Raw genomic sequence first — 125,550 nt, 5'->3', positions numbered from 1 at the left:
GGAACATTTTCTTCCATAAAGTAAAAAAAGAATCTGTGCAATTCTTCTGCAGTCTTTGTGCAATAGATGGGTCTCATGTTTCTGAGGATGAAATGTACACAAACAGCAGTCCCGAGATCCCACACAGGCAACCCAGTCTGTACCAACAGAGACACGTAAATAGAGGGAGGGCAGCGTTTGGCCCATCAGCATCCAATGGGACCGGGATGGACGCTGCAGCCTTTGCATCGTTCACCGACCTAAGAAGGATTTCTACTCGGAAAGAGAAACTGCAAATCTGCGTGATCAGATCAGAGAGGCATTGCAGTGAAATCTGTGGCAAGTAAACCTCAATCAGATCACAGCGAGCTGTTCTCTGTACAACAAAGACCAGCGTGGCCGTGGCCAGGGGCCTGAGTGCTGTTCTTACCATTTCAGTTAAAATTTAGTTCATGGGGCAGTAACATTTTCGTTAAGCAAGAAAAGAAGGATAAGCTTTCAATTTTTTCAGGGAGCTAGGTGAAGTAGAGAATGGCAAGAAATTTCACTGCTTTTTCACAGTCTTTCTGGGAGCTTAATTATGTCTTGGCATTTAAATACCTCAAAAAAAAAAAAAAATCTGCTCCTTGGTCCTTAGCCAAGATCTTAGTCTGCTTATCCTGGCCTTTATTTAAGTGATGAGCCAGGCAGCTCAAGGAGTGGGGGGCACGTTTGCATCCAGGTATTGTCTCTGCTGCTCCAAAAGTGGGAGATTATATTAGGATGGATGCAGCTTTGCATTCGTTCTTTTTCCCTAATGCAGTATCTGTCTTCACTGGTTACCAGCCGAAGCTTCACCGGGTCTCGCAAGTGAGCTGTTTCTCTGTCATTGATGCAAACATTCGAAATATGTTAACACTTTGGGGTGGGTTTTCATGCTATGGTATTAGCTCAGAGAAACCTATCAGAAGTGAAGGGGAAACTGTGTGCATGTCCTGACTTTCCCATCCCAAACAGGCACTGGGAAACCCAATCTCATTAGTTTTGCTTGGGAGGGGGTTGGCCTTTTGTGATTTCCAGACGGTTCCTTCCACAAACCTTTCAAAAATAGAGATTTGGAAGTTCTAACAGCAAATACAGTATTTGTATGCAATAAGAGATGGCTCTCATGACAAAGATTTTACAACCTGAATATAAGGTGAAAATTTGTAATTGTTATTTATTTAATACTAGATTAATTTCATGTGACCCAGAAGATTATTCACGGGATGATGTCCATTTTTCCACTATCGAAATAAGTGCTACATCAACAATAAGTAATTCCTTGTAAGTGAGGGACACTTTGAAGTATAAATTAGGCATTTGGATAGAACAGAAATGTTTTGCATTTCATTCTACATTTTATCTAAATAACAGAAATATTTTACATTTAATCTAAGTTAGGAGAGCCTTGGAGTATCAATTCGAGCTTGGATAGAACAGAAATATTTTACATTTTATCTAAATGCAAGCTTTGATAAAATAGGTCCTGGCACAAATTATTCCCACTGTAAAGCAAGCAAAGGGAATACAGCATCGATGGCTTCATAACCCAGTCAGATTTGTTTTGGTCTGTGCGTGCCTTGCTTCTGGTGGTGTTGGGTTTTTTTTTGCTGGTAGTGTTGCATTCTCCTGTCCTGACCAGTGCAGGCAAGAGAGATCTCATGTGGCTCATCACAACAGTTTGTTCTATATTAACTGCAGGGATTTAATAGAAAATAGTTCTAGTTTGGGGTGTGTGTGGTATTTTTAACTCGCTATCAGTAGGCAAACAGAGAGCAGTAATTACACGAGCATGAATTTATGGGGGTTGGGAATAGGAAAACAGAGGAGTAAGTACTTCTTTGCATGTTTGTGCTTGAAAATGCTTCTGCTGGGCCATGTTTTTCGGGAGAGGGGGGGAAAAGCAAGAGAAGTCCCATCTTCAGCAAGGTTGCTACACAGCCAATTTTTTTTTCTGAAGGATCCCATGTTGTTCAATCCACTGCACATAGTCCTGTGGCTCTGCGTATGTGCAGTAGCTCCATGGCTCATGCAGGCGCATTATTTCATTTTTAAATTAACTGCCGTAAATTTCAGTAATAGCTTGACCCTTTTTCTTCCCCTCTCTGTATCTTCTTCCACTGGTTTATTCTCCTGTTGGAGAAATGTCAGTCCATGGACTCCACCAGTCCCTCCTACCTGGGTCCTCCCCTGAAGCACAGTGCATCAGGAAGACTCAGAGCTCTACCTGTTAAACGCAGTTCAAACACATCTGAAAATTGCACGCTCTTCCAAAAAGTGCCTTTGCAGTCCAGGGGTCTGTGGATATTTACATGAAAACAGAACATATGGATGTTTCCAGGGAAGTGTTGGGGTAACCATAAAGTTCTGTGTTTTCTAGCTGTTTATTAGCCAGGGAGGCAGTGCGACCTCCAGCAATGGCTGGAAGAACGGCAAAACATTTGTCACATTCAGGTGCTTCTGTAACGAGGGGTCCCCATCTGCTCTCACTCTGCTGGAAAGGGCTCTCCCAATGGGCCATGGAGGTACATGCTTTGTTTTGCACTTTCAGATTTACTATTAATGCCAAAGTCCCTGGGAATTAAACTACCAGGAACCAGAAACAAATGTGTCGTTAAGTGCTGGAAAAGTTTTATTTGAGACTCATCCATGTGAGATGATCCTGAGTTGTTTTCTTGCTGGCTGCTCCAAGCACAGCGCACCCAGATCCTGGGACAGCGGTGTTCATGTCAGCCGCTGCAGGATACATCCAGTGTGGCTTTCTATTTTGTCATATCCAGCTGTATTTAGGCACATTTGTGGTCTGCGTGCTGGTCATTGCGCTAGTTCCTGATACTTTTCACGTCAAGTAATCTGGTGTTTCCCTCTGCACATGAAGACATACTGGGCTGTTCCCTTTCTATACAGATTTATTTCCTGATGCCTGGCAAAATTCAGAAAGTGCCTTTGCTTCCCTCATGATGGCAATCCCCACAATAATAATAAACATCAAGTATTAAAATTAGACTGCAGAATTAACATCTCAGTGAAATAAAGGGGGGCACTGCAAATTCGTGCCTCCTGAGAGCACGTTTTCAGGCTACTTACTGAGCCAGAAAGGCAACACATCACCTATTTATAGGCTTTGTTTTCTTCCCAGGCATAAAATCAATTTGCTGTTTCGGCTTAATAAATACCGTGTGTACGTGTGTGTGTACGTATATATGGAAAAGTTTACTATTGTTAGAGATGAGCATGTGTATAGCTAAGCAGGATCTAGACTACAGGTCCATTATGGGACTTCGCTTGTTTGTAATTGGTTTGTATCCTAACAGCCATCAAAACAAGCACATTAAAATATTATTAAAAAGATAATAGGGAAGGAAGATATTATCATTTTAAAAAAAATCTCTATTCTATAGCATGGAAGTAAATAATAAAATCTAAAATATTTACAGTTTATAGAATCATAGAATGGTTTGGATTTGACAGGACCTTTAAAGATCCTCTAGTCCACCCCCCCTGCCATGGGCAGGGATACCTTCCACTACATCAGGTCGGGCAAAGCCCTGTCCATCCTGACTTTGAACACTTCTGGTCATGGGGCATCCACAACTTCTCTGGACAACCTGTTCATAATCACCTTCATCATAAAAAAATTTCTTCCTTATATCCACTCTAAATCTACCCCCTTGAAGTTTAAAGCCGTTGCCCCTTGTTCTGTCACTACAGGCCTCGGTAAAAAGTGTCTCTCCATCTTTCTTACATACTAAAGGGCAGCAATAATGTCTCCCCAGATCCTTCTCTTCTCCAGGCTGAACAGCCCCAACTCTCTCAGCCTGTCCTCATAGGAGAGGTGCTCCAGCCCTCTGACCATTTTCATCGCCCTCCTCTGGACCCACTCTAACAAGTCCTTGCCTGTCTTGTACTGGAGACCCCAGAGCTGGACGCAGTACTCCAGGTGAGGTCTCATGAGAGTGCAGTAGAGGGACAGAATCACCTCCCTCAACCTGCTGGCTATGCTTCTTTTTTTTTTTTTTTTTTGTAGCACAGGATACAATTGGCTTTCTGGGCTGCAAGTGTACATTGCTGACTGATATCCAATTTTTCATCCACCGGTACCCCCAAGTCCTTCTCCGCAGGACTACTCTCTCTCCAGTCATCCCCCAGCCTGTCTCCGTATTTGAGATTGCCCCAATCCATGTGCAGGACCTTGCACTTGGCCTTGTTGAACTTCATGTGGTTTGCATTGGCCCACCTCTCCAGCCCGTTCAGGTCCCTCTGGATGGCATCCCTTCCCTCTGTCCCTGCATGTCAACTGCACCACCCGTCTTAGTTCATCTGCAAACTTCCTGAGGGTGCACTCAATCCCATTTTCAATGTCACTGATAAAGATATTAAATAGTATTGGTCCCAGTATGGACCATTGAGGGACACCACTTCTTACTGGTTTCCATTTGGACACTGAGCCATTGACTGTAACTCTCTCGATGTGGCCATCCAGCCAATTCTTTAACCATCTAACAGTCCATCCATCAAACCCATATCTCTCCAATTTAGCAGCAATAATGTTGGGAGGAACTGTAACCAAAGGCCTTACAGAAGTTCAGGTAGATGACATCGGTAGCTTTTTGCTTGTCCTTGACCTGCTGGCCACGCTTCTTTTGATGCAGTCCAGCATACGGTTGATTACAAGTGCACATTGTCAGCTCATGTCTAGCTTTTCTCAATACCTTCATCCCCCAGCCTGTTTTTATACCTGTCTTGATGCCTGAAGGATGGCCAGGCACACAGTCTGGACCTCCCAGCTAATGGCACCTGTGGCAGCTGGGCCAGGCACTCCTGCAATGCCAGGTGCTCCTGCAACACTGCTGCCATGGGATCATGGAGGGGAGCTCTGGCACAGTGCACGGATGCCATGGGAGCCATGCTGGAGGTGGATCCACTTCCATCCGTTCTTCCTAATCTTTAGGTGAACCCACCTCCACGGGCTCCAGACCATCTGCCACATGATACATGTGGCTGATGGTGGCCCCTGTCTGACACTGCTTCCTCTTCCATGCAATTTCTCCAGCCACGCGTCTTCTCTCCCACCATGCAAGGATGGGCAGCCCGCTTTGCTCTTGGACCTCTTGTTTCCAGTCATCTTTGGAACTTGAGGGCCTCAAAGTTCAGCAAATTATGGGCCAGCTGCTGAGGTCCCTGTATTTATAGAGCCCAGAACAAACAGCAGAGAGGTGGCTTGTGACATCAGGAGGCCACTGTGGTGGGGATGCATGTGGCCAAATATGGCTGTTCTGGAAGCTGGGAGGCCTGTGGCCTGAAAGATGACCTCATGTGGGAGAAGAGGGAGGGTCGGGGGTGCTGAGGGCCCCTTTTCTGGGGAACACACCCCTGTGCCCTTCTGCTGCCCCTTGAGCACAGGGACTGCCCTCAAACTCCCCTTGTGTGCCTGGGCTCCAGCCCCCTCCTCATCCTGTGCCTGGGCTTCCCTGGATGAGATGGCAGCAATGGTGTTGCAGGAGGGATCCCTCAAATGGATCAACACAGGTGCTTGATACATCCCTCTAGAAGTGCATTTGGCCCTCTGCATCCAGGGATGTGCACATGATTTAATATGAACAGTCTTACTAGAAAATGAGCTTCCAAAGCTACTGCCTAGTAGATGACAGCAGGACTATTGCATTTGTCCTCCTGAAGCAGCTGTGCCTGTATCTATTAAAGACAAAGACATACTGGAAAACAGAGGTAGAAAATGGGATTTCACTGTAACAAACAAGGTGTTGCAGAGTCTTGCTTTGGTAAGGTTTGGGTGCTTTAGTAGCAGAGGACAATGTCACTAAAGGATTTCTGAACACTTCAAGGATACTAATCTTTTTTACAAAGGTAGTTACAGGATAGTATCGCACAAAGCTGAAGAAATGAACTTCCCCCAAAAACCTATGATAATCTAATCAAGCAGGATCAGCTAAACCTTTCAAGGGACATTTAAGAGCTCTTTGGAAGAAGACTCAGCTCTGCTGCTCTTCCCTTTTTCAATTATTACAAAGCCCTTCAGTCTTTCCTTGGGTGAAATATATGTCAATTTGCAGATTCTTCTTACAATAGCAAGATCCGGTCCTCTAGACTTCTCTAAATCAGGTTTTTCTTTTTTGCAACCTGAAGCAACTGAATCTTGATACAGTATACTGAAGCACAGAATCATGGAATCACAGAATGGTTTGGGTTGGAAAGGACCTTTAAAGGCCATCTAGTCCAACCCCCCTGCAAGGAGCAGGGACATCTCCAACCAGATCCGGTTGCTCAGAGCCTCATCCAACCTAGCCTTGAGTGTTTCCAGGGATGGGACATCAACTACCTCTCTGGGTAACCTGTTCCACCACCATCATTGTAATTTTTCTTAATATCTAATCTAAATCTATCTCCCTCTATTTTAAAACCATTACTCCTTGTCCTGTCACAACAGGCCAGGTTACTATATCTCTAATGACCACTGTGCACCTTTTCCAGGCTAATTCCTTGCTCCCCTCCCAGCTTCTGGCTGGCCCTCATCCTGTGTGTCACCATGCATTCATGATGAGTAAAAGCCCACCAAAACCTGAAATGCCACCAAAAGTTGGTCTCATCCACCAGCAACAGCACTTAGATTTAGGTCAGGATCCTCTCCCTCTTCTTCCTTAAAGCTTGTCCCTCATCATGGCTACAATTTTTCTGCCAGATGCTCAGCTGGATTGCTTTAATGAAAATAGACATTAAAGTATTTGCCCTCGCTGTATTCTGATTTATAATCTAACCATTTAATTGCATTGTGTTCTTTCCCTACAAGTCATCTGATGATGTTCCCCAGCACAAGCCTTCACCTCTTTCCATGCCTGTTGCACCACTCCAGCTATTACCGTCTCCTTGCTGAGGGTGCACTCAATCCCACCATCCATGTCACCGACAAAGATGTTAAACAACGACGGTTCCAATTTTCCAGTGGCCCACCATGGACTGCGGTATCCAAAGTCACTGATCACCTCAAAGTCTTGTCTGTGGGCAACAGGTATTACCTGAATTATTGTAAAATCAGTCTGAGTTCAGATAATTTTTTTTACCACTGTATTTACTTAAAGCCAATCACCGTTACATTTCCCAAAGGAAAACCCTGCCAGCACCATCAGCAAGCAATACATTGATTTTAAATCATCAAGATTGCCATTGATCTTAGCAGCTATTTATTGCACATATTCCCAGCAGCCACTTTCTAATGGAATGTTAACAATTCAGTAGGGTCGCTTGAAGGTCTTGAGGAAGCAAGGGAAAATTTTGTCTCTTGCAGGAAATACCTCCCTAAAACAGTGCCTTCACTTGTAGTCATAAGACAGTCAGAGTAGTGCAGTTCTCGAGTCTTGGTGAATCCTAATTATTAATTTTCAAGACATACATAGTTCTTATCTTATTCAGCTTGTCCTGGCAATATGTACACAGTTTCACCTCTGTCTTATTAAATCACTGAGGTCCTGGTTGCTGGAGGCTGGGAATATACAAAGCAAATATGTCTAGCCTCTTGGCCTCTTCGGGGCTCTGCATCAGTTAGCTGCTGTCAGCCTTAGGACAGACGAACCCTTAGTCTGCTGCAGTGTGTCTACCCCTGCATTAGAAATACTCTTATAAGAACTGGTCTAAATATGCCTCTCTCTGCTTTCTTTCCTATAGAATATGGCCTTTACATTTGGGTTAAAATCTTGGACCAGAAGGACAATTTTTTTTTGTTTGGTTATATCATTTCCAATGGTTTAACAGGAAACAACATGCAAAACATTTGTCTCTGACAAAAACTACATTTCTTACCAATCTCACTCTGTTTTCTTGCATGTGATCTCAGCTCTGAAAGTATCTCATGGGCAAAAATAGGAGGAGTAGGAAGGGAATAATGATTGTAAAATATTTAAGAAAAACGTTAGTTTATCATAAAACTGAAAGGGACAGTGCTTGGTTTGGGGCTGGAGGAGGCAGCCAGTATATGCTTTGAGTCGGGCTGGTGCCCTCCCTTTGCTGCCAGAAGAGCCTTGGCCGGCTCCATGCCATGGCTCCCTTCTGTTTTGAAATCGCTGCATGCACAGTGGTAGCTGTTGGCGCCACTATATCCTTGTGCCCATCAGGCAGGCGTCCTTGTCCCTGTCTGGTTGGCTGGGTCTGCTGAAAAGCAGTACTCTGACCGAATGGCTCCACAGGCCACAGAGACCCTCACTGACGTCCATGGCCTCAGGTATTCCTGACGAAAGACGCAAGTGCCAGGCCTATTGAAAGGGTTCCTGACATTTGTACAAATAGCACAATCACGCTTTTCTCTACCACTTACACACGTGTAATGCACGTTACCTAAAAGCTACAAGTAACATAAGCCCTTGACAGGTACCTGTAATTTTAGCCGAGACTTGACCTGTAAGAGTGCTGTAGTTGTATTTCTTTGCATACTACAGACTGCAACAAAATCCAGCAGATAAAGAAGGATGAGGGCAAATGAGCACTTTGAATAAGTGTCACCGCCTGTCACTTGCAAACCTCCACCGCCTGGCATTGAGCCGAACCTGGCGGATGTTCTGAGCCGCTCTGGCATGCTTCTTATGTGTTATGGCGAGGATGAGAAAAAAAAATATCAGTTCTTTTGGGATTATATGCATGGGTGGAAGTCCCCTGTACAACAAATAGCAAGAGGAAAGGAGAGAGGCAGCATGTTCCAGTAAATAAGAAGTAAATGAGACCTGGGCTTTCAGCCGGGCTCCTCTGCTGACTCGCTGGATGATTGTGAGCATATTTTGGTTTTTTATATCAGTCTGCATCAGGAAACAATGATTGAAAGCTGTCTTCAAATCTAGCTTTTCCCTTTATAGCAAAGTAAGCTTGAATATAGCTAAACCCTACCAAAGAACGAGCCACAGAGCGTATCTCTTTTTTGGAAATATGGCATTTTACCTGCGATTAGGCGCAGCTGCAGTGCTCAGGGGTAGTACAGCCCACAGGCAGCTAAAGGTGTGTCTGGGGAGCAGGAAAGGCCTTTGAAGCAAAGCCCTGCTGTGAACGCAGCAGGGGCTGGGGGCAGGCTGCTCTGAAGCCGGCCCCGCTGCTGAATTTCTGGATAACACCCGGCCTGGGCTTTCTGGGCCTTCACAATGATTCCACAGTTCTCTGTCACTATGGAAACTGGTTTTTGAAAAGGCACTAGTTTTAAAAAGTGAATTAAAGCCGAAACTTGTGCTTTGTCTTCATCCCTGGCTCTGGGGTTTCCCTAGGAACAGAGGAAGTGTCCTGGAGGCCGGCCTGGCCTCCTCAAAACCCAAACTCAGGTTCCCCTTCGTGAGAGAGCCACAGCTGAATCAGCAGCCGATTTTCCCACAGATACGGACAGAAACCATGAGCACTGTTAAGTCAGCAGGAAAGACCCCCCCCAAATAGCTCAGGAGGAACCAAAACCAGCGTCAAAGTAACACAGTGGTCTGGCCCACCTGCTGTTGCGTGGCCCACCCAGCCACAGGGTATACCGTGAAATTGTGTACAGCTTGAACGGGTTCATCTGAGAGCGTTAAACAACTTCAGGAGACGTTTCTTTAAATTGCTTCGTTGTCTACAGTCTCACCAAAGCTTAGGTGTGGGAGCAAGCACTACTATGCCATTATGAAGGAACAGGATAACAGTACGGAGGGGCTTTCCCCTGTGTATGTGCCCAGCATACCTGACTGCCAGGCCTTTCACAGGCTAATTCAAACCCAGCAGAGATGAAGGTAACCAAGAGGCTTTTTCTTTCCAGATGTAGGCTGTAAAAAGGTCCTTACTGAAAATGGCCTTGTCTTGGAGCCTACAGTTCAGACTTAGCTATGTTCATAATGCTCTGGATAGGTCATGCTTGGCTCTAGCAAGCCAGCCATGAGAAAAAATACCCACTATTTTAGGCCTCTCACTGCAAAAATCACATAAGAGATCTGCATGTGGGTGCTGGTCTCAGGCTAGAGCTGGTGGCACAGCCCTCATCTTTTCAGATGATCATATTTATGCATCACTGCCCAGCATTAGAGATTCACACCTGAATCTTGACATTAACACTGTCACCAGAGAATCGCAAAGCACTTGCAACCTGTATTTTCAGCCCCAGAGGCATCACGGGAACCTAAAAGCCCTTTGCAGAGGCTCAGAGAGGACAGGCACTTTTCTCCCTGCCATTCCTGCTCCTTTCCCAATTTCATCATTGTGCCCCTGTAACCCTCTGTCGGGCTCTGTTGACTTAAAAAGAAAAAGCTGAGGCATGGAGAAGTCCAGGAGGAGGGCAGTGAGCAGCCTGAGGTGGAGAAAAGAGGGAGGGAGGTTTTTGAGCAAACTTTGGCACTGAAGGAAATCCTCACTTAACCACCTTTCTGGGATGAGTTCAGGAAACCCTGCGTAGGGCATACCCCACTTGCAGCCCTCACAGACACCTAATTAGCAGGTGCCAGTTCCAGGATGTGATTCAGAGTAATTAATTTCCATATACAATTAGTAGGAGGAAGTGAAGACACCCCCAGGGAAGACCCAGAAAGCCAAGTAATTACAAAGAACTGGAAAGACAAGGCACATTGTTTCCTTCTCTCTCTGAAATTTCAGCACCCAAACCCATCACATCCTGAAACAATGAATTCATGTTTAGGACAAAGAAATGAAGGAACAGAAACGTTACAGCCCCATACAGTACCAACCCAATAAAATCAGTACAAGTAAGCATCTGGGGTTGCTTTTTCCAACAAACTTAATGCTGCTCCGTTATCATGTGGCCATGGCCATGCTAGATTGTTTGGATCTCTCAAGCCTTTTCACCATCCCTTCCCACTTGCTGTGTCAGCATCTTGCCATAGAGCCCACAGCTCTCCAAAGAACCTGCAAGAAGCCCAGGGAGAACCATGAGCAAGTCCAGATGGAAAGGTGCAGCTGCAACGAGGTGCCTGCTCATGTGCAGAATTATGGTGCAGACGCTGCTCCGGAGCACAGAGGTGATTCCCGGTCCAAATATCAGAGGCAGCCCCTTGTCCAAGGCCAATGCACTGTCTCCAGGGAAGCTGTATGACGTGGTCACGGACTGCCAGAGAGGACAAAGTCAGTGGTGGAAAGGGCTTTCTGAGCCCCAGGTGCTGCCAGGAACCCTTGGATCAAAGGCATGAGCCAGCAGCTACCAGCCCATGTAAGGGAGCCTTTGCAGGCCCCTTCCGCTCACATTTATTTTTGGTCTGTTTTGTTTTCTCTCCCTTAGGGTTTTCTCTTTTCCTGGGCATGCTGTCAGGCCCTGGGCACTTTGCCAGCAGTGCAGTTCAGCATTGCTGGTCACGCCGTATCCCAGCCTGGGAATTTCCGCTCCGCTCCCAGCATTGTTGCTCCAGTGTCCTCCAGCCAGAACTGCATGGTGGCAGTTTTCAACAGCAAATGCAGACAGACACACACCCATGCAGCTATCTGTGGTGACACCCCATTGGTCATTATAATCAGAAGCATGTTCGGAAAAGAGAAGTGAGGCGGGATCCACACCCGGCTCCCCTCAGAAACTACCAGTGTGCCAACGTATCAGGAAAGGAAAGACTGCAGAGTAGCTTACAATAGCTACTAGCATTGCTTTCTTACCTGGGACAGCACTTTTTTGTCTATGAATGTCTTAAATGCTGCAGTACACAAACTCAGGAGGAGCTCATTTTTCAGCCACACTGCCCCTGTCCTTCACCTGTTTTAACTTGCTAAACTGGAAGACATAGCCTTGAATTTGGGCCAGCATTTCTTTACCATAAATACCCGTGATAGTAGCCTCAAAGACAATGATTTTCCCCTGTGACTCTTAGTGGGTTTTTTCCTAACATTTCAGTATGCTACCGAGCCATTAGACTTCAAAGTACTTTAGCATTTGTGGTTCCCACACCTGCGCAGGGAGGACAAATGCTGCAAATAGAGGGCATGAGTCTCCTGATGGAAAGGGGAGGCACTGGTGCTGGTGGCAGTCCTTTTCACCTGGTGCACCAAGGCTGTACCACAGCTGTCAAGAGCAGAGAGTGAAGGCAAGAGGAGATTTATCACCAGGCTGGCACAACAAGGGTGCTAGGCTGCATCCTGACCCACCTCAGACTCCCAGGGCATCAGGTAGAGGAAGGACGGCACGCTCATGTTTGCTGCAATAAAGGCTCTGTCCCAAGAACATGGGGATGTGAGGTAATTCAATCATTATTTTTTGTTCTTGCAAGTATGGTAATATTTTAAGCTCATTTAGGACTTTCTTCAGCTCTTCCAGAGGTATACCTTAAAAACGTTCATTCTTCAAACATTTACCTGTGGGCAAAATACAGAGGATCATGAGAAATACGACCAGAAGCAGGGAAAGCTGACATTACCTATGTCTTTGGAAAACAATTTCAGGCCCTGAGAAACATAAAAATCTTACCAGTGGTTCTCTTCTTGGGGTAGCTGTTTCTGACTGCCTTACCAGAATATTGCTTTTTAACAAGCACTTTTCATTTTAGGAAAGAATACAACAGTTGCACCTTGCTCACCAGACCATAGCCAATCTGTGTGATCTCAGGTGCCCTTTTGCTTGTCCTGTGCCTCATCTTCTGCAAGACTGAGATGGTTAAACTAGAATTTTTATTCAGACTACTAAAGATTTTTAGCTAAAGTAGAAAAATTACTTTACAGAGGAAGATCTGGATGGTGTCTACAAATTCCTGTCCCTATTACTAACCAGCTGTAGACGCAAGTCATTTAAAAATCCCTATTTTGGCAGTTGAGAGTTAGGCAGCATTTAGGAACTGAAGTCTAAGACAATGATTCAGAAAGCATGTTAGACTGTACTCCAAAGTCACTCTTATTGATCAAGTAAATAATGGGTCCTTGCAGTTATCTTCTTTGGTATTTCTGCTAAGCACAGAGCTAAGTTGGCTTTCTCCTAATCTTTCTTCCATAGGGCAAAAAGAAATGCAAATGTAAGATAATGAAGATCAGCGTACCCTTTAGAAGGAGTCCAAAGTGCTTCTCTGCACTATTACCAGTATTGTCATATCACATAAATAGTTTTAAATTTTTCCTGTTTGGCACAGGGGAAGCTCTGTTTGTCACCAGAGTTCATGTAGCCTCTGAGACAGGGTCAGCAAGTGGCCAAAGCACGTAATGGACAATAAATACAGCATAAATAACTGAATCTGGATTTAGATCAAGAGGCCAATTACAAATGTTTGAGAAGCTTAAAAAAAAGATATTTGCAACTTATCTTCATTGCTCAAAATAGGTTTTAACTTTTTATAAAAGCTTTTTTAGTTTTTAAAACTTCTGCATAGTTAACATTCATTTGTTTTCCTGAGGTGGAAACAGTCAGAAGACGACAATGTGGTTTTGCTGTGAAGTAAACATGCTGAGATCAGCTAATATGTCTGTCCAGAACTGCTGACTTCAGGGTACACTGCTAAGTGCCCGCTTTTCATCTCATGGTAACTCGTCTGTTCATGCTGCTGCTGTGAAAAAAATACATCTCTTTTAGCAGTTAAGGCTAGTTTTGTAGTTACGTGGAGCATGGTATACTTTCCAGGAGGAATGGTGCGGTAACACTAATGTTTTGTTTTGAGTAATTGATGGGAACAAGGATTTTCTTCAACTTGAGCTGAAATTTTTATGTTTTTACTACAGTCAGTCACAAATGGCTGCTTTCTAGCAGGACCATATAAACTGGGCAGCAAAAGTCCCTTCAGCAGAAGCCTCTCCTCCGAGGCTGGACATTGCAGTGCATTTAATAATGCTGAAAAGAGGAATGGCAAAAGGATTAGGAAACTTTGAGCCCTGTGAGACATGTAGGCATGATCTCTTCTTGCAAAGAGTCTTCTTATCAGGGAAACACTGATAGGAAAGACTTATTCATTGCTGTCAGTGGCAGAGTCCATAATTGCTGCTGTGCAAGCAAACAGCACTGAAGTTGGTAGAAACATCCAAGAGCCGGCCCTTACTTTTGGATTAATGTTCTGCCTCCTATAACATTATCAGACAAGGAAATTATGAGGGAACATTGCATTTGTACAGGTGCATGTGCTGATGCGCCTCAGCAGAACGAGAGGCATAATTGGGAGCGAGGAGGGGAACAGCCACTAAATTGGCACTTACAGTATCTGGATATAAAACTAAGTTCTGCCACAAACCGCCTGCTTGTCTCTCACTGTCCATCTCTTGCTGGATGCATGAGTGAGGCACAGTGCAACCTGTGCTGTGGTTGGCATTTCTGAGCACTGTGGTAATAAATGTAGTATAGGCTTTTACTTTCTAGTGCTGTGCCTACAAGAGTTTGCATTTCTGCATCACTATTGTTAGTTCGATGAAGCTAGCTGAAATAACAATACAAACAGACAGTAAACCAGGTGTTCTTCATGTAAAGTCCTTGACCCGTGCCTATTAAAGCATTTACAGGAGGTCTGATCTGCAGCCTATTCAAGTTAATGAAAGTCTGTGCATTCACCTCCGTGGGCTTCAAATCAAGCCCGATGAGATTAATTACAGAAACAGTTTGCAGGAAAAAAAAACAATAAAAAGAAAAGCATAGGACCAGGGGATGCAAAAGAGAACAGTGGCAACAAGGCTTAATCACTCAGAACTGCTTAAAGGCTTTTTTAGTAAATGATCAAAAGTGTTAATGTAATTATTGTGAATATGATGACAGAAAATTGAGATTTTGTATATAAAAATTATTAGGTTAGATTAGATTAGACCACTAGACACTGAGTTTTAAATAACTGCATATAATTGACTTTATAGCAATTAACTGTCCAAGAGGATGACCAACTTGTTGATAAGAATAAGGTAAAGATGTAGAGATAGGACAGCCTTGCTAAGGTACAGGCCACAGACATGAATTAGACTGCTCTGGTCTAAGGCAGTGGCTTCAGAAGAGATAATATTTAACAGCAATATCAGTTAGTGATATTTTCCTTCCCAGTTCCTGGGGTTGCTCCATTTCCCCCCTTGCTCCTGCCTGCCCTCGTGCCAGCACAGACCTTGGTACAGCCTTTCCATGAATCACACAGGGAAACTGAGCCCACTTTCAAACATGCACGCACAGAGACAAGCAAACATATTTTGCTAGGTTATTTTTTAACCCAGATCATCCCCTTGGTCTGGCTCAGAGCATGGGCTTTTCAGCGCTGGTGATGACATCAGGGCCACGGTAGCACAAGGTGAGGAGAAACAGGATAGGGGGGACTGGTGTGGCGTGGGGGCTGGTGGGGCAGCCCTGAGGTGCTGGCCAGCCGTCAGCACTTCAAGTCAGCTTCTCCTTTGCTAAGGGGTACACGAAGCTTTCACGTGACCTAAAGATCACCAGAAATACCCATTCTTGGGTTTTTGTTTGTTTTAATGCAGTCAAATGGTGTTTCTACAGTAACTATTTGCTTAAAGAAAATTGTTTAACCTTGTAGGAAGTGATGGAGTGTTAATTACTCATTCACTGAAATTCAGGAGTCTGAATATAAATCCTCCTCACACTCCCATTCCTAGCATGTTATTATTCCAATTAGGAGAGCATTTAAGAATATTTAAATAATCTCCCATTCAGCTACATGTATGAGAAAATTCATTCACTCAGTACAATAATGCAATTGTGCCTTTCCTCTGAGACAGCAAAAGAGGGTTGTTGGAGCCATTTTGAGAAACAGTAACTGCAAAGCAAAGGCAGTCAGACAGACCAGGCACAAGAAAACATAACATCAAATAGCAAACGTGTGGAAAAGCCCCTCTGCATGCACAGACAGCGGAGAAGAAACTGAACGAAGCAACCTGCGTGAGATGAGAATACACCAACTAGAGAGATACATAGATTTGGGTTGACTCCTTTTCAAACTGGCCAAGAAAACAACGGAGTGGACTGATGCTCTTCTGACTTCCACTGATGCAAATGGGGAGCAAGTATGCTCAAGCAACTCATTTCAGTGCAGGTACACTGAAGTAAAAGTGATTTGAGTGAAAAAAAAAGGTTCAGGCCCAAAAGAATAGGTGCAAAACCTGGCAGTCAGCCCTTGTAATTCCTAATAGCCATAAAGTTTTTGCAGCACTGACCTAAAAAAAACCACAAAGTCCCAGCAAAAATTATTCACAGCACGAACGCTGGGACATTTACTATACAGCCAAAAGATTATCAGCAGAGGAGGTCTATGTTTAACCAAAGGGAATAAAAAGACATTTTTACAGTTGTTTATGTTTATTTGTTCTATAAATATTGAGACAGGATTCCTTTTTGGCCAGTCTGCAGATCCAATTAATTTGTTTTTCAGTTTCATTTTTGTGACTCCAAGTTCAGAAGTGACTTAGGGTTGCAATACACAGCGACCACCGCTGCTAAAAATAGACCACAATAACGTCATACATACAAGTGTTTAACCACCGCGTTCCCCTTTTCCTCAGTTCTTTGAAGTCCCTGTACTGTGGCAGATTTCTGTATTTGCAGGCGTGTAAACCTGCTGTGGTTGTGAATTACCATGTCCAGAGTAACACGGGGAAGGAGAGCAGATGAAACGGCATGTCCAAGAGGCATCCTGAGCTGCTGAACAGACACATGTCTGAACGCTGCCCTGTCCCATAGGGATGGGTGGGAAAATGTTTTCTCTTGGGAAAGCTAGGATTTCAGCCTTTTCAGTGTTGTGTGACATTGTTTTCATCTGCAAACAGTAATTAAAATAGCAGCCTCTAAAATCAAGACAGAGAAGAAAGAAAAGGGTGTGACGGGAATCAGAATGATGCAATTTTGATGGATGTTTTCTTGCAAAGTTGCAAGCCTAGAAGTGAATTTTGTAAAGCAAAGTAAAAATTCTCCCCTTTCCAATAGTGGGCAGCAGCCATTTTTATCCTTAAAATTTTCAGACCCTCAAGCATAAAACAGTTCTGCAGAAGAGCTATTAATTTAATGATGGTGGAAGTAACCTCACCTAAGCTTTTGGACCCAGGGCTCTGTTATATAGGGTTTGTCCCATTTTGCTGGGCCAGGGGAGCTCCAAGCGAGGTCTGCAATGGGTGCCCTGAGCAGAGGGCAGTGTGTCAGTGCCCTGGGACCCTTCCAGCTCGGCTGGCAGTGGCAGAGACAATGTTTTGCCCACTCCCTGCTGCTCTCCTCTGGGTAACTGAGCTGAAGAGGTGGCCTGGCTGGGGCAGGAGAGGAGCCACTAAGCCAAGCTGTTGAGCCAAGAGGGACAGGACAGCTACAGGAAGTGGGGAAAATTTTCCCCAGCTACAGACTGGGAAAAATCAGGGAAGGGCTAAAATAGTAGAGGTGGAGATGTTTAATCTTGCACATGTGTCAAAGCAGACATAGGAGAGCCAAAGTGGGCCAAATTAATGGGACCCACTGCCTCAGAAGCTACTTTCTGATGTTGCAACTAGGAGCAGTTTCATGACTGACAAGTGAAGGTCTGTGTGACATTATCCCACAAAATAACGCAATTTATATCGTTCTGCTTGGCATGTTCTCTTTCTCAGACCAGGAAAAGAAGAGGCTTTCATGGGAAAAGCATGAAGAGTTTCGGTTTGTGCAAGGAAAGGCAACATTTATAAGCTGGAAGGATGCCAGCCAGTAGGGTGGGGATGCAGTGGAGATCTCTGCTATTAATGGTCTTCTCAGTTTTTTCAGGCAGTGCCTACGTGAAGTTACTTGTCCAAGTAACTTCATTGGTAAAATCAACAGCAGTGCAGCAGGTAACCTGTGTTTCCTTCCTCTCTGACAGTCACCATCCTCCTTATCATTGAGGGAGAAGCAGAAATTTCTTGGCTGATGGAGGGAACGCCAACGGGGCGATGCTGTCTGACAGCCCACCAGTACGGCAGGACAAACATCACAAGAAGGGCCAGGCTCTGTAACTCAATAAGTGAGGAATGCAGTATGTGTCATGATCCACCATGGCAGGGCTTTAGTTTTTTAGCTGCCTGCATTTAGGGTCTTAATTTTATATTTAGGGTCTTTAATTTTGTGCTTACGGCAAAAATTTGGCATTCATGCAATACCACACGTGACCAGCTGAAGTCCTTTCTTCAGCCTCTCTTTCTTGGCACTTTCCTCACCTCTCTCTTCATCCAGGCTCCGGCCCTGCCTCTGGCAGTGCTCCAGTGATCCTGCAGGATCTCAGAGCAGCTGCTGACAAGTGGATGGAGATTTCTCAAATATGGGGAAATGTAGCCTTACATTTATACCTGACATAATATCCCATTTCCCCTAGACAGCCCTTCATTCCCATCTGTCTCCAGTGGCTGTCACCTAAGCCATTCCTGCCATATCACTTCCTGCATGCAGGGGTATTTGCGTGAGGCGTGTTTGTAAGATGACATTGTGTGATGTGTTTGTGCTCTGGATTAGTTTAATGGAACTGCAGTATAACCTGCAAGACAGCTTCCCAGCTGGTAAATCGTGTTTAAACAGCGAAAAACAAACACACTTTCTTATTGCTCTGGTCCTTTTACATCTGGTTGCTTAGCATTGTTCCTATCCCATATCCACTTTGTAGTGCTTCAGTAAGATTGACAAACAAACTGACCAAAAATCAATTTAACAGAGATCAGGAAAGAAAACCACAATGAGATATAACAGTCACTGAAGGGATACACAGAAATATCAATTTGGCAGCTAGTCAAACTCCTCAGAGCCATCAGTTGTGCTTATTAAATGTCAGAGTTGTGAATTTGCCCCAGGCATTGTCAGCAAAGGCTTGAACATGGCTCAGCTTGGTTGAAAGAGATTTTCTCCCCCAAATTTCAGGTAAAGGGATGAATGAGAAGAGATGTCAATGGCAATTCCATACCCTTGTTTTAGCTCCAGAAACAGATTTCTGTGCCACAAAGCCCAGTTGTAAACTTTTCCATTTACTCCAAATAAAGATAAACCTTTTCCTTAAGTATTTACAGGTACTTCTCAAGCAGAGGGTCTCAAACCATACAGATTTGAATTTAAATGCCAGTAAAACTGGTACGACGTTTCGATTTAATAATGTTAATTTATAAAGCAATATAAGCATTTACATAGACACAATTGCCTCAAATCTTTTCCCCTACATGGCAGAAGAAATAGGGCTTCTAAATGGGTTTTGGTGCAATTTTTTTTTGACATGGAAGATTCAAAAAGCAGCAAACTTTCTGTAAACACTCAAACTTGGAAAGAAAGATGCTGCTGTTACTGGGTTTTGTTTTCTTTAGTGTCACAGCAGCTCATGTATTATATGACAACTCTCAGGAAGTGACATAAAATTGAAGACAACTAAAGTGAGGTAGAGAAAACCAAATTCATGTAGAGGTCAGCAAAGAAAGAGCAACAGCTCCCTTCCCCACTAGTGATGGAGAGAGCATGGCCAGAACCAGAGAGCTCCCGGCCCTGTTAAGTTGCTCTGCTCTGCACATCAGGAGGTTCTCACTGCTTTAGGTTCAAAAAGCATAAATTAGAAGACCCAGGGACTTGCTATTTTGTGTAGGCTTTGAGAAAATTTTGGGACAAGAGTTTATACTAAGCAGACATCAAGAAGACATCTTTTTGCACCTGACAGGGACAACAATAATGATAGGATTTAAGCCAGGTGTTATTCAGATAACTCTACAAAAATCAGTGAGATCTCCCACTGACAAACCGGTTACCCAATGTGGCCTAGGTTGCGAAACACACACACTTGGCTAAGAGCTTTGCCTCACTAAGGACCTTGGGATTTGACCTTTAATTTTGAATGTGTGACTGTATAAACAAGCCATCACAATTTGTCTGCACTGCGCTCATCACAAGAACCATTCACACAGAATGGACCTGGAGGTAAGTAGCGGGCAGAGGCCATTCTCATAACACCCAAGCCTGGTGATTTCTCTGAGGGCAAGAGATCTCCTTACCTTATCACAAAGGTGGAGAGCTGCCCAGCTTTATAGCCGAGGCTCTAAGTGCTCTGCAGGTCCCTCCACAGGACAGCCTCTGCCTAGGATCTTCATTATCTGGACATACGGAAAAATGTTCAAGAGTCAAGCGTTCCCCTGCTTGAGAAAGAGATACGATTGCGTCTGGAGTGCAGTATCAGTGTGAAGTGTTCCGTTAGGTAAGAGTCAGTGTTCTGACTAATGCTGCCTGCTTATATCATATTTCAAAACATGCAAACAAATCTGTGGCCTTTGCTCCCAGCACAAGTGTGTGGGTCTGAATGGAGACAGGGAGACCGGCTGGCAAGAGGGGACAGCTAAATCATGTGCTACTGAACAAGTAAATCAGGAAGCTTTTTAAGAGTGAAAAGTTGGTGTCAGACACTGCATTTCTCTAGCACTGGACCCAACAAGGATCAGTATCCTTCGTTCCACTGCTCAAGGCAGCACTTTCAGGAGGAAGCAGCATTTATTAAGCAAATGCTGACTAGCGTTTGCAATGTATACCAGACTGTTATCTCAGATATTATTTACCAGAAAGTAGGGTATCAATTCTCCACCTCTAGCATGCTAATTCTCAGGAAAAAGTTAAAACTGTAACTGTAGCCTCAAAACCTGCAGCTGTTTGCACCTTGTTATTGGGTCAGCAGTTTGCCTGATAAAGGAGCCCTGACCTCCTCAGCTGTAGGGGAAAGTCCAAAGGTATCTTCAGAAGATTTCGGAGTTGTTTACCAAAAAGCAGAAGTGCAGAAACTCACATAGGGAAGCGGCCTGGGAATACTGGCCAAAAAAGATGTTGTAACATGGTGGAGGCCTCCGACCACCAATAAGAGAGTACAGGTCTTGACTCATAACTTTGCAATGCCCCTCAACCATCTGAAACCCCAAACAAAGGATGGGGTGACATGAACTGAATCCTGCTGAATCTGCGATTCAGTGCCATAGCTGCGCTGCTTCCTGCAGTCCCCCTGATGCTGAAAAAAATGGCTTGCCTATTATCTTTACTGTTAAAGCCTGGATTTCCTGTACAGGGCAAGTCCTCATGTAAAGAAGCAGAGAAAATGCTTTAAAGAAAGAAGAGAATGTGCTCAGATTGTGAAGCATCTGAACTAAAGGCAGTGAGACCCGTAGGGAACCCTGGGCCACAATAGTTGACATTTGAGGCAGGAAATGATGGTTTATTTAACTAACTGAACTGAAAACTGCCAGGGAATTTATATAAGGGAAACAGAATTACTGAGAGAAGCATTTAGCTAAGACAGACATGAAGATTAAAACTCCTACAGTCGTGGGAAATACTAAGAGATATTTGACATCTGTAAGTGGAAGTGGCCTCTGCTTTGTGACTCATCTAAAAGACAAATCAGGTGGGCAAGGGATCCCCTGGAAGGTGCTCCTGCTTGCTCATCAACACGGCTTCTTGCAGTCTGCTGCTTCTCCGCACAGTTTCCCTTCCAGCCACAGACCTGCCTTGAAGTTTCTGAGATATAATAGCACCATTCCACAGCTAGGCTATTCTGCTCCTAAGTATGCATGGGTATTTTTCCAAATGCTTCAGTAAAAATACTTTTGAACACATTTGCTAGTTAGAAAGGACATTTCTGTTCAAATAATGGTGTTTTTCAGAGGTTTTCTTCATTCTTCTTAGCTATATGCAGAATACACCAGAATTTTTCACTTTCTGTGGAAGTGAATGATACCCAGGAGTTTGACTTTGCTAGAGGATCTGGCTGTAGACATCAGGCTGAGAGGAGAAAAACTTCCCTAAGTCAGACAACTTCAGTAACAGCAAAGGAAATGAGAGAACAGCACAGCATAAAAGCTGTCATTATTCATCAGTTGATACCCAGGAGAAAAAAATCTGTGAGCAGTTTTTGGGTTTCACAAAACAAATCTGACTTTGCCAGAGCCTGGCTGGTCTCAAGGCAGAGACCCTGTAGGTGAAGTGCTTGATCTATGATCTCCTGCATCTTTGCCCAACAGGGACATCCCCCATGGCCCAGGTTTCTCTCCTGCGTGTCCCTCCCCCTCCTCCCTCCCCTTCTGAGGGCCAGTCTTTTGGGACTGGAATCCATTGTCCCAGCTGCACTTGAGCCCATTTAACAGGGAAAATGGCAGGTAGCTGTCCTTCTGCAGAGCAGTGACCTTAACCTCCTTCTCCAGCTCGCTGGGAGAGCAGAGTTCAATGAACAACAGTCTGGCTGCACTGCTGAAAGCCGTGGCCTTAGGGGAACAAACTTGTTGTTGTTGTTAGGTTTGCTTCCAGCCGAATGGTTCCCGGTCGTCTTCATTGTGCAATTGTACAAATCCTGATGGCAGCACAAATAAGAGGCAATGGAAAAGCCTGTAATGCAGGCAGAGCAGAGGTTTCTTCTCTCAGCAGCTGAGCTGGCTTAGGCCATCCACAGACACACACTTGTGGGACACCTGAGCCAAGAAAAGCTTGATGCAGCCATGTGGAATGTAAACCCCTGTGAGCTGATTATTCAGACTCTCCTGCAATTCTGCACAGAACCTAGCATAGAATCATAGAATGGTTAGGGTTGGAAGGGACCTTCAAAGGTCTTCTAGTCCAACCCCCCTGCAAGGAGCAGGGACATCCCCGACTAGATCAGGTTGCTCAAAGCCTCATCCAACGTGGCCCTTAATGTTTCCAGGGAAGGGGCATCCACCACCTCTCTGAGCAACCTGTTCCAGTGTTCTACAACTCTCATTGTAAAAATTTTTTTCCTAATATCTAAAAAAATTTTTTTTTTACAAGCCTGGGCTTGCTCCTCCCTGTTCTGCACTTTGCTCAATTTCTGTGTGCTGCATGCTTTTTAAATACTCACAAGGCACTGTCTGGAGGAGGGTGCTTCAAAGGGGAATGAGTCTATAACACCAGATCATCTCCTGCTGAGCACCACCAAATCATTGCAACCTTGGACAATTGATCAACTGATTTTGTGTTATTTATGTTGCCCTGAAGGCTACATTTCAAAATCCGAAATGTATGGATTGGAAAAGCAGAGAACAATTCATTTTGGTCAAGCTGTTTAACAATGCTGCACAGACCTTGTTTGAAAAGCTTACTTTCAAGGAAAGTGATTTAAACAACTTCCAAACCAACTTCCTCCTCAGTTAGGGTGAACAAAAAGTCCTAAAAATATATAGAATCTGATTTAACAAGTCAAGGAAATAAGTATTAAAACTCAAACTCCTGCTTGACACTCTATGTGTAGTTCATCCAGTGGTAATGAGCCAGATTCTTGCCTAGTATAAATGGGCATAAATCCATTTAAGCCAAGGAAGAATGTTGATTTTTGCTTGCTACAAATCTGACCTTTATTTCGGTATTTCATGGTAAGCTCCAATCCTCTTTGCACAGCTCATTTTTTGGAACGGAATTAGATTTACCAAGGTATGCTCTGACAAAATGGATTGCTTTTCCCTTAAATTTTTGTGCCAGGAATAAAATGGTAGTCTATGTAAATGTAGAACTGTTAATAAGGTAGTTTTGTTGAAGGAAAGTCAGAAATGATAGGACCACTCATTACAATGCTGCACATGTTTTATTTCTCAAAGTTACACCAAATGAGTACAATATGCTCCACAAATTACAACCTGCTTCTAGGAAATCTGAACCTGCAGAATGGGGGTTGAAATAAGTTTAGCTAACAAGCAATTGTATAAAAGCTTAAATATATGAAGCCAAATGATTTGCTGAGAGTGTATTGGAATGAATATACCCTTATGTTTGCTTCACTGAAACAACATTGCTCCAAATGACCTTATATTTCTTTATTTTTAAGTCCACAATCCCTCAGCACACTGCACAAAGCCAGACTTACCAGAAGATGATAATAAAGAATTTATTTTATTAGTTTTAAATATAACACTCCCCATTTTTGACTATGCTAACTGCATGGTAAATACAGCTTATCACTGCAGAGAACCATGCTGAGAAAATTGCATGTGATTACACTACTGTGAAGTGCTCAATATGGGGGCTACACTCAAAAGACGGAGCTCATGTAGGAGGCAGCAGCCTGTTTACTAAATTCTGTTCTGCAGAGGTAACATCTTACACTACTGTTTTCATTTTGGACTAGCTTTTTATTAGCTTCCTGATGATGACTGCAGTGTTAGTTTGCATTGAATTGGTTACAACCTGGCCACCAGGTAAAGAATTCTCCTCTCACGTGACTCCTCTCACTCATAGGGATTTGACACAGACACATTAAGGTTGGTATGGATGAGGTATGAATGTCAATGTACAAGCGTGAAATCATCAAGAAACAAGAAGAAGGAGCAAGGGAATGGTGTGTAAAGCTTCTGAAGGCACCCGCATCTGGAAAATGAAGGGCTGCCTCCTGGGTGGGTCTCAGACTTATGTTGGAGGCAGTTTTTCTCCAGTTGTGACTCCTAGATGAACCTCAGATCAGGAGGTAGCTTGTCTCCAGTCGTGTCTCCTAGGTGGACCTTCGACCTATGCTGTAGCTTTGTCTTCAGCCCCATCTCCCAGGTGGACCTCGGACCTATGTTGCAGTCTCGTTTCAAGCCTTGTCTCTGGTCCCATCTCCTGCTACTCCTGGATGGCCCCTGGGCCTGATTCATTAACTTTGCCTTTTCTGGGACTGCGATGGACCCTGTTATCAGTACCCAGGTCTGTGTGCCATATTTAGGGACAGCATCCAGTCAGTGAGGGCACTGCCTGTGCTGGGTCAGCCTCAGCTCCTAGCTTGCACCACAGAGAGTCCTGTCGGGGCTATGTGGCCACACGCATCTCCATCCTCGTGCACATGAAAGAATGAGTGAGAACAGTCTGCAAGAGAAAGTATGCATGAAATCAGTTTAAAATAAAATAAACTTTCCCTTCTATGTGGTTTTGCATTGAACTTTGCTACATTAGCCAAACATAAGCAGAGGAAACACTCAAGATAACCCTGATCAGATAGAGAGGTGCAGGGTTTTTTGTGCCCTTGATTCTCAAGCTTGTTCACTAATAATATGCAAAAGAGATTGAATTTGTTAATCTTGGAGGGTGGGGGGGGTACTTAATAATCTGGACATGAGTTTGTTTCTTCAAGGCAGGGAGAGGATGAGATGAAGAGGTGCAATAGGTAGAGGAGTGGAGTTTCAAGAGACAGTTCATTTTAGGTTGCTTTCATTTGGCAGCTTATTATGTTGTTTTTCATTTTCATATATAATAGTAGATATCTGTAAAAACAGCTGGGACCCTAACCTTCAGAGATGCCACAGCCCCAAAATCAAAGTATATCTTAGAATCACAGAATCATAGAGTAGTTTGGGTTGGAAGGGATCTTTAAAGGCCATCTAGTCCAACCCCACTGCAAGGAGCAGGGACATCTCCAACCAGATCAGGCTGCTCAAAGCCCCGTCCAACCTGGCCTTGAATGTTTCCAGGGATGGGGCATCCACCACCTCTCTGGGCAACCTGTTCCAGTGTTCCACCACTGTCATTGTAAAAAATTTTTACATTGTAAAAAAAATCTTCAGCTCAGGCTCTCAGCACTGTTTAGGAAATAAATCCAAATGTTTCTCTAAGTGTTTGAAAAAAAGATGCTTTGGCTCCAGAGCGATATGAGAAAATGTACAATCCATTTGTTCCGCTTCAGATGCCACAGCCATCTGTAACCCCATGTGGCAAACACACTTTTCGCAGCTTCGCAGGCACGTATGACTATGAAGAGCTTTGAATACTTTCAGCAAAATAGATAAACCTTTGCTATGCTCTTTTTGTTTTTTACTTGTCTCTCAGCAGCGTTCTGTGGAAAGATCTCCTCCTTGAAGGCTCGGGGGCAAGTGGGCTCCGCTGAGCCTTTCAGCGCAGAAGATGCTGTGTACGAAAGTGCCTGAGGAGCAGCCAGCACGGACAACAGCGGCTGGCACCAGGAATGGGCCACAGAAGCTTGTCCGAACGTCCTGTTGGGCAGCATCTCCGCAGCCAGGGCTCCAGCTGCTGCTGCACTAAAGACACGACCGCCACCTGCTGTCACAAACCCAACAGCATCCCGGGAGCGCGGATCAGGAGTCGAAGTCCCTCGGGAGGGAGGCCCCGCCAGCCGCTCCCATGGGCTAGCGCCTTGATGCCCCAACTTCAACTTTGGCGTTTCCAGAGTTACCCTTAGTTCTTCTATCTTATTTATTTATTTGCTGCCAGGCAGAAAAAAAACAAATCCCTGTTAGCGGTCATGGCAGCCGGCGTGCGGATGAGCAGTTGGCAGTGACACTGTATTACGTCCTGGGGATGCCACCCACCCTGTGAGATGGGGACAGAGAAGGACTCCTGCTCAAAATAACTACACAGCCATATCTCTGTATGTACCCGTGTGTGCTCACAGCTGCTCAGTAGTGCCAACTATCGCTTTCTATGCACCTGAACTACCATTTTCCCAGAATTTAAATTCCATGCAAATACTTGGTCCCTGAGTTGGGAGCTTGGCTGAAATACGGGGGGGGGGGGGGGGGGGAATGGGAGGGGGGGTGGCGGGGAGGAGTGTGGGGGGGTGGTTCAGAGCAGTTTCTAGGGCTGAGAGCTTTCCAGCACTGAACGATGGATCTGCAGGAAACGGCTCCCTGAACTGAGGCCGTTGTCTCTCAGTCCAGGTTTTGTTATCTGGGATGCTCTTCCCCAGAGGCTCTTGTTTCTCCAGTGATCTAAATCAGTCTAATCCTGTCATGGAGGAAAGCCCTTACTGCTTTGCGCTCTGTCTTACATGCGTTGTTTGATTTCCTGTAAACGCTATGGTAACTGCGCACTGTGGCTGCTGTTCAGTGTTTAAATATGGTTTTTTCACATTTCCTGTGATGGTTTTCTTCATTGTCTTATTTTTAGCAACTTTGGAAAGGAGGTTATTCTTACAAAACAATCCTTTCTTTGCATTTATTTTCATAATTCTTCTGAATATATTGCTTGTTTAAATAGTTCAGCCTATTGTCTATATATCCTTGTACTACATATTATTAGAAGGGGTTTTTTTTGTTGATTTCCTATATATTTCTATTTTTGGATTTTTAACATGTTTAAGCAACAGGCGCTTTCAAGATACTTTAGAAAATTAAACTATTGAACAAGCTAAATGGTTAAATTATTTTAATTTTTTTTCCATTCTTAATCTTCTTTCTTCTCTGGTTACGAGAACACTGTGCACATTCAGGTATTCCACCAGCAGGTGTTATTCAGTATTGTTATCCTCACTTTCTGGTAGACCTACGTTTTGTTCATGTAGTGGGTTTTTTTTCATGAAGATGTTAGTATTTTCACCAGTAGCGTCCTGATTTCATAGGTGGCCCACTGGGCCCAGTTCTTCACCCTTGTAATGCAGTTCACCCGCTGACTTTAGGGTGTGCTGAATGCTCGCAGTTGGAGTGCTGCATGGCTAGCTGCTCGCTGGGGCACAACTGTGTTTGTTTGCACTTGTCTCTGGATCAGAAGGTTTCATAGCCTTTGTTTAAGGCATGAAGCTGAAAATTGTCCTGAAAAATCCAAGGCGGTTGAAATAACTTTTAAAGACTAGGGAAGTTTATTCCTTGGCATCTAAAGTTTGTTTCTGTCCCCACTGTACAGCAATGTCAAAGTGATATTTTTTGATTGCTTTGGATTTGAAGTATATGCATTTTAGATGACTGATACATATTTCATAGGTAGGATATATCAATATATCTACATATAGATCATGTAGAGAGGAATTTACCTTCTCTGAATTCAGTCTGTCTAGCTTGCATTCCTATGTTAGAAAGCTGTATCTCTTCCATGACAAGCTGAGCTACTAAATAATGAGCTGCTCGAGTTAAACCTTTCCCCCCACTGACACATTTAAGTATCTGGAAAAGAAATTAGTAACAGTGAGATTACTTTGTCTAGAATAAATCATACCAAACAAGCTCATTTCCAGCTCTGATTAGGTAACTGCTCCTGTGTATATCAGAAAAGCCACAGATGCCAGATAGCTTGGTTTTAGAGAGACTTCTAACACTATCTCACATGATCATCTGTCTCACAAGCAAGTCACAGAAAAACACAAATGGATGAGTGCACAACTGAGTGTAAACTGGATGCAGAGAATATTTAGCAGGAGTACGTTGTTAACTTGGCTGGAAACACCGAGCAGAATTGTGCAGCAGTATCTCCATAGCACCAATTTGATATTTTAATTAAATAATTTGGATGGCAGAAGAGAAAACTCGCTTACCAAACCCACTGGCTGGGAGGGGCAGGAAGCTTTGGAGGATAGGGTCTCAATGAACTTGGCAAATTACAGCTGGGGAAACAAAAGTGGTTCAAAGTGTTCTCTCTCTCTCTGCAGAATTGCCAACATCACAAATGCAGGTTGTGGCATTTGTGGCCTGATAGCATCACTGTATAAACAGACTCTGTGGTTAGCATGGATCACAAACCAAACAGGAGTCAGCCGTGCCACTACAAAAAAGGCAAATAGTACCGGGGGCTATATAAAAAGGAATATTGTTTGCCGGGCAAATGAAGCTATTATTTTGTTATGCTTGGGGGTAGTAAACCTTCTGTTGGAGTATTGTATTCCACTTTGGCTGGAATAGAGAATTAGAGGTTTTATGAGGAAACACTGGAGGAATTGGAGTGGTTTGTCCTAGAGAAAGCAGAGACCTAGTAGGGGGGTCCTAAATATGTGCACACACTGTATTTCTAAGGGAGATGGCTATAAACTCATCTCATCTGCTGAAAAGGCTCAGTGGGCAAGAGATCTGGGTTAGATGTTCGAAATAGCTTACCCATGGTGCAGATAAAAAAAAAAAAACTAGCACAAGAAATTACCATGGGGCATGACAGCCTCACTTTTTGACTTTACAAGTGTAGATTGGACAAGTATCTATGAGAAATTACCTAAATAAAATTGATCTTACTTCTGGGGCGCGAGGAAGGGGACAATTCCCATCCCTGTCTTTCTGATATTCCTGTTTGGAGCCAAAAGTAATAATTTAGACACCTAAGTTAGATGTCTGAATTACACATTGTCAATACCAGCTAATTATCATCCCAAGTCTCTTGCTTTCCAGTTCTGTTTCACATATCATTAGGAAAAAAAAAAAACTTAGTGGTCAGCAATTCAGATCAGAAGCAGCACCACCCTATGTAAACTTGATTTGCTCAAACGTGTGTTTCCAAATCCTAGGCTTCTTTTGAGCACAGACTGCCAGCTCTGCTAATGTCTAAAAAGCTTATAATCTACAGACCTGTTTGTTGGACATGAGAATGACTCAGTTCATGTCATAAAGGCCATATTGGAACACCCATTTAACTTACTGTAGAAAGGATGCTGGATGAAAAGTGGAAAGGAAAACTCACACAAATATTACTCATTCAGAAAATGCTAAAACTCAGACTCTGAACAGCCTTTGATATTTGACCTCTGCAGATGGCTTGTAATTAAGACTCTAATCCTTTAAACACTCAAACACACTAACTTAAAGTTAATAGGATTAGTCACATGCCTGAAGTGTGCATGGCTGGGACGAAAAACTGCTATTGAGTACAGCTGATTAGAAACTTGCAACAAAGATAGTTCCTGGTGGAATATTGCCGTGTATTTTCCAAGTCTTTTCTAAGCAGGTCTAGTCCCAAGTAATTTCCTAATGTGAAGATACTTAATAAAAATAAAACTTAGCCAAGTTCTTGCTTAAAAAGATGTACACAAAAAGAATAAATCAAGCTGAACTTTTTTTAGAGGCAGAAATTACAGGTTCTTGGGAGATTTGAGAGGAGTTATATTGGTTTCATGGAAGATATAGGTTTAAATTCACTGACTTTTACAATTCTTTCAAAGCAAGCTTGAGATTAAACATGCACAGAATCAGACAGATCAGAGAGTTACAAAAGAATAAAGAAACATTCTGTATCTTGGTTTTTATTTAACAGAAATATCAGTTTGGTTTAAAAGCACAAAAGTTGTTCCTTCTCTTGTGGCTGACAGAGAAGCTGTACTTGGGAATCCTGGCAAGGTTAGTCTGGATCAGTTCATCACATTGTAAACATATGCAAGGGTTATGAAGAGAGAACACAATTGGGAAGTGATTTAAGATACAGGGAGGACAGAGCCGTAGGCATACACAGCACGGAGGTTCCCATTTGTTGTTGCACCTCTGCCAGAAAAAGAGACTGGACCACATCAAGGCCTTGTGCGGACGTGTAAAACATGCTAGATCTGGGTTTAAGTGACACGGGTGCAGTCTGGGAACGCTGACACAGCTCAGCATCGCTTGCTACTGCCCTATAAAATGCCTGAAGCATAGAATTACGCAGTGCTATTATTCCTCCCATTGGCTCTCACACAGATATAAATCCCCTCTGCTGAAGGACATGTGATATCACAGTATTGTCACGAACAGGAAAGGTAATGACAGTGGTTAAAGGTTTCCAAAAAGTGGCATGCAACAAACAACTGCAACGTCATAATTCTTTTAGATGCAGGTGGAGATTTTCTTCACTCATCTTCAAGATTGCAGTCAGCAGAATAAAGACTGCATCCCTGCCAACTCTAACACAAAGAGTAAGCAAACAAAGTAAGCAAACATAAAACCGAAGAGAAACAATCATCGCTCTGTCAATACTGTTGTTGTTATACAGGAATCTGAGTCACACTAAAAGGCCTCCCAAGAAAGGGCACAGTGGAGATACAAGAAATTCAAGATGGAGCAGGGCAATTCTGATTAAAGAAGCACCACAGCAGCGATGGGGTGGCAGATAAGACTACCATAAAATGGCATCATAGCCTTCCTGACAGTACCACGGCGGGTATGCCAAAAATGCGAGAAACATTGGTGAACCACTCACTGGCTGTGAAGAGAGACTGACTAGAAAGTCTTAAAATTAAAAAATACTTAAACTGAAAATTTAAATAAAGTAACAATATAAAGAGGGCGGAAACCAGAAGAGGTGATCTAGGTCTGAGCCAGAATCATAGAAGCATAGAATGGTTAGGGTTGGAAGGGACCTTTAAAGGTCATCTAGTCCAACACCCCTGCAAGGAGCAGGGACATCCCCAAATAGATCAGGTTGCTCAAAGCCTCATCCAGCCTGGCCTTGAATGTTTCCAGGGATGGGGCATCAACCACCTCTCTGGGCAACCTGTTCCAGTGCAACCCTCATTGTAAAAAATTTTTTCCTAATATCTAATCTAAATCTACCTCCCTCTATTTTAAAACCATTACCCCTTGTCCTATCACAACAGGCCCTACTGAACAGTCTCTCCCCATCTTTCTTGTAGGCCTCCTTGAAGTACTGGAAGTAAAAAAAAAAAAAAAAAAAAAAAGTAAAAAGTGTTGTATGGAGATCAAAAATTAAAGGGGAAGAGAGAGAAAGATTCAGCTCTTACAGGACAAGGGGTTAAATCAGGACTGTGGTCCAAGAGAAAGCAGCGAGAGATCAGAAAGAGTGTCTATCCTGCACAGAGTGATACCACGCAGAGATACCAGAGCAAGTACTACAGAAACAACTTCGGATCTCCTGCAGTTCAAGAACTACAAAAGCCCTGCAAGTTAACTGGTGCAGTGCCTCACTCACATAAATTGTCCTGTTCTTCCTCTCAATTAGGGCCACTGGGCATCTTCACACCAGGCTGCAACATGGCTTATAGCTACACCCAGAAAGGAATTTCAGATACAAAAAAAAAAAAAAAGTGAGCAGTTAAGTAATAGCAATGTTAAAGAAGAATTTATCTTAAAGAAGGATAAAATCAAGGGGAAAAAAGCTTCCTTTCAGTGCCCAAGTTTATAGGGGAAGCAGTGTTGAGCTGAGGAATTTTTTTTCAGATAGATCTCAGATAACAGTAATAGGAAGAGAGCTGAAAACCGATGCAAGGGAACAGTCTTCAGTCAGCTGGTGTTCTTGCACAATCTTCCAGATCGTCAGAGACTTGGAAAAATATTTGAACACACACACACGGAGTGTTTTGTTTGGCCACTCCGAAGGTCAGCGTCGCTCCTGCGAGCTCTGTTTATCAGGCGGTGTGCGTGAGGCCGGCAGCGCACGGCTGCCGTAGCTGTGACATCCCTAGAAGCCACGCACTGGTTTTCAAGCCTCGATATTCCAAGAAAGATCGCTGCAGAAACTTAATCCGCGCTCCTCCGTTGTTACAGGGTTTCTGCTTGGCCGCCGGCCCCTCAGCAGCTGGGCTGGCGGTCGGGGCCGACCTCGCCGGGAATGCGAGAGGGACGGGGGGCAGCTGTCAGGGGGGCGCCTCGTCCCCTTCAAAACCCCACCGACACAGTAAGAGCTGCCGTTAAAAAATAAATAAATAAATAAATAAATAGGAATTTCTGTTGGTTCGTTGACGCGCTGTATCAAGGCCGGGGCCCGGCAAGGTGTTTCTCTGGGGGACAGAGGTGCACAACGGCGCGGCCGGGGGAGCCCGAGGGGACAGAAGCCACGCACCCCAGCCCCGCAGCAGCGGCACTGATCGTGGAGGGCTGCGGGCGGGGCGGGGCGGGGGCGGTCCCGATGGCCCTTATTAGGCCGCCCCCGCCGCAGCCCTTGGCCCCGCTGCTCTCCCGGGGCTCACGTAGAGGCCCTGCCATCAGCAGCGCCTCCTCTTCCTCCTCCTCCTCCTCCTCCTCCCGCCGCCTCTCCCACCGGACGCGTTTCCCGAAGCGAGGCGCTCGTCGCTCGTCACAGTGGAAGTGACGCGCGGGCGGCGTGACGCCGGCGCGAGGCGAGGTGATATAAAGGGTAGGCGGCAGCGGCCGGAAGCGAGCGGAGCCGAGCGGCGCGGTGGGGCGGAGGGGGCAGGAGGGTGGTTGGCGTCGCCTCTGCCGGGCGCGGAGGGGAGCGGGGAGGAGGAGAGAGGCTGCCTCACGCCACCCCCGCCCGAGCGAGCTATGGATTTCCACAACATTCTCGTGATGGCCTCGGAGCAGCAGGGGCTGAACTCGGTGCCGGTGAGCTCGGGGGTGGCTGGGACTGGTGCGGGGGGAGGGAGGAGAAGCGCGAGGCCGGGGCACGGTGGCCGTTACAGCCCTTGGGGCAGCGGCGACCTCGGTTCCCCGAGCTTCGGTGGCCCCCGGGGGAGGGGGGAAGGGTGCGGTTCTCGGCGGCTCGGGGTTGGGCCGCAAGCTCCCTTCGCGGGTCCGGCTTGTGCCGCGGCCCCGGCATGAGATGCCGCCCGAGGAAGCCGGTTCGCGGGCCTGGCTGGCGCTGGCGGAGCCTGCCCGGCCGGCCCGAGGCCCGGCATTTCGCCTCCGGAGGTGCGCGCTTTGAGGGGGCTGAAGAAGCGTCTGTGGGGCTCCTTCTGTCAACAGGTCTCGGCACGCTCGGAGCCGGGAAGGGGCAGCCGGGGTTTTGCGCCTTCTGGTGGCCGAAAACACCGAGATCCCGGGAGCAAAAGCGGTGGTGCAGGCGAAGGCAGTGGTCCCGATTAAAAGTCGGCTGAGTCCTTTTGTTTGCTCTGAAAACGGGAGTCTGCCACGTCTCAAATGCGGGTCGGAGACAGAGTGACAAGTTTTGAATGAAGGTGCTGCGTTGTCCGATACCTTTGTATCCATTGCTGAGGAAGAGCCTGCAACCAACATACGGGGGTGACTGGTGAAAGGCAATGGGTTTATTATGAATATTATTCTGAAGCTTGTGTTTTAAGCCGTTTGTGTTTTGACTCAAGCTATCAGGTTTGTGTTGATTCAGTAGGAAATAACCCACTTAGTTGCCTGAATGAAGTCTGGCAGTAGGAAGGGCCTGTGGCCTTTTGGTACGTTAGTACACTGAGTTTCATTCCTTTGGCAGGACCCAAATTATAAGTCATGTGTGCTTATTTGGATAAAAATATTTTCTCTTTGGTAGTTCTGTGTTTCTGTGATTAGCTTGCTTAAACCAATGTAAATGAGGAGGGTAGTTGTTTTTGGCCTAAACTATAGGAAAAACAGAAAAAGCGTACTCTTTAGTTCTGAGGCTGATGAAATTGAGATACACTGAGGTACTCTCAGTTCTCAAGTATCTCTGTATCACTAGTAAAACTTAGCTAATGTTCACTACTCTTGTGACTAGTTGAGAATATGGACCAACCATATGGTAGATACATGTAGTTCATCAGATTCCATCATTTTAATTTTATAAAATGTATTCTTTAATATTTAGCCTAATTTAGTTTCTTTCTGACTCTACAAAGGAATATGGTTTGTGACGTAAATATGAAAATATCAAATATAGAAATACTTTGAGATATTTAAATGTCTGGTTTATGACTCTGACAACAAGCTGTTCCACTAAACTGTCATTGGGTTGTTGTAGTTCTTACTTTAGATGTTTAAAACTTGGTTTTACCTTCTTAGTTTTCTCATGCAACTTTAATATACTCTACCACTACTTTTTGTCACAGGTAGTTATAAACCTTGATAATGAGTTTATAAAGTATCTGCTGTGTTCTCTGGTGCAGATGTGAGGGTGGAGGGAGGCAATCCTACTCACTGTGCAGTGGCTGAGGGTTTTGTTACTCTTTTTAGAAAAGGTAGGATTAGGATTTGCTTACCCGATCAACTCATGGAGTGAGAGTGCAATTCAAGTCATAGTTGAAGCAGTCTGGTTTCCTGCTGTTCTAGCACATTAGTGGTGCAGCTTTTAACTGTAAAGTTGGCCTTAGTCTCTGAGCAAAAGTGGAGCTGCACTTGGCATTGCGTGGGGTTATCTGCAGCTGTTAGGCTTCAAAAGAGGGCCTGTGGAGGTTTTCTGATCAATGGACATCAAAGTAACTCAAACAGATTAAAGTTAGTGCATAAAATATCTTCATTCTAGAGGAATATAATTAACCTTAAATATTTTTGTTAAAACACTATATAGACTAATTACAAAATTTAATGGTATGTAAAATTAACAAGTTTCCAGAAATGCTAGCTCCTGCATTAATCGGCATATCCCCTGAATTTCTCTTTGAAGTTTAAAATAAACTTTACAGTGCACTAAACTAAATATTCCATGCCTGTTGTAGTGAAGAGTAGAGTAACATGTACAAGTAGTGTGTGTGTATCTCAAAAGCAGAAACTATAGAAAATCTCTATTTAAGAAATACTATGGTCTAGTATTGTAAAAGAGGGACTGGAGTAAAACAGGTATTGCATCATGTCCCTGTAAAAATGAATCTGCTTGTTCATCTCCCTGTGGAAATCCAGATTCAAAAGGACTGTTGCTGAAATCAGCTTTTCAGTGCCCTATTAGTTGCATCAGGTTTTGTTTCTAACTAAAACAGTACATATATGAACTAGTGTATAGGCTATTAATGATATGTTGTTAGTAATCTTCGGAGCAGTTGCTGAAAAAAGCCCCAGTTTTTCTTGTGTAATGTTCCATAGGGGCTTCAGCATTGTGTGTGTGTGTCTTGTTACATTTGTTCATATTAGTAGCTCATTAGATTTCCAATATGATCTGGCTTTGATTAGACATGATACCAGTTATGAGATTTAATATTGATTTCAGTAAGATTTAAGTACTTTCTATGTCCCTCTTTTCTTTTTGGTGAAATTGGTATACTTGGTCGTACTGTGAGTTTTATGTGACATAATGGATGTGGTGAAGCACTTTGAGATGTTTGTATGGAAGATATTCTTGAAAGTGTGAAATTATATTGCTGTTTAAAAAAAAAAAAAAAACACCAAAACAACCACTGAGCATAGTTGGAACCAAGTAATTCTTTTATTTTACCTTGTTTCTATTGTTATTAATAATTTCTAATAAACTATCTTATATAACTCCCTACTCCTTATAACTGAGGATGAATCAGAAAATCTGATACAGAATAGCATTTAACCACAAAGAGGTGGCCCAAAACTGAAACAGCTTGTCATCCACATCAGCACTTGCTGAAGTCTCATTTTCAGTCAGACTGATACATAGTGAATATGAATTGCTGCAAAATAGCCTCCAGTAAAGTTGAGATACACGTAGCTACTAAGTATTTGTGAAGTAAAACAGTAGCAGTATCCCTGAGTTTGTTCAGACGACTCTGTTATGAAGTCTGCTCATGAAATTGTAATCTACAAACTATTGTTTGCCCATAGACAAGAGAAGCCCTGCAAGAGAAATACGGAGAATGGCTGTGAAGTACAGACTGCTGTTGTAGAATTAGACTCCTATTCAATTGGTGTGCATGCTTTTATTATGTGGTTAAAACTTGTTTCAAAACAGCGCCTAGAAATGCTTTGTATTATAACAGCATCCACAGAAAAACTGCAAGATACGCAATATAAAAGTTGGCAAGGGCTGAGGAGGGCTTTTACTCTCAACTTGACTGAACTTAATAGTTAAGTTTCAGGCACTTGCAAACACTGACTAAAATATGTAAAACTTTCAGCTTTTCCTATTCCTGATTTTTTTTTTTTTTTGCATAAGCAGATGAAAATAGGGACCACAATACCACTACATAAAGGAAAGCATAAAGTATACTTTTTTTTTACTCTGTGAAGCAATATTTAACAGAAGTTTCTGCACTTTTTTTTTTCAGCTAATGGTTCAGCTTGGGTGTTGTGACAGCAGTTGCAAAATCTTAAGAAGATGATTTTTACATTTTTAGGAGTAAAATGTATGACCCTATTGGTTTGGGGAGATGAGACTAGTATGAGCTGACAGTTAAAATACTTTTATCAGTAAAGCTTTTCTCTTGAGGTGGGGTGTTAGAACTTGAAGGGAATCAAACAAATTTAAGCATGCTCCGTAACTGCCGTTTACTTTGTCATAACTAGATACTGATAGCAGTAGTTGAGAAAGTATTACATACATGTATTCTAGGAAAGTCTAACTGCAGAGTGAGCTGCTGGTAACCCCAGCATGGTGTCTGCAGAGGCCTTGGAAGTACAAGCACAGGATGATTGCAGAGGCCGCTAGGCAGTTAACAGAAATGATGGCTTATCAGTTTGGAAAAGCTGCCTTTTGAAGAACTGGTGTTGGGGCATTGCAAGAGGAGTGACACAAACAAGGATGTATGTGTGGCTTAATGTGAATGAACCATTAGTGATGTTATCAGAAAGTTATACCCTGAAGAATATTTAGGGGGAAACAGAGACTTCCTGTTGGAGAAGGTCATGTGTCTTCACGAATTGTAAGGAAGGACAGGAAAAGTGTTGTAACGTTGTACAGGGGTCATAATGTGCTGGTGAAAAAAAGGCAAACAAAAAACCTCACCCTGTGAGAATCTCTGCAAGTTGCCCATACTGCATAGCACAAGTGGAACTGTCTTTGTGTGTGCAAGCCCACAGCAAAAATAAGTTGCACAGGTGCTCTACTTGACAATCAGGTTTGGCAGAATTGCTCACTCATGTCTTGCATTGCTACCTGTGAAAATATTGATCATGCTTAGAGGCAATACTACTTCTGTTGCTTGTGTCTGGGCCTGGTATTTGGTCTAGACCTTTTGGGGCCTCATTTGGATGCCACAAAACTTACAGTAATTCTATAAAATCTTTTTTACAGTTTAAAATTTGGCACTTGAATGCTGACATCAAACCAGCTGCAACTGTGTCAGGATTGTGTGCCATGTTTTGAAGTCAGTGATCTAAGAGTAAAACCTTTGTTGCAGATTGCACAGTTTTACTTGTGACCTGGAGCTTGCCTGATAGCCAAGGCTGGCTGCTAGACACTGGCACTCTACATTTAAGGGATGGATGTCTTATGTATATAAACTGTATCTGATATAGATCCCTCACAAGTCAGTACACATGTTTGTGAACGTATAGGCTTATACAGCCTGGTGGAGGTTTTTTATTTGCCACATTAATACTAATCTCTTTAATTAAAATCTTTTTGTTCTGAGGCATACTTTTCAGAGGAAAAATCTGCTTCTCTGTCAGTCATGTAACTTTCTATGCTAGATAGCCCACTGAAGCAGTTTATTCCGGCTGTAAGTGGAAAACAAGATTTTTGCACTGCAATGGACTTTCCGCTGTACTCTTGAAGTACCATTGGTCAGACTCGGGGAGAGCCAGTAACTGAGTTATGGCAAGGTTTGCAGAATTGAAGGTAAAAAAATAAACCTCAGGATAAATACTACTCACTTGAAAAGACTTGTTATTTCTTGAGGATACATAATTGAAGAAAGGCACTTCCGCAACCTTTGCTTTATCCTTTGTGTAAAGCAGTATTCAGCTGGAGCTGTCACTAGGTTCTACCTGGAGAGATGATCAGTGTTTACAACTTGAGTAGTGCAGTGTTCTGGGAACAGCTTGACCTGCTCTCTCCTAAAGGCTGAACGTTTCTGTTTCTCTGTTGATTTAACCCACTTGGCAACATCTATAAAAAGCCAGAATAGTGCAGCTGCTGCTCGGATGATAAAGTATTGACATGCCCTGGCTTATTTTGTCTGGTTTACCTGGAATGTGATACATGTTCATTTGCCCTGTAAGTAAAACACTTTATACATGCTTGTGGAAAATGTGCATGGTTCAGTGCTTTTAAAAAATACTAAACTTAAGCTGGCTATTTTATTGTATTTCTAAATGAAGGTGAATGAAAGTTTTATTAATAAAAATGTTTCACAGTACAGAAAACAGGTATTCCTTTATGAATTGTTTAGCTATGTTTCCAGTTGTTTGTCAATGTCAAGAAATCCTACTGAGATCAAGACTTAAATCTTGAATTGTGAACAATTTCTCAGATTAGTGGCAGTGAGAAAACACATGTCTGTCAAGCTGCTTTACAAACCTGCTCCTGGATAGGACTGCTGGTTGTAGTGCGGCAAAACAAAGGCTGAAAACTGCTTCCCCATCACTTCAATTCTTTATAAGGCTTTCTAACAGGATAGATCACTCTACATTTGTCCCTGCTGTTTAGCAGTTTTGAAAGATGCTACTCAGGCCTAGAACTCTTTCAGAATCATAGAATCACTTAGGTTGGAAAAGAGCCTTAAGATGGAGTCCAACCATAGCTTTTGTTTTGAAAGTGCTCTACTTTGTCTGTTTTTTAAAACTGTGTAGAAAATTAATAATTAAACCAAGTTTGACCAAATTAGGTTACCAATGGCAAAACATTACATGTTTAACTTCAGGAGTGAGATAATTCATGTAGACATGCTACTAACATGAGTGTACTACAGAGTATCCCAAATTGTTCCAAAGATACTAAGTTGCTTCAACCTTTTTCTGAAAGGATTTTCACTGATAATATGTAGATTGCTTTGCTTTTCTATCTAATCTAATTTAGATGGGACATTCCAGATTATTGTGGGCCACTGAGTTCTGGGCTATGTTTGAGGAAAACCTGAGAGGCGCTACTGCATCATGGTTCAGTTTTCCTGAACAGTTAGGTCTTTGAATATTTTTGGTGTAAACAACAAAGTTGGAGAGGGAAGGACCTCAGCTCCCCAGAAGAAAGGGGCCCAGCTCCAGCTATTGTCTTATCCTTTAAATAGTCCTAGCTATGGTGATCAATTCTAATGATTTCAATTGTAACTACCGAAAGTTGTTCAGAGTCCCAAATGCAGCTTGACTGTAGTAGGTCTTCAGTGTGATGAGGGTACATGTCAGGTTCTACTACTGCAATGTATACGGATGGTATATCTTTATAATTTTGTTTTAGTAATTTGTGAAATTACTAAAACAAAATTATAAAGGTGATAGCAAATAGCTGTTATTGTAGCTGCCCTTCCTGGAGCCAGTTTTGTCTCCATTTTAGAAAGTAGTCTTTGAACTTTGCTTCTTCCTGCATATATATATATATATATATTTAACTATCTCCAATTCTCTTTATCTTCATAAGTGTCTGTCCTTCTCATTGCTATGTTTATTTTCTCTAGTCTGTTTGTGGGAAGAAGATAAAAAAAAGTATTTGTTTCTTTCCATTTTATCATTCTAAAGCCTGATCTGTTAATTGGTGCATTTATGAAAGGTAATGTCTAAACAGGTGTAGCACACTAGTGCAAGTGTTCATTATAGATCTCGGTATGAAGGGCACTTAGACTCTTAACATTGATTAAAACAACATTGGTGATAACTGAAGAAGGAAAAAGGGGGATAGCATAGATAACTTTACACTTATTCAGCTGCTGGAACCCTGAGTTATACAGCACTGAACAGACATCTAGGTTTGGCAAGCTGTACAAATCCTGTCTGTGGTGAGGATCACCAGCATTGTAGTCTTTAGAGCTTTTGTAGGATATTCTTGGAAGTCAACATTTATAATTTATCATTTCCACTGCCAAGTAAAAGTATGTTTTATGAAAACATGCTGCTTCACTTCAAGATATGATGGGACATAGAATCATAGAATGGTTTGGGTTGGAAGGGACCTTTAAAGGTCATCTAATCCAACTCCCCTGCCATGACTAAGGACATCTCCAACTAGATCAGGTTGCTCAGAGCCCCATCCAACCTGACTTTGAATGTTTCCAGGTGTAGGGCATCTATAGCCTTGCTCGGTAACTCATTCCAGTGTCTCACCACCCTAATTGGAAAACATTTCTTCCTTATATGTAGTCTGAATCTACTGTCTTTTAGTTTAAAACCATTATCCCTTGCCCTGTCGCAAGAGGCCCTGCTGAAAAGTCTGTCTCTATCTTTCCTATAAGCCCCCTTTGCAAACTTTCTATACTTAAGGTCTCCCAGAGCCTTCTCTTCCCCCGGCAAATTACGCTGCATGCAAGTGGTGTAATTGCCAGGTGCCACATGGAGGCTGCATATTCTGTCACAATTAGTCTGCTGAGTTCACCCAGTGGTCTCGAGTGATAAGTATAGTAGAGTGCCGACCTGTACCTATTCAGGTCAACTGGTACGCAGATCACCAACTCCTTGAGGTACAATAATTTTCTGTTTAAGATCACTGTAGCAGGAAATAAAATCAATATCGCTGGTTACAGATCAGCCTACTAATTATGCTGAAGTTGGTTCCAACTTTTGGTGTCATTCCATTTTTTTTTTTTAGTTGACTTAGTCATTTTCACTGAATGACAGAACCCAAAACAGAAATGAGTATCCATAAAAAATCTGAAAGCCCTGATAGACCTGTAAACCTGCAGTCTGGAATTGAACGAACTCTGGCAGCTTGGGCTGTAGTTTGCTTTTGTTTCCTGCTTTGTCAAAGACTAAAGCTGAACTGGAATATTTTTGCTTCATTACTGATGCAGCTGTTGCATTCCTTCTCAGTCTGGTGCATTTTACTCATTTCTCTTGGTTTCCCTACCTGTTTTCTGGTTTCCTGTACATTCCATTGGAAAGCTGAGTGCACTCCTGTTGTGCATGAGTGGAATGCACCTCACTCAAAAGAGAAGTAGCAATATATTTTATTGAGATAAAATAGTAATTTGACAAAGTTATGTTTGATGGAATTTAAGAGTTTTAACAGTGGTTTGACAAGGTTCAATAAGTTTGATGTCAAGGGTCACCTTATTAATTACTGCATGGAAAAAACATACAAAGGAAAATTGAGTTAATAATTCACACAGATTGGAGATGCAAAGTGTAAGGAGCATCCTCTTGTTGAGTCACAAGGTTCAGAGTGGACCCCCTTGCTCTCTAAACTCCTTTTGGAGCCTAGGTGTGGCTGGATCCAATCTTAGTCTCGGACTTGGTCAACAGTTTATGTCTAACAGAATTACCCATACAATGTTTGTAATAATACTGAGTAGCTACATGGATTAGTAATGTTTCATAAAACTCAGCATGCTGAGTCACTTACTGAGGATCTGTCACAGGGAAGGGATCTCTCCACATTGGTTAAGGAAGGATCTCTTAGTCTCAGGTAAGGAATCTCTAACCTTGAGAGGTGTCCCTGCTCAAGGGGAGAGTCAGCTGGCATGCAGTCCAGCTGCAGTTGCCATCCTGATGGTAATATTTATAGGGTCAAGTAGCTGGCTACTAGTCAATAGTATAAACAAGATAGATGTCTTTGTTTTTGCTCTGGCATCTTGTTCTGTACTTTGGTTATCTTGCACTTTTGGGTTTTGAAACTACCTTTCAAAATATTTTTTCAAGACATCTTCACTCCCTTGTACATGAGCTAGGAGATTTCTAGCTTGCAAGTTCACCCCAAGGACATTAGGCCTCTTGCTCCTTAGCCTGAACCAATGTACAGCTAGGAGTTAAGTGTATCCGTCACAACTCTCTGCTTCAGTGGGAATTGTTTATTCTGTACCACCTCTGCATGACTGTTACCCAACTCCTTGGTTTTAGAACTTTAAGATTTTTGTTTCTTAACTTTTCTGACATATTTCTTTGTTCTTTGCAGAAAAGGTACAGTTTGGCTGTTGGTCCTCCCAAAAAGGTTCCAAAAGTCAAGGGTGTAGAGTCTGCAGCAGTGCAAGCATTTCTCAGACGACAAGAAGAAGAAAAAAGGAAAAAAGGTAACAGTCCAAAATATTTCTTATGGGACACCTTCATTAACTCTTTGAGATTTTGCCACCTTGTTCAAAGCTCTTACAAATACAGCTGTTCTGTTTCTGGCCTTTACTGTTGGAGATCAAGAAGTAGTTAAGGTGAAGAGATATTGTGAGAAACTATCTGGACTTTTCGTAACTCAACTTTGAAAAGTTTTTTCTGTGTGAAAAAATGGTAAGAGCTCCTGTTGTGTCTTAAATCTAGTGTATCAATACAGTCTGAATTTTAAATTTTTATGTTAGAGGCTTTGTTTGAGCCACAGTTTTTCCACTGTTATATTTCCTTTTAATAGTCTATAGAATAAACTAAGACTGCATTTCTTCTGATGTTAATGTTTTGTTAAAGGTAACCAGATCTGATGGACTGGATGGCCCAGGGTATTCCTCCTCTCCTGGGCCAGTCATGAGCCAGCTCCTTATCCCTACTGCCAGGTCCATCCAGCAGCAAGACTGAGTATGAATTCCATGTAGGCATGCATGCACTCACACTCTGTACAGTCGCAGCCCTTGATGGCAGAATAACATAGGCAGAGGATGGTACCTTTACAGACACTCACAGCATGAGTAGCCTAATCCATTTTCCATGAACTGATGGTTTTCCTGAGTCTTTCTGGTATTTGACTCCCACTCCCTTGGTCTCTGCAGTATCTGGTGTTCACACCTCTCATTCTGTTCACCAGCTAGTTCAGTCTGAATTTTGTCAGCAGATCACATACAGGCTCAAGACAGAGTATACTTATGCAGAAGACAGCTAAAAGCAGTTCAGTAAGGGTATATGACAGACTGTGGAGACAGGGCACAGGGCTCTAGCAGACAAATGTAGTGACCAGTAGCTTGCTTGTCTGTGGCTAGTTGCTTCTATCTCTCCCCTAGATCACTCTATGCACACACTCTGCCTGTTTTCCAGTTCTTATCCCTCCAATACTCTTTAATTGCTTCCCTTTCTTCATCTTCCCTTAAACATCTGATAGTAAATTCTGTATGGTCTCAAAATTCTTGCTCAGTCTGAGAACTCCTTCTATTACCCAGAGAACCCATAACTCCTGTACCTCCTCACACAGTAATTCTCCTTAGTTTGCATAGGATTCTGGAGAGCTGCTTTGGCTGAATGACCTTAGTGGGTTTTGCAAATAGCAGCACTGAATTAATTGTTTGCCTTTGTTTGTTGGAGTAGCTGACTTGGGTTAGCTTGCCCTGTTGGCAGACCTCTGATCACTTTTTGGTCTATTTTGAATAGCTGTGTTAGACAGATATCCTTAAACTACTGCTCTAAATGGCCTATCAGTTTTGAATAAAGGGAAGTAGAAAGTAGACTTTTTTCCCATAACTTCCTCCTGGTTTTCTTTTACAGCACTGGAAGAAAGAAGAAAGAAAGAACAACTTCTGGCTAAACGTATTGAACTGAAACATGACAGAAAGGCAAGAGCTATGGCCTCACGAACAAAGGATAATTTTTATGGCTATAATGGAATTCCTGTTGAAGAGAAGCCTAAAAAGAGAAGGACTTGTGAGAATGTTGCTCAGGCCCCAGAAGCTGAATATGCAACAGAAGATGAAACTGAGCAACATGAATACAGTCAGACTGAATCTGAGCATGAGCAAGAAGAATATGAAGAGAAACCATCCAAAGTTGTAGTAAAACCAAAGGCACCTCCCAAAAGTGCACCAGCCCCTCTGAACTTTGCAGAGCTCTTAAGGCTTGCTGAAAAAAAACAATATGAACCAGTGGAAATCAAAGTAGTGAAAAAGGTAGAAGAGAGACCCAGAACAGCAGAAGAATTGAGAGAGAGGGAGTATTTGGGACGAAAAAACAAAAGAGTAGAAATGCATAAGAAAAGTGAGAAGGAGATTAAGAATACAGGGATATCCAGTTCTTCAAAAAAAGTGACTTCTCAGAAAGAACCTGTAAATGCAAAACTTAATAAAAGCTCAGTAGATAAACGTTCCACAACAAAAGGCAGTCTCTCATCTTCTATAAGTGGTGTTGATAAGAAATCTAAAGCACCAGTGTTGACTGAAAAACACTCACGATCATCTTCCTCCAGGTTTGATCAAATGGAGAAAACCTCACAAAATGGCTCCTTAAAAAGCTCTTCCGGTAGCAGTCATAGTAAATTACCTGTCAATGGTATTGGAAAGTCTGGCTCCAGCTCTCATGTGCCACCCTCAAAACCAGTGGCCAATGGGGCTCAGAGGCTGCCATCTGCTAAAGAATCCAGCTTGAAAAAGTCTGTCCATACAAAATCAGGAAACACTGCAGCCCTTCAGCATGGAATCAGCTCCAATGCAAAAAGATCAGGCAGCAGCTTAGGAAAAGGAGGACCTGGACATCCAGGTGGCAGCTCAAGTTCTGGACCTGGGCGATCGAGCACCAATTCTGGCATGGGACCTGGAAGGCCAGGAAGTGGTTTAAGCCCAGGACCTGGGCGACTGGGCAGTGGCTCAGCTGCAGGACCTGGAAGGCCAGGCAGCAGCTCAAGCCTAGGACCTGGGCGGCTGGGCAGTGGTTCAGGCATGGGACCTGGAAGGCCAACTGGCAGCTCAAGCACAGGATCTGGACGACCAGGCAGCAGCTTGGGCACTGGACCAGGGAGGCCAGGCATCAGCACAAATGCAGGACCTGGGCGACCAGGCAGCAGCACGAGTACAGGACCAGGAAGGCCAGGCATCAGCACAAACGCAGGACCTGGGCGACCAGGCAGCAGCACGGGTACAGGACCAGGAAGGCCAGGAGTCAGCCCAAGTACTGGACCTGGGCGACCAGGCAGCAGCTTGGGAACAGGACCAGCAAGGCCAGGAATCAGTACAAGCACAGGAGCCAAGCGACCAGGCAGCAGCTTGGGAACAGGACCAGGAAGGCCAGGCATCAACCCAAGCACAGGACCTGGGCGACCAGGCAGTGGCTTGGGTACACCTGTAAAACCGAAGTGTACTGTTGTATCGGAAACTATTTCTTCTAAAAACCTAGTCACGAGACCTAGCAACGGACAGATAAATGGAATGAGATCTTTTCAAGGGCATAGACCTGTGTTTCATCCACAAGGTAGACAGTTCTAAAGCAAATAATTTTTTCACTTGGTTATTTGGTTTGTATTTTTTATATATATCTGAGTTGAGATCACTGAGGATCTTTGACACTTAGACGCAATTAGGAAGACTTGGACAACATACCAGATTTGCCTTTTGAAGAGTGCATTTAACTGTATAATGCTTTTTTCTGCTTTGCAACTTTTTATTTATTTTTACCTATGTTCATATTCCTTGAAATACAGACTTGGAGTGTGAAGTATTACATGATAGAAAACTAAGCTGCCTGTGATGGATGTTGGTATATGAATGCAGTTAGAAGGAAAACAATTGATGTATTCACTTCCTGCGTTGCTTAGTTACGCATAGTCTTTAAAATTTCGTAGTGTCTTAAATAACAGATGCTGAAAGTGGTAAATGAAAATTAAAGCCACACAGCAAACCTGTAACTAATTGGTTTTGGCAAATTCATCTTATTAGTAAGCAAGCAGTTCTAAAAACTTATTTCTGAGCAGAAACAAGCAGCATGGACTCTAACAAATAGGTGCCTAGAAAACCCTGAATGAGAACATAGACGTCTGTCTGGTAGTTTCTTCAGGATGCAGTGGGTGATACTGATATGTAATCTTCTGTAGCACAACTTAGAGGAAGCATTTCCTTTTACAGAGTTTCTGAGAATTGCTAGTTAATGTGGGGCGGAAGTTTTCCATGTTGAAGCTCACAGTTGTAAAATGGTTGTGTGCAAAGTATAGCAAGGAGAAGTACTGTTAAATTAATGTTATATTAATGTTGTTAATTAATGATTTTTTCACTCCCCTCTCATTTAGGTCTTGGAAGACCACCTGTAAGTTACAAGAGACAAATAGAAGATGATGATGATGATGATGAGTATGACTCTGAAATGGATGACTTCATTGAAGATGAAGGGGACCCCCAAGAAGAAATATCAAAACATATTCGGGAAATATTTGGCTATGACCGGAAAAGGTAAGAAAAATGTCAGTTTTAAGATGTTGCAGAACAAGCAACAGAACAACAGAAGTTACTATAGTTCAACAAATAAAAATAATTTAGAAATAGGGGAAGTGCTGGTATCCAAAGATGGTTTTGCACTAACAAAAGTGTTTTGCACTTCTAACAAGTGTTAGAGCTACTTCTGTGCAGAAGGGACCTTGAATTTTCACACTGCCTGCCATGCTTTTCTGGGGAGCAATACAATTTGATGCAATAGGACATAGTTGGAAAACAACACAGCTTCTTCAGTGTCTCACCTGTGTAATTCATATCATCTCTTTCCTATTATTGGATGTTAAAATGCTTTCTGTAGCAGTCTGCAGTATTCTGGAATTCATCAAATGTAGCTGCCTGAGTATGAACTGCTAAATGCAATAGTGTTAGCTGTTCTGTAGGAGGATCTAACTTGGTATGACTAGGAACTGCTGGACAATGAAGGCTCTTATTTGGCTTATTTAAATACTTCTCTCTTGTCTGATTCTGATAATAAGTTATAAGAAAGCAAGCATTTTAAAGGCTAGTAACTTAGATTCTTTCAAAACATTAAAATCTGTGTATGGCAAGGTAATTCGCCTTTCTAAGAAGGGATGTGAATTTATAAATCAACTGTACATTATCATGTTTTGGTGTGCTGAAAACTAATATTTAATTTCCAGATACAAAGATGAAAGTGATTATGCCTTACGTTATATGGAGAGCAGCTGGAGAGAGCAACAGAAAGAAGAAGCTAGGAGGTATGCACATACTTAAATAGAAAGCAGGAAGTTTGTTTATTGCCCAAGTCATGGGGCTAAGTTGGAGTGGATATTTGCTGGTTTTTTTGCAGCAGAGGTAAATAAGCCTTACCATATTTTGTAAGAAAGCTTAGGTAAAGTTAAAACTCAGCCAGACAGTGGTGGGTACTATAAATATTTTATGCTCATTTTCATGCATAACAAACTCTGCTTGTGTTAAAAAAAAAAAGGGGGGAGGTGAACCCTACCAAAACCAACTTATGCCCAAAAGTCTTTCTAAAAATACTTTAAATTTCAGTTAAAATGCTAAACCCTTCAGTTTGTGCCAAACATTAGAATATTCTGCTAGTTTGAGGACTGTAAGGAGATTTATTTGGTTTCATGTGTGTGTATTTCTATGTATAAAAGTACTCTGACAAACTTGTGTAATCAGTGATTTCAAATATATAGATTACATTTTTAAATTGGTTTTGACCATTGGTTTTGGCCTCTAGACCTGCACAATTCTTTCATCACTATTATAAAACCCAGTGTTCATAAACAGATTTTCTTTCTGGTTTTTAATGGCTGGTGGAACAAGCTTTGTGGAAGTTAGAAGAGGTTTTACAGATCATGGAAAAAATTTAATATACTGAGTTGCAAATTTTTTTGTTCTACTGAGATTTTTATAATATTTGAAGGTGCCTTGAGCATTGGAAACTTGTTTCTTTTTGAAGTTGTAGTCAGTATCCCTATTACTCCTTGCTCCTGGGGAATAGCTGCAGCTCATGCAAAGCTATAATCTGTTAAATGGAGTTAGAGGAAACAACTGGAACTTTACAGTGATATTGCTATTGACCAAAATACCTGTTGAAGACCTAGAGTGAGGTTTTGCCAAGCTGAATACCTGGCTAACTTTCAAACTGCATATGCTAGCATAAAGGAAGGAGAGACAACAAACTTGAGTAAAATTGACTTTAACTATTTTCAATGTTCAACTGCTTTTCACTGAGAGTTTGGATAAAAACATTGTGACCCTTGAAATGAAGAACTTTTTCTAACCAAGCAAGCCAACTAAAGTTATATTAGAATTCTAAGTTGAAATGAAAAATGATGCTTCAAGCCAGAGTTCTACCACATGTGTTTGTTTCTATTCTTAATTTGTATGACTGCAGTTTCCTGAATTCAAAATGACTTTGCTATGCTTGTCTAGGCATAAAATCCATTTTAGAGCCTGTAGTGGAGCAGTTTAGCCTAGAGCAGTTGAATCCTCGTTGTCATGTGGTCAAACCTGTTGCACCAAGGTGCATGCTCCACTGCCTTATGTTGCTTTACAATGAACTATGGATGTACAAATGTGCATGGTACGGCTGCAAATGAGGCAGTAGCTGATCACGGAATGGTAACTTTGACACCTATTCCTGATATCAAACCAGCGAGACTATCCAGCCCTTATTTATTGAAGAGTAGATCAGTGATTGCAGATACTGTTTTAAGTATCACTTTCAACATATTGATTTCCAGGAAGCTGAAGAAATTATACAGCATGTTCTAGCTACATCCCTGCATTAGTCTCTTCCATGGGCCAGTTCACCTGTCACAGCAGCTAGATGGACTGAGGGTGGAGCAATGTTGTGCTTGTAGCTACCTAAATGGTGCCTGAAGCTAAGGAAGTTGCAACAAAATCTTTTGCTTCTCTGCTATTTGACGTATCCATTCTCTCCCCTGCCAATGTGAAAGGTTTAGGTGACTCTCAGAGAAGCTGATGAGAGTCTGGTCTGCAATGACTTGTATGTAAGAGTTACATAGGCAAGAATTGATTGATGTGTTTCAGCGGCTTCTTTTCAAAGAAAAATTACCTTTCATATTAAAATCAAGTTTTTTTCACAATCTTTTTTTTTTTTTACAAAAATATTAAATAATTTTTCCCTCATATTTGATTCTAATCTAATGATTAAATCTTGATTTCTCTTCTTAAACTGGATTCTTGCTATTAAAGAAAACTTATGATAGTTCAACTGATCTTTTTTTTTTTTTTTCCCTCAAATCAGCTGTAATAATTTTAGGATTGCTTTTCTTGGGGGAGGCATAGAAGTAAAAATCTCATGTTTCTTGAATAGCAGTGTGTAAAGGATTTCATCTTATTTGGCAGCTTGAGACTCGGTGTTCAAGAAGACTTAGAAGAATTGAGACGGGAAGAAGAAGAATTAAAACGCAAGAGACAGTCAAAGAAGCTGAGGACACGTTAACTGACTTCTGTTGACTTGGTTCCTGTTTCTGCTACCCTCTGCCTCCATACATCTCTTATTCTACTTCAGTTTCCATTTGCTTGTTAGAAGGCAAAAGAATATTTAAAGGGATTAAAATACTGAAAAGCAAGGCTTTAGTTTGACCTAAATAAGATATTTATTTTTAATACTTGCCAGGGTTGGTTTTTTATGAAGAAATTAATGCACTAATGCATATTAAGTGGAATAAAATTAATAGATGTTTCCATTGATTAAACCAGTTCAAGATGCCAGCAGAAATATTGACTAGCTATGCACTGACTCAGAACTGTGTGGGCCCATATACCAGTAAACCAATTTTGCATTCACTTGAAAGAAAGGAATAGCAGTCTTGTTCCCTGATATTTCTTGAGACTTAAAGAAATTGCTTTATATCCTACTGTTTCCCAACTTGAGCCTCAAAGTATTGAAATGTTATCTTCTGTACAGAAGCAGCTTGGGTGTAAATTCAGCCGTTGCCACAGATGTTCAAAGCAATAAAGTGCTGCATATTTTCTGATTTGAGGACCCATAAAAATACTTTGAACCTCTTTATTTCTAAACAGAAAAGTGCATGTGATTTGCAAATTGTACAGTTATAGATATGGCCAAAAGATGGCTTTTGCTGTGTCTGGAACTCCAATGCCAATCTAGTTCAGTATGATGAATACACACCCTGAAAACAGGAATTTCTAGTGTTTGTATGTAACTTGTCTTTTTGGGCTCAAGCATATGCTTGGGAATTCTTCTCCTGCCCTGTAAATCTTCACATTTGTTTAACAGCTTCTGCTGCTTTTACAAATTGTGTATGGTGCACATGTTTTTTCTTGCATTAAACATCCGGTGTGTTAAATGATTTAAAATGTGAAGCAGTCATTTATCTAATCAGATTACTCTTTAGAAAGCACATCAGAATTAAGTTTTGTTAGGATGTATTTGCAGCTCTTCAATATTAACAACTTCATGTTAACTACTTAATACTTGTGATTAATTTCATCAAACCAAAAATCTAAGATGTTACATACAGCAGGAGAGTTAGTTCAGTTACTTACCTTAATGCCCATATTTGCACATTATTTCTAACTATGCACTTAAAGACTGTTTCTTTTAGTAACTGAATTTGTTTACAATCAGCACAGGGTTCATGTAAGTCTATGGGAGTTGTACTGAGAATCTGAAGCTCAAATCTGGTGTTGCATCTACTTTGACTTCCCCAGCTTGCTCTTCAAAGCTCACCAGTATCACTACCCAGCTTTGCCTCAAGCTCCAGAACTCCATTGATAGTACCTTTGTCTTCAGCTGCTGAGGCTGTTGTATTTTAATGGTAGAAGTACTTGGAAAAGTACAAAAAGGGCTTTGGGTGTTTCTTGGGGGGGAAAAAAGTACAGAAATTAAAAGGAAAAGTTATGTCTTAGAAAAATGACAAGGGAACCTTATCAGGTGGCTAAAATTATTAACAGTGCTGCTTCTAGGAAGCAATTCAGATAGCAACCTGTAAGGAACAATATTGGAAGCTGCTGAAGTTTAAACATCTGACTCTTAATGTAAGAAAAAACAGATTTGCTTTTTTAAGATGTTTTCTTTCAATGGTGTAGCATTTCACTGCCTCAGTAAAACATTGACATGAGCAAGCTATTGGGATAGATTCTATAAACAAATTCAGTATTAGCTAACAAGGAGCCCAGATGAAGATACCATTGCTGCTCCTCTATTTTTAACTTTAGATATAACTAGCAAACTGTTTCTCAGTGTATGCATTTGAGACCATGCAAGATAGTGTAACCTCACTGCTTGTTTAGAAGTGTGTTATATTCACTCTGCTTCATTGGGACGATCTAAAATTTTCTGTTGTAGTTCCTATAATTATCCATTCAAGACAATGAATATTGGGACCACGGTCACGTTACTGTGTTTTCTATTTTTTAATTCTTTTTAGCTGCGGAAACACTCTAGATCCGTCAACCCAGACAGCATTATCAACTGTGAGCAACTCTGCCTGGTTGGGGGAAAAAGTCTCTTATGAAGCAAAAGAAATATATTAATTCAAAATTGGTTCAGTTAGGAATTAAATCTGCATTTCAGATAAATACAGGTTAAATAAATCCTGATTATTTCACCATTTTATGATTATTTAACCATGCAAGATCAGTTAAATATCTTAATCTGTAAAGCACTTTGTCATTTGTCTTTTACATGGTGACTGGAATGTACTCTGCTAGCCTCCCTAAGACACTGTATGACTGTTTCTTCACACGGTGATCATTGCTTAAATTTTGGCTACTGCATAGGAAAAATTATTCAAGGACACATTTGTAATTTCACAGTCAAGAAGTACTTTCTCATAATTGGCATGGGATGCTAATGGTTTTCAAATGTTGTACAAATGTTTGGGTTTTAATGTGTTTGCATTTGCTGCATGTTTGTAAATCATCTAGAAGGAACAATTTTTGGATTTTAATTCCTTGTATCCAAAAAACACACTGTTTGCCAGATCAATAGTATTAATCTAACAGGAGTACTTCAGTACTTGTCCAAAGTGCGTCTGAATTTGAGGTTAAGAAAAACTGGAAGAATGCTTTATATTGGTTTATGAGGATCTGATGTTGAGCTAATGGTTTAATTGTATTTAATTAAATTCTGGTTTGGTTTTTAGATTTTTAATTCACTGTTCGACAACGTGCCTTTTACTAAATTGTGTCAAAAAATAATGAATGTAGGTTGGTCGGGTTCTGCTATTTCAGATTCTGTATCCTTAAACTTGATAGTGTGAAGTGACATACTTTTCATAAAACCCTTCCAGGTCTGGCTTTGATTGCACAATTACAGTAGCTACTTCTTTACTGCTAATGCTAAATCAAATGAAGGGCACTTTCTATTGATGACTACTTTTTGAAAATACCTTGTATTTACACTTGAGCTGTATTTCACTTTACAACAATGTCTTTTGGAGGCCAGGGTTTTGCATATCACAGGAAGCCTTAGTGTGCAACTCTGTGCTATGCTTTAAAATAAAAATCTTTCAAGAAGTATATGAGATCTCTATGGAAATCTGGATTTATTTTTGTGTAAAGCCCAGAATATTGTCCAGGAAAACTGATTTTCTATTTTTTTTTTGCATTTTGTAACATAATTTAGTAGCTGATGCATATTTCTAGATATAGCATATTTCTGGAGACCAAAACATGTCAGAAAATAAATATATGGAGAGACTGGTGTTTAAATTGTGATGAATGTACTTCTATTTATTCTGGTGAGTGGGTGTGATGCAATATTAAAGTGTTAGTGTGCAAATAAGGGTGCTTCTAGTTTTAGTCAATGATTTTTTTTTTTCCTTTGGGGATACCATTTGTGCACAATGTCTTTTTACACAATGTGACAAATCAGGTTAAACTCATACATAGCCTAACTGTTTTCTGGTGCTGTCAAGAAAGTGTATACTTTGCACACACCAAATGCATATAAGTTTTGCAGAGTATGTATACAATAAATAACAGACATTAAATGTTTTACTGCTATTTCTCATTGGTTTACTTTATGGAAGATTTCTCAGAATTCTTTTCTGCTGGCTTCCTCTGAACTGTCACATGAAATAGCATTGGGCTGAATGTTCTCCAAGATTTGTTCTCCTGTTCTCATGCAGCCAGCAAGAATGTATGAAGAAATAATGGAGTCGCTTAGGCATTCAGAAAAGATGTGAAAATCATTGGTGTCCCCTGCTATTTAGTCTTGTGACATAATATATATTTGGAGGTACATGTATTTTAGTATTATAATATACACAAGTGTGCCAGTTGCCTTTCATCTTTTCTATTTGGAGTGTTATGTTTCATAAGCAGCATCTTTCTTGAATTCTCTTACTCCCCTGTAAAGAATCTGCACCTCTTTGCTGTCTCCTATGGAATGGTTTACTGCTTAGACAACTGTGGAGGTAAACAGCCATGGCTATTCTGATCAGCTGGTGCTGGGACCCACTTCCAAATAGATAAATGAATGCACGTCAAAGTGAGCCTGTCTGCTTTTCCTTCGAAACAGCAGTACTTGCACACTCCTGCGCTAAAAAAAAAAAAAAAATTTCTAAATCATATTGCAAATTAACATTTAACCAGTGTTCTACAAGTACCTTGTTTTGAAGGCATGAAATCTGACCTTGTTTGAAATTACTTTGTATGGAATTCCCTTGAGATTTTTAATGTATCTTAATAGCTGTAACCAGTCATTATCAGTCATTATTTCAAAGCAAATATATTCTGTTCAGGCAGAGGGTGATTCTACATTGAGTTACTATCTTAATTCAGCCAGCAAAGCTGTACTTCTCTGGAAGCAATAAAATTTACTCAGGTTTGGAGAGAAAAAAAAATTACAGGTTTCCCTCATTTGAGGGCTGTTTTCAGTTGTAATTTACTTGAAATAACACTTTAGTTCCACAGGACAGAACTGCAGTTCAGTCATCCCAGATTGCCTTTTCTTACCACTTAAAATGCATAGGGAAATATTTATTTATTTTTCCCTGAGCCTAGGGATCCAAAAAGCCTTTGACATATCATGCTTAGCATACTTTCTGGGATGAAGTTAATGACAGAAGAGGTTCCTGAAGTAATGAAACATGTCACTGATTTAATCCTGATTTCTCTGTCCACAACGGATAAATGGTTTTGTTTTCCCAAACCATCAGGCGCTTAATTTGCTTTGGGGATTTTCTCTGTTCAGTTGTTTATGGGAGTCTTGATTTTTTTTTTTCTTTTTTACCTCTATCCTTTTCCCTGCACTGGCTGGGTTTTCTTAATTTTTTTTTTTTTTTTTTTTTTTCGCATGCTGGATGCAACTTTTGCCCAGTTTCTCAACAATTCTCAGTTGAGGAAAGGCCAAAGAATCTGATGCCATCTCCTATCATACTGTGTGTGTGAAAGTTGATGGCAATTGAGAATGTACAGAGAATCAAGACCTTTGATTTTTTTATTTTTTTTTTTCTTGTTAATGGAATGGGCTTGATTCTGACTTAAAAAAACATTTGAATGTAGTGTTCTGGGTTTTATAGTGCACTCAGAATAACTGAGAGCGTACTTACACACACGCTGAGTGTGAAAGGATGTTTTTGAGTGCTTTACGTATACTTCTCTGTGTATTTAACCTTTTTTTTTCTGGACTTCTTCCTGAAAAGTAACTAGATTGTTTGAATGATACAACTGAGGATATATGATGTTTGTTACGGATCTATCTTCAACTCCCTGTCACAATTATTCTCCCTGCCAGCTTCTTCCAGCTCTTGCATTCCTTGAATACTTTGTGGTCCCTCAACACATCCAGAACGTAATGAGATTTGTCCAGACAAGAAGGTGGTGTATATGTTAGAGCACTACACCTGTTCATTAACCTTCTGCTCTGCAATCGATTAAAAAAACTGCTTATCATGGCTTTTTGCACAGGAGGGGCACTAATGTGGGTCAGTCTGCTTTATCTGGTTCTTCGTTTTTATAGAACGTGCGGGAAGTCTGCTTTAGAGACCTCTACAGTATGTCAAACACAGTCTAAATGATACATAGATAGGCAGCCGGTCATGTAAGGTGAATCTTCAGAGTTCGTGCAGAGTGATGTGCTGTCATTAACTCTCTTCCTCCAGCCAAAACAAGTGAATCGGCAAACCCTTTAGTAACCTGGCTTCTGTTTGCTAGCTGTGTGTACAAAGGGAAGGCGGTGATGGCAGCATATAGGGTGTGATGTGGCCCAGGGCTATGGGAAGCCCTGTTTATGAACAGTGTGAGATGCTGAAACTTGCAGGAAAAATTAACTATTTTGTGGAAGATTATTTGTTGCTGTATGCAGATGGCAATGAGGTCAGATGTACTTTGAAACTGCTGGTTTAAATCCAGCCTTGGTCAGATGGTGTTTTTAAAGTGATAATTATGACATATAAAATGGTTAGTGTAGTTCACGCACACAGGTGACTTACTAGTTGTTCAGAACAAAGGTGAACACTGAGATAAATAATATTCTTACTTGTGATATTTCTAGAGCTTTAAGCCAGTTTGGGTTTTGTAAGGAAACGCTCCTGCCATTTGTGTTGCAGTCGGCCTTCATTTATTCCTCAAACGTCAGTATCTGGGACAATCACTTGAGCATATTTCAGAAGTGCACATTTTGCCCATAGCATTTAATATTTGTAAGTTCAACTCATGATTTCCATTACATTACTCTTAATTTGGACAACTCACAGTATTGCATGATTTCCTCTACTGGAGAAAATTCTTTGAAACACTTCCTGAATTGTAGTTTCACATTATTGAGAACTGTTTCCATTGGCCTGGTTCTATGCTAGCATAGCTAGAGATACAGGATGCCCAATGGTAAGCAGAAGAATGAGACTAGTATTTAGAATATGAAAGTTTAAGATGACACTGTTTTCCTCTTACATGGAGCTGAGTAAAGTTCAAAAGCCACATCCTGTAGAACTAGCTCTGTTTTCCGCGAGACTGTCATTTTATTTTGCGTTCTCCCTTAGCATCTGAGGAAACCGCAGCGCATTTTCTGTATAATTAACCATCTTCACTTTTCTAACAAGTCTCAAAGTATCTCAGTAAAAGGACTCAAACTGCTGGCAAAATGCTGTGTTTTTTAATATATAGGGTGTGCTTTTATGGAGAAAGGAGTTCTAACAAAATAAGAGTTGGATGTATAAACTCGATAAATGCCAGTTTGGGGAATTTTCTGTGGCTTGTTTGGTAAGAAAATATGCAAAGTGCTATGGCTTCATTTGGAAGAGCACAGTGTTACCAGTCACACTGGCTTTACCTGGAAATTTGTGTTGAAAGTTGATATGCTTTTGAAAGCTTTCTTAGAGCAGAGACTGTGTTTGATAACGTTACTTGATCCTGAAAGCTAGGTGTCATATTTTTACCTCTGGAAATCACGTAAATGTAGAACTGACACCAAATCAGAGCTGTTAGTCAAAACCCTGGCCAACAGACAATTAAATAGAATAAAAGAATGAACCTTTTTGTAGCAGATTAAAATGTAGTATGTCCAGTAAAGGACACCTTGTTTCTATCTTGCCCACCCACGGATGGTGTAAGGCAAAGTGTGTTTATCTTCAAGACTGCATTTGACAGAACACCCTCGTTGCTCGTGGAGCTATCAGTATCTCTCCGTCTGGCTGTGTTCAACTTCAGCACTACCCTGAGTGCTTCTGCCTGCCCCCTACTGCTTTGGCTGATTAAAGTGAGCGTGTAAACAGACACAGATGAAGCATATAACTGGCAGCAAATATCTTCAGAAACTACGGTCGTAGTGCTGGTTTCCTTCTTGCTTACTGCTTGGGAGGTGCTGGGCAGGAACTCTAATACAGAAGGGAACGATAGTAATGAAAGGTAGAGATCAGGTGATGGGGGAGAGGAACTAGTAGAGGGCTGGTACAGGATGGTACCTGGGGTAGCAAGGCTGTGTTCTGTGTGGGCAGAAGGTTAGCTTGCTAGCAAGATATTTAATTGCCTAGAGATTAGTTGGCATTAAGATCTATTAATTCGATACAGAGTTATTAATTGCAAATGACGTTTAGAGCAGATCTTGAGTCAGAGGGCACAGGCACAGCTCTGAATTTAAAGGAGGGTTTGAACAGTGAGTACTAAGAAATTTGGATCAGTAGTTTGGGTAAAGGGTGCCATCTAACCCTTGTACAGAAACAGTATTACCACACTCAATCTTGAGAGGATAGTGGTGTGTCACTACCAAGGGTATGCTGTTACTCTTCTGATTTCTATGGTTATTTTGGTTATGTATGCACATATAGATTTTTAGAAGTCTTTCCAAATGTTTAACTAACTAATAACCATAAATATCTATCAGGCTTTCCTAGTTGTTTTTACTGTGAAATAGAGAGAAATAAAAAATTTAAATGATTGAGATAAAAAATTTAAAAGGAATGCTGAGTTCTCAAATATTAGTCAGTGCTAGAACCTTTGTGAAACAATTATTTTCAAATTGTCTCTTAGAAGCATTTTGATAAATGTTAATGCAGATCATTCCGTTATGGCTCATCAAAGGGTTCATTATGTTTCCACCCTTCAAAAAAACATGTAGCCACAGAGTCTGTATGAGGCTGGGGTGAAGGCAGCTGCCATTGCATGTGTCCCAGACCAGAGCTCTCTGTCTCAGTAAAGGTTTAATCTTCTCTCCCTCCTACCACAAAACCTAGGTTGCCTAGAATACTTCCCCCTGTTTACAGAGGGTCTCTACCACAGCACCCACCACCCTAGAGAATGCTATGTGCAAGGTTATACTGGTGACAGTCCCTGAGACAAACCTCCTCTCTTCCCTCCTCAGGGCAGGGGCTTCTCTGGGCAGGAGGGTTAGGGACGCAGTGCCTAGGACACTGCTGGCCTCGCATTTACAGTGCAGAGTAGGGCTGGGGGCTTGGAGGTGATGTGCTGGGTTGCTACTGCTGTTTCACACATACTGCCCTGCAAACACTCTCCTGGAGGTCAGCAGCTTCTGCAAAAATATGGGCTTTCAGGAAGGGTGGGACCAAGCGAAGTGAGACCACCAGGAAGGAGGAAAGGTGGTCCTCATCATACCTCCTATTCACGGAGAACCACTCTGTGGCACATTTGGCACTGTACTCTATCTCACACATTCAAGAGGTCCCATAACCCCTTCCCCCTCACCCTGGGGTTCACAAAGCCCCAGCTGTCCTCTGCTAGGGGCTGAGTGCCAGCCTGGCTATTTCCACCACTCCTACTGCTGCTGCAGCTATGGGACACTGTCCTCCCAAATGCCAAGCTATGGTTTCTGCTTCTGGACAAGTTTCCACAACCCTGGATACAAGACATTGTTGTGAATCCATCTAGCTGTGATTCTCAAGTGCAAGAAAGACCAATATGTTCTGGTCCTAGCATCCTATCACAGAAAGAGATAAGGTCAGTCTCATTTCTTTAAGCTGAATTGTGTGTTAGTATCTCCTTCCTGAAACTTTGTTGCATTGAAGGTGGACAGCTGGAAACTAAAGTATCTGCTGTACATTTTATGTCAGACTCTGATATGGAGAACAGCATGTCCTAATAAGCAATATTTTAAAATAATCAGATGCTTACTCATTGAGAAAGCTCAAAAGGCCGGAAAGCAGATTATCAGTGTGTTTAAGTCATAAGTCTGCTCAACTGCAGCAACTTACTCTGGCAGAGGGCCTCTGCTGCTGCTTGAAAAAAGCAAATCTCAGGTTCTGTCTTGCTAGTGGGCTGTGCAGAAACAGCTTAAAATCTGAAAGTGTTCTTTTAGGAGTTCTGCTAGTGGTATTATGACTTTGTGCTAACGCCTTTGGAGGAATGCGGATTTATTTTGAACTTGCCTCATAGTACTACTTCTTCCGTATTATTCACAAAGCAAACAACATCCAAATGTAATGACCATTGTACAATTGCTTGCAGAACTTCATTATTGAAGAGGTACTGAGCTTGCTGGGCAAATGATGTGTAGTGCATGCTGGAATCTGCAATGACAATTCTTGACGGACTGATCTTGAGTGGTCCAGTTTTGTGACTTTACTTTGAGGCTGTGGTATTCGCCAAACTGAGCACTGAAATTGTAAGGTCATTCACTATGTCACAGACAATTTCAGCACAAAACTAGAATGGCATCTGTAAACAATACGTATGGTGGAAAAATTTGATAAAGGTTGTTTTAAACCATTTTCTGCCATGGATGTGCAAAAACAACCTGTGCTCTTAGTTACTGTCTGCCCCAGGCCTCACATCGGCAAAGGAGAAAAAAATTGTGAGCTTTCTTGATATTTTACTCCTTGTAGAAATGTGCTACTGTAATGTTTGGTCTGTTCTGTCACGATCTGGCAGTTTTCTGGTAGGTTATGGGGATAGGACAGGCATTTGGCTCCACTTACCTAGCTGAACCCTCAGTGTTTTCTGCTGAATTGGCCATCAGACATGCACAGCCCACTTTCCAAAAGGCAGTTTTCTGGTATCTTTACTGTGTGGTAGGGAGGCTTGAAAAGAAGAGGTAGATTAATGCAGGGAAATAAGTTCATTCCAAACTTTTATTTACAGACTTGTAACTCCATAAAGTTGCAAATCAGTTGTGATACTGTCAATACAGAGGCAAGAAATCCCCGAATCCCTATGATATCTATGTGTGGTCTTATACCTGAGCTTAATTCCCTGTTACTACACACTGCCCCATTACATTCAAAATTCACGTTTGCTTAGTGAGAGAAGAAATAGAAAGGAGGACAGTATCTGAGAACAGTCTGGTGCTGTCATGCATTAGAAGCGATCTGCTGGAGGAGCATTTGCTCGTCTCCCACACGGGCTCTGCCATTTTTCCAGCGCATGCACTCACCAGGTGGGTGCCCCACCCCAGGAGCAGCACGGGGGGAGCCTGCAAGACCTCTGTCCTCTGGCTAGGAGTGCCACATGTGGCATTCCCTTGCCTGTCGTCTTGAAGAACGCTTCTGAGCGGGCTCCAGTAGCTGTGAGGGGTTTTCTTCCCCCCAGATTTCAGCCTTTTTCAGAGGCTGCGGCCTGGCGGGGGGGTGGGAGTACATTACGATGGGTGAAAATGGCACCCCAGCACCCACCCCACTCTTCGCATTCACCTTCACTGCAACATACCGAAGCATTTATTTGACCTCCCGCTCGCAGGTCTGTTAGAAGGAAAATTTTAAAAGGACTTTTAAAAAACTTTTATACTGTTCCCTGGAGGAGGCCGCGCAAAGGCTCCTGGGAGGCGGGCGGGCCGCGCCCCGCCGCCGCCATGGAGCTGTCAGAGGAGGCGCTGAGGAAGCGGCTGGGCAAGGTGCGGGCCGCCGGGTGGGGAGGGCTGTGGAAAACACCGGCTTTTGGGGGGGGGGGCGGGGTGGAGGGGAGCTGAGCGAGAGATGCGGTGTCTGGCGGCCCCCGGCCGGCAGAAGTTCCCGCGAGTCAGAAAGTGAGGCGGTGCCAGGGGAAGGGGGGAGCTGTGCAGCTCGGCCCCCCCCGGGCCGGCCCCGCTGCCCTCCTTCGTTTCGTGAGAATCGCTTGTAAAAGGCTTCTGTCCCCTTCGAGGTGCGGGATTTACCTTGCCTTACTGCAGCGGAGCTTAAAAGTTGCGCCACGCGTGATTTTGTTCCTGTGGCTGGGGACACAGTGAGGCGTGTGTGATGGCCGGCGTGAAGAGCTGCCAGCTCCCGTGGGGAAGTGTTGTGACAGCCCCTGCGTTACTGTCTCCACGCTTTAGAAACACTGATTTAGTTTTTGTAGCATCCCTCTGAGTTAAAGACGCTTTAAGACGTGAGAAACGGAGGTATGTGTATTTAAATTTTGGGTGCGCCGAATAATTTTAGATGCAAAATGAGAAAAGTCTGTGACTCGCCTCATGAAGACCTTCTGATCTTTAGAAAAGAACAAAATACTTAATAGGAGTGCCTCATTTTGCTTTACAATTAAAAGGGGGCCAGCTGGGGAAAGATGGCTTTGATTTCACGACAAGATATATCAACACTTCTGAAAATATGTTGAATTTAAGTTGCATAGATATTCCTAATTTGAGCACCTTTGATTATTATTGGTTTTTTTTAACTGCTTGACTTTGCAGTATCCTGTTAGAGATAGACTGTTAGGCTGGATGTGGAGAAGCTGACTAAAAGGTGTTTATATAAGTTTTGTGTTTTCTTGTACAAAGTAGGTGCAGTATTGCTTCTTCTTGTACATCCATGTAGGTGTGGTATTGCTGCTGGTTCTGCTGAGTGCCTTGCTGAATCATAGAATAGTTTGAGTTGGAAGGGACCTTTAAAGGCCATCTAGTCCAACCCCCCTGCAAGGAGCAGGGACATCTCCAACCAGATCAGGTTGCTCAGAGCCCCGTCCAACCTGGCCTTGAATGCTTCCAGTGATGGGACATCAACCACCTCTTTGGGCAACCAGTTCCAGTGTTTTACCACCCTCAGTGTAAAAAATTTTTTCCTTATGTCCAGTCTGAATCTACTTCCCTCTGTTTTAAAACCATTGCCCCTTGTCCTTCTAAAAAGTTTCTTCCCATCTTTCTTATAAGCCCCTTTTAGCTACTGAAAGGCTGCTGTCAGGTCTCCCTGGAGCCTTCTCTTCTGCTTCGTGACAAGTATTCCAGTGCAGTGAGCAGCTCTTTAAGCCCTTGTCAGGCCACAGTTGTCTTTTCTTGGGCAAGGGTTCCCAGACAACTCCAGGCTGCCTAAAATGACACGCAGATGCTGTAATCTAGGAAGTGGAAAATATTCTTCATAACTTTAAGGTGTGAGAGGATGCAAATCTCTTGAAAGTTCAGGTATTGGACTGTCTGGGAACAGTCTAAATGAAGTAGCAGTGATTCATTCTTGCTGATAATTACTTTCAGATCATGTTTCAAGTATCAGTACTTCTCTTAATCTATGGGCAGGGTTTTTGCAGGTAAGAAAAAGAAATGCCTTATTTTGTTTTAATTTTCTCAGCTCTCAAGGACAGCTTAAACATAGAAAAAATTTCCCAAAGACTGATTACTTACACATGTAATATGTTTGTGGAAATCAACATCTTGTGAAACTCTTCTAAAAAGTGTGCAGGTAGATCTGAGTTTTTAGCAGTAACTGTGTCAGTAATAAGAAAACTTTTTTTTTTTCTAAGAGATTTATATTTTTATATTGTTTTTAATTATTGTGTGCAGAGGAGACTGATTTTTATTAAGCCTCTGGTCACACAGCTGTAGGGGGGAAGGAATGGTATATAAGGATTGATGTTCAGAATTTGAGTTCTAATGAAGCAACAGACCTGAGATACTTTTAAAGCTTTTTTTTTTTATCAATTTTTTTTTATACTCTATTTCACACCAGAACTATTTTAATACTACAAGTAATTATTACCTTCCCCTTCTTGTGTTTCTGCTTTCTCTTGGTTCCTTTTCCCTATCTCTGGAAATGAAGGAAGAAGCCTTTGAAATGAAACATTTTTTTTTCTGATTTTTTTTTTTCTCTCCCCTTCCCAGTATAAGTTCAGAGACCTGACCATAGAAGAACTAAAGAATGTTACCAAGACCTACCCAAACTTCACGTTCTCCATGAACACATACAGTAAGAAGTGACACAGTTACTTTGAACTAATGGTGATTCTTACTTGTCATAGATTCAAGCTGTGTATAATAGAATCTAAATTGTGTGAATGTCTTTCAGTTGTGTTCCTGTCCTTATTTTGACTTGCAGTGAAATTTCTCGTGCCGTGTGTGACTATTTTTTAAAGCTCTTCCAAGAATGCGTACATATAAAAACCTAAGTGACTCATTCACTAAATTTCATTTTATTTTTCAGTAATTATAGAAGATTGATGTTATTTTAAATTCTTTATATGTAACAGAATTTTCCCATATCCCATGACTGCATTGAAAACATTTTGACGTCTTTAGCTTATCAAGTGTAACTTCCAGAATCTCCCAGCCTGGCTGAAAGTTACTGCAACACCAGAATTATCTAGGACAAGGGATTTCAGGCTAATGATGTGCTTATTGTACCAATGCAATTTTCATTAAGATTCCATTATGGACTTCTCTAGAAGTGGGAGGGGGGACCTTAGTAACATTTTAGCCTTAGTTCTGTTAGGAGCAGTGTATTTGATTTCTGAAAAAAAAATTAGCGTTGTATATTGGTAGTTGTGGATGGGACTGCTGTGCCAGAACAAAAAGGATTTTTTTATTATTACTTTTTAAAATCACATTTTTAATTTCAGCCTTCAAGGATGGATCCCAGAAGGACCTCCTGAATTTTAGTGGTACTGTTCCAGTGAAATATGGTAAGATAAATCAAATATAATTTCCTTACCAGTTAGGAATCTAATTGTAAGTGCCTCTTAAAAATATACTGTGCAGTTTCCTTAAAGGTGGCTATAAAGGATTTTGCATTAATTGTCAGAAGCCACTTCTACTGCAGAAACAAGTGCCTTCATGCACACACAGATGCTGAAATAAGGTGGTATTAATTAGATAAGTCAATTAATTATTAAAAAAAATCAGGTAGTTTGTGACTGTGTAGGCAAACTCTTTGGTTCTAATGGAGGTTGCCTGAACTCTACAAGCCTTATGCTTGTACAGGCAGTGTCTAAAAATAACTGGTAGGTAATTTTTTATTTTTAACTTAAAGCCTTTGAAGTCTGAGGTAAAGCTCTTGATAGATGCCTGTTTGCATCAGTTGTTGAGTCCTAAAATAAGTATGAAGTGGGTAGCTGTAAGAGATTTCTTTGCCTGTAAAAGAGGATATGTTGGCTGATAGAATAGCCTGGGAAACAAAACAACAACAAAGCTTTATATTAGGAAATGCAGTTGATGCAGACAAGTCTGTTTTTATTAACTAGCCTAATTAACATAAATACTTTCCAGTGTGAATCTAGAAAGTGATCTGTTAGGCTTTTTTTCCTTTCTTTTTATGAAGTGTGAATCACATGCACGTAAGCCTGGCTTTCAGTGCCTCCTCCCAATGCAGAAGCTAGCAGTGGCTTTTATTTTGTGTTGAACAGGTAATTCCTACAACATACCTATTCATCTGTGGATTCTGGATTCTCACCCCTTTGCTCCCCCCATTTGCTTCTTGAAGCCGACTGCGAACATGGGCATTTCAGTGGGAAAGCACGTGGATGCGAACGGCAGGATTTATTTGCCCTACCTGCAGAATTGGAGCCATGTAAGAGGTGGAGTGGCTGACGGGAGGGAAGTATGTGGGAATAATCCATGGTATCATATGGAGATCAACGGAGAGGAGTGGATAGGGTTCAGGGCTTTTTGTTTTCTGTGGTTTTTTTGTTGATCTTAAATACGTAGTGATCATGCAAAGAGAAGCAGGATGTTATGTCTTTTGAAATTACAGCTTTCAGACAGTCTGAAGCAATTGTAAAGGAAGTTATAAGTTATTGTAAGGAAAATTATTTTAAGCTGAAGAAAAAAGGAACTGACTTTGTTACAAAGCAGTGCAAGTCTTGTGATACTTTTTAGTTTGTTGCTGTGAACAGTGACTAATACTAGACCAATTGAGTATTCCTCAAGGAAGTCCTGGGGAAGTTTGTACTCTTTGGGTATGTCTCTTTCAGCAGAACTCTGAAACATTAGCATACGGATTCAAAAGTGAATGCTGTTGCTAAATGATTTAATGCACTCTATTAAATCACTTACTTAAATATGACTGCCAGGCCAGTAAAGATGATTTAATGAATGCTAGTTTTCTGAAATGGATGTGATATATTTTACGTTATATATAGAAATCCCCATGGGAACTTCTACTGGCTTCGCTGTGTGTTTTGCTCAAAGGAGGACTGAATTGCCAAAACTCTGAACGGCTAAACTCATCTGAGAAGACTGAACTATCTTTCTTTTAGCTATGATTTGTCCTGTTTATGATATCGGATGTGGCTACATCCAAGGCTTCCATATGTTCATGGATGCCTTCAAAAACTAGTTGCAATGAAAATTTCAATTTTATAATTCCTTTTTGTTAAGTTCCTTTTAATCCATGCTGCTCTTTGGAAGGTATCTTCTCAAAAAATGATGCTTTTCTTTCCTTAAATGTTAAGGTGTCAATATTTATAATTTGATTAAATTTTGTACAGGTGTGGTTCTTTATGTTCTACTGCAGTTACAGCTGATACTGCTATATGAAATAGCTAGTCAACTGTTCTGTCTTCTTTATTGCTGTATTTCAGCCTAAATCAACTGTCATTGGATTAATCAAGGAAATGATTGCAAAATTTGAGGAAGAGCTGCCTTTGTATTCACTGTCATCTTCTGATGCAGACAGGCAATCGGAACTTCTATCCTACATTGCAAAGATTACTGAAGGTGTGAATGTTTTAATATATTTGTTTGTAGTGTTCTTATACGAAATAGATTTTCTTTATTGTTATTACTTGATATCATGAAGATGCCTATATAATTTTAATATCTGAATTTTTGATGCTTGCATGTCCACAGTGCTTGGTGTTTTCTCTGTATAATCGAAAGTGCTTCTTTTTGAATAGAGAGATCAGATTATCTTTATTGAGTAAGAGCTCATTTTGGATGTTTGCATTTAAGCCTACTTGTAGACCTGGTACTACTCATTTGTTGGAAATTACTGCTGCAAAACTCAACATGAGACCTTGTGGAAGGGAAATGGGATTTTATTACAAAAAGTTGATTTTACCCAATCACAGTCATTCATTCTCTCAGATCTCATTCACTCACACTCACATCCACAGTCTCAAGCCCTGGCCACGCTCACCGGTGTGCAACACTGAGGACAAGGAGTGCTGGCTGTTGAGCCCACATTGTGTCTCTTGGTTTCTTCTTGTTCAGTGGTGGCAAGCTGATTTTGGACTTGTCTTTTACACCCTTCGGGAGAGGATGCTATTTAACATTTTTGCCTCATTACTTTATCTCACCCATTGCCTTGGGCAAAATTCCAGAATGTCACGGTTCTCATGTTTTCCTTATCTGGGTATTTTATCGCTCCAGTCCTGTTGTTCTTCATCCTGACACATTTTCTTCAGGTCAATCTTTTATTTTTCCTTCTTTTAGTGAAATGAGTGATTGTGATCTGTGGCAACTAGTGCAAACCTTTCCCTTTAAGTCTTTCCTGCTGTTTCTTCTGGTAATTGCATACACATACATGCTTGTGAGCACACGTGTGTGCACACAATACACGTTTCTAGTCAATCAATGTTTCTGTTACAGATCTCTCATTATAGTCAGAATGAAAATCATTGTGTTACCAGTAGCATTGGCTAAACAACCTCAGATCACTGTATTTTAATCAAAGGGAGTATTGTTTGTATGGTCTTAGTCTAGCTTCTTGATATTGCTATGCTCATAATTTCTACTTAGTGAAAAAAACATTCCTATCCAGAGAGGAATATATGTGGTTTACACCTTGCAAGCTGTGATGAATTTTCTGTGGTCAGGCTTGACTGCTGTTTTGAAGAAGTTTATGTACTTTGGTTTAACTCAGGCACAGCCATGATCCTTTATGAAGCAGCAATACTTGTATTGATACAGTGTGGACCAGCACTTATGATTGTGGTTTTCTTTTAATTGCAGGAGAGGCTGATGTGAAATCAAAGAGTAAAATTGGTGGAGGCAAAAATGAAGGATGTTTTAACAAAATTACTGTTGTTGGAGCTGGAGATCTTGGCATTGCATGTGTGCTAGCAGTTGCAGCAAAGGTACGTAATTATTATAAATAGCAACAGACCTGATTAACAGAGAGGCTTCAAACCTAGTTCTTAGTGTCTGACATGTAGAAATAACTCAGCAGTTTTAGTAACCATGTCACTGCTTATGTCACTTACCTGTTCAGTTAATTTACGGACACACAGAAGTGTTATTTTCTGCCTTGTTTTCTCAGTCAGCTTTTTAAAGGGTTAAATATTGAATTATTTATTTTGAAAATCCTTAGTTAAAGGATTCTTGCCTGAGCCGTGGCCTGTTACAATTGGGATCTCCTATAATGAGTCATTTTTCCAACTAAAGTCACTAAGCTAAATTATTATTCTTGTGATTTGACAGTAGTTTTCGTCAGTAATTTTGTTTGTTTTACACACAGAACAACAAACACTGGAATTGGAGGAATACTGTGTTTTATTCAGCACTCCCACAAGAAAAAGTTTTGGTTTGTTTTATTGTTGATCTGCATTGTTTTTATTCATACAGGGTTCTACAGACAAAGTGGTTCTTTTGGATCTTTCTGAAGGTGCAGCAAAAGGAGGGACCATGGACTTGGAGATCTTTGCTTTGCCAAATGTGGAGATCAGCAAAGGTACTGGATGTTGTTGCTGGAATGGGCGTGAGTACGGTACTGTGTGTGCTTGTGCTCGTTTTACTGAGACACCTGGGGAGATACAGAGGCTCTGGCATACAGGTCGGATTTTTAAAAAGGTGTTGTTATGTTTTCATAGCTTGTTGCTTTTCTTCATCTTTTCTGGGCAAAACTGGGAAGGGAAGGTTCAGCAAAGCCTGTTTTGTTTTTATTTCAGGCTTTTTTCATTCTGTTTGTAGAAGTAGACGTATGTAAGCCTGTACTTCCAGGGTAAGAGGCTAATACTGAAGTTGGACTTGAGCAGAAATAGAGAGAAGTCAAGCTAGTCCTTCAGTGTCATAGGTGGAGGGAGGGAAAGAAGGGGGAAAAAATGTATTCCCAAGTCACAGAATGCAAAAGCAGGGACTGGGAAAATGAAGAACTGCCCACTGTAGCAGAAGAACATGTTTGGGAACATCTAGGGAACCTGAAGGTGCACAAGTCCATGGGATCTCATGAGATGCATCCATGGGTCCTGAAGGAACTGGCAGATGAAGTTGCCAAGCCACTGGCTGACCATCATATTTGAGAAGTTGTGTCAGTCTGCTGAGGTTCCTGCCAACTGTAAAAGAAAAACATAACCCTCATTTTAAAAAAGGAAACAAAGAAGGCCTGGGGAACTACAGGCCGGTCAGTCTCACCTCTGTGCCCGGCAAGGTCATGGAGCAGATTCTCCTGGAAACCATGCTAAGGTACATGGAAAATAAGGAGGTGATTGGTGACAGCCAGCACAGCTTCACTAAGGGCAGATCATGCCTGACCAATTTGGTGGCCTTCTACAACGGGATTAAAGCATTGATGGACGAGGGATGATCAACTGCTGTCATCTGCCTGGACTTGTGCAAGGCATTTGACACTGTCCTGCATGACATCCTTCTCTCTAATCTGGAGAGACATGGATTTGATGGATGGACCACCCGGTGGATAAGGAATTGGCTGGATGGCCGCATTCAAAGGAGCTGTGGTCGATGGCTTGATGTCCAAGTGGAGATCAGTGATAAGTGGCGTTCCTTAGGGGTTGGTATTGGGACTGGTGCTGTTTAACATCTTTGTCGGTGACATGGACAGTGGGATTGAGTGCATCCTCAGCAAGTTTGCTGACGACACCAAGCTGTGTGGTGCAGTCGACACGCTGGAGGGAAGGAATGCCATCCAGAGGGACCTTGGCAGGCTTAAGAGGTGGGCCTGTGCAAACCTCGTGAAGTTCAACCAGGCCAAGTGCAAGGTCCTGCACATGGGTTGGAGCAATCCCAGGCACAAATACAGGCTGGGTGGAGAATGAATCAAGTGCAGCCCTGAGGAGAAGGACTTGGGGTTACCAGGGTAGATGAGAAGCTCAACATGAGCCGGCAATGTGCACTTGCAGCCCAGAAAGCCAAGCACATCCTGGGCTGCATCAAAAGAAGTGTGGCCAGCAGGTTGAGGGAGGTGATTCTGCCCCTCTAGTCCGCTCTCATGAGACCCCACCTGAAGTACTGCATCCAGCTCTGGAGCCACCAACATAAGAACAACATAGACTTGTTGGAGCAAGTCCAGAAGAGGGCCGTAAAGATGATCAGAGGGCTGGAGCACGTCTCCTGTGAGGACAGGCTGAGAGAGTTGGGGCTGTTCAGCCTGGAGAAGAGAAGGCTCTGGGGACACCTTATTGCTGCCTTCCAGTACCTAAAGGGGGATCATAAAAAAGACGGGGAGAAACTTTTTAGCAGGGCCTGTTGTGATAGCACAAGGGGTAATGGTTTTAAAATAGAAGGAGGCAGATTCAAACTTGATAGAAGGAAAAAAAAAATTATAATGAGGGTGGTGGAACACTGGAACAGGTTGTCCAGAGAGGTGGCTGATGCCCCATCCCTGGAAACCTTCAAGGCCAGGTTGGATGAGGCTCTGAGCAACCTGATCTGGTTGGAGATGTCCCTGCTCCTTGCAGAGGGGTTGGAGTAGATGGCCTTTGAAGGTCCCTTCCAACCCAAACTATCTATGGTTCTGTGTTAGGGAATTAGAGATCGCTGTTAGAGCAGTATTAAAAGGGCTGATAGATAAAGGCAAGTTTCAAAGTACTGCTTTCCTAGATTGATGTTCATTAAACATGCACGTGGCCAATAGTTATTTCTTAATCATTGTCACTGCATATTCAAACAATTAGTTCTTAACAATTTTGTCCTCAATTAGCTGTGAGTGTACAATTCAACAGAGTTGATGCCATGTCTCATAATTGCAGTGATGGCTGCAGTCTTTGATGGTCTTAGTTGCAGAGGTTGAGGTGATGTGGCTCGAAAGCTCTTCCATAGGGAAAGCTGGAACTGAATTGAGCAACTTCCCCACTCTTCCTTGTTTGTCTGTGGTGGTTTTACATTCCTTGTGCCCTCTGCAAGATGAAATGGGGGGCTTTCTTGTGCTTCTGATGTAATGTATATTATTTTGGGACAGGGACTTGGTCTGGTTCCACCAGGCATCTTATCTGCTTATTTTGTACCTGACACTGCCTGCTCTGCATCCTTTGATCTTATCTTGCGGGTTTTACTGCTAGCACTTTTTTTTTTTCCTGAACTGTTGTTGTGCAACTGCGCCACAAATCTCTGTTTGTGCCTTTGTGGTTACTTGTTACATATTTACATTTAGCTGTGGTACAGAAAGATTGTGTGGTTGTTGCTGGTCAATGCTGTTTGTAGTGTTACAATATTACAGAATGCTTATGCACTGTCTCCTGTTTGTATGTATGCTTAGTATGCTTGTATCTGGGTTTAGGGCAAGCTGGTATTAATTATATCCTCCTTAGCATGCTTCCACTTTGTCGGTGCGTTATACCTCTGCTTTGGTTCCAGAAGTGGTGTGACAGTCAAATTACCTTCTTTCTGTGTCCAAGCTGATCACCTGTATGGTTCTCAGATATTCAGAGTTACTGACTCAAGGCAGCTTTGACATAACAAATTTCTGCAGAAAATGTAGTTGTGTGTTTTCTTGGGCTAATAAATACATGTCTTTCACTTGAGTTAATAAATAGACTTTTGGAACACTTTTTATGGTTGTCTACGTGTCCTAGATTGAGCTATAAGATAAAAAATTACAGACGCTTCAGATAAAGGAGTAAAAGTCTTTCCCCTTCTTTAAAAATCAGAATAAAAATGAAAGAGCCTTTTCATGGATGTATTTTGTTTTCTTTCTTGACAAGAAAACTTGGAAAAGCTTATCTGACAGCCCCATCTAGATATTTTCTGATTTCTATTTTGTAACCTTGGACAAAATGCAGTCTGCCTTCCTTGTTTGCCAACTATGAAATGAAAAAAGGAGTTCTGTGTGAGAGCTGTGTTTTACAGGTGCTGTGGAAGTGCCCTGAATTCCACACTGGGCAGTACGGGGGGAGACAGGAGGGGAAGAATCCCTAGCTGAGCTGGATGCTGCAGTTCAGCCTTTGGGATGGCTCTTTGTTTTGCATCCAAAACTTGATAGAATGACATAAATTTAAAAAACATATTTTATTTATATTTTCAGATTTTTCTGCTTCAGCTGATTCAAAAGTTGTGGTACTTACAGTTAATTCTCTGGGTAATGCTCAGACTTACCTTGATGTCATACAGAGCAACGTGGATTTGTTCAGAGAAATTATCCCAGCAATATCACACTACAGTCAGAACGCTGTTCTCCTTGTTGCCTCTCATCCAGGTATGTTGGTACTTTGCCTAATGTTCTGTCCCTCAGCTGGCTTTCTTTTGGCCTGTTTTAAAAATTATGTTACTGCTGAATACACGCACTTAGTCAAAATTTCTTGCTACTCTGAAAGATGTTTTCCTTTTCAGCTTTTAGCAGGACACTATCTTTGAGGGTTTTTTCTTTACTGTTACCAAGATAAAAGAAAATAGTGTACTTTGTTTTGTATAAAAGGTATGTATTTCTATGTGTTTCTGTACGTAGTTTCCATCTGACTGTATCTACAAGATTAGCATCCATTGCCTGTTGTCTTGTCAGTTGTGAGTTTTATGTTGATGTTTCTCCTGTGCATGTGTGTTATGTGCCATATGATCAGACTCCCAAACTACTAATATACATAATATAGTGTTGACAGTAAATATTGCAGCTATGTTTATTGGGAAGTTTAAATCTGTTGGGTCAGTGATACCTTGAACTAAGACAAAGCTAAAACACCACTTAAAATGGAAAGAAGTACATGTGAGTCTCTCTGTCCTGTAAACACACTGAAGACAGCCCTTTTCTGTTTCTCAAGTGCTTCTTACCCTTCTTACCATTTAGAGCTGTGCAGATGGAGAAAAGAATGCTTGCCAAAATGAAAAGAAATTAAACACTGGCTGAATTAAATTTAGAAGCATCTGAGATTTTTGGTAGAGGGAAGCAAGGTGACTCATTCTGAAGTTTCACTTCTCTTAAATTTTACTTGGACTGTGAATTTTCTTCATCTCCATACCTGACTGGGTGGTTTAGATTGAAGTAAACTACTGATATGTTCTTACGTGCTTATATCTTGTCTAAAATAAATGACTTTGTTCTGAGTTTTTTGTAATTGTAATTTGTAGTTTGCAGTGTTGTTGAATTTTGAGTGGTCCTTCATTGTCAGCATATTTTTCTTTCATATATAGTTGAAGTAATGACATACGTGTCATGGAAGCTGAGTGCGTTTCCCAAAAGCAGAGTTATTGGAGTAGGTGCCAACCTAGATACTGAGAGATTTCAGTATATACTGACAAACCATCTGAAAGCACAGGTGCTGGCAAAAGGTGCTTGGATTATTGGTGAACAAGGGGAAGACAAAGGTAAAATGATATTTTATTATGACTGTGAGTATATAATGTCCTGGCAGGGCTTAAGTAATTTGGTAAGGAAAGAATAATTGAGAAAAATAATGAAGGTAGTCATAGGCAGGGTGGTAGATTTTCATAATAATTGTTCTAAATAATAGAATTTTGGTTTGTGCTTGAGACTGTAGACCCTGAGTGTTAGCAAAAGTATTTAACAGTTGTTCACGGTTAAAAAAAAATAGGAAATACAACCTCAAATGCTTTTATTTGATATGACAATATAGGTTATTGTACAGAAAGAGGAAGGAAATGTGGTGTAATATATGGTAGGTTACTGCTAACATGAGAATTATTATATATGACTTCATTTTTAAGCAAGTGTCTCTGGCCAGGTGCTACTACAGAGTTTATTTCAGCAGTCCAGGGAACCTAAGAAGGTCATCGACTACATTTGGGTTGTTGTGGGAGAAGGGAAGTTTGGAAAGCTTGAATTTTAATTTATTTTTTTTTTTCCTTCTCCCCACCTTATCTGGTACCTATTTTAGTCACTGTTTAGATGTGAATTTAAATGTTTGTTGTTTCTATTTAGTACCATCATGGACCAGTTGTAATTTAGTTGTGAATCAAACAGAAGCAATGGCTGCTTGTAACTCAAGGGAAAAGGTGGCTAACAGGTAATGCCATTATAATCTTAATTTTTTTTCTTCATGTTTAAGCACTTGATGTTTGCAGAGTTTTTTCCTTCAGCTCTTTATGAAGAGGAGGAAGTTTGCTCTAAAATGTTCACGCATTGAGTGTCTGGGAAATTACAGGTCTGTCATTCACTTTCATACATGTGTATATGCCCACTGTTTTTCTGAAGTTCCCAATAGTTTTGTGCCTATGATGATCTAAGGACCAGACAGGCTTTGTAGAATATTCACTAGAATATTAAGAGTTGCCAGTTTGATTGTATTTAAAAAAAAAATAGTAGACAAGCCTTCTGGTACACTTTTCTCAGAGCTTGTGTGGAAGTAGTTTACTTCACAGCAAAGTACACATTTGGATCAGTTTACCAGATTTAATTAGCCACAAACCAGTTACACCTTTTGACAGAAAAGCGAATTGTTACTATTATTTAATGCAATTCTTAATTCCCTTCTATTGTTTTCCAAAACAAACAATCATATACCTGATACAGTACACATAATCTGCCTTTTGGGTTTTACATATAAACTAAAATACGAGTAATTAAAATCTAAACATCATGGCTTTCTCATTTTCCTGGTTTATATAGAGCTATGGAAGTTCTAAAGGGAAAAGGTCAGAGATCTTGGTCTGTTGGGCTCTCAGTTGCTGATTTGACTGACAGCATACTGAAAGATAAAAGAAAGATTCATTCTGTATCCACTCTCGCAAAGGTAAATGTGTTATTAATATATTTTGGTTGGCACTGTAATGATATTATTTATATTGGATATGACCATTAATTTTAGCAGCACAGACATCTCACTTAAAGTAACTATTCTGAAGTAGCACTACTGCCATTACTTTATTCCAAGAACATCTTTCAATTCTAGTCCAAAAATGAGAAAAAATAAATTGTTGCATTACTCTGAAACCAATATTAAAAGTGGATTATTCTCCCAAAAATACAAGAGTTCAGAGGGAAAATATGTTCAAGGTTGCTTGCCAGCTCCCCTGGAATAGCTGGATTTGGCAAATGAAGAGAAATGTGTGTGTTGCAGTTTCCAAGTGCTTAGTATTGAATGTAGATATTTTCCAGAGGACGAAAGGGTTCAGTATCCTTTATGAAAGTATAAAATGCATTTTCTGCCAGTATGTTATTTGGCTAGGTTTGAAACAGCGGCTTTTTTGCTCCTTAATACTTTACACTGAGGAGAAGATTATGAAGCTATATTTAACTTAAAATTGGAGACTGAACTTTGTTTAGATATAGAGGAGTGACAGGTCTCTGCAGATTAGCTACAGAATGTAAATTTTCCCATGCGGATCCTAAAAATAAAAAAAATCTACAGTGTAAGCTTGAATTGTAGGGATATAAGTTTAATAAAGTCTCTCACAGATTGAATATGGGATCGAAACCTGAAAAATATTTCCTGGATAGCTCTCTTTGGCTACATTTTAAAATTTCTTTTGTTCAGCCTGAAAGAACTAATGGTACTGTACTATCAAGTGTCCCTGCTTGTTGTACCTAAGAAACTGGTTAAATGGTGTTCTGTAGTATAAGCTTTGCCTGCATTATAGAGGCCTGGTATATCTATATTGGGAAACCCCTCCAAGTCTGGCATGGTTCAAGATTTTTTTTTTTTTAATCTGTACAGTAATATTTTACAGTTTCTATACAGTAACCCATGGCACAGGATCTAAAATAAATGGAATTTGACCTATACAAAACATGCCATCTGATAGAATATCCTTGCTTAATTAAAATAATCAACTTATTTAGTATAGCTCCATACTTCAGACAGAGCAGAAATAAGTAACTTTGTGACAGTTGTCTTTGTGTGTTTTTTTCAGGGATGTTGCAATATAAACAGTGAAGTATTCTTAAGTCTGCCATGTCTTCTTGGAACCAATGGAGTGATTGAAATGGTCAAGTTAGAAGAAGATCCTCTAGCGCAAAAGAAACTGCAAAGCAGTGCAGGATCAATTAATGACCTTCAGCAGCAGCTGAAACTGTAAGCCAGCACAAGGGAAGCCACAGCGTCTGCTCGCAAACTCGGAGATTTGCTAGGCAGAAAGGGTTGCTTGGTATATACGGGTTTCTATACAAAACAAGAAGCTTTTTTACTTTACTTTCAAGAAATGCTTTCTCAGTTTTGGTTTAAATTATTTAATACTGCGCTGCACAGTAATTTTTATTTGAAAAGTGCACTTTTGGTAGCCGAAATGAGGAGGGTAATGTGCGAGTACCTTTTACCTAAGTTCAGGTGACTTCTGCCTGTGTTTTTGTAACTAATTATAGCCTGATTCTTGGGTTATTCTTAGCTCTTTGCACCCTGTCTTGGACACAGTCTAGGAAAGCAGCTTACCCTGCTCTGCAGACGCTCCAGTATGTAGAGCCAACTAGACTCTTCCTCCTGGTTTTTAAGTGCTGCAGCAGGGGCTTGCCTAGAATACGGTCACACTCCAGCTCTGCAGGGCGCTGGGGGATGCAGTTTGGCACCTCCATCTTTCATCCCTGTCACATATGCTCTGATGTCAATGGACTCCTGCTTGTTACTAAGGGGAAAAAAAGGCTAAAAGTATGACGTTAGCATGCATGATGTTAGCAAACCTGAAGCATGAATTTCTGTTGGATGTTTACTGATGTCTGAGACTTCCTGGTCATGACTTGTTTACTCTTATTTTGTAAGAACATTCAAAGCACTAAAGCATCTGCAGTTCTCAGTACATAAATGCAACACTCTTACCCTGTGCAGCATGGGAACAGGTGCTTTTCCTGAAAGAAGAGCAAGGGGTGGGCTTCAAATAAATAACAAAATCTGACAGTTAAGTTCTGCAGAAGTAGCTGTGAGTTCAGGCCTTGGTCCAAAGCCAGCCACTGTCAACGTCAGCCTGAGGAGAATACAGCTGCTTGAGAAGGCAGCCAAACCTGTAACCCTCCTCAGGGGAGGCCAAGGATGTGGTGAAAAAGCAGGATATGGATTTTTTAGGTCAATCAAAAAGCAGATGTTTTTCAGGTAAAGGTTTTTTAGGAGTGCTAAGCTATTGATTCACTGCACTGTGTTCATCCCGATCATACCTCAGCACCACCGTGCAGGCAGAAGAGACGTGGGCTCCACTCCTGCTGCGCGCAGCGTAGGAATGTCATTCCACGTTTACGTTTTGAGCTGTGATGATGCTTTCTGAGTAAAAGTAGCATCTGTATCAGAGCGAAAGAGGTTTTCCTTTGTGCCTTCCGGTTATGTCTCACAAAGAGACAGTCTTGCAAGGAATTCTGAGTTTATATCGATATCAGAATTAAGATACAAATAGAAAGGGAAAAAAACCCTTCAGTAATTTTCATGGAATACTCAAATTTCCTTCTTTGTAGTTGCTGGTGGTAGGACAAAATTAGTGATGGCTGCTGGTGATGAACTTCACTGCTACATTAAAAAAAAAGCACCCAACACTATGCCTGGACTTTGGGGTTGTTTTTTCTTTTACTTTGGAAAAAAAAACAACATAAAATTATGGTTTTATTTTGTTCTTCAAAGTACTGTGTTTAATCCATCGAGCATTTATTCTCATGGGAATAGGCCAGGTGTTTTATTTGCTTTTTTTTTTTTAATTAATAGTTGTAATCTTAAAAAGCTACAAACTCTTACAGGGATGTCCGTTAGAGTGATGCTATGTTATAAAGTAACTCGCCTTGGCTACCTGGGAGAAATGCCGCTCATGCTTACGCGGTACTCCGTGAAAAATAACCGAAGGACCGCAGCTTGATGAGCGTGGTGGGCAAGGGCACCGTACGCTCCCACGGGAAATGAATTCTCCCAAAATACTTTTTAACAATAAACCGCACCACAGCCACCTTTCAGGCGTTCCGTGAGGTGTTTCCGATACACGACGTACCGCTAGCGCCTGCCGCCTCTCAGGGATGGCTGCGGGAAGCGGGGGTGGCCGTGCCCGTGCCCGGGGTACCCCGCACCGCCGGCAGCGGGTGCTCGTCTCTACCGGGGCCGCGCACGGGTGTCCGGGAGCGCGTCTCTCGGCGGCCGCGTGACGCACCCCCTCCGCGGAAGTGTCGTCACGGCCGGGCGGAAGCGGCGGTCGCTTCCTGTGTTTATGTAGGAGCGGGGAAGGGCGGCCGGGCAGGTGTGTGGCGGCGGCGGCGGCGGCACCGGGAGCGGCGGTTGGGCGGAGGAGGGGCCGGCCGCCATGGCGGTCTCCGAGAGCCAGCTCAAGAAGATGCTCGCCAAGGTAACGGCGCGGCCGGTGGCACCGAGAGCCCCTTCCCCTCCTCGCCGGCCTGGCTGGGCCTGCTGCGGGCCGGGCGCGGAGCGGGGGCCCAGTGGCTCCTCCAGCCGCGGCGCCGGCCCCCGGGAGCGGTCGGCTTCCCCTTCCCATTTCCCCATTTCCCCATTCTCGGGCGGTCACGTCGGCGGCCGGGCGAAGCGGTGGTGGAAGGGTTGTGTCCGGCCAGCTGAAGACTGTAAATCGAGTTAGTGGATAAGGGGAAGTACGGTGCATCAAAACCTAAAATGTGTCATTATTTATAGTCCAACGAAACTTTAGTTCTGGGTTGGGGTGTTGCTGGTAAAAGCTGAATAGAAACCATTTGCCTGGCTGGGGCTGTCGTGCATCGAAGTGGATCGGAGCGAGGGTTGTTGGGTTGTGCAGTGTAATTTGCATTCACTGGTGAAGTGACAGTGGCAGGCAAGTTCAGCTTCATTGACTAGGGTAAGGCTGGGGGTTTTTATCACCCTTACTTAAGGAAGCGAGAAAATCTCTTGGGAGGAAGGCCTTGCCGCCATGCCAGCCCATGGGAGCTGCTCTCCGGCAGACAGCGGGACCCTGCCAACCCCAGGCGGTGCCCCCCGACTGGCCTCGGGGCACAGCGTCCCCGAGATGCACCCGGTTACAGTCCTGGAGAGACCCAGGGTGTCTGCGGTCTCCGGGGCACCTGGGTACCGGTGGCCTCAGATCTGGTGGAAGCGCCTCATTTTGTTAGGATTGATGATCAGAGGGTTGGAGCATCTCTCCTGTGAGGACAGGCTGAGAGAGTTGGGGCTGTTCAGCCTGGAGAAGAGAAGGCTCTGGAAGACCTTATAGCGGCCTTCCAGTACCTAAAAGGGGGCTACAAGAAAACTAGGGAGGGACTTTTGACAAGGGCATGTAGTGACAGGACAAGGGGTAGTGGTTTTAAACTGGAAGAGGGGAGATTCAGCTTAGCTATAAGGAAGAAATTCTTCACTGTGAGGGAGTGGAGAGGCACTGGAACAGGTTGCCCAGAGAAGCTGCGGTTGCTCCGTCCCTGGAAGTGTTCAAGGCCAGGTTGGATGGGGCTTTGAGCAACCTGGTCTGGTAGAAGGTGTCCCTGCCCAGGGCAAGCGGGGGTTGGAAGTGGATGATCTTAAAGGTCCCTTCCAACCTAAACTGTTCTGTGATTTCATAAGGTAAATCATTATTCACTGAATCACACGGAGCCACATGTAGTTATACTGCTCTTCAGGTGAAAACTGGGCTTTGTCCAGCAGTTTGAGATCCTTATTAAAGGATCTTTCACCTGCATGGAATTATAAGCAATTTTTTTTTATCAGTTTGAAAATGAGTGCTGAATACTAACTTAGTGTCAGCAAATGAGATCATGTGTATATTTGTATACACCTGTCTTCCCTAAATGAATTATTGCCATCCCACAGAAAAAAAAACAGAATTTAAGGTAGTCCTGTTTACTATTTCCCTTACTTGTGCTTCTCCATATTATACCCCCAATGCCATCTGACTTTCTGTAGGTAAGTTCAAAGTGCAATGTGTTTAATGGCTGATGAAAAATGAAGTTACTATTTTACTACTTCATTTTTCAAAAATAGTTACACTTTCTGCTCTATAGAGGGAAGCTTGGTGATATTTCCCGTATGAATAGCTCAGTGTGTGAGATAACAAAAGACTTAAGCCCTAGTTTGGGTGAACATAAGCACTTAGTTTAACTTCAGGTATTTACCTGCAGTCTTGAAAAGCTTCATCTCTCTGTGATCTGTTTCCTGATGTGTAAAATGAGGAGGATGAATTTGCCATCTGAGAATGGAGGAGGAAAAAAAAAGTTTAGAAATTAAGAATTCAAATTAAATCAGTTTCAGTTGCCCGTGTAGAAATCACTAGGATCTTGTGTTTTCCAAAGAGATTTCTATTTTTCTTGAAAATGCTCAACTACTTATTATATGAACACAGGAAGGACTGTCCTCTTATATTCTAGTACTTCTTAGAATGGAAAAGAGAAATAAACACAAAAGGGTATACTTTGTGCTTTAAATAATTAAAAAATCTGGAAAACTAATCATTCTCATTAGGAAAAACTTCTTCATATGTCATTTATATATACAGAACTTGGGTCCTCTGCAGTTATCTGGATCTAAGTACTGAAATTAACAGCTGATGTAGCACTTAATTTTGCTTGTGGCAGTAGCTGGAATCTTATAAGCTTATCTCAACAAGTAAGTAATTATTCATCACTCAGTGTAAAAACTATTTGCAGCAATATTCTTTTTCTTGGTTTTAAGAGACATATAAAAACAGGGAAGAGGGGCCCAGGAAAGTTGGTCTATATTCAAGGAGCACCTCCTCCAAGCTCAGCAGAGGTGCATCCCGATGAAAAACAAGTCGGGCAAAAAGGCCAGGAGGCGGGCGTGGATGAGCAAGGAGCTCCTGGACCAACTGAAAGTGAAAAAGGAAGCCTATAGAGGGTGGAAGCAGGGACAGGTAGCCTGGGAGGACTACAGAGAGGCTGCGCGAGTGGCCAGGGATAAGGTAAGGAAGGCCAAAGCCCTGGCAGAACTGAATCTGGCCAGGGATATAAAATGCAACAAGAAGAGCTTTTATAGGTACGTAGGGGACAAAAGAAAGTCCAGGGAAAATGTAGGCCCCCTCCGGAAGGGAACGGGTGTCCTGGTTACCCAGGACATGGAGAAGGCTGAGGTACTCAATGACTTTTTTGCCTCAGTCTTCACGAACAAGAGTTCCTGTCCCACCACCCAAGCTGTAGAAGGTGCAAGCAGGGACTGCGAGGATGAAGAACCGCCCACTGTACTCGAAGAGCAGGTTCGGGATCATCTGAGGAACCTAAAGGTGCACAAGTCCATGGGACCTGATGAGATCCATCCGCAGGTCCTGAGGGAACTGGCAGATGAAGTTGCCAAGCCACTGGCTATCGTATTTGAGAAGTCCTGGCGGTCTGGTGAGGTCCCCGATGACTAGAAGAGAGGGAACATAACCCCCATTTTTAAAAAGGGGAATAAGGAAGACCTGGGTAACTACAGGCTGGTCAGCTTCACCTCTGTGCCTGGCAAGGTCATGGAGCAGATTCTCCTGGAAACCATGCTAAGGCACATGGAGAGCAAGGAGGTGGTTGGTGACAGCCAACATGGCTTCACCAAGGGCAGATCGTGCCTGACCAATTTGGTGGCCTTCTATGACGGGGTGACGGCATCCGTGGACAAGGGACGAGCAACTGACATCATCTACCTGGACTTGTGCAAAGCTCTTGACACTGTCCTGCATGACATCCTTCTCTCTAAACTAGAGAGGCATGGGTTTGATGGACGGACCACTCGGTGGATAAGGAGTTGGCTGGATGGCCGCACTCAGAGAGTGGTGGTCAACGGCTCAATGTCCATGTGGAGACCGGTCACGAGTGGCGTCCCTCAGGGGTCTGTGCTGGGCCCGGCCCTGTTCAACATCTTTGTCGGCGACATGGACAGTGGGATAGAGTGCACCCTCAGCAAGTTCGCCGACGACACCAAGTTGTGTGGTGCCGTCGACACGCTGGAAGGGAGGGATGCCATCCAGAGGGACCTTGACAGGCTGGAGAGGTGGGCCCGTGCCAACCTCATGAAGTTCAACCAGGCCAAGTGCAAGGTCCTGCACCTGGGTCATGGGAATCCCGGGCACAAATACAGGCTGGGCGGGGAATGGATTGAGAGCAGCCCTGAGGAGAAGGACTTGGGAGTGCTGGTGGATGAGAAGCTCAACATGAGCCGGCAGTGTGCACTTGCAGCCCAGAAAGCCAAGCACATCCTGGGTTGCATCAAAAGAAGCGTGGCCAGCAGGTCGAGGGAGGTGATTCTGCCCCTCTAGTCCGCTCTCATGAGACCCCACCTGGAGTACTGTGTCCAGTTCTGGAGCCCCCAACACAAGAAGGACATGGACCAGTTGGAGAGGGTCCAGAGGAGGGCCACGAAGATGATAAAAGGGCTGGAGCACCTCTCTTATGAGGACAGGCTGAGAGAGTTGGGGCTGTTCAGCCTGGAGAAGAGGAGGCTCCGGGGAGACCTGATAGCAGTCTTCCAGTACCTCAAGGGGGCCTACAAGAAAGATGGGGAAAGGCTGTTCAGTAGGGCCTGTTGCGATAGGACGAGAGGTAATGGTTTTAAAATAGAGGGGGGTAGATTTAGATTGGAAATTAGGAAAAAATTTTTTACGATGCGAGTTATAGAACACTGGAACAGGTTGCCCAGAGAGGTGGTGGCGGCCCCATCCCTGGAAACGTTCAAGGCCAGGCTGGATGAGGCTCTGAGCAACCTGATCTAGTTGGGGATGTCCCTGCTCCTTGCAGGGGGGTTGGAGTAGATGACCTTTGAAGGTCCCTTCCAACCCTAACCATTCTATGATTCTATGATTTTCTAATTGTCAACTGTTGAGCCAAATTTTCAAAAGCACCCCAGATAACCATATCTAGGTTTTATCAACCCTGTCAGCCACCGTGTTCCAGACTCCCAGTGTGTGTGCTGAGCAGGCTGACATTGTTTTATCTATTCCTTGACTAAACTGACTTGACGCTCTTGTGCCAAAAGTGGAGTTAAATCTTGACTGTGAATCCTTGTGCTTGTTAGGAGCTTCTGTTAGTGGAAGCAAATTCTTTTTTTTTAATAGTGATTATGCCAATCATCTTGAGTCTATATCTTGTGCCATACGGTGTGCTCCTGTAGAAGACCTGTCTTTTTAAAGCGGCTAGCAACATGCTTTCGTTCGTGCTGTAGCAACACATTCAGTGATGTGGGTATGTAGTGCCAGTCTCTGGCTGGCCTAGCTGAAATTTCACAGACCTCCGTCTCCGTGTTCTTGCCACGCCTGTTACCAATTTCTTGCTTCCGCTAGGTGTTGGCGAAGGAGGGAGGCATGTACTCAAATGATGGCAAAGGTGTCTCTCCTCTGTGAAGCTCTTCCTGTGCGCTCCCAGTCCTGCTCCCACTTTCCAGAGCTGCTGCAGCCTTCCCATCAAAATGGCATCTGGGGGCTGCCCTGACCCTCTGGCTGGTTGACCTCTGTGCTGGTGCCTCCCTGCACACTCAGCATCCCTGCTGGGGGGGCTGCTTTTCTTTCCCACAGACTGTGTTTTGCAGGCTGACCCTGTGGCTGTTACGCCCTTGTTCATTTCAGGAAGCTAAGTCACAGCATCCCCCAAAGCGCAGGTGCTTTTTGTAGACTGAGATGGCATTATGGGAGGTGGCATGGTGTGTTCATCTCTGCTCGTTAGATAAGTTATCATGCCCAGGAGTAGCATCCTTGTCAATCTCTGTAGATAACAGGAAGAAGAATTAGTTTCTAAGCTTCACAACTCATGAGTGTTTGTTGCAGCAAAGGTGACCTTTAGCTGTGGCATCACACTTTGCTCTTGGATAATGTCTGAATTAATTTGTTCAGATGTTGTTAACATCTGTGTGCATTGGCTGTCTGGCATTTCATTGTGTTGGGCCCTTTGTCTTCCTACCGTGGTTGAATGAAAGGGTGCTGTCTGTTTATATTCCTTAAGACATCTGAAGATTGAAATTTTTTTTTAATTATTCTATTACAATGAAAAGCTTGTCAAGGGACATCAGGTTAAAGAGCTGTGCCGCTTGGTGAACCAGCTGTCAGTTACCCAGGAGCATCTCCTTTGTAGTCTGTGGATTATAATTCTGAGACTGCGAAATTCTGTAGTAGTGTATCTGTGTTTTACAGATCTTCTGTGCAGTGAGTTACTCCTTGCCCCTGATAAAAGGAAGGGATTGAAACCGGTGTTATTACTGATAATATTGTGCCTTGAAATGTTTGCTTCCTAGTTGATAAAATACATGAAAATACTGAACAGTGATTGATAAATACTGTGGTGCTTTGAAAAGTGCTTTGAAAGATATCTGTGTGGTTGGGATCCTAGATATCTGTGTATCAGGAATGGTCAAAGTGTCACTAAATTTGTTTAGAGATGCATTTTTAAGATCCACATATATCTCGCAGATACTGTTGGTTATGGTAGAACGTGAATGAAAATGCAATAGCTTTTCCCAAATCCCTTGATGTATGGACACTTACTTAACACTAAAAGCATCTTAACACCTTGTTAAAGTTTGGTCAGCTTTATAGGCAGTGTACAGTTAGGTAATATGGAGAAATATAGTCTTATTCCAAAATAAGAGTGGAGAAGAATGTCCGTATACCAGTGTAAACACTCATAAATGCAGTATGTTGGGTAAAATAAAACCAAATTAAATTACACTGAAAATTTAATCTCTAAAGTAATTCTTTCTCTTTTGTTTTCCAGTATAAGTATAGAGACCTAACCATAAAGGAGACGACCAGTGTTATTACGCAGTACAAGGACCTCAAACCTGTTATGGATTCATACGGTTAGTCTGTGCATGAAAAATTTTTTTTTGTTGAATTATTGATGGTTTACATATATTTGGTAGTTTTTGTGAGAGGAAATGAGATTAAAGCTGGAAAATATTATTTGAATTTCTCTTCTTGATATTTGACATCAATACTTCCTTAGAATCACGGACAGTTATTTTCTGAAATAGCCTTTCTGTTTTACTGAGTCAGTCTAACATGCCAAGTGTTGCATTTTTCACAGCTTAACTTTTAGTTAATTGCTCAGTGATGTCATATCAGTTGGTGTCCTAAGATTGCTGGTATCTTACAAATTCAGCTTTGCTATCCTACAAAGATATTTTTAGAGTTCTATTTAGAAAGAATTGTAAGTCAATGAAAAAAATATTTAATTAAAAGTAATTGTCGCAATCCTTAGGAGTATGAAGAAGATATAGTCAAGTATATAGAAAATTGGTATGAGGTGTTTTGTAATGTAAATTAACGATGGCAGTCACTGTTTGTTAGCTATTTTAAAGGCTCTGACTAAATTCGAGTGCATTAAATGAAGATGGTATCTTGCATCTGCTCCAGAGGCTGAGGGCATGGTTTCACAAGATACAGTGAGCCAGCTTAACTGCTGAGGTCATCCTCCTTCTGATCACCTTTATTAAACTGTCACCTGTGGGATTCCTCTAGGAGCTAATTTATGTTACTGATACTTCATCAGAGGCTTCATAGTCTTCTACTTTCTAAATTATAAATCTGAATTGAAAAGTATTAAGAAGGGACATGGACAGGAGAGAGAAATTAGTTTTAACTTGAATAGCTGCAAGCCAGCAGCTGTCGCAGAAATAAAAATCCATGCAGTGACTGGAGAGTCAAAAACAGTAGCGAAGGGACTGTGGTTGGAATAGCAAGTTTGCGTAACAATAGTGATCAGAATTCCGGATAGCTTGGAGCTGTTTTGAGAGTCCCGTTTGTGTTACCTGACTCGTTCTAAGCTGCCTCGAAAAGGCTGAGCACTGAACCACTTTACAGGTAGTTGATACTATTTGGAGCAGTGAAATGAGCAATAAGAAAATGGTTACAGTGCTGTTGAGATAACTTTCACGTTTCTACTAATAATTAAATACATACCTCCCATTTGAGTCCCAGCGTGTTCTACCTGCCTTTGCAGAACATTAACACCAAAAGGATGGTACACGATAAGCTATGTTTGAAGTATGACTAGAAAATTTCAGGTATAATTAGGAAAAATAAAAGTTTTATTGCCAGAAGTTGATAATCCATTGGATTGAAAGGATGACAAAACTGAGTACAGCAACTCAGTAAATTGAGGTCAAGGTTCCCATGCAGGTTGTGAACTAGCACTAAGATGTGGCAGTGAGTCAAATGCTACGCATTTCTTCTTCTTCGGTATATTACTGTTTGGTTAAATTAGCTTTACTGATTATGTAATAAATTACTATGGCCCAGTAATTTTCAGTATTCTTGCTGACTTGTTTGTTTGGAGAAAGCGTAGGGAATTCTTTGTAATCCTGAGATGACATTTGTTTTTTAAATTAAGTTTGAGTTCAGATCATCTTTGCAGCAATTTGTATAATTTGCAGTTTGTATAGTTCCAAGATGTTTCACTCGGTCTCTGAATGAGGAAACAGCTTTATTTGCAGTGACGTAGTTTGACGATGTTTAGTCATTCATTTATCAGAAACGCATTGTTCATAAGAAGTTACCCGACTGTAGGCAATCATTTGCTAGTCCATAAACGTGCAAGAGCAGAACCTTTCAAGCTGGGTTTATATATGTGTAACATCTGAAAATTTATGCTAGTAAATACATGGGGTATAACCTGAACAGAGATTAATGTAGCAAATATGTTTATTTTAGAAATATTGTTTGTTCCCTTTCAGTTTTTAACGATGGCTCGTCTAGGGAGTTGATGAGCCTCAGTGGAACCATTCCGGTGCCTTACAGAGGTATGCATTTGTTATTACTACCACTCCCATTATTTTCCCAAATTACACTTAAAACCTTATTTAGATTTGTCCTCGTTCAACTTCACTGCTTCAGTGAACACTATTTTCTTGAAATCCTCTACTTGACCAAAGTATAATGTTTTAAAGAAATTGTTCCTTATTTGTGCTGTGGAATAAAATTTTAATGTTGAGCATTGCTTCTTCAGTCTTGTACAGCTCTGCAAGGTCTCTTCTTTCAGTACTGCACGTTTTTCAAGCTTCTCAGTTGAATGAGAGTTGCAGACCATTTATTGCTGCAGCTAACAATAATTCAGATTAGAGTCTAGTAATGCTGTATTGTAGGACAAATGAGATCATGGATTAGTGGTAAATGATAATTGTAAGTCAAAGTTAAATTATTCCAAAAAATGTTGAGTTCATAGCCATATCATGAGCTCTTTGTTAAATGTTATTAGTAGATTTCGGCTTCCTACTCTGTGCAGTTGAATTTACTGGGTTTAGGAGTTTTTTATAAATCTGAATACAGGAGGATAGTTAGAGAGTTGGAGTAACTTTTAAAATCTGTCTAATATCTCTTCTAGGTAACACATACAATATCCCAATTTGCTTGTGGCTGCTGGACACCTACCCTTTCAACCCCCCAATTTGTTTTGTTAAACCCACTAGCTCTATGACAATAAAAACTGGGAAGCATGTTGATGCAAATGGAAAGATATACCTTCCTTATCTGCATGAGTGGAAATATGTAAGTATAGGAAATTTGAAATCCTCACATTGCTCTGTTCTGAATTCTTTTAGATAGTTGTATCAATTTTAACAAAAACCATAATCCTCTCTATTTGAGATCTTAAACAGCTTTCTAAATGAAAACAACTGCTTATTATTTGTAATTATTTGTCTTAAGATTCAGGATGTTGCATTCTGTTGCCTGGTTAATTGCATCTTTAGTTACAGTTTTTCTGATTAAACAGCACAGCACAGACGTACATACTTCCCTGGCATGACACTGATGTGAAAATCTGTGAGATAAGAATATTTACAGAAGGAAAATTATAAATTCTGTGAAACATCTCTGGGCTAAGATTAATCTCTGACTGAAATGGTCTTATATGAGCACTTGGACTTCCTTATGTTGACATTGCTGGAGCTTCGAGTTTATGGATGTATTTGCTTTACCAATAAATAAAGGCATTGAGCAGTGCAGGCCTCAGAAGTTTTAATCAAAGTATGGACTTGTAAAGAAGACAAACTGTGCTGACAAGGTCAGAAGAATGGTACAAGAGGCACAGTTCTGTAAAAAGTGATTAACAGGAATAAATTTATTAAGCATGAGTGCAGCACTTGCGTGGTAATAGTGGAAAATGACTGCCCAGATCAGGATGCAGGTCTTGCACAACCAAGAGGATCATCTAAGATACAGATGATACAGAATTCATTCAGTTTGAAAGGTTGGTAAAAATAAGTAAGTGGGTTGTAGAGCTAAGAAAATTTGAAAATAGATTATTTAGTCTGGTGCTGCATTCATGATGCTTGTCCTTATTTTGGCAAAATGAAATCATGCTTACATTAAATGTAGTTACAAACTGAGAAGCCTAATTTAGCTGTATTTAAAGGAGATTTGTGCCCATAGTGGTTTAGAATATTTTTTTTCCTCTTGAGTCATTCTGAACTTGAGCAAAAGCTATATACTGTCTGAAATTGAAATGTCTGAAAACTTAGTGATCTGTAGTTCTTTCATGTTGAAGAGTGGATTTAAGTTTTAAAAAAATATTATAATCCATCATTGCACAGTCATCTTCAGTCCCTTATTGCCCTGCAGTTGATACGGAACCACATATTACTCAGTTTATTCTGAGTGTGAACGCTACTGCAGCTGTATTCTGTTATACCATTTTGAATACCATCTGGCTGAGTTTGGAATCTGTGAGAAATATATAAAGGAAGTGAAATATGCACACACGCATATATATACATATACGTGTTTTTTTAAACCCACAAATAAAAGAATGGCTTTTGAGAGCTGATGCTTTGGTAGCGTTTCGTTATTATAGTCAGTTAAACTGCCTGTTAATGAAATCAACAACTTGTGATTTGCTTACCCTCACAGCCCCAGTCAGACTTGCTAGAACTGATTCAGGTCATGATTGTTGTGTTTGGTGAGGAACCTCCAGTCTTTTCTCGGCCTACAGCTTCATCAAGCTACCCACCATACCAGGCAACAGGCCCACCAACTAGTAAGTGGTCACGGTGACTAATTTCTACACATATTCATATTCCAAAGCGTATTGTTGCTCTGCATAGTTTGTCAACGGATGATGTATTCTACTCTAGAATGACTTTCTGTATTGATGGCTGATGAATTCCCCTGTGCTGTACCTGACCTTTTTGAACTATGTTGGAAGAACGTGTGTGTGTGTTTTCGACTTTTGGAAGGGAGGGAAAAATCAAGTTTGTATTTAAAAACATTAAAACCAAAACACACCCGCACACACCCCTCAGGCCCCTCAAAATGACCAGTAACCTGTTAATATTTGGAGATAACTTAGTATTCATTGTTGATTTTAAAATCAATATCGTTTTTTATCCACACAGTGGTTAAAGTAATGATTAGTAAAAAAATAAATACATAGTGAAAGGTGTTCTAGCCAGTTCTTCTAAGGAATGTGTAATTTACTTCAATTATAGTTCTCATACTCTTCCTCCAAAGAAAGTACTCTTGAAAATATTTTAACCAAAGTTGATAGGTAGAGGTGGAATCTTCAGAAATGCAAAATTTGTATGTGTTTTATGAAAATATGCTTACATACAGAAAGGAAGTTCTAGCTGGTCTATCTGTGGAGGGAAGGTCAGCTGCCGTTTAGTCCTTTATGCATTTTGAGGGGAAGCAGCTACCTTGGTCAGTTGGCACAGACATAGCTCTCAAGAGCGGTATGGGAAGCCTCTGGGAGTGTTGTGGGAAGCGGTTGTGTTAGAGGATGCAGGGTACGCGTTAGTGGGGGGTTTTGGCCGTAGAATGACTTCTCTTACTCTTCTCGTTTCATTGTGTTACACTGTTTTCATTGTGCAATAATTTTGAAAAGCGTACGTACCTCTCACTCGTGCATTCTTAATATCTATTAAACTTCGGAAAAGTAAAAATGTACAAAATCATTATTTTATTTAGCTTCCTATGTGCCGGGCATTCCAGGTGGAATATCTGCCTATCCACCAGGAAGTACTCCAAACCCGAGGTGAGAACCCCTTTACACCATCATCATTTACATAATAGACAGATTTGCTGAATAGTATCTAGTCCTAGTTGTATTTTCTTATGGTATACTTATATAATTATGGTGTTAACAGTTTTTTTTGTTTGTTTCTTTTTTAAATAAGGGCTGAATTCTGTCAATAGCCAAAAGAAAATTTGAGAAAGGTTTAGCTTGCTTAGTGTTGCTTACTTCAAATACAATATACTTGGGTGGTAAATACATTTTGAAAATTATTCCCTAACTCCCAGATGTTACCTTGTTTCACTTGTATATTGGATTAGTTTTTATAAGGTTGCTATGCTTTACATGATGTAGAAAGAAATGTACCCCTGCAATTGGGGTGTTTTATTAGCGTTGTTAGTGTTGTTTGGGGTAATTAGCAACTCAAAACATTGAACAAAACAATTGCTGGATTAATACAGACCCCGACTCCAGCATAAATGTGGAATTAATTCAGAGCACTCCAAGAGAAATTGAAGGGCACAAAATTATTTTAAAAGCTTTTCATTAATATGAACCAAGACTTTTAAAGTATATTATACAATAGTTTGGAATAAAACTTTTCCAGAATATTTGGAATTCTGTCTTAGCAAATAGTGAGATGCTGATTGCTGCCTCTTAGTGTGTGCCTACATTTTTTCCACATAATAATTAATTATTTTTATTGTTAATATCCATATGTCCTGATTTAGTGTTAGGAGTATATTGCTGTAGTATGTAACATTTTGATTTTTTAAAAAAAACTAAAAAATTTTAAACCCTGTAAGCATTAGGAAGAAGGGTGTTTGAAAAATGGGGATTTTAGTAAGTTCTTACGGCAAGTTTTTGCCTTCTAAATACGTTTGTTTAAAGTGCTCTTAATGTTTGTACAAACATGAATAATATAAGAACCATTTAAAAATAATATAATTTATGAATTAACAGAAAGATTTTAAGAACTATTAAATTTACAATTATCTGGAGAGGCAGAGAATATGCTTATTTTATGTTTTCCATGTTTTCTTGGACCATTTTGTTTACTTATAGCCATGGTTAATACTCTGCTGTAGGCAGGTGTTTGTCAGTCTGGTACTGACTAATCTGAGTCCTTGTTTCAGTTGATAGTAAATGTATTTTAGAAATATATTGTACACTGTCACATTGTGTGTCATCTTGCTAATTTTTCAGTGAACAAATGAATACTTCTGCTTTGCTTCAGAGCAGGGCTGAGAATTTCTGGAGGAGTTTCTTCTTGCAAGCATATTTTACACACATTTTTAGATTTACAGAAAGCGGTTCAGCAGTCATCTTGTTAACTGTTCTCATATTAAAAATTCTTAAATTGAAATTCCTGTTTGTGAGTTTGTAGCTAGAATAATTTATTTTGGATACTTTTCAGTTTTTTTATGGCAAGATAGAAATTGCATGGCAAGATTAAGAGATTGAAGAGAATCTGGAATGGTCCAAATGCTTGACCAGGCAATAACTACATAGAGTTTAAAATAAAATGGTATTTTCTTGAATCATACCAGAAATGTAAATTCTGAAATATGTTAACCTGAGCAGGAAGTGAGAAAAAGCATAACTTGTCCTGCAATTTGAACATTTTATTATGTAAGCAAATGTTTAATGTGGTGGCATAAAATAATATACATGGATGATAGGATAGCAGGTCGAGGGAGGTGATCTGCCCCTCTGCTTCACTCTGGTGAGACCCCAGCTGGAGTACTGCATCCAGCTCTGGAGCCCTCAACATGAGAAGGACATGGACCTGTCGGAGTGAGTCCAGAGGAGGGCCACAGAGATGATCAGGGGACTGGAGCACCTCTCTTATGAGGACAGGCTGAGAGTGTTGGGGCTGTTCAGCCTGGAGAAGAGAAGGCTCTAGGGAGACCCTGCAGCAGTCTTCCAGTACTTAAAGGAAGCCTGTAAGAAAGATGAAGAGAAGCTTTTTAGCAGGGCCTGTAGTGATAGGATAAGGGGTAATGGTTTTAAACTAAAAGAGGGTAGGTTTAGCCTAGATATAAGGAAGAATTTTTTTACAATGAGGGTGGTGGAACACTGGAACAGGTTGCCCAGTGAGGTGGCTGATGCCCCATCCCTGGAAACTTTCAAGGCCAGGTTGGACAGGGCTCTGAGCAACCTGATCTGGTTGGAGATGTCCCTGCTCCTTGCAGGGGGGTTGGACTAGATGACCTTTAAGGTTCCTTTCCAACCCAAAACATTGTATGATTCTGTGATTCTATGATATTTTACAAATCATTGCATAACAGTCTATTTTTTTTGTCAAAGTGGCTTCCCAAACTATGCTTACCCGGGTGGTGTTCCATTTCCAGCAACAACTAGTGTTCCGTACTACCCTTCTCAGCCTCCCGTGACTACTGTTGGTGAGTAGCTTTGAAACAATTTCTCTGAAGTGAAGCTTCCCTCTATAACTGTTATGTAAAGAAGGAAAGTGGCAAAAGGATGGTATTGTTCTTAATCTGACCTTCCAAAGTATTGTTCTTCAATTTTAAAAGTTATTCAAAGGGACTCTGTTTACTCTTTATTTAGAGTAAAGAAAGTGTAGAAGTCACAGCTGTCTAAAGGAGAGATTTCCAATGGGTTTGGAATGAGCTTCATTTTTACTGAGTTTCTTCTCCAGCCTCTTCACTGTTGCTTCTTAATGGTCCCTACTTGTTACTTCCTTCTTTCTCCCGTTCAGCAGCAAGATCTAGGGTATTAACATGTATCGTTTTCCAGTCTGCTGCTCTGTGGCCCTGTGCTGGCAGAATACAGTAGCTTGGTTTCCACTCTGCACCTCACTTTTAGTGTATGTGTAACGGATGGGGACCCAGTGATAAAGGTCATCTAGTTAAGTAAGAAGTTGGTGCAGTAACTTTGCAATTGGATGACAGTCCATTTGGAGCAGTTATATCATACGGACTCTTTTGTCACCTTGTTCAGAATGTCAGTCATTTGTAGTCTCTTGCATAATTTAAAAATGCATCCATAGGTTCTTCGTTTAATGTCTGAATTCATAGTTATTTATATACACTCTTCCCTCCAGAACTGTGTGTATTTTGAAATTTTCATTCACACAAAAGGGGACAAAGCAAGTTCCCAGCTTGGCAAAGGAAGACAGGTGCTTCTACTTTACTCTTAAAATATTTGAGGGGTTGTTCTGTTGTTACAGTATTTGGAAACAACAATAAGTTGTATGTTGTATACTTCTTGTGCCTGATCCCATCCTTTGTGTCCGTGTTCTTTCAGCCTTCTGAATTAGAAAAGTCTTTTCTGAAAGTTGTTGGCTTTTTCAGCGGATGTCTCCACTTTGGGGTGATGTGTGCCTACCATACACACTGCAAGAAAGCCACTGTCCCACCTGTTATACATGGTTTATCTCTTGTGCCAAATGAAATGCAAACTTATCTTTTTAATCATCCACTGTATTTACAGTACTGTTTGTTCCTTTACAGTACAGTATTTTTTTTTCCTTTCAACTGCAAATGTTTATTTCCTATACAGATTGTTTGGCTATGGTTTATTGTGATAGTTTATTTAGGAGCTTATCAGGTGCTACACCTTTAGAGTTTTGAATGGGTGGTGGTGGAGTGTTTCCTGTAGTGAGCTGAGTTTGAATTGAATGAAAATACTAATTCAGAGTAGCTTAAGTTTTTAATATTAGCTAGTTTTTCAAATAGTCCTTCGGCTTTTTCTTTCTGTTCAGTCGTCTGCCATTAATTACTTTTCTGATGCAGTTAGTAGTTTAATGATTCTGTAAGGTCACTTCTGAAACCAGACTCTGCCTGGTAAAGGTTAAGGGTTTCAGTGCTCTGTGGATTTAATGGCTGCGTGCCATAAAATCTTCCCCAAGCTGAGCTAATTATGGAAGGGACAGAAAATGCTAAGGGTTCATGCTCTTTAAGAAGATACATAAAATCTAACTGAGCTGTATTAAAGTGATCCTTTATATGTTCGAAGACCTCTTTTCTATCTCTTGGCTCTTCTGTGTGAACTTTTGTTGTGTTAGGTATATTGTGATTTATTTATTATTATTTTCTTTTTCCTCTGTCCTACTCTAGTGTTAAAGTGACCCTTGTATAAAATCTGCCGGAGGGAGAGATACCAGAAAGGAAAAAAAGTAGAACTAATGACTTGTTCTGACTTTGTGCTAGAGAATAATTCATTATGTAAACAGTAACTGAAATCATGCTAATGCTATTCTTGAAGTGAAATTGGATCTTTCTGGTTTTGTTTGGAAACATATATGTTTACAAATGTCTGCCTTAAACAGGAAATCCTAAACAGTGAATAAACTTGTTGTTGCAGATAATTTGGCTGACTTGGTTTAAGTTTTACTTCTCAGTGTAGAAAGTACTGTTCTTTTCTCCCGTTCATAAAAAGCAGAAATGGTAAATTCCTGGGTTTGTGTGTGTGGTGCCATTTGGCACTTTCTGTTGCTGATTCTAATAGACAGCTAATCAAATATTCAAATTATCTGGTTGACTGGCAACAGTGTGAACTACTTAAGCCAGAACTGTAAATCAGATCAAGTGTTGGGACATTTATATTTTCATAACCCTGTCTTTGCACCAGTTGATTAATAATTCAGTCTCTTTTTTTCCAATAGTAATTACTTAATTTTTTTAAAAAATACATGTATTCAGGTACAATTTGTATGTAAGTAAAGTGCTCACATTAACAATTTTTAAAATTTGGTTTTTTTTCTTAATTTTAGAATAACTTAGTGGATTAGTAAACATGATGTGCATCTTCCCGTAGTTCCTCTCATGTCATTTGCATAGCTTAATTTTTCCAGATATCTGGCTTCGTGTAGGTTTTGTGGACAGGAATAGAGCAAAAGGCATAGGGAAGAGAGATTAATTTATGCAGTCTTGTTCTGTTAGTAGCAGAAGTCCAAAAAATCTTCTGGATGTTTTAAGGATTCTGAAGTGTGCAGTCTTGTCAACAGCAGTTTGCATTTGTTAATATAACAGTACCAACAGAGACTCCAAATTGATGATGATTATGATTATTATTATGAGAACCTAACAGAAAACTGTTAATTTTCCCCTTCAAATGCTTGTTTCTAAAGGCAGAGTTTAGATTTTTAAACTGTGTTCTGGATTGCTGCTGATTATCAGGAAGATATACAACATACCCCAAGGATGCTGTAATGCTGACATTTCACTGAACAGCCCACCCTTTTCCTGAATAACTGTAGTAAAATTATTGTAAACTTTTTTTTCTGGCTGATAGTAGTTTAGTTATTGAGTACCATCAATAACTATTAAAAATATATTTATCACTGTTTATCTTATTGTAGTTTACTCTGAAAATACCAATCTTTGAACTGCTGTGTTTAAATGGCAAAATTAATGTATGGTTTGAGTTGCTTGTTTACTTTTGCTGCTTCTGAGGGCCTCTGATTATTAAGAAAGGTGAAGAGGTCAATTGGACTTCAGCTGACTTGAGGCTCAGAAAATCCTTCCGTTTCCTTTGGGAAGGAAAAACAAAAGATATGCTAATGATTTTGTCTTTAGCTATGTAAGATTCATGGGGAGCCTTGATGAATATTTTTTCACTTTGTAATTTTTTGAGATCTAGAGTACTGGGAAATATGATGTACATAATGCCGTAACAGCTTTAGGGTTTTGGTAGCTGTGTCTCTGGATAAAAAAGATATTCTGGTAAAATTTCTTTTTGCAAATTTTCTTTCCAGTTACAGAACTTCAAATCTCTCTAGATTCTGTCCATAAAAGTTGGAAAGTTTAGGCACAAAGCCTGCTGTAATTCTTGCCTTATCAGTAGTTGTTACAATCCAATTGAATTTCTCTGACCTAAAAGGTGCGAGGCACAAGCATGGGGAAACTATGACACTCCAGTTTTTCTCATAGAAGAATGGTTGAAGTGGTTTGTGATAAATACGGATACAATTCTACAACCAGTAGCCACCTAACATTCTCTAGAGAGATTCCTGTTCCTGTGACAGACATAAAGGATTTGCCTTTCTATTTGAAAAGGTGTTAGTGACAGACTCTTGAAATTAGGTGATCTCATTGAAAGGCTGATTTGCAACAGCAATAGTAATATTCAGGCTTCAATGTGAAAGCCTCTAGTGCTTCAGAGGGAGAGGGAGAGAATTTATTTTCTTCTATTATGATTTCTAGTACTGCTGCATCGAAATGTGGTTTAGTAAACTGAAATTACAAGTTGCACCTAGCAATCAAAACAATCATAAAAGGTAGTAACCTCAGTTGTTATAACTCTGTTACATAGCAGACTCAGTTGCTGTTTAACTGAAACATCAATCATTTATAGAAGCTAGTCATATAATACTAGAACAATATTGGGTAGTAGTTTGTTTCAGTGCTACTACAATGACTACCCTGAGTTTCTGGGCATGATGGACCAAGTGAAGCTGGCAAATTAGTATCCCTGCAGTCAGATTGTCTGTCATCATCTTTGTCTTGCACTTACCTAAAATAGCTATGCTTACTTTTGTTAAATCAAATTGTATAATGCCACAGAATCTCTGTATGCTTGACTAATAATCTTTATTCAACTAGCATTAAAGTAGTATGTTATCCAGAGAGAATTTTTACAGGTTCTTCATGGGTGCAATTACCTGATCTTATAAATCGTGCTCCCTACCACCCCACTCCAATTACAGTACCATCCTGCAGAAATTTAAAAAAAGAAATGGTAGGCCCAGTGTAACACTAAACATATACCTAAAAGACAGCTATCTGATTTTAGTCTGCTAAAACATATGTATAAACCATATGCTAATAGGATTTATTAGCATTTCTTTCTCTGCTTTATAATCTTTCAATAAATGTTGTTTGTTAAAGTAAGATTACCTCCATAACAAATGTTCTATATTAATGTTGATTGTTTTACTGCCTTCCCGTACCTGCCCTAGGATGGCTGAATGATGATAATTGTGAAACCAGTTGGGAAGACTAGATGATATTGTAGCTTTTAATCACTTGTAATTTCTCACTTAAACAGTGATCATCTATTTTTATTAATCTTAAAAAGCAAAACAAAACAAAACCCAGGAATTGGCAAGCCTCAAGATAGAGTACCTATAGGCAAATTTATTGTCTCAAGCCAGGTGTTACATTAATTGTGTTTGAATACGTGTATCCATTAATTCCTGTAGAGTTTACCAGAAATGTATTCTTCTTTTGAAGACTCGGGCTAACAACATTTGTGGACTTCAGGGGAAAGAGCCAGCCCGTTTTTAAATTAAGGGAAGATTGTAGATATGGGAATAGTAGAGGGAATGAATGGATGCGTACTCTTAAATTTGCTTGTGTACATCTTAATATGTTTTCTCTCACTGTAGTCTCTTGACTGCTTCTGAAAATTATTATGGAAACCAGTTTATTTTATTGTCTCATATTGCTAAATTACGTAGAGCAAGTTAGCCACTTTTTTTTTCAAACGGGCTTTATACTGAAGCCAGTGCCGAACAGAGTTAATTTTATGCCTGTGAATTTTCTTTTGCAGGACCCAGTAGAGATGGAACTATCAGTGAGGATACCATTCGAGCTTCCCTTATTTCAGCAGTCAGTGATAAACTGAGGTGGCGGATGAAGGAAGAAATGGATCGCGCACAAGCTGAACTCAATGCCTTGAAACGGACGGAAGAGGACCTGAAGAAAGGACACCAGAAACTGGAAGAGATGGTAACTCGCCTGGATCAAGAAGTGGTAAGCTGAGATGAAACACTGCTCTTTATCTGAGTGTTCCCAGTAGTGAACAGAAGCATGTAATTAATTCATTATTAACCATGATTGATATAGCCAAGCTTGCAGTGTGTTGCTTTTTAAATATGTATTCTCTTTCCAAATTGAGATGCATGTGTTCAGGCTGAAGAAAGACAGAAATAGCAGTGACCATAAGATGTGTTGTCCTGCATGTATCTTATAAATGTTCAGTAGTAGAGAAACAGTGTTATTTTTCCCCTGTGAAATATCTCAGTGGTGTGAGATAATTTCATAGTTCTGTCTCAGTGTCTGGATAATAATGTGTAACAGCAGCACTGGAGAACATTTCACTGTCTTAGTGACTGACTGAGTTTAGTCACAACCTCCTTGTATAACCTGCAGACCTCTGCTTTCCCAGACAAGAGTCTCTCCTACTCAGTATGCTCAGAAATTCCTGCAGGTTTTCATTAAGGCCTGACATCATCTGCTTAGTCCGTCTGCTCCTTGCATTACTGTTAAGGAGTAAGATTTTGGGATTAAGCAGTTTCTGAAACCAGCTCAGTGCTCAGATTCTATTAATAAGGACTGGAGAACAGGGGATACCATTATGTTGCCATATAAATCTATGATTTGCTCACTTTAAATGTAGTGTAATTCTAGTTCTTTCCTACTCAGGAAAGAAAGGACGTAATAGAACTGCAGATGTTTGATGCAAAGGCAAGAAGGATGACCCAGGGTATCAGACAGCTTCCATACAAGACATGACTAAGTCAGCTAGGACTTCAGTCTGGAAAAAAGACAGTGCAGAGATAGTGGAATATGGGAATGGTCTGTACAGCTTTCAGTGATGTGAGAAAAACACAGTGGTGTACAGTCTCTTCCAGTGTGTTACCTGTGGGACATAAAAAATATCAGGAGGCAAATTCAAAAGTAGCAAAAGGAGGTACTTCTCATACAGATGCAGTTAAATTATAGTTACCGTCAGTGGGTAATGCCAGCACATTTTGTTTTCTGTCAATACAGTTAAGTGTTTGTGTGATCCATCCTCAGCAAACTTGTATAGGAACTTACTCCAAAAGACACATTTCCAAATAAAATAATTCGTTTGGCTTTGCTTTTATTATCTTTAGCTAGTTTAAATGGTTATTTTTCCTTATGTGGCACCTTCAAAATAGTTAGACTCTTTGCATGCCTTCTCTACAGTTATAAATTGGTAATGGGTTGACATTATCTAAACCATCCTTTATTTTTTTGAAATGAGGAATCCTAAGTCTATAGGTTGGTAGCTCGGTCTTTTGTAAAAATCATAGCAGAAATGAGTAGAGAAGTAAAGAGTCTACTAGCGTGTCTAAAAATCATTTTGACAGTTGTATCACAAGAAGACATTAAGCTCTTAAGAACTAATAAATAAATAAACATCCTAATTGTTTTTAGGCTGAAGTTGACAAGAATATTGAACTTCTCAAGAAGAAGGATGAGGAGCTCAGTTCTGCCTTAGAGAAAATGGAAAGTCAGTCAGAAAATAATGACATAGATGAGGTTATTATTCCTACAGCACCACTTTACAAGCAGATCCTGAACTTATATGCAGAGGAAAATGCAATTGAAGACACCATCTTCTATCTTGGGGAAGCACTGAGACGTGGAGTGATAGATCTGGATGTCTTTCTAAAGGTAAGTTTCTTGCGATGTTTCTAAAATGTGCATTTTAAATGTGTTTAAATATTTTGAACTCTTTTGTTCAGCTTATTAATGTTAGTGATTTCATCACTGAAGATGATCCTGTAAAAACATGAATACTTATATGTTGAAACATAAGTTTTAAAAGAGAAATTTCAGAATTAAGATAAAAGACCAATTTAAAAATCATTATAGATACAAAGACATTTATCATTTGACGGGTGCAACAGTGTCAACATAAGCTTTCCATGGGGCTTGCATCCTTATTCTGGAGAAACTAACTTTTAAGGATGATGGGAGTATTCAGACAGCTTTTCACTTGCAGTCTATGGATGCCTCTGCTGAGGCAGCCAGTGAGTGTTAGAATCACAGAAAAAAAAAAAAGCTACCTAGTTTTGCATTTCTAGCAGAGACCTTCTTAGACAGTTTGTTCCTTTTCTTTGCTGTCCTTAATGCTGAAAGTTTTCATGTCTGATCTAATAGCTTTGCTTTATTTTGAACTTACGTGCATGGTGATGGCACATGAAATAACAACAGATCTGTTGTTATTTTGAAAAGATAAAAAACACCTTTTAATGTGGAATAAAGCTACACAAAATGTGTATGTCAGAGTAATTAATGTTGCCATTGGATCTGGAAAGACTGGTGTGCAGAAGTGTTCATAGTCTGTACTGGGGCCACTGAGTAACAAGAGTTACCAGTCCTTCCTTTTTCTAACAGTTGAGGTTCCCCCCAGGTTACCACTTAAGCTTTGCTTTTAACATCCAGTGTACAATGCACGACGTAGAGACATCCTACTTCCTTCTTAGGCAGCTTGCTGGTTCTATTTATCTCCTGTTAAAAGAACTGTTCTCTGCCCCATTAGTCTGACTTCACCTTGGAGTACATATTACTACTTTTCTCTTTGATAAGAATATGTGCAGAGTTAATAATTAAAATCACAAAAAAAAAAAAATACTCTAGTGATTGCATTTGGTAGCCATCTGCAAGTCATTTTAAGCCAAGTAAAGGCCATTTAATGGACTAATGCGTTTAGTGTTCCAAAAAGCTGTTTGGATCATGGAACATGTCATGCTTTGAAAAGTGGTATTGCAATGTAATTAAAATTATATCAAAACTTTCCCAATAACCAGCTGTTGTTACTGTTTCTTTCTGCAGCATGTACGTCTCCTGTCCCGCAAGCAGTTCCAGCTGAGGGCATTAATGCAGAAAGCAAGGAAGACTGCTGGACTCAGTGATCTCTATTAAATTCTCAGACTTTAACTGGGAAGTCAGATTTCCTTATGAAGCAGCCATTCGCTTGATATTTCTCTTAATCAGTAGGTGCCCAGAATAAGTTATTACATCATTCAAGTGTAAGATATTTTGAATCAATAATATATTTTCTTTTTGGTAAAGACTAGCTTTTATTAATGCACTTTCTATCTCCTGTAATCTTTGTGCTGGTTGACTTAGGCTGAATAAAACTTGTTTCACATTTTCTTCCTCTACAGAACTGTGTATGATGCGCTTTCTTTACAAAAAGGCCTGGCTTATGCAGTGTCAGCTTAACCATACTTTCACGTTGCTTCTGAGATTTGGAAGACGTTTCAGTGTCCCGAACTGGAAAAATTCATGTTGCAATGTAACTAACCTTTGTTATGACCCATGAAAGCTGAAACTGAAAATTTCAAGGTCCTGCTGTTTGACCTAGCTGTTGACATATGAGGTTTGTTTTCTTGAGGTGAGCTTAGTAACTGTTATATTGACTTGCCTATTCTACCATCAGGTCATGGTTGTAGTGGAGTATACCTTACGGTGCCGTAGGAAGCTTTGATGTGTATTGCATTTTTCCACTAGAGAATGATAGGAAAAAGTAAGGCTGCTACATCTGTTGTTGCACTACCTGCCAGGGAGAAAACACTGCACACCAGAATGCCACAGGAGGCATGAGTTAGCTGTGTGAGCTGGCACAGAGCTTGTATTGACAAGCCTGGTGGCTAAACACTGCACTGTCTGCAGAAGAGGGTGTGTTGTACAGAGTATTTCCCAGCTTGGAATGCTGTAGGGATTCATGGTGCTGCTCTTGTTGCCTCTCAGGAGAATGCTGCTGTCCTCCTCCCTTTGCTTTTGTAGGCTAGCTTGAAAACCAAAGTTTCTTGGTCTCGGTGCGGTAATCAGTGTGGCTGAAAACTGAGTGTTGGTCTTCAGGCTTTTCATCTTACCATTGGATTGGAAGAGATTGGAGTTCATACTAAAGAGCTGGGTGAGACTTTGTGTAGTAAAAACTGTAAGTCCTGTGGATCTTCTGAAAGCCTTGAAAATGGCTTAATACCATCTTCCTGTTATCTGCACACACCACCATTGTTCTGTGCTCTTTCCAGGTGCTGTTTTGGTCATGTGGATGTAAGAAAGCGGTACAGTAGCTACAGCACTTCCTGTTACTGAAGTTGCTTCATGAGCACTTTCAGCTTATTCAAAAATACTTTTGTTCTGAGAAGTATCACCAGCTGCAGTCCATATTAAAAATCTACCTTGAACTTAATCATGTAATCTATTTCCATTCTTGAGATACATGCTCTGTCCTAATGCTAGAAAAAGCTAAGAATAAGTCTTTTCTCTCTTCATTGCAAGGAGGTGTATTATTTTAAAATTCTAATGACAAAGATGGTTAATTCTTCCTTCTCTTACTATGGGCTTTGAGGAGTAACTTTGGCACAGCAGCCATGCATAGAAACAGTGACCGGAGGAGATGCTTTTCTGGGTTTGGCAGCCAAGTTGTCCTTTTTATGGATGTGAGGAGATTTCTTCCTACATGTATTTTTGTGTGTACAGGTGAGGAAGATGCTTCCTCTATTGCATTGTTTTTCCAGTACCCTAACGTGATGTCAGTAGAACCTGTTTCTTTGCATTAAGATGGGAATCAAGTTTAACTTCTGAATATTTAAATACTTCTGTTAATGTTTTTTTTTTTATTCTTACTGTGAGACTGTTACAAAATTCACTACATGAATATCTGGAGCCTACAACACAGTAGCTGCACACATAACATTATTATACAGGTGAGGTTTGAGTTCATGTGACTGAAGACAGAATTTTTTAATTTAGATGGGTGCAAGTGGAGCTGCATTTTGGAGACAGCTCTGAAGAAAAAACAAGGGGACAGAAATAATAGTTTGTGGTTTTATTTGGTGTTGGAGTTGGTACTACAGCTGGACAGTCACTGTCTTGTTGCATACAGAAACTAACATTTTTTAAACATGCTCAGGAGATGAACTTACAACTAGGGTGATACAGTACACAGAAACAAGGTTCTCTAAAAAAAAAAAAAAAAAAAACCAAAAAAAAACCCCCACAAGAATTCCAAAGCAGTGTTAGGAAAATACACTTGGACCTACCAACAGTGAAGTATTTTAAGCTATTCAGCCAGCAGAGAAGGTTGGTCAATTGGCTTGACAATCCTTTAACTGCAAGAAAATAGTCTTTGGTTTCACATTGTGTAATAATTAGTTACTTATTGTTCTGAACCAACATGAAACAAAATGAGGAGAAAGGCAAAGGGTTTTCTAGGCAGTGCTGCTTTGAATGCTGGATTTCTGCCACACCACTTCACTGTACAAGACTGACGAGGTTATCTAGCTCTGGCTAAGAAGGTGGGTGTCTGAACAGGGAAAACGCTAGAATAGTTTCCTAATGCTATCTTCAGGAAACTTGTTTGTTCAGAGTTGAGCTTTTTGTGTGTTCTAGTTGAGATACATACATTGAAAGATTTGACCTACTTGGAAAGTGCAACGTAAGACAAACCACTAAACCCGTTAAACGGCAAAGAGTGAACTGCTTGGGCAGACTTAAAACTGCAGTTCCTTCTGGATTCCCCAGAGTGTATCTGCACTCTTTCTTAATTTGTCCTCTTCCTCAGGTTTTAGGATCATCTTCACTACATCAGTGATGCCACTACTGCCCAGTACACAAGGAACACTTAGGAAAACATCATCTTTTATTCCATGCAATCCCTGAAAAGTAGGTAAGGATAGTTAGGTTAGAATTCATGTATGTTTTTGTATGTTATACAATATCCTATCGGTAAAACTCAACTAAGTTTAGTTGAAATTAAATAGAAAGCTATCACTGTTCTTCAGAATCACCATGTTTTTTAGTTCTCAGGAAGACAGAAGTTAGCAAAAGAGGACTGCTCACCTTAACAACTGTAGAGATAGGGTGTACTCTTCTCAAATTCTTCATAATACTTTCAGCTAGATCTGCCACGGAAAGGCCAATAGCCCATGATGTGTACCCCTTCAGTTTGATGACCTCATAGGCACTGCAGAGAAAGTTACTCATTAAAAACCAAGTACCATCAACTGAAATATTTGAAGTTTGCAAGAATGGCTTTTGGAGGTGCTTTAATCAATTTGGAGACATCAGAAGCCTGACTGATTTGCTGACAGGACCGAAATGAACTCAGCAGTGAAGAACTCTATTTGCACTTTACATTACTTCCTGCAGTTATACTGAAAATTTGGAAGTTGAAGCACTTCCCTAATTTAAGGTTCACTAACCATTAAAAATTAACCCTGCTGCATCTACGTTACTCCTTACAATATTATTTCAAATTCTGTTATGTTTGCATCTTGACATTTGTTTTAGGCTACTATGGTATTTATTAAACCAGATATGGATACTGCAATTCAGAGGTACTACAGCTCTTCATCATTTGTTCTTGTGTTGGGGGGGGGGGGGGGGCGGGGATTTTAAAAAAAATCAGCATTTACCTGTCCACAACCTGCTTATGGACCTCCTTCCAGTGTTCCTTGTCTGCATCAGTTCCCAAGTCCGGATGAAGAGCCTTCAGGGGGACGCCAGCAACATTCACTCCACTCCAGACAGGTACTGTGAGTTGCACATAAATGAAATTATCTCACAAGAAAACTTAGTTTTGTCCTCCTCAAATTAACATAAGATCTAGTTGGATTAATCTGCAACACATGTCACTATGATTTAGAGAGGACTTAAAATATAGTATGACCTATGAGGCCAATCTAAATTGTGGGCTGAGAACCTAGGAGCATATAAACATCTCTATATATGATGTCACAACATTTCAACATAAGTTTATTAAAGCAAAACACCTAGGCAACACGAACTAAAATGACAGTAACTGTGTTTTGCAGAGGTTTCTCAAAATAAGTATTTATTCCAAATGAGTTGTCCTGAGTGTCAGGAAGCAGACAGTGCTGCTCTGGTGCTCCTAGAGAAAGTAAAGGTTAAGTAAGGAGAAAGCTGGTCTTTCTCCTGTCCTCTAGACTCGCCTCTACACTTCAATTCCTATATATAGCTCTTGAAGTAATCAAGAGATGCCAGTAAAGACAACTGAGTGACTACCAGTAGGTTTAGTGCAGATCTCTGGGAGTCCCTTGCAGAGAACTTTACCCTCTTGCTTCTTCAGTCTGGTTTTTTTTTTGAGAGTTATGAGAACAACTTAGCCTAGAAATTTTTAGCCTCGTCAAGTTACAGTAATGACCTTTTCCAAGCAAAGCAACTCAGGTCAAATATAGATCATCTAGTGTTACTCTCTATGCAGCAGAAGACTTACTTAAAGCAGGACTTGTATTCTTAAGGTGCTACAGTGCAGAAGCTTTTGAGCAACGTTTTGCTGTAGCTTTTGGAGATGTTTCTTGCAAACAAACTATGAAAAAAAGTTCTGTGTAACAGCAACCCAGATTTCACCCTTACCGCTGGAATCTCCATGCTCTCCAACAATCCATCCATGGCAGCTCAGAGGATGGATGCCCAGTCTTTCTCCCATGAGGTGGCGGAAACGAGCAGAGTCCAGATTGCAGCCACTACCAATAACGCGGTGTTTAGGAAAGCCACTGATCTTCCAGGCCACATACGTCAAAATATCCACTGTAAGTAGAACAGGGAGGATAACAAATGCCACTCATGAGCAGTTTGATGATTAGGATGGTATCTTCCATTCATCTGTAATGATTTTATCTGCATGCTAGTTACAGGGAATAGAGCCCATCAAAGCCCTGCAGTGAGCTAACGTGATGACTGTTTTAAAGGCAGAACTGAGAGGGGTTGTGCTATGCATGCAATTATCAGCGTCTCTTATTGCCTACACTAAAGGCCACTTAAAAGGCAACTGAAGACCGAAGTTGGAAGCAGCTTGGTTTTTTTCTCAGAGGACCAGCTTGCTGAGTGTGGAGAGGGAAGATTACACTTCTTGCTATGTGGTTATGTGGCATAAGTATTTTCTAAAAGCCTGCGCATGGTCATATTAGTATACCAATGCCACCTTACTGAAGGAAACACCGTTCTCTAAGCCAAATCCTCTTGTTAAGGCAATACAAGACAAACCTGGGTTTGAGACAATAAGCAGCTTGCAGTCAGGACTGTATTTAACAACGTTGGGAATGATGAATTTGAAGATGTTCACGTTGCGCTGGACCAAGTTAAGGCGGCTCTCTCCTTCTTGCTGACGGGCACCAGCAGTGACAATGACCAGCTTGGAGTGTGCAGTCACACTGTAATCTGCAGACAGAAGGCTGTGTCAAACACGACCTCTTTCTACACACGGTTCACAACAGGAGTTCTCTGTTCCTTTTAGTATTGATATCTAAAATTTTCAAGTTTGAGGGTGCTGAAATTCTCCTGGTAACTGTTACCCTAGACTTCACTTCTATAAAAAGGTAAGCTTTCTTCTAAGACTGGGGTTCATTGCCACACATGGCAACCTTAAGGGCATGTCAGAATCTTAATGTGTAGAATTGGGCAGTGGTATTGCATACTTCTCATGCACAGATGGGTGTGGGGTAGCTGTCAAAATGGCATCCAGTATAACGTGTAAAAAAGTAAGAAGGCTCTGCCCTCTTAACCTACCTACTACCTGTGGACACTGAGCTGCATATTAACTAAGGTTTGAGATGGCTAGCATTTGCCCCAGTCAGGTTGCCACTAAACTTAAAGCTGTCAGATATATATGGACAAAAAGTAAGCAGTAACACATTTAGGGGCTAACTGGCTGTGAAATAAAGTTCTCAAAAGACGCAGGAGTACTTAAATTAATCTTTCTATAGTGTGTGATGAACTCTGGAACAGAGGATTCCTGGCTGGACTAACCTTAACAAGGTACATGAAACTGAATGTCAGCTGAGCAGAAATGAAATGAGCTTTCCTCCTAAAAATTAAGATGACAAGCTAAGTTCTAGACTTGGATGACCAGTTTGAGATCTGAAGTGACTGTCTCCATTTGGAAATCACAAGCATATTAGAGCCAACTACTTGCCTTTGCCAGAGACAATCTTTGGTGTTCTAAGGAAGAGGCTACCATGCTGGAGATCCAGCATCTCTCCTCTGAGCTTGTCCTCCACAACATCAACCAGGGCAAGTTCATCAGCTAAGTCCTAGAAGAAACCAAGATTAAACAGTAAGTTTATTGCCTCTTTGAGCAAAGTCCCTAATTTGTAAATGGTAAAGTTACAATTTTTTTAAAAGCAGTGATCTATTTAAGCAATTGTGCTCGTCTGTAACACTGTACTTGTTCCGAAGCACAGTACTTTAACTAGTTTCCTGAGATATCCACTTTATTGAGTTAGTTTTGTACTTTTCATATCCACATTCTGTGTGGAATAGTTGTACAACTTAGCATGACCATGATGAAGAACAATTTCATAGTGCTTCATAAACAACCTATTTCACAGTTAAGAAAAGCAAGCCCGATGTTAAACACAGCATTTTCGATATAGTAGTGCAATGCAGAGGACAAGTCATCCAGAGTGTCTAGGACCACTTTTCCCAGTCCACACTCCAAAGCAGTATTCCATGACATACTCTGCTTCAGACAAAATGATGCCTCATTTCTTAGAAGGGATTCTGGGAATCATTCAAAGGTAAATACAGCTCTTAAGTCAAAATGATACATAGAGCATGTTCTGTCTGATACTACGATAAACTTGGTTTACAAAAACTACGGCTATTTTCCCTCTGTCAATAGCTTGAAGATTGCTGCTTCATTTCAGGCCCAAAGAAAAGAATGGATAACCAAAAGTTCATCTTGTTTGCTAGCCCAATTAGTCTAATAAGGGAGATTACTTTTTCTCCCTTTGTAGGTCTCATACTGTGCTGCTGTATCCCAAGCTTGATGCTTACCTTCATCAGGATGCTGATAGCACAGGCCATTCCAACTGCACCCACACCAACCACACTGATCTTATTCTGAGCATGACTGTGCTCCTGTTTGTGGACACTGTGGATGAGCTGATCCTTGAGAGACATGGTGCACTTCTGCAAGGAAAGCAATAGATTATTCCTGTAGGTGCTGGAGCTTTTACTGACACCAGAATATTTGTATGAAGCAAGACGGATGTCATTTCAGGATGACAAGAAAATGGATATAAATCACACATCTAAACAAGCCATCTGGTGGTACTGCCTGCATGCAGCGATGTGATTAAAAACCTGAATTATTGATGGCAATGTACTGTTTAAGCTCACTACAGCCTTCCCTCAAATACAGCCAGAGAGCCATTGATTATATATCTGGGTGGCACTCCAGCAGCATTAGTAAATTAGTAACATTAGTAAATGTTCCAAATGATCGTCCATATTACACTGGGGTAAAGGAAGCCATTTTAGTGCTTCTAAGCACGGAGTGGCCTGGCATGGCAATCTCCATTCTACTGCCCTGAAAAACCGGTACTCTGTGCCCTGAGGCCTTTGCAGAGCTGAAGCTGTAAAACACTTCAAGCCCATCTTAAGCACAGTGTGATCCTGAAAGTCAACTTTATGGATTTACTTTCAAGTGAAACTGCATAGTTTTGAATCGAGATGCCTACAGTCTGCCGTTACCACCTCTCCCTCCCACCCTCAATTTTCTTTTTTAGCTACCAGCTGCACGGCGCCAGCCGCAGCCGCACTGAAAGGGCACGGCGCCGGAGTTCGGCGCTTTCGCGGCGAGGTTCCTGCAGACACCGGCGCGCAGGCAGCGCCCGAAGAGCGCGGGGCAGCGGCAGCTTTGCAGACGGATGCAAGCACCGACGCAGCGCGATCCTCGGGCCGGTGCTGCACAGGCGGCAACCCGACCGGAGCAGGACAGGCCAGGCAGCGTGGGCTGAGCAGGTTAACGGCCGTGACGGGGGAAGGGAGGCGCCTCCTCTCCCATATTTAGGAGATATTAACCAAGACACGTCAGTCTTCATTTGCATGGCGCCGGCAGCGCGGCCGCGCACAGCGCGCACCCTCTCCACGTGCTCGGCTCTCTCCCTTGGCGCCGTACGGGCTCTCACGTGCAGGGCGGCGGGAGCGCCCGCTCTAGCGCTCCTCAGTTACGCGCAGTACTCCAAAACTCCAAATTCTGCGTCCTGTTGCCCTGAAAGAAGCGGGCTAGGGGAGAGCCAGCAGCCGAGGCGGTACCGCAGCGCTCCGCTCCAAGCGCGGCCCCCAACCCGCCCTCACAGCCCTTCGCGGGGTCGCTGCCAGCCCCCTTCCCCACGGGCAGGGCCCCGGGGCCGACCAGGGAAAGGGAGTTAATTCACTCGGGCCAAGGCGGGGGAGGGAATGGCAGGGAAATGCAGTCTCAGCGAGCGGGGCGGGGTAGGTGAGGAAATCAGGCCGCCGAGCAGAACGCGGAGCCTCCCCGCACCCAACGGGGCTGAAGTCCCGGTAGCCTCCGAGGGGTTGGCGGCCAGCCGCTCCCAGCACCCACCCCCTTCCCCCCCACCCTCCAGCGCGATGGTGCCTACCCAGCGTCCTCACTGCTGCGCGGCGGCGGCTGTAACGGCGGGGCGGGGAGCGGGCTGCCGCCTTAAGTAAGGGCCGGGCGGCTGACGTGAGGCGGGCGGGCCGCGGCGGCGGGAGACGTGCCCGCCGACACGTCTGGGCTGCAGGGGAGGGGGAAGCTGTGCAGCTCCCCAAGGGCGAGGGAGATGCGGAGCGGCAGCAAACGGTGCTGGAGAGTTACAGGGGCTTCGGGGGGTTCCTGCTCGCCCCCCTCCCCCCCCGCTCCGGGAGCTGCCGCCAGCCCCGCGCCCCTCCGCGGCACCCGCACAAGCCGTTGGGGTCGATGGCCGCCACTGTGGATGCGGCCTCTTTGGCTGGTGGCGTTTACCTAAACCTACAGGCGTTTATGTTTTTTTTTTTTTGTTACAGGCATCCTTCTCGGCCGTTTACCTCCCCTTTCCGTGTATTTACGGAATATCCAATTGCTGCCCGGTTGTTGTTTCCGTGAGTTACATAAGCTAAACCTTCTCAGCCTTGCGTGATGCGGACTGTGCTCCAGTCCTTGGGACGCCCTTTCTGCTCGTCTCTCAGTCTGAGTGCTTTTCTCTTGAGAGGGGCTGCCATGTGGACAGTTTCAGCCAGTCTTCTCAAACAGGAACACTTAATGTTTTCCTGTCATGACTAGAAATACCATGACTGGAGTCATGCTTGACTTTTTCCCAGTCAGGACACAGCATCGACTCCCTGTCACCCTGTGCATGGTTAGTAAAGCCAAGTCTGTCTCCTCTTCATTTGCCTCTTGCTAGTATACTAACAAAGAGGAAAAAACCCAAACTTCCTGGATGCCTGAAGTTTCAATTTTCTACTGTGCTACAGAGTTAACCCACAAAACTGGCTTTTAGTAAATCCATGCTACATTTTATCCCATTATTCATTGCATTTCATGTTTGTAGGTAAACTTTGCTTCCCAGGTTTTCCTGAAGAACTGCACAGACATCAAAAGCACAGCCCCATAGCGCTTCCACCATGGCTCACTTCTTAAATACTTACTGTTCTCTGGTCCTGCGGTAACACCTCCAAGTCAGTACATTTACTCAAAATCTTTCTGTCTGGATTTGTGGTTTACTATGCGTCAGGATTCTGGGATTGAGAATGTCTGGTTCCTCCAGTTAGAGCACAGTAGACTCTCTGAGTTTGGCTTGCTAACTGGCTGTGTTCATTCATTATATTGTATCCATTTCTCTCTTCTACCCCTCCTCTTTGGCATCTTGTCTTTAGTCCATGGGTTAACATGTTCATCCTTAGTGAAAAGCAGGAAAGCATTCATTTAATCTTGTGTGAGTAGCTGAGTTACCTTTATTTTCCATTCTTGTTTTACAGAAATCCTTTTTTCTTACTTTTTTTTTTTTTTTTTCAAATTCTTGTAGCTGCAGTACCTTTGTGATGTTTGTCTTAGTTTCCTTTTGGGGCTCCAGCTCTAGCTGATTTTTGGCAGTATCTATTTGCGGCTTCTAAGATATACTTGACTTCCTTTTTGTGGTGCTTATCTTGCTATGGCAGAAGGCCTTCCTTACTAATTAACCCCTTTGTCTTCCTCTACCCATAACAACACTTCCATCTCTGTTTTGCCTGGGATGTCTTTTCTCTCTTCTAAAGTCACTTTATATAGTCTCCCTCTTAGTCACTAGACTCAGCCAGTTTACAAATGAGAAGCTTATCACGGAGGTCCTGATCTCTCTACGACCTCATCCCCCTCACAGTGCACGCAAGCATAAAATATGTCCTTTGGTCATGCTAGACCAGGGCAGGTGGTCTGAAGATGGATATATCTCATCTCATGTAAGGCTTGTACTCACCTACCAGACTGCTTTACAACAGAAGGAATTTTCTGGTGCTGTTCAAGGCACAGTAATGCCTTGTTACAGGCCATCCCAGTGACAATTCTCTTCTGCTGGGGTGATCTGTATCCCAAAGCTTCATCATTTCTTTGACAGTCCATTAGCAAAACAAAAGAAACAAAGAACACAGGTGAGAAAACATCTAAAAATGCTTGAAACATGGAATAAGGAGATTTGCATGAAACAAACCCGAAAAATACAAAATTTTGGTTCTTATTATAAAGACCAGGTCTTCTGCCAAAGGAGGTTAAATATAATGAGCTATCGGTTTCAAAACTAGATGTGCTTTTTTCCTTGCTGCTGCTTGGGGAATGAGTGATGCTTGTGAGATGTGTCATGTCAGAGGAGACCGGTAGCTAAGGAAGGGAAAGTGGGGGTAGATGCCTCATGAATGGAGGACAACAGGAAACCATATATTGTAGTTCTGTCGTTCTGCATTATGCTGGGTTCACTGAGCATCTTGTTGTATCAGAAGTCTCAAGGACGGATTAGGAAGTTTAGTTCTGCATCCCAGGAATCTGCATTTAGAGTGGCTTTACGTGAATGGGACTAAACATCTCATCCAGAGTTTGGGTTCCAGACATCTGGCAGGACAGAAAATGAACATTCGACAAAAATGAAGACCAAGATGAAATATTTTCTCCCTATAAAAATTTTTACTTCTGGCTAGTTTAAATGTAAGGTAAGAGGCTTCTAAGACAAGACTGGCTGGAGAGATTAACGGGTGTTTAAAAATATGTAACCAATGTAGAGCAAGTCATATTTTACTACTGTCACAGTGAGACCTAGGCTCTAAGAGAAGAATGTTGTACTTCTAAGATTGTTCTCACCCTGGGGCTCAGACAAAATAAAATGGGACATAGTTTTCAGACTTTAAGTTCAAATAAAGTCTTCACTTGCTTTTGCTTGTGTTGTTCACTACTGAGAACAGAACCAAGACCAAATCTCTTGTTATTTAGAACATAAAGCATCAGGTTGTCCGTAGCTGTCCGGTGCCTATTCAGATACCAGAGGTCCTACCTTTAGTAGAGTAGGCCATCCTAGTCCCAACATGTCCTCGATGATGATAAGCAGATCAGAAGCCTTGTTTTGTTTACAAACGTTAATTCGCCGGGGTTACAAAACTGAGAAGGGGGCTGCGACGGCCAAGTTTTTCCTTTTATGTGTCCTTTGTGATCTTAGTAGCAGCAGTAGATGCTCAGGAGGAAAGCAGTCATCTGGCATGATTGACATTGATTTTCTGCCTCAGAGAGCTTCAATCAGAGAAGGCTCATAACACCACAAACAGAACGGGGCGAGCAAATTAAGGGCATTTTTCTTGCACTTGGAAGATGGAAGCCAGATCTGTGTTGATTTCTTTTAAGTGATTGACTTTGATTGTAGGGATGAGGCCGACTTTCCTCCCTTGTCTACGTAAGGAGTTTTATTCTTCCTGTTCTTTTTCCACTGCTGTCTTCCATTGCAGTAATGGAAGGTAGTGTTGATGGAGTGACAGGAATGTTTGAAATGTGACAGGGTCTCTCCGGGGAAGCTTGGCTCTTCCTCAGCCTGCTTGCCCTCTTTTCTGTATTAGCTTTCATAGATTAAACAAGAAAAATAAAGCAATAGAAGTTGCTGAATGTGGAAACATATATATTTTTATTCTAGGAGTTACAGGCAGAGGCTTTGGTCAATAACAGAAGGAAATGATGCCACATTCTTATTAAACAATGTGTTTGTCTTTAAACTATGAGACACCGATTATACCTTTATCACAAAAATAAAGTCCAGAGACAGTTACACAAGGTGAGTTCAATGTGCACGTCTTGTGATTTGCAATAAAACACTTACAAAGTGTTAGTAAATTTATCTGTGTTTTGCTAATATGCAAGAGGTTTTACATGGTGATACTTAATTTCTACATTTGCCATTTGCTCAGGTCCTGGCTCATGGTAGCGTAAGTCAAATCTGATGGTGCTGCTGGGTGAATGATGACACAAAAGCATGACCTGCACCTATTTGCTGTATGAGCTACAGCTCAGCTACGAGGTTAGCGGTAACCAAGAGCCACCCTTGATGCTGACCGGCTCTGAAGAGGTCAGTGGAATCTCTCTGCTCTACCTGAGATTTGAGGTCTAATTTGCTCCTAAAAATCATAAGTGTTATTCCCAACATGATCAGTCCTACTTTTGCTCTGACATCATCAAGGGCTTTGCTTTCATATGGTGTCGGTGTATGAGGGAAAGACCTGGCGCTAGACATGGCTACATCATGTTCCAGTCCTTTCTCTCAGTTGTTCTGAGGCCTGAACAACTTCCTTCAGCTTTAATGGCTTCATTTCTCCTTTGTAAAATGGGAAGGGTCTTTAGCTACCAGCCTGATGGTGGTACTGTAAGGATTAGTTAATTATGAAACACTTCAGCTTCATAAAGCAAAATTAAAATTATGGAGGTTCTTTACCTAAACCAGAGAGGGCTGGACCCCAAAAGGGAGTAGCTTGGCACCAAAATTTAGGTATATTCTGCTAAATTGTCAATGTCAGAAAAGCTCCTGGAGCCAGAATTCTAGCAACTTCGTAATACTTCTCAGGGTAGATACAGGAAGTTGGTTCATACTCCATTAAAATGCATATTTAGTGTTCTTCAAATTTGGGCAATGTAGCCACACCAAACCATTGAACTGATCTCCTAAGAAAACTAGAAGCTAAAATCTGAGTTTCACCTTGGCTTGCACTAACACCTTGTCTCTGCACATGGTCCATGTACCGGGCCTCTCCTTGGCTGCTTCCATGCATGCGTGTTGCGGTAAGGATGCTGGTATTGCAAAGATCCAGTGCTTTTGCTGCTTCACACCCTCTTTTTCTTTGCACTCTCATTGCAGTGGCGGGGAGTGGCTAGCTGATGCAATTCTCATTTCCGGGTATTTCTACAACCTATTTCTAAACGTGCACCAGGGTAATATATGTGCAGATCTCAGTAAATAATTGTCAATTGCTGAAGATCCCAGACTTCCACAGATGTATGTTTTTGACTGCAAACTGTTTTCTAGCTGAGGTTTTTCAATACACAGAACTTCCAAGTTACACTAATTTTTCTTTTCTCCTTAAAAGGTTGATTGTGTTTGTAAGTGCAACAGCAATAGACTATGCATTCAGTATAAAGCTAGATAAATCTGTATTTCTTGCAATGATTTTCTTGATAGGAAGCTAAATAAAACTGTATTTCTTGCAATAGCTTCCCAAATCATCACTCTAGGTAGCTGGACTAAGCAGAATGCGTGATTTTGCCTTGCTTCTCTAAGGAAGTGAATTTACTCATGGAAGCATGAGTCACAGTGCAGGATTCTCCAAGCCAAACCCATTCCCTTGATGCAACTCTAAATACTTACTCATTTACTTAGGAACTGCAGGAAATGGGATGCTCAGATAAACCACACAGAGAGAGATGGAAAGGCACTCCCGCGGGCAGGGGCCGCTGTTCCAGTCTCTGCCTAACAAAGTCACAAAGATATCTCAACTAGTTCAGCACCTGCCTCCTGTTGACTGTCAAGAAGAGGGAAATCATTAATGCATCCTTGCTGCTGCTTTCTAAACTGGCAGCAGCAGAACTATTACTGTTACCTAACTTGTTCTTGAGCACCCAGCAGGTTGCAGTAAGTGGAAACTTTCTATAAATTACAGTAAGGAGCTGGAGGGATATGAAAGGAGGGCTGTGGACTGATGCCACTGCTACTTGCCAATTCAAGAGGGCAGGCAGGTTCAGCAGCAAAAGGTCAGAGGGACGTCCCTTGTACTCCATCTAGAGCAGAGACCCCCTTGCCCTCATTTTAATATTCATATTCATTCTGCAGCTGTCAGGTTTGATTTCCCTAGGATCCCTTCTCAGCACATCACATGCCAACAAGCTGGTTAGCTCAGGGTAAAAAGCCACAGAGTCCAGCAAAGACAAGTTTTTACTGATTCAGGCCATTTGGGACACAATAGATTTAACAACGCAGTATTGCCTCCCCTACAGAGGGAGATATTTTTCTAGCATTTCAGACCTTACATATCTGGTTGACCCTCAGTGTATTCCAAGTGATAGCAAGTTATGTATTCTCTCCCATCCGAAAATACTGCAGCCAGACATTCAATGGTGTGAATCAAAATTCCAAGTTACATTGCTGGTAACTCAGCATCCGTGATTGAGAAGGTACTGGGCCATACAACCACTGTAGAAAGCTGAGAGTACATCTCAACGTTACAGACATACAGACTTGGTGGAGGAACTGCCTGCCCTGCCTACTCTGCAGAAGCAGTGCACACAAAAGATGTGAACTCATCCCTTTATCTCTTTAAGCATTTTGGGAGACAGGAGCATCACAGTTGGGACTCTGCTCCCACTTTGCCAGCATAAAGTTATAGGGTCAAGGAAGTCCTAGACATTGAAAATAGTTTTGTCTGTGTTTTCATGAAGGACATGCTTCAGTATGCAGGATATCTCTCCTCAAAGCTTTCACTGAAGACGTCAGTGCCATGAAGTGCAACTTCTACAGCTCCTGACATTCTCTGGAGCTTGTAACATACAGGTTAGTTCCTGTAGCTCTTTGTGTGTCCTGGTGAATAAAACCCACTTCTGTGCCTGGAGTGGAGTGGGAAAGCCAGAGATCAAGAGATACTCACATGCTGGTTTTGCAGTCTCCCTTTAGAGCTTGGATGCCACAACAGCCTCACAGTCTATCCCACACGCTGGAAAATGTGTGTGCCTGCAGATGACAATGTAATAAATGACTATCCATTCCTTTGAGAAGGAAGATGAAATTTAACTTGCAGTTCAACAAACTTAGCCATAGAATGGAAGTAGGCAACCAACTACTTTCATTTCAGACCCACACTTGGGACACACCTGAGGCTCTTTAAAAGAGCTGCAGCTGGGCAGGCTCAGCCCTAAGATAGCAGTCCTGAGGGGTGACTTCAGCTTGTGTGGCAGCATTGAACTTTTCTGCTTGTCTCAGATGGGAAAAGTAACTTGACTGTTTCTGAGCAAGGTACTCTTCTAGATCTTTGTTTCTGTGGTGGTGGCTGTTGAGAGCTCTGTGAGTGAATGCAGGCTCTCAACGGGGGAGGACACATGACTGTGAAAGGCAGGTACTGTCCTGAGAGGTTACAGGCAGGGTTTTTAAATGCTGCTTATGTCTTATGTGCTGCCAGCAGAACATACTGCTGGAGCGGATGGGAAAGATGTTGCCTTATCTCTTTGAAAGTTCTGCTCCCTGGGTTTTAAATTTTGTTCTGTTTGATTTTAGTTTATAAGCAGAAGGTAGCCAAGGGAAAGAAGGACACACAACATTTCCTTAATGACCAAGTTCTCCTAGCTTGTGCCGTTGGGGATTTACCACCACAATCTAGGTGTGCTGTAGCTGTGTGCTAGTTGGCTGCTGTGGGCATTCAGTGGCCTGCACTTCTCCAGGCTTGTCAGTTGGTGCTGGAGAACTCCTGCTCACAGCAAAGCTAGATGCCAGCCCTGAGGTCACGTGTAGGTTCAAAGTGTGGCTTCGCAGGAAGAGAGGAGTGATTTCTAATCCTTTTCAGTAGAGAATTTTTTGTGGTCTTAATTTTCTTCCATTCCTTTTTTCATTTTAAGTGCCTATGTTTCTTAATTGCAACGTGATACGCTGCACTCTGACTCAGCACCAGAGGTCTAAACTGTGACAGTGATTCCAAAGGAAAAGAAAAGTGGATAGAGAGGTGCAGCCTGCACTGCTAACATGCAATAGTCTTTTGACTCTGCTTTATATGCAGCCACAACGAAATCATTATTATGCTTCAAGCAGGTACCGAGCTGAACATCTCTGTTGCGAGCACAGCTTCACAGTACAGGCACTGAACAGACACACAGCAGCTCTTCTCAGCAACGAGCTCATCAACTACAGAGGCAGAACAAAATAGGGAAGTGAAAGTGGAAGCAGACTAAGGCAGAATGATGGCCAAATATGGTGATTGTCCATCCAGTATGCTGTGTTTTTCAAGAGCATTACAGAAATACTGTCCCTTATTTCTATCAGTTAATTCAGTTTCCTTATTTACACTCAAATTTTAAATAGAAAATGAAAGGTTGCTGCTTGCCTACAGACTGCCAATGAGTTATTTTCACAGTGCTATGCAAAGTGTGGAGTTTCTGGCTTGTGGACCTTCTGTTCCTGTATTTGGATGAAATTGCACAAGTGTTTAGCAAACATTTGCAGGGCATGGCCTTGTTGTTTTGCAAACTATGGTGAGTCTTGTTTAAGGAGGTGGATGTTACCAAAGGGAACAAGCGCTTGACTTCCAGCTCCTATGGGGGAATCCTGGCACTCGCAGAATCTGTTGATTCTCTAGCTTGGCCCTTTTTATAAGAGGAACAGCATGCCTGCGTTCTGGGTGGTAAATGCAAGGCATGCCATTTCTTACTGGTTATCTCCAACCTTGTGTTGTTTTTCTCATAACTTTCTCTAGATTCAGTTGTATCTCTAGACTGTATACAGTTCTGGCCTTAAGAGGTGATATCTCGGTGCAGGTACCCTTTTAAAAGATGCCAATGTGATGAAAATGTGAAGTGCTGGGAGATAGTGTCCTGTATGGATTCTGTGTGTGTGTGTGTGTGTGTGTGTGTGCGCCCACATGTGCATAAGAGCTGGATTTCTGGAAGCTGAGTCTCCTGAACACTTCACCCCCATTACATTCTCCATATCCTTTTTGCTAGTTGTACATAATTTCTGCTTTATATGTTCTGTAGTCTATGTAGGATTTGTTCTGTGTTTGTGGAAGATCATTGATATTTAATGCTGTCATGTCAGAAGAGAAAAGATACCAGCATGCTTTATCTTCTGCTCACTGTGTGAGGGCAAACAATTTTTGGAGTGGCAACAGGGATGTGCAGTCCCCTTGGTCTGCGTTAACTCCTTGCCACATGACAAGCCTTTGGACTGGCTGCTGGGGCAGTGGGGCTCGCTCGTGGCTTCACTTCTGGCCTCTGGACTGGAACGTTTGCAGAGAGGGCAGTGTCAGTTTGGTGGAAGAACATCACCATTAGCGTTTGTGAGACATGGGCCAGACCAGAGCCGAGGTCTCTAACTGCCAGGATGTGACATGGTGTATTTACATGTTCAGATAGAAGGAGCTAGGTCTGTTGCTTTTCTTCATGGAGTATCATTCTGTGTGCATGTGTTTGGCTGCTAACCCAGTGTTCCTTAATTTTTAATCTCATCAACTGTTTGTGCCCCTAGAGTGGCACAATAAAGAAAAGAAATCTATTTCACTTTGAAACTTCTGGAGCTAAGTAGTATTTCTATCTCCAGGTTTGGCCTTCAGAAAGGGAAGGCAGTTGAAGGCTGAGGGTACTCAATAAATTTTGGAAAATTCTGGATTAAGGATATGTCCTCATAATATTTCCTGTTTGTATATGTTTAGCCATAATGTTGAACATAGATTCTTTGGGTAACAATCTCAATCTTGCATTCCTTTTTAAAATATGCTCCCTTGCAACAACAGCATCTGGAGATCTGGACTCTATAGGGTTTTTGGTTATGGAGAGAACTAAAATAATGATAATAAATCTCAGTAGCATTTCGTATCTCTTAGGCAAAGGTTACTGAGGGCCAGTTAGTTCAGTGCGTGACCTCTGTAAGAGTTCTTAGGCATATAAGAGCAGCCAAAAATAGCTCCTTGGAAGGTCAGGGAAGGCATCTTTTCTGCATGTGGATAGCTTTGCGTTTCTGAGCTGAAACATCTATATATCTTATGGTAAGCAAGCAAGAATGGATGGAAAAAAAATAGAATACGAAAACGGCAGCCAGAGCCTGTGTAACATGTTCCTTATTCATATAAGCCCATGCAAACTGCTGCCAGCCTTGGAGATTTTTCCATACGTGAAATGGAGAAAGCCTGCATTAACTTCTAAACCACTCTTCAAAGACAACCTTGCCAAATACAGGCTGGATTCAATCTGCCAATAGATGAACAACAGAAGAGGGACCCTTACACTTTAAAATGGAGTCATCGGCTTGTGTCCAAGTGATTTTAAGCTTCTGACTGACCCTGGAGTCTGAAAGAAATTTCAGCTTGTCAGACCGAATGTTCTCTTTCTTTTGATATCTGCATGCTGAGACAGAGTTTACGAGAAGCTTTTATAGCAAATCCCAAAGTCAGAGTCACCGCAGAACACTTTAATTATTGAACAGGCAAGAGCTAATGTGAGAGGGAAAGGCTCTGTGTTTCTCTGCACATTAATCTTCCCCCCCCGCCCCTTCCTGCCCAAAATCCCCTTGGTTAATCAGGTTATGTTTGCCCTATTTCTCTCAGGGAGCAAGCAGAATGCAGTGTTGCTAGAAATGGAGGAAGGGAAGGAGGAGAAGGACATGCTGAAAGCAAGAGTGGGTTGAGACTGCTCCAGAAATGAAGGCTTCACTTTGACAGGGTTCCCAAGATCACAGCAGGATGCCTTCGGGCTGTGGGATGTCTCTGTGACCTGTCACACTTGCTGACATGCATGATCTTGCATGCCAGGCTGTATGCCAAAGGACAGTGGAGGATGCTTGCCTGTCTGCATTCAGCCTGGAGGCGTCGGTGGTCTCTGTGGCCAACAGCTCCCTCCCTAACAGACTGTTTCAGCTAAGAGCCCCTAGGAGGGAGCAACTGATGTCCCTGGGGGAACACCCTCTGCCCAACGTTTGCCTGAAGTGCAGTGGTTAATCCGGCGGAGGGGGGTGGAGGGGGGGAGAGTGTGTGCGCACACACCTACAGAGCTGTGTGTGCTGCATGCTTTTATTCGGTCATACAGCCTTTAATTCTTGCTGCACGCGTCCTCATGGACATGTGGCTGCAAGCCACTGAAAAATAGCACAGATGGATTTGCCAAAGTAAAATGCAGCTATGAGAAGCAGGGAGCCAGCCCACAGACACAGACAGCACCGCTGACCTGTGTGCTGGTGAATCTCAGTTTCCTTTAAGTCTGATGATCCTGGAATTTAGCTGTGAGTGTGTTGAGATTTGGAGGGTTCTTCATATGAGTGCATGCCTTGGAAATGCTCTTATCTCCAAGTAATTCCAGTTACATCAGGCTGGGAGAGTGAGGTCCAAGGCTCTTTTGTGACCAATGTCTAAACCCAAAGCTTGCACCTGAAACCATTCCTGAAATGTGAAAAATTGCTTGGTCTGGGGCTGGGCAGGCCGAGGAGAATAGGGTAAGTCTTGAGGGGAGAATTAAGTGCAGTGACTTGGGTGATTTTGGGAACATGGCAAATAATTCAGAAGGATGTAGATCTGCAGGTCTGCATCTGCATTCTGTATTTTGGGGTTGAATTTATCCTAAAGCTGAAAATCAAACCTTTTTAGACCAAATAATGAAGCTTCATAGAGTTTATATGTAACCCTGCTTCTCTAACGCTCTGATCCTGGCTCAGGATCAATGGAATGCCAGCGTATGCTTGTGTTTCAGTTCTGCCAGGAAGTGCCAAACCACACCAGCGTTGCCTAATTCAGTCCTGTGTGCCGGCTTCTTCGCTCAGACTGTGGTGCGTTGTTCCTTTGAGACACGTATTACATTTTTAGCATCCCTCTTTGTTAACAGCATGGATCACAAACATTTTTGTAGCTCAAAGCCAGATGAATGCTAAGACATTCTTCCAAAAGAAGATGCTTCCATAAGCATCGGCAAATGCAGACATGAGCTAGTAAATCCTGGAGCCGTGACATGATTTTACATGTTCCCTAGCAGAGAGCAGAGCTAACTGGATGGCCACAGACTCCTGTTCCTGCAAGAATGAAGACAGGCAGGAAATGAACCACCAGAAACTGTTCCTTGGTAGGAGAGAGCTGTGGAAAAAGCAAGGTGTAGCGAGCCCTGGGCTGTTGCAGAGCCAGGCCTTGCAGGTGCTTACAAGCCACGTGAGGATGCCGGATGTCTTGTTCCCGCTGCACAGCGCTTGCTGGCAAGCATCCGATGTGGTGCATGTCCAGAACTTGCCAGTGCCCCAACACAGTGTGCTGCCGTGGCCTGGTTGCTCGTCGCTGTAAGATGCTAGCAAGTGCTGTATGTTACGGTGGCTTTGCTGTGCTTGGGCCTCCTCTGTGCAATCCTTTTTTTGCAGCAGCAAAGAGCAGGAAGGCTGAGTTGCTCTGCAGAGCTCCTCTTTGGTTTAACTGCAGTTGGTGGGAGGGGATGGTCACAGCACCCCCCCCCACCGCGAGAGTGCTAGGTGTAGGAGTCTGCCTCGCCAGCCGTGCGTGGGAGAGCTGTCAGAGCAGATGGTTCGCAGCCCCGTTGCTGCAGGGTTAGCTGGCTTGTGGGCAGCTGCCACTTTTGTGCAGGGAGGTGGGCATCCTGCCTTTTGAAGGAGGAAGAGGATGGTGCACGGTCTGGCAGCCTGGTGGCTCAACCAAACACGGAGAAGTCTACGTCTGACTTGAAGGCTAACCAACAGCTTGATTCAAAGAGCAGATCTCATAAAGTGTTTGCAGGTTAACAGGGGATTTTTCTATACCTCTCTGATACTGCCAGGTAAAAAGCTGTCAGTTGCACAAATATGTACCTGCATCTCTTCTCCCTAAACTCCCCCAAACTAGGCTTAGGCTCTCAGAGTTGTGTGACTGGCTTAAAAATTTTGAATTTACCATCTATTGTACTTCTAACTGTCTTTCTGCCTTTCAAAACCTTAATTCTTGTTTTCAAGCTTCTTCTTATAAGCTTATTTATTTATTTATTTATTTATTTATTTATTTATTAGTGAGAACATTTTTGTTTGTGAACAAAGTCTCAGGACTCAAGAAATTGAAGCTTTAAGCAAAGCTGCAGCCATTGCTCAGATCTCATAGCACTGAAAGGCAGCTGAGGCAAAAACTTTAGCTGCGGTGTGCCAGGAGGCAAGGCTGAAACAGTGGCTCCATTGTTTGACTTTCATGGTAGCTGGTGGATGTGGCTGCATGTCCCAGGGAGCTGCATATTACAAATACATGGCTCATGGTGCGCACAGCAATCAAATCACGAGGTAATTAGTGGACCAGTGGGAGAGGCGTGCAGGCAGTGTAGGTTGTTAAATAATTAAAAAAAAAAATCTACAGTCTAAAATTGGAAGTTCAGAACTGTGCTCCTATGATCTGATTTTAGATGAGAAAGAAATAGGAATTTTAGAGATGAAAAATCTTGATAATATCTACCTCAGTTTTAATTGCTGATAATGATTTTGATAGGGGCAGTGGCTATACTGACTTCTGCTCCCAAACAGTTAAGTTTTTAACCGTTTAAGATATTAGGCATCTAATGCATTGAAGGTCTGATTCTGCAGAAAGTACTGGTACAAAACACCCATTAAAGTCAGGGCACTAAAAGAAAAAAACTTTGGAAACGTTGATAAGACAGCATGGAATTAATTTGACTCACAGTTCTGTACAAGATCCACAGGGCTGGAGCTCCCTGACTAATAGAAATAGGATAATTCTAATCTAAAATATCTCATCCTTTTCCATGGTGTTCTGCTGAACATATGACATGGAATTTGGGGAGACAGGAATAAAATGTTAGGATTTTAAGATGTAACATATATTAATGTCTCAGTTCTTACATGCAGTTTGAGGTACCTTATAGAGATCTGGTTCTTGGTGGTTGGATCCTTCATGTCTGGACAGTCAGTACTTCCTCTAAATACAGCCTTTTAAAGCTGTTGCGTGGTGGTTTTTTTGAAACTTATTGTCCCTGGACTGACTTAATCTGTCTGGAAACCTTGAGCAGAGCAATTATCTGTTTATTTCATATGGAATCTTGAACGTAGGTGTGTGATAAGGTTGGTAGATGCCTGATCCTGGCTGATACATTAAATAGTTTGTTGCTGTTCTAGTACTTCGGATGCAAGTGGCTTGCTTGTGATAAAGCAGCTTTGAGAAGTTATGTGCCACGTTGAGACAAATCACTTTTTGTATGATTTGTGTCCTTTTGAGGATATAGCACCTTCTAGTTTCTCTGAAACAAGCATAATCACTGCTATCTCCTTTGATAAAAAAAAAACGTGAAAAAGAAAGCTTGTTTTCCAGAAACTGTTGATGAGCTGCCCAAATTACCTGAAAACGCCAGTAATCTCAGCCTTGTAACTGGACTAAAGATGTCTTTAAAGGTTGCTGTAAAAATAGTTGCGCAAGGACTTAATAGGGAAATCAGTTTGAACTTTGTGCTGACGCCGTTTCCTGATTCTATGTAATTTGCTATTATTACATGCAAATAAATAAAGGAGAGGAAGAAACAGCATATCCCAAAGTAAGGTCAACCATTGGACTTTGGACTGCTTGATGTAGTGGCTGCAAATTTGCAAAATATATTTCAGAGTTAAAAAAGATTTGCCTTTTTAATTCTTCTATAAACTGTATAAACCTAATGAGCCTGAGGGCTGTTTTGGGAGGTGCTTAGAAAGGTTACCATCCATGTAGCAGTGGCACTTTCACTAGCGCTTCTTCCATATTCAACCAAGAGAAGTCATTCCATGGATTCATCCTTTGGAAGAGCTGAAGTTGGGCTCTCTTCTCCTGGGATGGTCTTTAACCGTTGTGGGTTTGGAGATCCTTAGAGATGCGTGTGTGGATCCTTGCACTGCAAATGGAAGATAGGCTTTCTTTTCCTGAGACTTCTCACACATCTCTTGCAATTAACCTGTGGACCTTCAGGAGTCACAGACATAAAACCATGGCTGCAGAGGAGCCGTCTTCCATGAGAGTGACAAGCAGCCCAGCTTTGACAAGCTGAAGTTAGCCTTTGTCAGGATTTTTCCTGCTTCTCATCTCATCCACTCCATCTGCTATTGTGTATCCTTAAGAATTACTTTGGAAGTCAGCAACAATTTAAAAAAAAAAAAAAATTAGCCAATTCCGCTGGGACAACTTACTGAAAAACAAACCTAGGTCAGTGACCTAGATCCAGTGAAGTTTTGAATTATTAAGATCACGTCTTGAAGATAATGCAGAAAACTTGGGTTTGGGAGAATGTTCTCAATTTTCGGTTGAATTAGGTAATCCTCTCTTTTCTTTAGAAAGTTTGATACTGACTAGGGACAGCTGATGGGCTGTCTTTGACCATGGGTACTGCCCTTTTGGTTACATAAATGTTCTTAACAGCTGATAGTAACCTTGGGATATGACTCATCTAAAATGTTGACCCTGTTTTTTTTTTTTCCTCATGCTGTTGTTTGGAAAATGCAGATTCCAAAACAGCTGTACAGGTTGGGTGTGCACCTGGCAAGGTTTGGGCCTTATGCTACCCAATTAGGCTCTTACCAGGCGAAGTCAATAGGAGGGATGGCCCCAGGGCTGGATTTTTAAAAAAACAGAAAGTATTTAAATCCTGCTGCATCCAGTAGGAGTTAGATGTGCAAATACTTGGTTACCAACCGTACCAGATAGGTGGGGGAGCTGCATGCAGAGCTTGTGGCTGTAGCTCACAGGCTGCTGTCTGGACGTGCCGTATGGCCGTCACTGCCACCAGTATCTGAAGGCCTCCTGTAAAGCATGTCCTGCTGCAGCATGGCATTTCCTTACACCTAGTTCCTTAAAAAGGATGGAGCTGTCATCGTGTTAGTGAGCTGAAAATGAGCAATGCGAAATATTTGTTCAGTTTATTAACGTGAGTTAATGCCGCTAGTCCAGTGCTTCCTGGTGCTGCTGTAAGAACAAATTTGTGCAGGAGCTTCCCTGTTGCTGATGGGAAGAGAAAGCAGCAATGGGGCTGAACAGTGAAGCCTTGGAGTTTGGAGCCTGGCTTTTGTTTTGAGCTCATCCTTTAAATGAATTAAAGACATTTCTTGGTCTGATGGCAGTGCTTGGCATTGAGAGTTGCATGGGACTGTGACCAGCTGTGTCTGCATTAACAAGCTGTGTGCAATAAATGGGGTCAGATATTGAGTGAACAGTTGACGTGAAGGACCTGACATCCGCTGGAGGTTTTACTTCTGGCTAACTCTAGTCTACTCCGGTAGACTGACCCCTGCTAGTGACTGGAGTTCATCTCTGGTTTAGTTTCAGACCAGGAAATCTGTTGGCATGCTCTGAGACTGCCTCGTCATCCGAACCAAAGCTCGGTAACCAAGAACACAGGAGAGATTTGCTTGAAGAGTTTGTTCGTGATGTGAATAAAATGCTAATATAGCTTCAGGTGGTACGCAGGAGCTCTGAGCTGTGTTGTGTAACACAGCAGCATGTGCTTTAGGGGTGTCTAATTATAGCATCAGATTCTGATTTCAGACGGCTCAATATTTATTATTTGAAAGGGAAGTATGTTTTGGGGAGAATAGTAATGAAATAATGTAACTTGAACTCAGGCAGTAGCATGAGTGTGGAAGAAGCAAAGCTGCTTTACTAGCGGGCCGTTTGTCTGGCCTGCATGCTCATGTGGCAGCATTTCGTGCCAGCGCTGGCGCGCAGCGATTGCCGGCTGTACAGGAAGCGGAGCCGTGTTGCATAAAGGGAGGAGACAGCTATGAGTCAGGGCTGGAGGGAAGAGGCGTTCTTGCAGGGACAGAGAGCAAAATGCCAGCGTTTGAGTGTAGAGTTTCTGGGTATGACAGTGCTGTGTCCCTTGGGATTACATAGAATAGGATAGAAACAAAACTGACTGCTGCTTCTGGTTCTTTTTGTATGGGCATTTTTTTCCTCATTTCTGTGAGCTTTCCTGTGGTGGAAAAAGCACCAGGTAGTCCTTCTTAGAGACATGAAGCATGATGCTCCTCCCATCCCCTGAACCACAGTTTAACCATGGATTGAAAGAAGTTGACAGGAAATCAGCCGCTGTATTGTAACATGCAGCTTCCCTGGACAATACTTCTTCTAGTGGAAGATTTCCTGGTCACGTTTAGGTTTACTGCTGTTGAGACTGCCACATCTGACGCTTCTGTAGGCAAAGGTTTATTTGAGCAACAGGGCAAGTTGGAGGCCTCATGCCAGCTGGAAGGGACCTGGTTCTGGCTGCCTGATGCCAGCTGCAGCTGGTGTTTTGAGGAGAGCACCAAGCCTGCAAAGCTGTCTTTGCCAGAGCCAAATCTGAACCGATAACAGGCTGCCAAAGGTGCTGTTGTGTGCTGTGGTGTCTGGCTGCTGACAAATGCTGCAGATCCCCCAGGACACGAGTGCCTGTGCCGCAGAGCTCTGGCTGCGCCCTGTGGAGATGGAGGCAGAGGTCTGCGTGTCAAGGCAGCATCGCTCGCCCTTCCTGCTTGCGTGCCTGCCTCCCTAGGAATACGCTATTTCTGAATGAAGGCCAGTGCTTCATAAGCCTGTGTCATTCTTCGCTTGGGTACAGCAAACAGCTGCAGGGCAGAGGGGCCTGGTTTTGCACTCGGATGGCGTGATGTGGTACATTTCTGAAGGAGCGGCTCTGTGCAGTGAGAGTTTTTTTTTCCGGCTGGTCTCAAAGTGTAGTCATACAGTTAATGACACCCATGGAGACCAGACTGTGCCTTTAGGTCACCTCTGCTTCCATCCCAGGCAGCAGAGAAACTGTCTTTCTCTTTTGTGTCTCCTCGTAGGCTTCGTTCATCGAGGCAAAGAGCCCAAGGTATGGGGTCTGGGTTGGCAGTGCTTTGTCGCAGCTTCATCCAGCTTGGGCATGACAGGGAGCCCTCAGGAAGGGCTTCTGTGCAAGGCTGTGTGGAAAAAAAAGCAGCCTCAGAAACCAGGCTGCCCACACTTAATAGGGGTGGAGGTTAGAGATAAAGGCCAGGCTCTGCCAACCACGCAGTCAAGGCACTTTTCTGGCATTATGATTTCCCCAAGGCTGGTAGCCCTGAGGTCATGTTCCCATCCCAGTTCCACAAAAGCCAGTTGCTTCTGCAGGAAGACTGGGGGAGCAGGGAGGTGACAGAGCAGCAATTTCCCTTTGCTGACAGAGCAGAGTAAGAACTAGATGACTGTTGCAGTACTTGTCCAAGCAGGTGCTGGGAATCATGAGCACCAGTGAATTTGGAGCTGGTAAGGGAATGGATACTGTTTTTGGAGGGGTTTGCTTTCTGCCCCCCACGTGCTTTGGTATGAAGGATGCTTGGCAGAGAGTCAGCCTGTCAGCGGTGTGGCTTGGTGTGTCTGGGGAGTGAGGTTCAAACCTGCTGTTGATGGAGTCTCTGCTTATCCGAGAGATCAGCACCAAGGAAACTGCTGGCCATCTCTTATGGCTTTCCAGCTGGGAAGTGCCTTGGGTTGGCTGTGACCTGGGATCATCTGCCTTTCTAGAACTAGAAGGGGGATTGTCTGTCTTCTGTGATGTGAGGTCTAGAAATTGTCATTCAAACTCATTAGTCACATGAAGTGCTTGGTGGAGGGCAGCATGATGAAGAGGATGGATTTGCATCCCCCACCCCAGGGAAAACTGCTGCCTCTAGGGAAAAATCTCCCCCCTGG

At 42.0% G+C, this 125,550-nt stretch overlaps 4 protein-coding genes across 6 annotated transcripts; 3 read left to right on the top strand and 1 right to left on the bottom strand.

Moving 5' to 3' along the window:
- The first annotated feature begins 32,444 nt into the window (after positions 1 to 32,444).
- Positions 32,445 to 52,704, top strand: SPTY2D1 (SPT2 chromatin protein domain containing 1). Of its 2 annotated transcripts, none has more exons than XM_086748059.1 (6): positions 32,445 to 32,566; positions 42,029 to 42,143; positions 43,528 to 45,219; positions 46,031 to 46,190; positions 46,874 to 46,951; positions 49,083 to 52,704. In XM_086748059.1, the coding sequence occupies exons 3-6, from the start codon at positions 43,605 to 43,607 to the stop codon at positions 49,177 to 49,179; spliced, it is 1,950 nt and encodes a 649-aa protein (XP_086604185.1). In that variant the 5' UTR covers positions 32,445 to 32,566; positions 42,029 to 42,143; positions 43,528 to 43,604; the 3' UTR covers positions 49,180 to 52,704. The 2 variants fall into 2 exon arrangements, with proteins under 2 accessions (XP_086604185.1, XP_086604183.1); XM_086748057.1 differs by lacking the exon at positions 32,445 to 32,566 and adding an exon at positions 32,617 to 32,775.
- A 7,229-nt stretch (positions 52,705 to 59,933) lies between these two features.
- UEVLD (UEV and lactate/malate dehyrogenase domains) lies at positions 59,934 to 74,965 on the top strand. 2 transcript variants are annotated; one of them, XM_086748672.1, is made up of 12 exons: positions 59,934 to 59,991; positions 62,167 to 62,251; positions 62,901 to 62,963; positions 63,684 to 63,847; positions 64,860 to 64,995; positions 66,232 to 66,356; positions 66,844 to 66,949; positions 70,475 to 70,645; positions 71,575 to 71,748; positions 72,323 to 72,407; positions 73,010 to 73,133; positions 74,254 to 74,965. In XM_086748672.1, exons 1-12 carry the CDS (start codon positions 59,950 to 59,952, stop codon positions 74,416 to 74,418), a joined length of 1,440 nt encoding a protein of 479 aa, XP_086604798.1. In that variant the 5' UTR covers positions 59,934 to 59,949; the 3' UTR covers positions 74,419 to 74,965. The 2 variants fall into 2 exon arrangements, with proteins under 2 accessions (XP_086604798.1, XP_086604799.1); XM_086748673.1 differs by lacking the exon at positions 59,934 to 59,991 and adding an exon at positions 60,234 to 60,477.
- Positions 74,966 to 76,496: 1,531 nt separating this feature from the next.
- On the top strand, positions 76,497 to 99,085 carry TSG101 (tumor susceptibility 101). Its single transcript, XM_086748674.1, has 10 exons — positions 76,497 to 76,641; positions 82,958 to 83,042; positions 84,918 to 84,983; positions 85,565 to 85,728; positions 87,091 to 87,217; positions 88,147 to 88,213; positions 90,503 to 90,597; positions 95,711 to 95,913; positions 97,345 to 97,584; positions 98,749 to 99,085. Exons 1-10 carry the CDS (start codon positions 76,600 to 76,602, stop codon positions 98,836 to 98,838), a joined length of 1,179 nt encoding a protein of 392 aa, XP_086604800.1. The 5' UTR covers positions 76,497 to 76,599; the 3' UTR covers positions 98,839 to 99,085.
- A 1,653-nt stretch (positions 99,086 to 100,738) lies between these two features.
- LOC104481402 (L-lactate dehydrogenase A chain) lies at positions 100,739 to 107,423 on the bottom strand. Its single transcript, XM_086748807.1, has 8 exons — positions 107,316 to 107,423; positions 105,724 to 105,858; positions 104,861 to 104,978; positions 103,933 to 104,106; positions 103,303 to 103,476; positions 102,342 to 102,459; positions 101,767 to 101,890; positions 100,739 to 101,582 (listed from the first exon to the last, which is right to left on the bottom strand). Exons 2-8 carry the CDS (start codon positions 105,847 to 105,849, stop codon positions 101,418 to 101,420), a joined length of 999 nt encoding a protein of 332 aa, XP_086604933.1. The 5' UTR covers positions 105,850 to 105,858; positions 107,316 to 107,423; the 3' UTR covers positions 100,739 to 101,417.
- Between the last annotated feature and the right edge of the window lie 18,127 nt (positions 107,424 to 125,550).

This window comes from Chlamydotis macqueenii, chromosome 5 (genome assembly GCF_036417535.1).
Source record: "Chlamydotis macqueenii isolate bChlMac1 chromosome 5, bChlMac1.mat, whole genome shotgun sequence".
Lineage (NCBI taxonomy): Eukaryota > Metazoa > Chordata > Aves > Otidiformes > Otididae > Chlamydotis > Chlamydotis macqueenii.
The sequence above is the reverse complement of the archived record's forward strand: the minus strand, read 5'-3'. Positions and strand labels throughout refer to the sequence as shown.

Excerpts from the sequence above, each read along its gene's own strand:
- SPTY2D1 (XM_086748057.1), top strand. The coding sequence starts at position 32,716 with ATGGATTTCCACAACATTCTCGTGATGGCCTCGGAGCAGCAGGGGCTG. Across the intron at positions 46,191-46,873 it reads TTTGGCTATGACCGGAAAAG|ATACAAAGATGAAAGTGATT; the intron begins GTAAGAAAAATG and ends TTTAATTTCCAG. Across the intron at positions 46,952-49,082 it reads CAGAAAGAAGAAGCTAGGAG|CTTGAGACTCGGTGTTCAAG; the intron begins GTATGCACATAC and ends CTTATTTGGCAG.
- UEVLD (XM_086748672.1), top strand. The coding sequence starts at position 59,950 with ATGGAGCTGTCAGAGGAGGCGCTGAGGAAGCGGCTGGGCAAG. Across the intron at positions 62,964-63,683 it reads TACTGTTCCAGTGAAATATG|GTAATTCCTACAACATACCT; the intron begins GTAAGATAAATC and ends TGTGTTGAACAG. Across the intron at positions 66,357-66,843 it reads TGCTAGCAGTTGCAGCAAAG|GGTTCTACAGACAAAGTGGT; the intron begins GTACGTAATTAT and ends TTATTCATACAG.
- TSG101 (XM_086748674.1), top strand. The coding sequence starts at position 76,600 with ATGGCGGTCTCCGAGAGCCAGCTCAAGAAGATGCTCGCCAAG. Across the intron at positions 87,218-88,146 it reads GGCAACAGGCCCACCAACTA|CTTCCTATGTGCCGGGCATT; the intron begins GTAAGTGGTCAC and ends TATTTTATTTAG. Across the intron at positions 95,914-97,344 it reads CTCGCCTGGATCAAGAAGTG|GCTGAAGTTGACAAGAATAT; the intron begins GTAAGCTGAGAT and ends AATTGTTTTTAG.
- LOC104481402 (XM_086748807.1), bottom strand. The coding sequence starts at position 105,849 with ATGTCTCTCAAGGATCAGCTCATCCACAGTGTCCACAAACAGGAGCAC. Across the intron at positions 104,107-104,860 it reads AAAGATTGTCTCTGGCAAAG|ATTACAGTGTGACTGCACAC; the intron begins GCAAGTAGTTGG and ends TTCTGTCTGCAG. Across the intron at positions 103,477-103,932 it reads GCTTATTGTCTCAAACCCAG|TGGATATTTTGACGTATGTG; the intron begins GTTTGTCTTGTA and ends TTCTACTTACAG.